This window comes from Pempheris klunzingeri, chromosome 11, assembly GCF_042242105.1.
Source record: "Pempheris klunzingeri isolate RE-2024b chromosome 11, fPemKlu1.hap1, whole genome shotgun sequence".
NCBI lineage: Eukaryota > Metazoa > Chordata > Actinopteri > Acropomatiformes > Pempheridae > Pempheris > Pempheris klunzingeri.
This window is the reverse complement of record NC_092022.1, coordinates 10,137,311-10,259,206: the sequence shown is the minus strand read 5'-3', so window position 1 is coordinate 10,259,206 and position 121,896 is coordinate 10,137,311. Positions and strand designations below refer to the sequence as shown.

Genomic DNA, 121,896 nt, shown 5'->3' with positions numbered 1-121,896 from the left:
TTGCCTAAAAACGTGGAAGCCTGACTTTGGTCTGATATTACTGGGCTTTAAAATGATCATTAATCACTTTTGGGAATTATACATATGAAGAAACTATTCAGAGGCGTTGTTTGACTTGGTAAATATTCAGAACACACAAGTATGTATGGTCTTAAACTGTCAAGACGACACAGCTGTAAAAACGAGTTTTAGATTCAGTCGCGCTCACTTCCTCATGCTCACTGGTGCTTGCGGCTTCATTTTACGCACTGAGGCGCCGTCCGTCGGAGTCCCCCCTGCTCTCCGTGGCTCTCACCGAGCCTCCGCTGTTTAAATGGGCCAAGTTGAGAAGCGGCGGAGAGTGCAAATCTTGTTTGGTCTGGGTCTGTGAACTTCAGCGTGACTTCAACGACACACACAGGGGTTAAAAACAACTCTTTCCAAACTTTCAACTCTATGATGTTGCGCAATTACTAGTCAGGAATATCAAGCCTGGTGTATTTGGCTTGTTTATGATTAATGCCACATTGGTTTAGGTGACATGAGAAATCAAGTTTCTTTTTTGTTCGTGTCTTCATTGGCTGTGTAATGGTGCCTTGGCCATGCGTGAACTCCCCCTTTTTTTTTTTTTTTTTTAAATCGATGTGGGTTGTTTTATTTAGATTTCACAGCCGATTCACAAATTTAGCTCAGTGATTAGTAATAAATAAAACACTTGCCGCTAATTTCTTCAAAGGCAAAGGAAGAAGAGACAGGACGCGTAGCTGCGACTGGTAATGATCATCGTAGGTAACATAATGTGCGGGGCTCAGGGCTGCCCAGCATGTCAGGTATTAACAGAGCGAGTGTGATTAAATGTGGGAGGTAGGAGCTGCGAGGCTGGCGGAGAACGCTTCTGCCGCTGCTGCGAGCTGGAAACTACTGAATGGGAATCTATCCGGCAACTTCACCAGACCGCTGTCTCACGGCGACACGGGGGCTCTGCGTAAAACCAAGCGGCGCGTCTCCAAGTCTGGGTCAGCCCAACTCACAGACGGAGAGGACGCTCAAGTTGGATCGGGCGAGCAGCTTTTCACTTGTTACCGGCGCTCGGCTCCCACTAACATGCCTGCCATCAAAAAGGAGAGGCTGGATGGAGACGACATGGCATTGACTGCGTTCAACCAGTCCGAATACCTGGCCCCTTTAAATGCCACCGCTATCCCCGTGGTGACCCCGCATCCGCCGCCCTACGACCACATTTTCGCCCATCATCGCGCGTACTTGGGGCTCCACGACTCGGCGCTGCATCACCAGCACCTCCACCATCACACGGACGACTTAATGCTGGAGAGATTCTCCTCCATCCCCGACTTTCAGCCCTTCTTCGACAACGGCGAGCCGTGCATCGAGGTGGAGTGCGGGGAAAACAAGGCTTTGCTTTATATCAATAAATTGTGTCAAGGTAGCAAGGGACCCTCAATTAAATACAGGGGCGAGTGGCTTACCCCCAATGAGTTCCAGTTTGTCAGTGGACGAGAGACTGCCAAAGACTGGAAACGGAGTATTAGACACAAAGGTAAGAGCAAGCTTCTCTGTCCTCGCGGTTCGTTGGCACAGAGGGACACCTCATCGTCAATAAAATACTTTTAGGCGCCGCTTATTCTGGGTGAAAACTTAGTCCCGTGGTTCGGAGCTGAGTTTTGGAGTGAAAGGGTTACAGCAGCCAGTGCGTAAGGAGACAGATGAGAAAAGGCGCAGATCCCTCACTTACACTCCGAGGCTCTGACACAGAGTTTGGGCTGCGATCACACACCAAACCGGGCCATCTGGAGTAGGCTGCACCGGGACTGAGGTGAAAAGTTAGACATAGATAATACAACGTGCGACACTTTGAATATCCTTTTTCCTCATCGTGGGATGAATGGCTCCGTTAAGTGCAGCTGCACTTGTGCATGGGTGTCACTTTTACGCATCGCATGTTAAGCTTGAGAGAGAATTTTTGATGACAATTGGCGTTTTATTCCTTCACTCATCGTAACAGTCGGTGTTAACTGCGGTAAATTTGCAACCAATTCAAAACTAAGTATTAAATATGAAGCAGCTTTTATGCACAGTCGCATTTTTTTTTGTAGGTGCTTGTTAGATTTCCTGCTGCAAACAACAACCTTGACAGCATCAATACTGGGATGCTGTTTTTTTAATCTTATGTTATTTATAGCGTAGCATTTTTAAGAAATAAGTACGCATCGTGGCGCACCCCCTCACCACACACACACACACACACACACACACACACACACACACACACACACACACACACACACACACACACACACACACACACACACACACACACACAAGGTTACTCAGGCAGAACTGACACGCGTAAAGATCTGTCTGTGTGGGGGTGGAGGGTGTCGCCCCCAGGTCAAAAATGGTAGCCTAATAGTTTAATATACCGATGCCTATAGACAGATGACAGTAGGCTGCTGTCTCTCCAGCTCAACACACTGGGCTTTAGCAAGATGTAAAACTTGATGCTAAGTTTGTCTGCAGGGACTGACTCCTCCAGATATACACTGTGGCTGCTGGATGCCTTTTGACTTGATTTAGTCTCGAAAACTTTTGAGTCCCGAGATGGAGAGATGAAGAAGGGGGCCCATTCCATTCTCAAGCAAGTTGATGATACCTCACCACATGCTGTGTCATGGAGGAGATGGCTGGAGAATATGGTTGGTGGTGTTAGCTAAAAGTATTTCTCTTGTTTTTCTTTTCCAGGGAAAAGTCTCAAGACTCTTATGTCCAAAGGAATCTTACAGGTGCACCCTCCAATCTGTGATTGTCCTGGCTGTCGAATTTCATCTCCAGTGGTAAGAATATTTCACCTTCTGTCATGCTGACCTTACTGCTGCACTGTTTTTCGGTGCTTTTAGAATCGTGTGTGTTTGATTGAAGAAGCTACATTCTTTGCTGTGGATTATGTGGTATATAAAGAATATGTTGGGTTTAAAGATTATTCATTGTAGTTGTCAAGAATTGACACACATTTGTTTTACAAGACAAGATGTATTCTGTGTCTGGTAATTTGCGCTTGCTATATCAAGTCAAGTAAATTTTATTTATATAGCATTTATTGTAGCCCAAATTCAAAGGGCTTTACATTCTGCACCCTTGTTACTAAGCTGTATTTTTTATTTATTAATTCCCCATGGACCATATTGCCCATAATTCGATTTAGTTTAGCTTGTGCGAAAGCAGGACTGCGTGTACTAATATTTCATTGCGATATATTTGGTGCGTCACTCAGCTCTACGTAACAAACAGTGGGTGAGTGTGTTAGAGTGTCTGGGTGCATATTGGAGCGTTGTCTTTCTTTGTAACCTTGATGGTGAAGACCCTACAGGCACACTTGTCAACTTTGATGGTAATTTTTCTCAGCATGAATATCAAATCCACTTTCAGTCTTTCACCGTTGCAGGGTATCAAGCAGCCTTTTATTCAGAGGCATTGAGTTGTCCAGTATGGCTGTTTAACGTTAGGTGTCGTTGGCTGGGCTCCTCTGTCCTATTGAATCAGTTTCCTCACCTGGCTGTTGAACTTTTGTTTGCCTAGTGCTTCCCTCAGGGCTCGGCCAAGGGCACGATGCCAAACCTTGAGGCCTTGCAGGTGTGTCACGATTACAGCATTACCACTCTGTGTGTGTGTGTATGTGTGTGTGTCAGCTTTGAGCAAGCACACTGCCGGCTCACCGTCGCCAAATCTGTTCACACAGGTGCGGCGGCGGATTGTGTGTGTGTGTGTGTGTGTGTGTGTGTGTTTTTATCACCACGGAGCGCATCTGTCGTCGCTCCCAAGCACTAATCTTGAGGGAAGGGTGTAAGAGGCTTAGTGAGCTACTGAGCGTGGCTACTGCTGATTATTGTGTGTGAGGCACGCAAGGCAAAGGCGGTTTAGATAAGCCGGAGGTGTTTGAGTGATACAGGTAAACTGGTGACATTTTTTACAGCCAAGAATGAAGTCCTGTACCCTAACACATAGGGTTCAGCTGAAACGAATTACCTTAGGGAGGTAGGGGGCAGGGAAAACAGACAGTAGAAACGCTCATGTCTTATTTTAACAGGAGGATTTTAGAATCTGAGTGTGTTTGCTTATGTCTAGGCTTATTGCAGATATCAGAGTGATTGGCTTTTGGCTTGCTAGGGCTTGTACAGTTCCACTTCAATTACAGTTGTGACGGAGTAAAACTTTGCTATTGACGTAAGCAGGGATGGGAGAGCCTTAAGGTTTTTTGTTGTTGTAGCCTCTCTCCCTCTCTTCCTTTCCTTGTCTGGTGTTGAAGCCTGAAGTCCTACCCACCAAGTGAATACCACCGTGACACTTTCGCACACACATGTACACACACACACACACACACACACACACACACACACACACACACACACACACACACACACACACACACACACACACACACACACACACACACACACACACACACACACACACACACACAGGCTGCTAAGTATGTTGGCAGTTCCATGCGAGGCGGTGAGGGTTAGGCGGAGGAGGGAAGGCAGCGGGACTTGCATGGCCTGTACTGGCGTCTCCCTCTCTCCCCACTGACTCCCCTCAGGGCATGGCAGCCAGCACTCCCTCACTGATGAGCTCTCTCTCCTCTCTCACTCTCTCTCTCTCTCACACACACACACACACACAGACAGCACACAGTATATGCCTGCCTACTGACACAAATTACCTCATGCAGTCATTTATTTTGAAAGTTTGACGGCTGAACTTTGAGTGATCTTGTTTTGCTATAGGCATGAGGCAAGCGATCATAAAAAAAAAGTGCAGCAGCTGGTGGGAAGACTTTTCACCTGCCTGCTCAGAACTCGTGGAAGTTAATTTGCTGTGTCGGCCCGGGCACAAGCTGTTTATAACTGCACGATACAAAATGAACTGTTGTGCTGATGGTGCTGTTCAACCCCACTCTGAAATCAAATCAGTTTATGATTGATGTGCTGTTGATAACTAGCTGTCAAGGTGTGTTATCTTCCTGTTAAAGGGAAGTTTTGATACTTTTTATATGGACGGCCAATCAGTGTTAATGCAGTCCATTGTAGCAATAAATACCAAATTTATTGACTAAGAAAGCTGAATTATCCTGCCTGCGGCGCTGTGCCTTCACTGCCGACGTTTACCACGATGCGTTGCACATGAGCGTCTGACTCCTAACCCCCATATTTTCTCCGCTACGCTCTCTTTGGGTTAGAATCGGCCACAGCTAGCTCGTAAACAAAAAATTGTAAGACTCAACAAAAACTGCCCACGCTGAAATTCATTGCAGCAGAACAGGCTGATTTGCCGCGCTGATGGAGCCTGTAGTTCTTCCTGGTCACCAGCGCTGTCGTTTGAGTCACTGGTGACCAGGAAGAACTACAGGCTGTGGCTACAGGCTGTGTTAATATAGCGCACATTGAGGCATTTATTTATTCAAACGACTACATTTACCATCAACACTGATTGGACATCCACATAGAATGTGCCAAAGTTTCCCTTTAAGCCTGTGAATACGTGATAATCAGGTGCTTAAACGATTTCCCTCTCTTGGCAGCTTTAATTGTTAAAGTTGGCCCTTTAAGTCAGATGCTGCTGGTTTGAAGTCTGATATCTGTATGATATTCTTTTGCATGTATACAGTGTAATACTTCAGATTGTGCTGTAGTTTATTCTTAGCTCTGTATGTTTGTGTTGTAGTCTGTACGTACACATGTGTTGGTTTGTATCTGAGCCTTTATGCATGCATGTGTGTGATTATTTGTATGCCCGCGATGGCTGGCTGACTTGCCTGCTTGCTGTGTGTGCATGTGTGTGTGTCTCCTCCCGGGAGAGCTGGGCTTCCTCTGCTCTGTTATTTCAGCGGAACTGGCGGAGGCCGGGAGGAAATTACACTCCCCTCCTCCGGCTCGTAAAGACCTCCTCCAATCAAGGGCTCCTCTTGCAAAGTGGAATTAAACACACACACACACACACACACACGCGCTCACACACATCTACGCACAAACACACTTTTGCCTATAACTTATCTATCTCATTACATTTTCATAATGTCACTTCCAATAGGGTTAATGGTGAAAAGATAATTACAATTAAAGTGCACCATATTGAGTGAAATAATAGAAGTTGAGCTGTTGTGAGTCGTCTTCATAGATCAGCTACCTACTGTACACTGATTTTCTTTTATGTGTTGTGTTTGTACGCGTGCGTGAATGCGTGTTGCTGAGGCCACGTTGCTATGGTAACACCGGAATCGGTCATTGGCCCCGAAGTGTGCAGAACTGTGGTCGTGTCGAGTGTATTTGTGCGCGTCTCTCTTTGTGTATCGGCCAAATTAGAAATTAAGTGGGACTGTAATGATCACTTTTTTCTCCGTGGGTCTTAATCTCACTTATAGAGATCGATATGGATTGGAGTGTGTGCCACACATTTAGAAATACAATAACAGTCGTGCACACACATCTCTCTGTTTTTCTGTCTATGAATAATTCATTTCAAATAAATGGTTTAATTTAGCAACTTTTAGCTTCCACTGTCAATTCCAGCAAGATGCCATTGACTGCTTGACAGCTGAACGTGTATGTGTTTGCAAACGTTTTTAAACTCTATGACTGGATGTATGTGTGTTTGGGTGCGGACCCCGCTAAAATAAGTTGGAGCATCTTCTATCAGCCAAATATGGGTTATCATGACAAAGCCAACAGCAGTATTTCTAAAAACCCTCCTCCCAATATGTGTGTGTTGACAAAAGTATGTTTGCGTTTCTTGTTCGCCATGTGATTTCCTCTAATAGTTGCATGCATGCTTGGCCACATCAGGCATTTTACTGTCATGCATCTGTCAATACACTCATACAAGCACACACATACTCCATATAGGACTACAAGGAAGTAAAATTAATCAGTATTTTACAGTTTCTCATAATCTGTATACCTGTATATCCTCTATTTAAACAAAGGTAAATGGTAAAGCCTAAACTGTTGGCTGCGTTTCATTTTGACAGCATAATTAAGAGTCATCTGATTCTATCTTGGTTTTTCCTCTACAACATAACTGCTGGTCATCATTCACATTATTTATATCTGTATCTCACAAATGGAGTGCAGTTGTGTGTGATCTGTCTAAACTTCGGCGAAATGGATGTTCCAACCTGTTTCAAGTGTGTTGAACTGCAGGAGATTCTAATCATTATCATTGTTAAATTTAACTTTTGTGGGGACCAACACAAGAGAAAGCATCAGTTGAATTTACCAACCACATCCTCATGCTAGCCTCCACCTCCCCCGTGTTTGTCTGGGGAGAGGAAGCCCAGTCGTTACCTGTGCATGAAGCTCCCCTGCAGCAGCCTCGGTGGGCCTATCCAAACAGAGAGAGAGAGAGGGAGAATGAGGGAGGAGGAGGGAGAGGAAGAAACTAGAGGGAGAGGGGAGAGCGAGAGGCGCGCTGGCACGCTTGACTGCACCGCCACTGACCTCCCAGCGCCGCCCCAGCAGCCCCCCCTCCTCCCCTCCACCTCGCCGCCTCTCGCCCTCTGTGCACCTCTCCCCTCCCCCTACCGCTCCCCCTATCCCCCTCCCCTTGCCCTGTGCCGCTCCACTGGGCTGCAACTGCCCGCTCGGCTCAGCGCGTGGGGGCCGACCGAGAGAGCAGGAGAGCATGTGTGTGTGTGTGTGTGTATGTGTGTGTGTGTGAGTGAGGGGGGGGACTTGGTCGCATGCCTGTCCGCCCTGCAGTGCTTTCTCACTTTTTTTCTTCCTCTCACACGGCCTTGAACAACCAAGTGTTGCCTAAAGTCTGTACATAAACCATGCACGCACGCACGCACGCACGCACACACACACACACACACACACACACACACACACACACACACACACACACACACACACAGACAGACAGACAGACAGACAGACAGACAGACATAGAGTTATCCAGAATCAGATTTATTTTGCCAAGTATGAAGTGCATTTGCACTTATAAGGAGTTTTACTTGATGGAAGTTGGTGCCTACTCACATAGCGAATTTATAGTTGCATTTCTTGAAGTTGTGAATGCTCTTTGTACAATACGTGTGAAATAATGCTCCGCATGTGGAGCCACTCAGGCAGTATTTTAACATCAAAACAGAATATTAAACTTGAAGAAAACATCTATCATAACATCAGACTAAATCACTTCCTTTTAACCAAAATGTATCTGAAACCCCAGTAGAACTGACTGAAGATGTATGATTTTTGTAATATATCTTTGATATATCCGTATGTATGGTAAAGTGTGGTTAGAGATCCATGCTTTGAAAAAGTAAAATGAAAATTTTTAGATTTATTGAGTGACACTTGTTGACAGAAAATTCTATTTGTGTTCATGTTACATCGTCAGTTGATTATTTTTTTCACAGCAAACCAAGAACAACAAAACAAAAAGCCCTTAAAAATGTTAAGAGTTGTGTTTGCTTTAGTGAGAACTTGCAAAATGTGACACACTGCAGCTTTAACTGAATCAGGCGTCACAGGAAATGTTTTATGCTCTTCTGTGCTTCATTGCTAATAATGGCGTCATTATTGATATGGAAATGCTATAAAAAGTTGAAAGTTTTCCATCAATATGCAATAAATTGGGTTTTGCACGACAATAGGGAAAAATTTGGTTAAAAATGATTATATTGTATATATGACCATGCAGTATAAGAGCACTGGAGTGTTTATGCTTGTGGTGGAGAAATGTGTTTGTCCCTCCACCGCTGTAAATAAGTGCCTATATGAGCATTATAATTTCAAGCCAGAAGAGTTCAACATGTTTCTAATTACATCGCGGCAATTTATGCACTGCAGCTCTTGAGCTTTGCTGTTCTTGCAGATTTTGCAGTAAGTTTGTTAACCTGCACACTGATAATTTGACTCTAACTAGATCAGACACACATAAAGGCTTGCCAGTTTTTTGGTGGCCTGTGCAGCATAGTCTGCCTTTGTCTGGTTTCTCGCATCGTTTTGACTCTGAACATGCACCAGAAAGGTCATGGAGTACAGTGGATGCAAATGGGTGTTTCTCTAAACAAATAACGTCATGGCTAGTGGTGAAGACAAAGAAAACACAGAAATTATTTTGGGACGACAGCAAAACCACTTTCATGTCATAAATAACACAAAGTAATGGAGATTGTATTAAGGTGCTCTATGAATTCATCAAAGCAAAAACAATAAACACCAGCTCGGCCTCTCCATTTTCTTCTTTTTCTTTGGCACTAATAAGAGACTTTCCACTGGCGACTACAAATCCTCACAGACATTATCTTGACTATCAAACACAACATATAAACTTTATTATTGGGTTACTCTTGGAATCTGGTTACTGTGAACCATGTAAACACTTTAATCAGACTATTACTTTAATCTGATTATTGACAGTAATCAGGTTATACTGGTTGTGTTTGCATACCGAGTGCCTCAATTTGATGAAAGCTGACAAATGTGTGGCTAATCACCTTTTATAGGTGCACCTGTGACAGTGCAGGTGAGCCAGAGATAAAGAGGTGAGACTAAACAAAGTAAGAATTTGTATTTTTTGCAGCGAACTGGATTTCAGACTCACACAAACACACAGCAGACAAATTGTTTGTTATTGCCTTGTTTCAGAGCTCTTATGTGAGCATGGTAATGACCGCCTCACCCCCTCCTCTCCCACCCTCCTCACGCTCATTTTTTTTTTTCCCTCTCTGCTTCTCTGTCGTCTCCTCGATCCCCCTCCCCCTTTACCCTAGTGCTCGCGCCAAGTCGGCCCGCCATCCCGCCTCCACACACACACACACACACACACACACACACACACACACAAATGCTGCGAGGTAACGGCAGACAGGCGCGTGACTCATTAGGCATTCGTCCCCCAGGGAGATCGCTGGGGGGGCGCGTGCGAGGGAGAGAGAGCGCCGCAGCTGCAGGAATGTCACGGGCGGCTACCGCTGTGTGTGCATGTGAGTGTGTGTGTGCATGTGAGTGTGTGTGTGTACGTGTGTGTGGGTGTGTGCTCACTAATGCTGGTTGGAGCCAGCGGCAGGGCACTGCACCTTTCAGGAAATAACGCAAGGAGAGGGAAAAAAAACACACACTTATTAGTCCTCTTTTCCACCTAGAGCTCATTTAAAAGTCTGAAATAAATTTAGAGAGAAAACATTAGATTGCCTTATAATTTCTGCCTGTGTTTAAACGCCTGTGCTGGCCAACATGTAGCTGTGATATTGGCCAGTGTTATGTTTCACTTCCAGAGCATTTTGTTGCTTTAAAACCAAACCCTTGCTGTTTTTTTTAATATTCATGCTTTATTATCCATATCTTGCTATTAAATGACAATATACACAGGTTAGCTTTTTTGGCCTTTAACAGACTATATTGAAGGACTTCTTGTCATTTCTTAAGACTGTCCTCAGTAAATTTAGCATGTGTCCAGATTACAGTGCAGCCACTGCTGTGCTAAATCTCAGTCTACCACACTAAAGGGCATTCAGTTCCATTCATGTCCCTGAGTGACTTGGTGGGCACTGAAATGATGTGGGTGTCCACCAAAGCTAAAAGTGCCACATTGATTTACTACAAACCAGTTAAATTTCACGCATTAATGTCAAATCTCCCCCACTTTTCAAATCAATTCAGGAGAGCTTCTTTCACATTAGACTTTAATTTACTTTCATTGTAAAAATGAGCCAAACTGGAAAAAGAGACAGTAGTGATGTTTTTTTTAAAAAAAAGCATTTATTCAGTAACAGAAAAGTTATAAAGATGTAAAAGGTAGCATCATTTTATTGTTCTTTGTAAACAAGTGAAAGTAATGTTGGATGTTTAGCTGGCTCTAACTAGATGTGTAATTCGTGAAAAAGCTACAATAGACGTGGAATGTTAAATTGCGTGTAGTGTGCAAGAGATTTTAAGTCACTGCAGCAATATGAATGTGTTGATACCAACTACTAGCAGTATTGGAAGTGAGTAGTGTTGTGTGAGATTGGCTGAAATAAGCTCTGTACATACTAGTACATACTCTTGAGTAATGGCAAGACGTAGGCATGGCTGTCTGCATCTCATGTTATCTGACCTGTAATATGTTATGTGACCTGCGCAGTGTCAAACTTGCAGTAATTTGTCTGAATCATTTGGCATTTCAAGTTCAACTTCTCGTGTTATTCTCAGAGCTTACTGCATCTATTGGAGAACTAATGTAGCCTATTATTACACTATATGTATGTGAATGAATGAGTATTTATTTATTGTTTCTGAATGGTTGTCATGTACCGATATGACCATTTCATCTGTCTAAGTTGTGTAATAAGTTGGTCTATGTGTCCCAATGCATGTGCGTCTGTATGTATTTGTGTCTTTTTTTTGTGTGTAAATGTGAAGCCCAGATATATTTCTTGGCTGCCTGACTGTCAGACAGAAAGCGTGGGAGGTGATATTCATAGAGGTGCTTTAGTGGGACTTTTATGAGAGACTTTTTTCCATGGCTGAAAGGAGGTTGACCACACACAGTAAGGTTGCCTCAGCTCTGTGCACACATGTCTGTCTGTGCGTGCGTGTACGAGCGTGAGCACTCAGGCGCCCTTCCTTTGAGCACTCCTACGTGGGCTGCCAGGGGTGTGTTTTGCTTCGTGTTTTGTTTCGGAGAGCCCTCCCCCGTGCTGCGGAAGTGTTGCCGGAAGCAGTGGGAGCTCACCCCCAGTTCTGCGTCAGTGCCACTAAAGAAAGGATCGGGGCTTTCCGGGAGGAGAGACGAGGGAGGAAGAGTGGGGGGAGTGACGGGGGCTGTCAGCCTGGGTATGTCACGGCCATGTGGGTGGTTGTCTACACGCTCATACACACTCACACACACACACGCAGAGTCACGACTGGTCTTAGACAAACTATTTCTGTATACTCTATATTGCTGGCATGCTCCAAATAAAATCCCCTGCTTTGGAGGGGAATTCTAAGGAACAGGAACAGGTGTGTGTGTGCGCGAGTGTGTTTGAGAGCGCACGCGCATGTGTGTGTAGGTGGTGAGGGTACTGCGCATGTGCAATCGTGTGACGATGTGAAAACAGCAATAAAGAGACTTGGAGGTGGAGAATTTGTATTTAACAGATGTGTGTGTCTGACAGATGTAACTGGTTGCATCAGTGGAAAAGTGTTGTTCCGACATGACGTTTCGCTCCTGTTTCCTCCTTCTATTGGAGCTCCAGCACTAATTTCCTACAGTGAGGCCTTGTGTGGAAGTAGCAGAAGTATCAGAAAGTGATCCACTGTCCTCAAACACTGAAGCAGAACTTGTAGAAAGCTCCAACAGGAAAGAAGAAAGGAGGAAAAACCTCTTTTCTGGCAAGGCACGATGAAAAAGAGGAGGAGAAAAAGGAGAGAAATGTGCAGAACTCTGTGGCCTGCTCATCCTGGGGGATGTTTTCATCTTTCTCTGTCTCACCCCCCTCTCCAGCTCTTTTTAATGTCTGCCATTTGAGAGACTCCAGAGGGGCTGCACCTGTTTGCCTCTTGGCTAGGAGCCCCCAAATCCCTCCTCCTGCCCCCGCCTGCCACTCATGCTGCCGCGCCTCCTGGGATGGAAGGAGCGAGGGAAGGAAGGAGCGGGGAGGAGTGGTGGAGAGCGAGGTTGCGTGTGGTGGAAGGGATAGCTGGGGGGCTTGAAGGCGTCCGGGAGTGAGAGCAGAGATGTAGAGAGAGAGAGAGAGCAGAGATGGAGGGAGAGGGAGAGAGAGAGAGAGAGAGAGGAATATAGTTTCAAATCCAAGTCCACTCCACACCGGACAGACTTTACTTCTGTAGAGCTTTCTCTCTGTCATGTTTTACTCACCACATTCTCTTTCATTTCTGTATTTTTTCTCACCTTTTCTTTTCTCTCTCCTGTACAAACCCACATCTGCTCTCCCTCTCTTCCCTGTTAACTATTCTTTCCTTGCTCTTCTCCAATTTCCTCCCCCAGCTCAGACTCTCCTCTGCTCTCTCCACCCCCCCCCCACCCCCCCAACCATCTCTGCTCCTCCTCTACTCTTCTCTCCCCTCTTTCTCCCCCTCCTCCCCTCACTCTCTGTGACAGGACCATGTTAATCTGCAGTGACCTCTTCAGGTCACATTAAAGGTCGCCCAGCTTCACTTCCTAACGCCCCTCGGGCCACACTCTCCTCTTTATCCCTTCTTTTCTTCGTTTACCCCTGGCAGCTTTGGAGCAGAATAAACACTAAATCCACCACCCAACTTTTGTCTCTATAAGTTTGGTTTTAGAGTAGAAAAGTCCGTGTTTGGTGCTGGTGAAAGAAACAGCTTGGAAAAGGGGGTTACTCTGTTACTGGAGACATACCCAGTTTATCTGACACAGAGTATTGAAGGATTTTGGGTTCACACAACTCTGATATCTGGCTGAAGGCTGAATGTCAATCTTACAGATTATGTTATTTTGGTTTAGGTGTAGCTCACGTGTGCCAGCTTCACTGACGCTTCCAACTCTGCCATTGAACTAGTTTTTGCCGCAAGGTTGTAAATTATTTTGGGTAATGATGAAGATATTCTAAAACAATACTTTATGTTAAATGATTTGATGCAGTGGTTTTCATGTCAGATGTACTCACACAGCCCTGTCAGATGATCTCAAGTACTTCTTTATTGAGACTGGCCATCATGTTAGAATGCATTTATTTTAACTGATTTAAGACTAGATGTTATTATTTACATGAAAGTAGATGTTGTTACAGTAGTTTTTCCTCATACAGTTGAATTGTCTGAACCTTTCCGCAAGTTTGCTTTTATTATCACCGTTTTAACCATTTATCCATCGCTTTGAGCTAATTTCAACTGTTTATACATCACTTTTGGGTAACTATTTAGACCCCTCTGCTTGACTGCTGTTTTCTTGTAGATCAAGACAAAAATGGGTGACATATGGGTAAACTGTATAATGAAGTTATGTATTTGTAACGCAACACTGAAAACAAACAAACAAACACATAGTTGGGAGAAATCTGTAAAGTCAGTAGTGCGCAGAGTGGATGCGTGAAAATGTGCTACATGGATGTTGTGCAGTAAAAACAAACAAAAGGAAACCAAAAGCCACAACGCAAAAGAGTGTGGTGAAAGGAGATCTACCCAAGGTCTGGCTCCTGCTCTGGTTTTATATGCATGGAGCATACAGGGTCAGGTGTGTCCCATGCCACTGATTAAGCTCCCAATAGGTCGGCAGCCCTGGAGACAGAGAGCAACCAACAGCAGAGTGAGCCAAGCAGAGGGGCCATTCTATAAACTTAACAGGTTGTCTTAGGTGTCAAATCTGACTCAGTATATAGACATATTCTTTTTGATCAAATTGCAATCTCTATTTTTTCAAATTGAGTTGAGATACTCCACGATCTTTCAATGTTCTCCTCTGGCAACTGCAGAAGTGACAGTGGTTGGGAATTATTGATTAAATGTATTCTTTTAGGAGGTGTTTAATAAGCAGGAGAACGGAGCACAAAAATACATGTCAATACTTCAACATAAAACTAAGATTCTTTTGCATTGGATGCTTGATTTTTCCTGTATGTATTTTGCAGCAAAAACTCATCGTATTGCAGCTTAAAGAAAGACACATGCAAATTAAATAAAAGTGCATATTTGTAACAGCTGCAACCCCGTACACAAATGCATCTACGCATGCATGCGTTCACACACTTACACACCCGACACTTGGCCTCCATGGCAAGGTGCAAATGAAAACCTTGAAAAGTATTCTTTTATTGTGTTGCACAGTACTCTTCCCTTTGCACAAACGTAAGAAGTTAAAGTAGTTTGCTATTTTTTGAAATAATTTTGAGTAAATTAACGTATATTATTATGATGCAAAATGCTGTCTACCTGTGTGAATGTGAAATTATGTCTTGTATATTTGGCCAAACTTTACACAAAATCTTGTGTGAATCTGTGAATCCATTTGGAAGTTATGCACCTTTTTGTGGTATCAACCAACTGACAGAGTGAGCTGTAGAGCTGCTGGTTGCAACTAACAATGCTATAGATAGATTAAACTTTGCGTACAATACAAAAAATGTGCACAAATACATATGAATCCTGTTGCTAAAGTATCCCCTTTTTCTTTGTGCCTTCTCGTGTAGAACCGTGGGCGCTTGGCTGAGAAACGCACCATCCCCCTGCCTCCCAACCGAGTGCCCAAGAAGGAGCTGGCCTCCATCTTCAGCAGTGACGACAGCGAAGGCAGCGAGCGGGCCACTGGGGATCATGCCCACATCAAACAGGAGGACGAGCTGCATTACAGTATCATGAGAAAGAGGTGAGGAACCTATGACTACAATGGCTGTCGCTTTAATGTAGTGCAAGCATGCTTTATGTTTTGGTCCCATGTTATTATCAGTTACCTTTTTTTTTTTTTACTTTATACATTTTCTGTTTTTTTTCTCTGTGAGTTTAGTAGATGCACATTGGCTCGGCTTTTATTTTGCCAGAAAATGTGTGCGTTGTGAGGTGAAAACACCACAAGAAGAAATGTCGTGCTAACCTCTGAGGTGTCAGTTTTGTTAAAAATAATTAACAGTAATAAGTCCTCTGTTTAGTTTGCTTTTCTTCAGATCTTTCTCTTCAGGAGAACTTTTTTTGAATGGCACCCCAGACATGTGTGTAGTATTTTCATCAAAAGTGAGTTTAGGATAATTTTTAGGTGTTACAGACACGTTCTCAGACGAACAGACAAAGAAAACGTGTTTAAAAAATACACTAATAGCTTTTGCTGTAGGATGTCTAATAGAAGGATGTCGCTCAGCTGTGAAAGTGTTAATTGGTTTGTTGGTTTGCGTTTTGTTGCTCCTGCCAAGTCTCAGTGTATCTGCCTTGACTTGATGTTGAATGACTGAGTCACCTGAGTCACCACTCTGCTTCACCACTCTGCTTCATCCCATCCTGTGCTGTGCTTAGAAGCGGTTAGATCATAGAGCGTTTCATACAAAACATTTATAAGTCTCTACATTTTCATGTCCTGTTATTGCACTTCTCAGCTTAAGTGTAAAGATGGTTTTGAAATGGTTTTAAGTATCGATACAAACAGGCCTGGAGAGATTCAGTAAGGTTAATAAGACGTACTAGAATATACTGCTGCAAAAACACCATAAACTGTCAGTCTCTGGATCCTCATCTTTCACACTATAGTCATATTTTAGTTACTTTAACCAAACCAGGAAGAAAGCAAAATACTCAACAGTAATGTTCCCCAATGTTTGCCATTGTTATTTTTCAGAATCAACCCATAGTAATAATACCACAAACACTGGTAACATGTATTTCAAATTCAGCTTAAATGTTAACAGAAATATCTGTGCTTCATTCGTGAAATCAAATTTAGTGCGAATCAGTAAATGGCTGTTTGACTAATTGTCAAGACTGAAATCTTTCCACAATAATGGTTGGAGAAAAGTGTGCAGGAGTTGTATATACATTAGAGTGGGTTTTGTCATAAAATGTGGACTGCATTTACTAAAAACCTAGTTGGACTCAAGTGAGTAATCAGGTTCATATCTTCATACATGCAAACACACACATGCAGGGTTACAGTGAGGTCGCCTCATTAGGATAAATGAAATGGGCTCTGAGGACAGCGCTGTCTCTCTCTGATGGCGTACACTCTGCTTTGTTAGAAACATGGTATTATTATATTCTTTTATTTGCAGTACCTCCATCCATGTGAAATTAACAGTCAGAAATTAACATTTTCAAACTGGAATAATCATCTCTCGGATTTGTGAACACTCGGTGTGTACATATACAGATTCAGAACTCAGACAGGCTCCGGACAGACATAATGCAGAAGCTGCTCATTGATTAACCTCAGAAATTCCCTGGCTGCATTATAAGTAGCTTGTGCAACCTCATTACAGCAGGGGATGTTTTTCATGTCTTGATACTTGCGTGTGACACGGAGGACAGCACGGCAACTGTGAAGCTTTAAATGGATCCACTAACCTCATTTAAGAGGGCTTCCCCTCCCCCTGACACTTGTGCCGCTGGCGTGTTAAAATGATAATGAATTTAAAGAACACTTATGACTAATATGTCAGGCTTTTACCCTTTGAAAGGCGACGGACTCGCTGGAGCCGCAGCTCCAGTCTGTCCTGGGCATCCGTCTCAGCCCTGCTTTATCCCCTAGTGTGGGTCTGGACGAAAGGGATAATGGGATGTCCAATCACGGAAATGTGATTTCCATTGACCGCAGCTTCGTAAGTGAGTCGTAGAAGGGTCTTAACAAATTGAATTTGGCCAATGGATGTGAAAAATACAGGGCTTCTGTATACATGTGCGAGTGTATCTGTGCTGTCTCATCCACACATCATCAAGGCTGGCGGCAGCACAGTGTCACACCCACTTGGTTTGCTGCGACCTGCCCACTGTAACTGCAGTTTAATCTGCACGGACACGTCCAAGCAGCGTGGCAATTATTTATCCATTTTATCCTGACATAATGCCACATGCAGCAAATTCCCTTCAGGTGGCTTTACATTTGGAGATATTTTGGACTCTCAGTTTTTCTGCTCCAGTCCAGTTTTTCAGTGCATAGATATATAATGTTAGTTTATCAAACGTTTAAGAGCAGGTTGTTTGGTTACTTCAGCTAGCTGTTAAGAGGAGCATTAGGATTTGTCTGTCAGTATCCACAAGTGTTGCTCTCATAGCTCACCACTCTCATCCAACTTCTTTTAACCAGATTAATGTTAACAGTTGCCAGCTTTACAGACTATTATTACTTGGTGCTCCATAGATCTGCGCTTATCCTGCTATGAACACAGCACAACTAGTCATGGAGCCAACTAAATAGTCATTATCACATAGGGTGTATGTGGAAGCGTCTTGGGTTATCAGAACCAAAGTCTAGTTTGGTTCCTGTGAAAAACACAGGAAATCAAATGTAGGAACCAAATCTGTTTTTTTTTATTATCGTCTTGGTTCCGCAGACACTTGGATTTGTTAGGACTGATTTAAGAATTTGATCACAGGGACTAAATATTTGATGGCAGTAACTTACTATTTTAGCGACTCACTCAAGGGCAAAACAAAGCCTGCCTGAGTGTTTGTTTCAGTTGGCCTTAAATAACAAGGCTTTGATTGAAAAGTGCTGACTGAGAGTCTGGGTAATTACCCGGCAACCACCGTGGATTTTATAAGTTGCACCCGCCGACGTCTGCCTTTCAGCCTGCACCCTGTAGGAGAAAAAAAATCCACCATATACCCAATGTTAACATTCACCAGAACAGACGAAGGCAGTTTCACCATTTGCTACTTGATCACTTACATATGCAAATACTTCCATCTACAAAAGGGCACAAAATATTTGCTGGATGTATTATTACAGACTTGGTAGAAAAAAATACAAAGAGGGAGTCTGTCATAAGATCTGCAGATCTTTGCCACAGACGATCAAAAGAATAAAACACACCAAGCTGTTCAGTTTTTGTTAAACACAGTCTGACTGTCAGGCTAACATTGGGTCTCCTCATTTAAAGGCCATCTTGTCCTGTGTCCATCCAACCAAGCTGATTGAAACGAGTAACATACTAAAAAACATAACCTACGAACATCCCACGTAATTGGCTTTGGACTGGCGTTACTGTCTTCAGCAGCAATGTTATAGCAGAAGTCACTGTGGGTGTAATTTAGACAGAGCTGATTTTAGCCTCGAACTGTTATCTGCTTGATAGTGATTTTTACCCCAATGAAATGTTGAAGCAGTGTGACCTTTGGTGCTAACTGAACGAAAACTGCCGTGCTGTGGCAGTGTTTGTCGCAGGTTCATGCTGATCAGAGGATGATTAGAGAAATTAGAAGCACACAGAGGATGCTCATGTTCATTAACATTTAGAAGAATCTGATATTGGTCCTTAATATCACAGTGTTTTCTCAGTTTTCCTTTAAAGCGCTCCTCTCTGTATGAAAACAGAGCAGAATTGGCTCATACTTGTTAATGGGGATGCTATACTCAATCTGCATCATAAAAACCAAGAGAGAGAAGCGCAGTGTTGCTTCTGATGAGTTAGCTACTGTATGTCTGTTGCATTTGACATTATGTCCTCTGGCTTTATTGAACAACTGTGTCATTGCCTTATGCCAGTAAGAGGTCATGGACGGTGTGAAATTACTGGAAATGGCTCTCCCCTAAAGCACTAATTAGTGAGCTTGGAGGTTTTGTAGCTTTCTAGAGGAGCTTTCCGCTTCAAGAATTTTTGGCCTTGTTTACATGCATCTATCATGGCAACAGAGTCACAGCAGTTTAGAAGTTGATTGGGCGTTGGCTAGCAGCAAGACGTTCATTGTTGTCACATAGAGCAGTGGTTTTTTTTTTTATCAACTCCCTGCTCCCCAACAGACAATCAGCAAAAAGATGGTCAGCAGTGTTCCAGCAATTTAGTCTCACATTTGGCATTGACTTGAAGTGTGAGCTTCATCATTTCCACATGTGAAGAACACCGTGTTGACCGTTCACCGTGTGCTGGCATACAGTATTTTGAAATAAGCTGAAGATAATAAGAGCTTTGGCCTTTCATACGTGATCCCCAGTACAACAGTGGTCTTTGAAAGTTGTATCCACTGTAAACACAACAGATAATTTACTTTTTTTTAAAATCCAAATGTTCCTTAAAGCCTTCATTCTGAATGGGGGCAAAGAGAAAGATAATGTCAACAAAAGCAATAGAATCACAAAAACCAGAGAGGAAATAAAGTGTGAACCAGGGGAGAAATTAACAGTAAAACCAGCAGTGTGTGCATGGCTCAGTGCAGGAGAATGTAAAATGCAGCATGGCGGACTTACCATATATTCTATTTCCCTTGTACTTTTCTTCCCTCCCATGGCTGCCTTATCGACCTCATATCAGCCTGTGTAGCAGAGGAACAACAAGGAAAAGTGAAGCCCAAGTGAAGCCAGGATACTCTTACTTATTTATGTATCTATTTCTGTATTTATTCATTATCCCCCCTGCTTGCAGAGTTCCCAGTTGTGGGTTGCCTTTCGATCCAACTGTGAGCAGCATTACAATTGTGTTTCCGTTGCGCAAAGGAATAAGACTAAACATAAAATGTATACGGAAGAGATCCATATTCCTGCTTTCAGCTTTATGTGTCCTAAAGTATAGATATTTCCTTAATAAAAGACTTGAGTCATATGTTTTTTTTTCTTCCTGCGGAGCTTTAGAGAAACTTTACCCATTCTCTCTTTTCTCAGCATTTTGCCCAAGTCCATACGTGGTTGTTAAATATTACATATTGCCTGGGTATATTTGAATGTTGCTGTGGGCCACCTGTGCAGGTTGGAGTAGGCTTCGTGTTCGGGCAGTTGCCTTGAGAGCACAGTGAACCTGTGAGCACCAGATGTTACACAGTACCTGTCTCTCTTTCTCTCTTCTCTGTCTCTCTTGCTCTCTTGCTCTCTCTCCCCTCCTCCTCCACTCCTCCACCTTCACTTCCCTGCTGTCTGTCTGTCAGCACTTTCCCAGTGGTGGTGTGAGACATGGCGTCAGGGTGCCTGGGCTGCTAGCTTCTGCCAGCTCACGCTGTGACCTCCAGCCCTGCCACCTCAGCTCCGCGTGCCAATGCCACAGCAGGCCACTACTGGGCATTTATACTGTGCTGACTCCCTCTGCCAGGAGAAGAGTCTTTTCATGTTGTTTGGACCATTTTGAATAGTAATGCCTGCTGTAATGATAGAAGGGAGCACAACCTTGTCTTAACTAAAGAAAGAGCCCCAACAACTGATCTGGCAGACACAAGTTTTTACTAAAATACTGGCCATTTTATGGCGAGCATGATTCAGCAGTATATAAAAAGCGTAATTACTGTAAGAATGTAGCAAAATAATGAATAAATAAATAAATAAAAGGGACTGTGATAAGTGATTTGTGATTTATGTGTAAAACGCATAGTTTAAAGACACCAAAAGAAAACAGCAGTAGAAGTTGAGGCTGGATATTACCTGGAGTGGATCCGAAGCATCCGCTATCAAAAAGTGTCAAGTGTCAAAACTGATCCTGAGGCTTTTTTCTCTATTCTTTGATCAGATATTTGCCGACCTAAGTCAGGAAAACTTAGTAACTTTAGACAATATATTGATGTTAGTAAAAACATGTGATTACTTATGCAGACTTCGTGGTGTCATCTCTGTAATGTTGGATATGACTAGTATCCATGACAGCCTGGGTATTAACACACATTAGTTATCCCACTGTCTGGGCCAGTGTGTCTGTCCTGTGGTGGGGATGAAGGGGCGGTATTGACCAGTTCAGGGATGAGCTGCGGATGAGATGATTGTCTCCGGTGTGCACCTGGGTGATAAGAAGGCACCTCATGTCCTTCTTAGCTATCAGGCCCAACAGCCACAATATAACCACTCCTCCACCCCCGATCCTCTCCCAGGCCCCCGTCCTTCCCAGCTAACCCCAGCCTTAGGAGCTCCTTAGGGAGCGCTGACTCAGGTGACTGGGTTTTAAACACCATCCCCACCCCCCTCTTCATCTTCCAGGGCTTGAGTGTGACCTTGCCTCCACCCAGAGAACGAGAGGGGGGAGGGAGGGCAGCGGTGGGTGGGAATAGGGCTAGGCCCTCATTAGCCCAAGCCGAGGCGGGAGAGCTGAGGAAAAGTGCGCTAATTACCTCACTAACAATGTCCTTGCCGTTCATGGCTTAGAGCGGCCACTTCGCCACAGGATAATAACCCCATCACCTCTCTGGGAAGTTCAGGATGGCATTATCGTGATCGCTTTAAATGATGGACAGAGGGTGGTGTTATAACACAGCTAGCAGATTGATTGATTTGGCTGCAGTTTCTCACAGTGTGTGTTGTGTGTTTTGTTGGAGTCACTCCGGTGACGCAGATACATTATTGTATGACGTTAAGCACAATTTAAACAAAAACCTTTCCTGCATCTAATTTTCTTTTTGAAGAAAACTATTGAGCTCTCAGATACATATAGCTACTCATTTTAGCAAGTTAGACTTCTTAGAAGAAGTCTGTAATTACTCTAAAAGTTTGCAGTCAAAGTCCAATCAAGCGTCTCCTCGCTTAGCAACCGGTGGCGACTGTTTTGTCTGAGACGGTTTTCTGAATCATTGGTTCTCTGTGACTGAAAGGTGACTAGTGAAGCCAGCATGGCCAGCATTAGGCCCTCTATGCCTTCCTTCATTTTTTCTGTTAGCGTGTGGAGAACAGCTTGGCGACCGACAGCCTGACATTACAGCAGGAGCCTGTAATCATGGGACTGTAAAAACCCAAATCCAGCAGCCACAAACAGTGTGGCCTCGTCATAGTGGTGGCAGCTAAGAACCATTCATCGCTTCTGTCCCATAAACTGTGCTTGCTGTGTCATACCAGACCCCCTTCATAGATTCTGCTTTCAATAAAGTTGCCAGTTAAGCCTATAAACGAGATTCCTGCTGACACGAGAGGATGCTGATACCATCAAACTGACATGCCTAAATACTGCATGTTTTCAGTGCTTTCCTGTTCTTTTGGGCCCAGGAACGCTCTTCCTCGTAGCATGTCCGTCACAGTCTTTTAACAGTAAATAATATTTAGACAAAAAGCTAAAGGTAGAATATCCAACTCTGTACCTCTCCTACCACACAAGCTGTTTGCCATTACACTGACTGCACTCGTACTGCACGGCTGCTAGACTCCCCTCATATTCTAAGCGCCTATTTCCCATCATTATGCCTTTTAATGCGATCAGGATGGTAATCAGATTGCAAATGAAATACCTCCATGACACAGTTGTGTGGGTCCACTGGTGTAGGGAGGTTGGAAAGGCGGCTGGTGGAGCATTTGGAAGGGCAAAGTGGCTTCAACCAGATCCGGGCCTAATCTGTAAACCCTCCTCCTGCTCCTCCTTTGGGTGCTGAAGGGCAGGACAGGGTGTTTGAGAGTCTCTTGTGGACAGTTCTGCTGTCAAGGACCTACTGTTGACGTGTAGGCATGACAGTAGAAAAGAAGACCATTTTTTAAAATGCCAGTGTCATATACCACAGATTCATGATGTTGTTTAAATGTTTCATTCCTAATAAGTCAGCCAGATCATGGTCATGGCTTGGTTATTATGACGTTTTATCTCAAATATTCATCGTCTGTCTTTTTGCATTATTCAATTGCCATATTTCTCTGAAACAGCTGTTGGCGGCCTGAGTTTAAAAAGAGTCATAATCAGGTTTTAAGCTGCTAACCTACTTATGAGTTGTGAATATGTTCGTTAATGCATCTTAGTGTGGAAGATGAGTAGGGATGAGACCCAAAAGTGCTGGATGCGGTAGTCTGTCAGAGTGTATTACACACCTCAGAGGTAAGAGCCAGTTGACAGGACAGCCACTTGTAGCTGCTGCTGAGTCTGTGTGGAGGAATGCATTTTATAGAGGACAGTGCTCCCTGGATAGAGGATTTCTGTGGTAAGTAGTGTGTGAAATAGTATGAATTAACACACTGCTGCTCACATTCTGGTTTGTAGTGCGTTGTTTGGGACTGCCTGTAAATGGGTTTAAACTCTCTTTCTTGTTTGTGTGTGTTTGTGCTGCAGTCGTGACAGTGACCTCTCTACAATCATCTCCAACCTGCACCACACCAGACAGCACGGCATGCCCGAGGGCCAGTCAGCCTCTGACCACACCACCAGTACTGGACACACAGGTAGGACCCCCAGTGATGATGTACGTACGTGTGTGTGTGTGTGTGTGTGTGTGTGTGTGTTCATAGGTTTGTCAGGAGTGTTCTTTCTTCCTTTGTATCCAGACTGATGATATATATCACCCGTCACGAGTAACACGTGAGCCTTCCATTACCCATTTAATTTACTTTAATTTGTGTGATTGGGGGAATTTAACATAAGCTTATTACTCTTTCCTGAAGGTCGCTCTCAAGTTGATTACTTAATGGTCTTCCCACATTCTCTGCCGCACTCCAGGATTTTTGTTAAACCCCCTGTTTTAAATTACCTCTGAATAAATAGCTTTGTTTGCCATTAATCCAGTTTCATGTGAGCAGAGGAACCATGGTGTGCGCGTGCTAAGAGCTTTTCTTCCAGCTTACAGACAAAGCACAGACAGCATTTAATCACAGCTATTTGTCAAGTAGCTTGTATGAGGATATTTTGCAACCATCAAAGACGTATGGTGATAAAACAGCCGCTGCGGACGACGCTATTCAGCAATCAACGTACTGTATCGGATGTTTCTGCCACACTGAGTGAATTGTACCTGTGTTCATGACATTTTTGTGTAGCGCTGTATCCTAACAGGGTAAGATTGAAAGAAACAATGGCAACCCAAACAAGCTTTTCACATTATTATAGCATTGCATATTTAAAATAGGATATTTTCAATACTTAGTCACACTTCTATTATCTATGCTGACTTTTGCTTGTAGGAAATCATATATGTAAATTGTTGATCTTGAGAACAGAATTAGCTGAATTGTACAAACTCCATAAACAAATCCAAACAATATTTAAGCAAATACATTTACCCCTAATCAACAAATGAGTTGCCTTTTTATCCGTGAACACCATATCTTTGCTCCACTGTTGCCCGGGGTTTGACCCGGTCCCTTCTTATGTCATTAGCCAGAGGCACAGCAAGTGCCGTAATCAGCCCAGACCCAACACCTCCATACCCGCTCTCTGTGTGCTCATTTCCTCTGTCTGCCAGATTAATTGTCCATACGGTGCCTGTGATATCAGCCAGGGTGGGAGGAAGGTGGAGGGTATTAGACTGCTCAACAGCCAGCCCAGCCACTGTCTTAAACCCCCAGTTTGGGACGGATTTCCACCCAAATAACCGGCCTAATCAGCTGCTAAACTTAATGGAGAAATCAGAGCTCTGAGTCGTTCTGTTAATGGAGGAAGACACAAGGGGATAGAGGTGGGTGGTAATGGAGGAGGGGATGAGCACAGTGTGGCCTAAGCCAGAGGGGGTCCAAGACCCTAAAATCTGTCCGTTTGACCATTAAGGGGAGATTTAACCGGCTGCCTAAGCGGCTCGCTCCGTGTCTGTAAACAAGTCCAATCCGATCAGCCACTGGCTCTAATTCTGTCTGCCAGTGAAATTAGACGCACACACGTTCACAAACACACAATTACACACAAGTAACACATAGTTATACAGATGCACGCCCACACAGAATCCACACAGGTTGAAATTTGCATCCAAATATGTAGGCGGGTGTAATGAGTATGAAGTTTTAGAGAAGCAGGTTATTTGACTTTGAGATGGATGAACGCCGTAAACGCCGTTCGCTGTCTATTATATTGTGTTTACTCTGTTCTGTCAGTCAACTCTCCTATTTGACTTGCCCTCCAAATGTATTTAATCAATGATTTGTGGAGGGAGAGAATGTGAAAGACTTGGATTAAAGACAGAAGAAGAAATGAAGAAAAAAAAGTCTGCAATGGAGAGACAGAGATGCAGTGATGGAAGAAACATTTGGAAATAGAGAGACAGAGGAAAGAAAGATGAATGAGTGCGGTGGTGGTATCAGGGGAGGGCAGGCGGCAGCTATGGCGGCGGACGGCTCCATGTGTTTGTGTATGTGTGTGTATGTGTGTGGGTCAGGAGGAAAGGGAAGCAGGCTTGCCGGGTCGTCTCTGCGCCGGAGTGGGCCGTTAATTAAATCTGAGGGACAGACAGGAGGGCTGCCTCCTTCTCTTCCCTTCTCTCCATTCCTCCCTCCCTCCCTCATTCGCTCTCTCGCTCCCCAGCCGCTGGCTATTCAGAGGCTCTGCGAGATGGGAAGGGGAGGGAGGAGGGAAGGGGGGGAAGGAGGGGGAGAGCAGGGGCGCCGACGCTGAGAGTCTGGCTGCCTGTGGAGACTGTAAACCGTGGCTCTGCGGTCAGACCGGAGACTCAAACAGGCAGATAAGGTGTTTTTGGACCGCCACTCTCTCCTCTGCTCCCTGCACTCAGACTCCCAGAGGCAGTTACAGCCTGTCGGTGTGTGTGTGTGGTTGGGGGTTGTAGCCGTGGTTTGGGGCTTGAGCACATTTTTGTGTGTGTTTGAGTGTGTGCACCTTTCCGTGTGTGTTTTTAAATGCCTGGTTTTAGATGTTTGCTTGCGTGTGAATCTGCAGCCCAGCGTGTTTGTGCAAGATCTTTTTTTTTTTTTTTTTAGCTGATTGTTAGTGAGGACTGCTTTTAAAGTATTACTAGCTTGTTATTACATGATTATCATAGAAAGGCAATACTAATCAAAAGCAAACACTCCAGGATTACTGATGATATTAGCTCTGTCATACAGGAGCAAAAAGTGGGTTGTAAATATTTCAAAACATCCCACTGCTTAATAGGAATGTAATTGTACATCCTTAACAAAATGGCTTCCCTGGATTATTGTTCATGAAGACATATTAATGCTTTTGTCAAGAAAGGAAATTCGCTGATGATGAAAATGAGTAACCAAGTAGATAGTGAAAACAAGTACTATTTTTTTTTCATTTCAGTGCCCTTAAAGGGACGGTTTACGGAGTTTCAACTGGCTTTGTACAAATCGGGAAGTATATGCAAATGAACAATGTTTAGCTTTCCCTCATGCCGCCTGCAGCCAGAGCTCCTCACTCATCATCCAGCTTGTTGTCACATCATGTCCATTGTTCGCCATGTTGTTAAAGTAGCCCAGAATGGACAAACCAAGGACATTTAGCATTTTTTCAGTATGAATTTGGTGGCGCGAATGCACTGGTTAGAAGACAAAGAAGAAGCGGAATAAGTTGTTGCAGGTGTTGGCTAACCATTTTGTGTTGTGAGATTTTTAAGAACCCGAATTTTGATAAATGGAGGATCACGCTTATTATTTAGTTGAAGGCCGCCGTTGTTTTTCTTAAGGGAGGGGTGAGGCTAGGAATATTCAGTTGGTTGCAATGTGCAACCACACCGCTAGATGCCACTAAATCCTGCATACTGTACCTTTAAGTCAGTTATTCAATCAAACATCAGCCCCAGCGCTGATAAAAAAAAAAATCGCCAACGCTGAGAGACGGCAGCTGTGGCTCTGAAAAGTTTAACATTGGCCATTTGCATATCCTACCCACATTGTAATGATACAAAGCTAGCTAAAATCAGCACAGGACACCAAACAGCAGTATCAATTCACAAAGTCCTGGTTTGTGTGCGTGTGTGCTTTTTTAATCTTTTTAGAGCTAAACAGTCATTGATGTATTTGTTTCTCTCGCGTTTCATGTCACCAGAATGACTTAATAATTGAGAACCTTGACACCTTTATCGTTAAATTCTAATTTGATTTTCCACTACTTTGTTCTGTTCATCTCTGGTGTTTAGAGTATTGTATAGCTAAGTAACACTTAGGTAGAATCAGATTTCCCTGTTATCAAAGTAAAATAATGTAGTAGCTACGTTGTCAGGAGAGACATCCGTTAGTGAACTTGTGATAATGCTTCTTCCATTATAGATAAATTGCAACAGAATTATTTATTGACACTTTTAAAACTTTAAAAGTCTTTTATAACCTGTCACATCAGCATTGTTTTGATAAGAATATTAATATGCATACATTGGCATGAACAGTGGCCTTGCAAAAGAAGACGACAGATGAACGCTGGGATGACGGATATGGAAAGATTAGACAAAGAAGGCTGTACATTTAAGGATGGCAGGAGACTCCAGGAGATAAAAAGAAAAACATAGATGTACTTTTGTTAATTTGAATTTCCTCATTGGAAGTATTTTGTTTGGAGGTGTGCTCAGGCCAGAAACACCTTTTTTACAAACTCAAAAGTAAATGGTGATGCAACAGTGCTATCTTTTATTTTCACAGGACGGGCCTACTGGACCCGACAGAAGGCCTTCAGAATGACAAAAACAAACGCTTGAGTAAATAGCCTGTAGGTTTAGTTTTTGTTGTGTTACATAACAGTGTTTAAAAATGGACATTTATTTGTATGACAATGTTACAGATTTTCACTTTAAGGTCAGCCGTATTTTAGTCACTTCACAGTACACATTACAGTCTTTCTCTCACATTTCTCTCTTCCTGTAAAGACATAGAACATGACGAACAGTGGAACAGTTTATGGAGCAGCGTTGCGGGTCATCCACAGTAAGAAAGATAACTGTAATGATAACGATGTGAGCTTCCACGCTGATGAACGATGATGTTCTGTAAACAGCACGTGCTGTGCGCTCCAGCTGTGAAATGCCGGGAAATGGATATTGAGGACCTGTTACTGCTGGAAAGAGAAAAAAAAAAGAAAAACAGAAGGGAGTGGGTTCACAAAATTCTTCAAAGACGTGAGGAGCTAAGAGAATCCAACACTTAGTTTATTCATACTTTAAATGGAGTCAGCATCAATTTGATGGTATCCTGGTCATAATCAAAGAGGACGTCAGTGACAACTAAAATAACTTGAGAGACCCCATCAGCAATGACGACTGTAAAATGTTTTGCCTATAAATCCTCAGATGAGTTTTGATTGGCTGTCAGTCAAATTGCTCTGAAAGTGAACCCAACCATAGTGTCCACCACTGTTGTCATTAAAGCTGTGGCACTGACTTCGCCTCTTGAGTAACAATGATTGTTAAAACCATATATTTATAGTTACTGTCATGGTTATCCTTTTTCTGGTGTGGACAGGCCTTTACTGTGTTTGTACATTTGCACGTGTTGGAAGTGGTGCATCCTCCCCTCAGTGCAAGCAGAAGCGCCTCTCTCCCCATCTCAATCACCCACCCCCATCCCTCCCCCCTCCTCCCCTCCCTCTTCCAGCTGCATCGGCCTGTAAGCCAATCAATGGCAGGGCTTTCAGGGCCGGCGGAGGCCCCGGCGCACGGAGGGGGGATCAATAAGTTATTAGCACCATTCTGTCAGCTGTAATGTGGAGATTGATCGGGGGGCTGCGGCTGGCGGCCCACCCCACGTCCCCGCCTGTCACTCCCCCCCTTCTCTCCGCACATCCCCCCCTCCCCCGGCCTGATAAAGATGACAGATTAACGGAGTAAGAGAGGAATTAAGGAGTCTGGCTGTCTGAGCTGTCACCACGCTCCATGGGATGGAGAGAGGAGAGGAAGAGGACTGAAGTTTGACGGAGGAGAGGAAACCAGAGAGTAAGAAAGAGAGGAATGCTCCCTTGCCTGATGGTTCGCACCGGTGGTGTCATATGAAAGAGAAGTGGTTTAGGTCCTGCTGTTTCCTCTTTCTCTATCCATCCCATGGTTTTCATCCCTCTTTTCTCTCAGTGGGTAGAACGGCAGATAAGGAGGAGGTTAAAAAGCAAAGAGAACGTGAGGTAGAGGATATAATATTGTGTGTTAGGTCGGTAAAAAAGTTGACCTGTAGACTATTTGATGACCAGGAATAGCAAAAATAGGGGACTATACCATAGCAGCTAATGCAATTTGCTTTTAAATACTGGTTTCCTTTGACTGTTAAAATCACAGCCTTGCAGCTAATATAAAACTCTTGACTCCATATGATTCTAATTCTCCAACCATATTAATAAGCAGGTGATAGGGAAAGGCCCCGGGTAGCAAACTTCACTGTAAGCAGTGTTAGTGGGAGTGAAAGGGTTAGCATAGACGCTAGCAGAGCTCAGGGTTGAGCATTAAAAGGGAGCGTCAGTGCTCTAAGAAGCCCCATTTAATTGGCTTTAAAAGCTTTCCGCCCTCAAATCTCTGGCCCTCGGGCACTCGCTCAGGAGACGCAGTGTCTTGAGTGAGGTCGGCTCAAGAGACGACTCAAGTGTGTGTTTGATCATGAGAGGCTCTGGGTGTGGGTGTAAGCGTGTGTGTGTGTGTGTGTGTTTGGTAGGAGAGGGGGTTTAACTAATGGGGGTTCTCTCTCTCTTTGTTAATATTCCACTAATAGGATAGATGGAGACATTTTGTGCTTTTTTTTTTAAGGACCAGTGAAAGAAATGTACTGAACATGATTTTAAAATGAGAAGAAAAACAGAATGAGAGATAATGAAGAAGATGACAAAAAGTAGAAACTGTGAAAGACATTCAGCATGTGTGCGTGCATGCACTTATCCATTAACACTCCCCCCTCCACTCACTGTCTCTTTAGGATGGTATAGGGAGTGGATCTCCTCAGGACCTGAGAGGCAACATCAAACACTGGATCATTAGTGAACCTCCCTCTCCCTCTCTCTCCCTTTCTTGTTTGCTCGCTCGCCCTCTCATCAACACCAGGACTCCTTAAGCCGCCCAACAAAATCCTCTGAGTCCTGTCTGTATCTCTCTCTGTCTGTTTCCGCTCCCTGTCTATCTGTGTCTTGTTATAGAGAAGAAAGAACAAAATTTTGGGTGATAGGTCAAGGGTTAAAGGTCAGACTCCACTTCAGCTTCCTCTGTTGATAATTGTCCGTGGCTAACAGTAATATCAGGACTGGACACATGACAGAAATGGCCAAATGTTTGCCTGGGTATTGCTATGAAATTACGTGGTGTGTATGTGTGTTTTTTTTCCACCCCCTGTTCATTGTTTCTCTGTACTGTTTACACATGCTGTGCAAATGATGAAAAATTGCTTTGTTGAAAAAGAGAGACAGAGGAAGAGGGGAACCATTCTCCTTGAGGGAGGGGAAAAAATGCTCCCCCATCACTAAAAATACACGCAGAGAAGTGAGAGAGAGCGAAAGCGAGGAAAAAAGAGAAAGAAGGGAAGCAGCTGCTGCTGTGGCTTGGCTGTCTATGTGGAGGAAGAAACGGAGTTAGAGAAAAAGCTGAGGAGCATGAGATAGAAATAGAGAAAGAAAGATAGAGAGAGTGAGAGAGCAATGAAAAACGGCTTTTTCCTTCCTGCCGGCGCTGCGTGCGATGTGCTCTGCATCTCCTCCCTCTCTGATTAGGCTCGTATTGATTTGAGGTGTGTTTGCGGGGGGTGGAGGTGAGGCGAATGGGCGGGAAGGAAGAAAAGGATGAGAGGGGAGGAGAGAGGAGGAGGCAGAGGGGGAGGAGGAGTGGGGGGGTTGTAATTGTACACTAGATGCTCCTCTTTGGTGGCAGGGGAGGATGTAGGGGGAGAACGAGGAGGAGGCAGGGAAGGTGTTTGGAAAGAGAGAGAACTCCTGGTGGGAGGGGGTTTCAAACACACCTAGGAGAGAGGAGAAAGAGAAGGAAGCAGATGGAGCGATGAGACAAGAAGATCTGGAGTGTGTTTATGAGGGGAGGACAGCAACAAGAGAGAGGGGGGTGGTACAAATCCTAAAAATAAACACATGATATAGACTTAATGTAGGCTGAGAGGAATTTCTCAAGCAGCTGAGAGCCTCGCATGCACTTTAGTTCAGTCAGGGGCTTTTGTGCCAACATCTGGAAAAAGAGAAGACAGAAGAGAAGAGAGGGAGGAAGAACAGTGATAACACTTGAGGACAGACTGTTGGAAAGAGACGTTGGAGGAGACACAGGTAGACAGAGCCCTCCACCCTCCCTCAAACAGACAAACACACACACGTGAATGAGCCGGGCAGATCTGTCATCCAGGGCGGTGCAGGCCCCCCTCTTATATCTGACAGAACAGGCACATCTCCAGGCGCCCGTGGCTTGCTTCACTCGCTCTGTTTCTCTCTTTCTCTCCACCTATCACTTTTTTCTCTTTGGCTCCTTTTCACTCCCTCTCTTCTAACTCTGCATTTCCAAAGCAGCTGCCATGTATACAGGTAGACGTGGAGCAGGGAGGCAATATCAAGCTTTTATTTCAAGTCTTTTTACCGACTGCCCTTTCTGTCTTTGTGTGTGTGTGTGTTTACAGATGACCTTCTAGGCAAGAGAAGAAGCTTCTCTCCCAACAGCAGCAGCGAGTGTCCCTCTGACAGCAAGAAGTCACGTAGTGTATCCCCCAAAGGTAAGACCACGCGGTGTATTTGTGTGTTGTGATGTCATAGATGTGCATTTTCTGAGAGGAAACAGGTGGAAATTGTGGGAAAGAAGACGTCTTAGTGTTAAAGTAAAAGAGAAAGGATGGAGGCTGCAGATAAAGTAGAGGGGGAAATGAAGAGGTATTGGTTCAGCTGCTAGTGGTCAGTGTGTTAGGGTTGGTGTGGTGATAGGAAGGCACACACACACACATAAAGACACACTCAGTCTCACTGTCTCACATACTTTAAGATACACATCTCTTAATTAACCCTTACCTCTCTCTTACACTTTTATGGTTACTTACTGAAAACACGTTAGGCAAAGTCAGCACAAGACAGTTTTAGTTTTATCTGCTGAGTTTTGTCTGTGAGATTCTTCCACTACCCCAATAAGGTGGATTTTCTTGATTTGTGGTGCTCAAAGCATTGAGAAAGCACATTTCTCATTTATAATGTGTGGATTATATAAATCAATCAACGGTCTTCACTTTGAACAGTTTCCAAGGAATTATTTTCTGCCACAGATGTTGTCACTTGGGTGAACTGTCCTTTTCAATGGAGCATGGGTGGTCGTCATGCCTGCTTTCCTCGAAAAAAAGCACATGCAATAATATATCTAAATTATATATGTACATATTGATTTCTTTGGTCAATACATGACATGAGAACAATATAAATAGCGGACCTTGAGAAGACACACCTTGGCAAGACAATGCTCCTCTGTAACGCTGCAATCCGGTCGCCATCCTCTATTATTCATATCTCCTTCATGTGGTGTGAAACCGTGCGCCACGCGTGAAGCCGGTGCAGCTACCAGGCCTGTCCCTCTGGGCCCCTGAGAGAGACTTCCTGACTGATGCATTATACAGCAGGCAAAGCTGCAAAACCAAGGGCAGCTCACCGCACATCGAGCCACGTCTCTGGAGACACCTGAACAACATGCACACGCACATCGGTAGCACATGTAAGCCGAGCAACACCAGTAGCAGACATACAGTAACACACATTGCTCTGATTGTTTGACATATAAATAAAACGTTATTTCATGATGGTTAAATTCTGTGTTAAAATTGGAGCGGTCGAAATGCTTGTGGTAGTGCATTTGCGTGTCAGATTGATTGTAGAGGTCAGCATGAGTCTGCTGTTGACCTTTGCCCTCTGGGTGGCCTTTGCCCGACAGCAGCCCTGCCTGGAGCCTCTTTGTCAGTACTCATTCCTGGCCATTATAGTCTTACTTAGACACTTCCCATCTTCCTGAAAGATGCATGGGGTTTTATGGATGTGTGTGTGTGTGTGTGTGTTTATCTGTGTCTCTTTGTGTACTCAGCCTGAGCTTCCTTTTAAGGCAAATGGGGCTTTTTTTTTTTTTACTTTCTTGTGCCTGTGTGGTTAGTGTTTTTTGGCAAACAGCCCCTGTATACACCTTGCATATATTCTTCCTTTGTTGTATATTTGACACCGATAAAGACGACTGCATGAGTATGTGAGTGTGTTTAAGTGTGTGTGCCGCCTGCTGCTCAGAGAAGTGCATTTAAGTCATTTCTATGTCTTAACCTTGAGGTCTGTCCACACCCAAACCCCTGACCTTGCACCTATGTGCTCCCGAATGTGTTGTCTGTGCGTGTTAAATCCTTTCGCCTCCAAGTGTGCCGACAGAGACTATCCCTTAATGACTAATACAGGTGGAGAAATAGATTGAGAGAGACAGACAGAGAAGGTAGCGTTTGGATGGAGCCAGAGAGATTGGATGCCGCTGTGTAAATGATGTCTGTTTTTCTTTCTGTTGCAAAGTCGGCACCCCCTGCTGTGTTAAGAGAGCGAGAAAACTTTAGACAGGCACAGACTAGTTGCGCGCACACACAAACACACACACACATACACTTGAGGACCTTGGGTGGATTAGCTGGAGCTTGGCGGTGGAGACAGAGATGCTTGCGTGCTCGCTTCCTCCCCCAACCACCACCACCTCCGCTCCTCAGCGCCACTCCTGCTCGCCTGCCCGGGGCCAGGCTCAGGTTTCAATAAGAAGGAGGGTGGTAAAAATAACCCCTGCTTTCTTCTGCTTCTCCCTCCTCCTCCTCACCCTCTTTCTCCCTCTTCTAACTCCCTAACCGCCTCCCCATATCCCCCACCACCCTTACCTTAGATCATGTTACTATTGACAGAGAGAGGGAGGAGGGAGGTCAGAGGGAGAGATTAAGTGTGGGGACTGACAGCTAGATAGATATCATACACCACATCATCTTCACAACACCTGAAACACAGCACAGCAGTATTGCATGCACATATATACACACATGGTGGAAGAAACTGAGATTTTTTGTCCTTTTGGATTTTTTTGTAGTCTGCATTAAAAACAGTCAAACTACAGTACGGAAAACAACCCTGCTTAAAACCTTTCACCCGGTGCCAAAGTTACTGCTGTGCTTTCTTTCAGAGATATAGTGAGTTCATGCTAGGGTCAGCCTCAAACCATTAACAATGCACTGCTATATGTGTATAGCTTCACCCAAAGAGGTTTCCAGTCCATCAGTGCTGTACTCTTGATGAATAATCTGTGTACAAGCATGTTTCCTGGCTGGTATTTGAGGAAGCCTGTGCATCAGAGAGTGCGGTAATCATCTAATATATGCAAGATAGACAGAGTTTTAAAATGAATTCTGTGTAATTCTTTCCTCCGTGTTTACAATGGCAACGTGTCCTGATTTTTAGAACTGCATGAGTAATGATTTCTAGCCTAAAAATACACTTGTGTTATCTGCCAAAAACACAAAATGTGGTAAAAAACATTACCTCTCTTCTACATTGGGAACCCGTAGATACGTCAGAATGCTCAAAATTACTCAAATAAAATTCAGGGGTTTCGTGTAGACACTGTTCAGGGATGTAGACAAAAAAATGACTAAAAAGGTTCTTGAGCAGCAGTGCTCCCTCCGTTCAGAAAAAGTTGGACTATCTAGAATTAGATTTAGCTCTTCTTGTCCCTTTGGGGTAAACTGATCTTTGCCAGGTTGCTAAACAGCAAGTGTTCTGTGCTCAGTTGTAGTAGTGGTGTCCTGAAATTTGATTTTGGGTATTGATCTACAAATTTTCCAAATCTGTGATCTCTGGCTGCTGTTTGAAGCCGTTTAAGGGGAGGGAAATCATGCCTGACATGGAAATGAATGTTGATAAATACATATGATGAATACAATACATGTGATAATTATTCAATTGCATGCAGAAAAGTTTGGTCAGTGTGCAACATTAAGTAAAAAGCAAGTTCATATCCTAATAGAGTCTGCAGTTTCAAGTTTGTATCAATCCCCTGCTGAGTTGGATATTGACAGTCACTGATTGACCATAATGGAAGTGTCTCCATCCTCCCCTCAGAGAACTCCCAGAGCCCGGCGGTAGAGGCAGGCGGCAGCCACGGCCACATGAGCCCTGAGGAGCACTACAGGCGCATGATGTCAGCGCTCAGCGAGCAAGGGTCCTATGAGGAGCAGCAGCAACGGCTCTACCAACTGGCTAGCAGCATGGGTCTGCCCGGCCACGGTCAGTCCACAGCCTCTGTATTTATGTGTTGTCATCATCATCCTCACTGTTGTATTGCACTCAGATTTATCGTGTTACACCATATATGCGTCACTGCACATTTGATTTTTAAATTCAGTAGCATTTCCTACTCTACCAGTAAGAATTGACTCTGATGTAGAGGTACTTTTCCTTGAGTTTTTTTCTTTATTTTGAAGTAACTTTAGAGTTAGTTTGAAGAAACTTGAGATTTACTTCAAACTAAAACAGTTTCCTTTAGAAGCACTTCACCAGCTTCTATAAAAAACAGCCCTTCCATCACCTGTCATCAAGTCACCGAGATGCAGTGCTACTTTGTAACCCCAGAGTGTAGCACTGTGCTCAGGGTACCATGGTAAGGTGTGCCACACTGCTGCCATTGTAAAACCCCAGCCATGGAGACGGCTGACATTTCTATTTGCGGTGCTTGCCCACCCAGTGTCACTCAGGGTGATTTCTGACCACCACGGTTCTCCGTTGTTAACAACACCCACAAGCCTTAGCATGCATCAACGCCACGATTGATCTGGGAGCTCTCATTGGCTGCCTGCCAACCCTGTAAACCTCCCAACACCCTGGAAACTACCACTGTGTCACAGTTTTTCTCAATTTGTACAGACACGTAAAATTTACTAGTTTTAGCTTAAGAGAACTGTAGTTCGAAAGGGAAAAATGAGAGAAGTTGCTTCATTTGGATTTTATAAGTTGGCTGTATATGCCTGCCATTAAATGTTAACCTTTCTCTTACATTTTTTGTGAAGAATGTTAACATTAAGTCCTACCAGTCTTTATGAGCTCTTTCGCAGTAGCATAAATCCAATCGATGCCCTGGCCGAATTGTAGTTTGAGCTACTTTTATTTTTATTTGATTAGTAATGATTTTTAATTGCTGACTGCAAATCAAGGGGGCGAAGCCTATAAATGTTTTAATTGCCTTTTCCCTGTGTCTTAGAGGAGTTAGAGGCAAGAGACAGGGGCGGGGGGGGGGGTTATGGCCCAGGGTACAGTCTGATCGCTGGCTTCCTTTCCCAGAAGCCTTGCTGGTGTGAGGCAGACGCTCTGGCGCAATACAGACATACTCGCTCGCTTCCTTCACTTCCACATTCCAAGTTGTTTGATAGTTTCCACACTATCCTTTATTCTGCACACGTGCATTCTTCTTCAAGCTGCACTTAAAAGCTTTCTATTCACAGAAGAAGACAAGAAAGAGGTAAAGAGAAACCACGAATAGGAGTTTAAAAAAAACCTGAGGAGGGAGGAAATGAGGGAGGAACAGACATGGGGGAAGAGTGAGTAAACAACTTCTCCCGGAGTGAGAAATCACATATAAAAACACATATATACAAGTTTGGGGTATATTATTGATGCTCAGGTCACACACTTAAATACAACTACCATTTGAAACACAACTTCACAGTAAGATTTCCTTATTGTGATTTGTGTGTTTACATCCACTATTGTTTTCATGCGCGTCAGATCCTCCAAGCGGATGATGAGCCATGGGCATCACAGGCTTTGCCAACTCTCTCTGACAGCCAAGCCTTTGGCGCTGCTAATATTCCTTTTCTTCCATACCCCGAAACTTCCTCCGTCTATCCACTGCCTGCTTACATGTTTATGAAGAAAACGTATAATACTACCCCCGCATCCTCCTGTTCTCCAATTAACAGAGCTTGCTAAGAAACGGACACTCTCAGACCCAAACAGTCTAGGAGGTGGGACCGAGGGGACGGCTGTTTTGTCTCCTGAGAGGCTGACGCAAATCAGTTCAGTGAGAGCCCCTTGACATTGACCTTGTCTCCAATGGGGCCCATGTGACCCCCTCCTACCTCCCCCTTGGGCCCACACCACCACCACCACCACCATCTCTCTCATACATCTCCATCTTAAGCACTGCTTTTATACCGCCTCCCCTCCTCCTACTTTTCCTTACCCCCACCTCCAACTTTCCCTTTAGCCTTGGTCCCCGCAGAGCATCCTTTCATGTGTTTGAAGTGTGGGCCACAGAAAATTAAAGTGTGTGCGTGCGTGAAAGAGGCAGGGGAGAGGAGGAACTCTGTGTGCTTGTGTGTGGATGCGCGCATGAATGTGTAGGTGCAAGGTGTTGTTTGAGAGGCTCTCTCTGGACCTGATGGGCAAAAGAAGAGTAGGGAAGGGGAGGAGGGGGCTGAAATTGGGGGTGGAGGTGGAGAGGTGGCAGGGTTGTAGAAATGGCCAGGAGGGCTTTCCCTCCCTCCTCATATGATGAAAGGAAAGTGAGGGAGAGGGAAAAGGAAAAAGAGCGGCGGGGGTAGATATACAGATGAAAATGAAGGGAGGGGTGAGATGGAAGGGGTGTGCTTCTGTTTTGTCTCCTGCAGTTTAGTCTGATTTGAAACATGAAGCTGTACACAACATCTCTTAACCATCATCATCCCTAAGAGCCCGAAAACTCCAGCAGGTGATTGGACAAAGTACAGACAGTGAAAGACATTCAGCGCGACAAACTCGCCACATATTTACTGCTGGCTAAGCCTATGATACTGGCTGAATACCTCTTCCTGAAAAGATACTTAATTTTCTGGTGTATGGTGCGCTTTAGCGGATGGATGTCGGCTTTTGTGTACCTGCCAGTCCACCAAATCCATCACGAGGCCGGCCAAGCTGTATCAGTGCAGCGCTCCTTTGCATTCTCACGCCGAGAAAAACCCAGCTTAACCGAGGGGATTTAGGCCCAACTCCAGGAATGATGGCGGGGAGAAAAATGGGATGGCACAAAAGAGGGATAAGTGGGATGGGTCCAAGTGGTAAACTGGGACCTCCCAAAATAAACTCAGGCAAAGGAAGAGATATGTGTGTGTGTGTGTGTGTGTGTGTGTGTGTGTGTGTGTGTGTCCTCAATTAGGACTCTAATTTGCAGTTGGAGGGACTCTCCCCTTGTGTTCCAGCAGCTGCAACACGAAGAGTTTTAGGGGGGGAAATTCTGAATCGGAGTACCTACTCTGCACGCATGCATGCACGCACGCTGAGCCCCAGGTGACCCGGCTCTTCTCAGTTCACATGAAAGAGAATTAGAGAGAATGGGGCAGAGAGAGAGAGAGCAAAATATGGACCCAATGGTGGAGTGAAGCTTCATAAACATGGACTGGATTAAAAGAGAATAGAAAAAATGAGAAATGGAAGAAATAATGGAGAGAAATTATTAAAATAAATGAGAATTCCCAGTTGTATACAGCCTGTATTGTCTGGGTTTAAAGGGGCGCTCAACTGATGTCAAAGTCAGGGCCCAAGCTACCTTTGAGGATTCACATCTTGGGGGTTTTGATTTTCATATGTTTTTAGATTAAATATCTTTGACTAAAATAAATTAAATTAGATAAACATAATTTAGTATTATTCTCCAGAATTATACCTAGATCTTCCTAGAACTAAAGAAAATCTAACTTAACAGTGAAATTAATTCATAAAATGTGAAATTTTATGGTTTGGTTTGTGGCTTAGGCCAGTGAGGTTCAGCTGGTGGAATTTGGACTCATATTCAAAATATTTTTCTGGCTACGGCCCTTGTCAAAGTCAATTTATTAATCCCCAGCCAGGAACAGTTGTATAAAGTCTTCTATGGCTCTGGAAAAAATTCAGAGACGTGGCGCTCAGAGGAGCTATGTCAAAGATAATTACTGACATCACTAATCTCAGCCTGAAAGTTTTTAACACAAAGCTGGCGTTACAAACTGGGTGTGTGGAGTTTAAAAGACAAGAGTGTTTACAAGGCAGGATGCTAAAAACGCGATTCAATTGCATTATGGGAAATGTAGGTTTTAGTGTTTTTAGAGCTTGAACGTAATTATTAAGGTTTGCAACCTAAACACGGGGTCTCCATCTTATGTCATGTTTTGGCTGCAGTATAGTCTAGTCTTGGGCTCTGCAGCATTGATTTGAACCATCATTTTTTACATCTGTCGCTTGGAAGTCCCCAAACTTTATGGAAGTGAAATACTAAATCGCTGGAGTACCACTTTAAATGACACAGTCATACAAAATAATTGGCGAGGTTGGACTGTGACCACAGGAAACTCATAGAGGTCAGCTCTTCCACCCTGTCACCCCTGTACCATGTACGCAAGTGCACAACAGACTGTGTGTGTGTTTGTGTGTGCGCTCTGGGGCTCCAGTTCCCTCTGATCCCTCCCTTATCTCTCACAACCCCTCCCCTTACCCACACACACACACACACACACACACACACATACACACACACACACACACACCCTTGTCTGCCGCCAGCCGAGTCCCCTGCGGCCTGGCGCAGCAAACAGATCGATACACCGGAGCTAGGCCGCATTAATATCTGTCGCTTCACCCCCCCACTTCGGCGCCTGCTCAACTGCTTTAGCGCACGCACACACACACACACACACACACACACACACACACACACACACACACACACACACACACACACACACACACACACACACACACACGCACACACACTCACATGCAAGCACCTAAATCACACAGACACACACAAACACACGTCACACCCGTACCGGCGGCGGAAATGGCCCCTAGCTCCCGAGGGATCTGTCTAATTAAAAAAGAGGGGGAGGGGTGGAGAAGAGCGGAGAGCGAGGATAGATAGATTGAGGCAGAGAGAGGGAGGAGAGAGAGAGAGCAGGATGGATTTTTCTCTCATTAGAAGCCATGTCTCCTGGTGTGGCCTGGCCTGGCTGATAATGATGAGCCCTCTTCTCCTACGAGGGTGAGAGAGAACCGGGGTAGCTGGGATTGAGAGAGAGAGAGAGAGAGAGAAGGAATGAGCTAAGAAAGAGGTGGAATGAGGCGAGTGGTAGAGGGCAGAAGGTGGAGAGAGAGGGCAGGCAGAGGAGGTGTGATGGTGGCGAAGGTGGGGATGGATAAAAATGTTCTGTGCCCGATGTGTGAAGTCACCTGTTTCGCTCGTACAAAAACGCACTGTTCACTATTTGTGTGGAAAACCTCATCACACACCATCATTTTTCATGCCGTCATTCCAGCCTTTTCCTCTCTCTGCTTCCATTTCATCACATTTGCTTAAAACTGGTCAGCTCAGACCTAAAAGGTGACAGGTGGACTTGAGCGCTGTGTGCTAATTTCATACACCTCATCGCCAAAATGTCTGTTTTGTTTCTTCTTTTTCAGCGTGTATGCGTTTATGAGCTTGTGTGTGTCTGTATGCATATATGGATGTAACATGAGGATTAGAAAATGCATTTTCAGTATTAATGTGGCTCACTGGAGTTTTTATGAGCTATCTGCGTACTTAGCCCCCACATTCATCACTACAGGACAGTAAGCAACTTTTTAAAGTATGCTTCACTTCTGCTGTTTTGCCTGAAAACTTGTAATGTTCACACTTTTAGCCAATGTACAGCACACTTCAAATAAGCCATCAAATATAAGCTGGTAAAATGTATAGTCAGTCGGATTTTCTGTTAAAAAATGCTCTATACAAAGCTGTGTTTCTGAGCATAGACGTGAGCAGCTGGATACTAAATGTGTTTTTATCCTCCCCTACCTCCCCCTCTATTCTCGCTTCCTCTCTGCTTCTTTCCACCCTTGCTTCAACTATTAATCCTTCATCTTTGTCATGTCAACTCTATCTTCCCATCTCTCTCTGTGCTTTCCCTCTTTTTCCCTTCGCTCCTTATTTAGAAATGCTGCGCGCTCGCCAGGAGGCGTTGGCTGCAGTGGTGAGGAATCCCGCGGCCTTAGAAGCTCACCTGCCCTCAGCCGGCAGCTCCTCTTCGTCCAGCCAGAGACGCAAGCAGGGTCTGCCGCAGCACCGGGACGCACATTACACCGACAGGTAAGAGACGGATACAAGCGCGCACCCGCTCGCAAACCAAATCTCATTGTCAGCCCAGCGAAAGCTAGCTGTTGAAACTGCAACCCTGTCGTGCTTTTAATACCGGCATTATTCATCTTTAATAAAGTCCAACACCCACATCCTCCACACACACACACACACACACACACATACAGACGTTCTGCACAAGAGGCCCCAGATGATGTGAACACATGTAAACGTGGAAATCACAATGGAACAATGTTCTGATTTTGCAGAAAAAGCCCATTAGTGGGAGAAAGAGCAGAAGGAGTTAATCACCTGCAAGTTTGCATCACCTCACCTCCCTCTCTCCGTTCTTCCACCCATTCCTAGCTGCTACAGCAAGATCTGATCTCACATTTGGCTTTCTCAGTGTGCTGCAGTGCTCGTTTGTGTGTGAGTGCATGTATGTGCATCTCCACATACATGGCTAAACTAAGGCTCCAGTAACCTCTTGGCTACCACTGTGGAGCTGCACGCCTGCATCCCCAGCTCTTCCTCCCTCCTCTCCCCCCAGCGCTGGCCCCTGCGCCTCCCAAACAAAGCCGGGGGCAGCGGGAGTGGGCGGGTAATTGCTTGTCGATTATTTATGTGGCGCAGAGAGAGGCGGGGGATCGATAATGGGCCGGCGGTGCGGCAGCAGGGGGGGAGGGTGTGTGTGTGCATATTTGTGTGTGTGTGAGACTGAGAAGGGGGTGGTGAGGGGTAGGGGTGGGGATATAAGCAGGAAGCAGAGCGGCCAGGCGCTGTGTGGTGCAGCTCTGGGAGGTTGTGGGGGTGTATTTATTGTGTGTGTGTGTGTGTGTGTGTGTGTGTGTGTGTGTGATGAGTTGAGGCGATGGTGGGGGGGGGGCTGATTGTTCGCGTGTGTTTGTTTGTTCCATTTTTCAAGCTGGCCGTCTGCATGCGTGCTCATCTGTGCGGACTGAATTTGGGTTTGTTTGTGTGAATATGTCTGCTAATTTGTGTGTGTGTGTGTGTGTGTGTGTGTGTGTGTGTGTGTGTGTGTGTGTGTGTGTGTGTGTGTGTGTGTGTGTGTGTGTGTGTGTGTGTGTGTGTGTGTGTGTGTGTGTGTGTGTGTGTGAGAGGCCAGTAGTGCAGTGAGAATGTAGTCAGTGAGCCGCGGCTGTTCTCCGACAGCACACAGAGTAATTAGCCACACAGGACCAAGGAGAGTTAACTAGGCCTCTCCCTCCCTCCCTCCTCCTCTACCTCATGCCGTCCCCCTCTACCTCCCCCTGCCTCCTCTTTAACCCTTTCAGTCTCAATATGTTTTTTTGGAGAGAGTAAAAAAGAGGGGTTAATGAGGAAAACATGTTGAAGTGCCCTTTCCATCTCTTGTACCATTGTCCAAATGAGAGAATACAAGAGGAAAAAGGCATGTGATGCAAATCTGCAGGACTTTCACTTTACACACTCGTGCACATTCACTAAATGGCCAAAAGTATGTGGATGCGTATTTTTTATTTTGGGCTCTTCTTAATGCTTTTGGCTGGGCCTCTTACTTCAGATTAAGGGGCACCTTAATGTTGGAGCATAAAATATTTTTTTCAGACTATCTGCTCCCAACTTAGTGGCAACAACTTGGAGAAGGTCCCCCCCTGTTTCAAAATGATAATGCCGCCATGTGCAGGTGCATAAAGAAATGGATTTCCCAATATGGTGTGGAACAACTTCATAGAGCCCTGACCCCATCCAACGCCTTTGAAATGAACTGAAGACTGTATGCGAGGCCTTATCGCCCAACATCAGAGCCGGACCTCACTCATGCTCTTCTGGTTGAATGGGAGTAAATTCCTGCAGACAGGTTCCATATTGTGGGGGGGGAAGCTGTCCAAGACACGACACAATGCACATAGGTTTGGAATGAAATATTCAACAATCTCCAGTGGGTGTAATGGCCACATACTTTTAGATATTTAATGTAGATGAGCGTCTACGTCAGTCTGTAAAACATGTAAAAACTAAAACCTATAAAAAAGAGGGAGGAAATTAAGAGATAGAGAGGAATGAGATGCAAAGTGGAGAGAAAATTAAAATCGAGATAATTGGTGAGTAAAGGCAAAAAAGAAAAAAAAACAGAAGCTGAGGATGTGAGTAAGCAACATCCCCCTCTCTCCCTCTCTAACTCTCTCTGTGGCTCACCTTTCCATCGACCCCTCATCATTGATTATCTGGGGCCCATTAGGGCCCATTGTTAAAAACAAATCATTAGGGTGGCTCGATGGGCTTAGAGCCTGGCGCTCCATTTGTCTGGCCTTAAATGGCACTAAGCTCACCAAGCATCTGCAAGGCAAATAGGGGAGGGATGGAGAAAAGCAAAGGGGGGGGGAGAGAGGGAGAGGAAGTGGAAAACATGGGAGTTAAAAATGGTGATGAAGAGAGGGAAGCAAAAGAGAGGAAGAGAGGAGATGGCGAGAGGACGAAGTGACGGAAAGAGAGAGATGAACCAAAATAGGGAGAAGGGAGATCGAGAGAGTGTGAGATAAGGGGAGGGAGGGAGAGAGAGCGAGAGAGAGAGGGCGAGAGAGAGGGAGAGCGTGGAGGGAGCCTCATCCATTTTAATGAGCTTCCTGTGTAAATGTGTTCCTGCGGAGAAGGAGCCGAGGGCGGCCGCGCGGCGCTCCTAATCCCCCCACGCTCCCGTCATTAAGGGCAGCCCTGTCACACACACACACACACACACACACACACACACACACATTGCTTCCTTGGCTGCTGCGGGACGGGGCCGCTGTCGCCACTCTGACAGGTCGTCACACACCAGTAAATTCCCCAGGAGCCTCTGGCCTTACTGCAGGGAGGGATGGGGGACAGAGGGGGGGAGAGAGAGAGAGGGAGCATCTAGTGATACGGTTTTGCGTGATTATCAGCCTACCTTGTATTTGTGAATCTTTTCAGTCTCATGCTGAAACTAGGTGACTGTTTTTGCATCGTCTTTTTATAGCACGTTAGTGGTTTGCCAACAAAATGCACAAACCACACACACGCACGCGCGCACGTCGGCGCGCACACACACACACACACAAACACACCATCCCCAGAGCAAAACGACTCATGTCTGCCACTCCTCCCTTAAAATTGCCTCCTATAAAGGAGGAAGAGAAGGAGAGATGGAGGAAGGGAGTGGAGGGGAGTGTCAGACAGTCTTTCTCCTCTGCTCCCTCCCTCCCTCTCTCTCTCTCTCTCTCTCTCTCTCCCCCCGTGATTAGGCCTAATTATGGTGGCGCAGACGCCTGGCAGCCCCAGTCATGCAGCTTTAATTGACCGTTATTCATCTGCGGGCTAACGCTAGGCAAGGAGAGGGAAGAAAGAGAGGGAGTATCAGAGAGAGAGAGGGGGGTGATGGGAGTTTGGCATGCGGGAGCCATGGCGGGGGTAGATGGGAGTTTTGCGTGCGCCTCAGCGTAGCCTAGTGGAACTGTGCGTCGCAAGGCTAATTGCTAGCCCCGAGGGATTAGGCCAGGTGATTACACACTGGGCGGTGTAATTACATAAGCAGCGGCTAGCAGGGCCCCGGCTCGCGGCTCCAGGGTCACGCGCCGCAGCCCTCACCCAAGATTAATTGGAGCTGCCACTGGAGTGCGAGGCGCTGCCGGAGAGAGCGGTTATACGATTAGCATTAACATTTCAGCGGCGGAGGCGATCGATGAATGGTTTTCAACCCCCCTCCCCCCACCCCCCACAACACCACTCCCACCCTCCTGGTGCTGGCTCCAACCTCCCTCCACCCCCATCCTCCCCCCAGCATCTCGCTCTCGCATGTGCGCCCTCCCTCCCTGCACTTCCTCTGTCTCTCCTCTCCCTCACCATTTAGCGAGGCAGGAGACATGCAGACGCTGGCTAATTTGAACACGTTTGCAAAACAATATTTGCGGTTGCAGGCGTCCCAGTGTTGGTTTTGATTTTGTTGTTTTCCTCCGCTCGTCTCCAATGTATGCTTTTGTGCGGCGGCAGTCGCACACAGCTGAGCTCTGATTTTTGTGAAAGCCAGAGCTCAGGAGGAGAGAAACAGGAGGAACAGAGAGGAGAGGAGAGTTGTGGGTAGGAAACTAGAGAAGTGAGTGCAGGAAAGGCCTCAGAAACAGCTGTGGGTTGAGGCAGAGCGGGCAGAGAGCATCATCGTCCACTCCAGGCTCCAAGCTTCACACGCTGACACTTTGAAAGGGTCAAGGTGCAGATACCTCGCTCTTCTGACAGCTTTTTATCTGCTTCTCAAAACCAGGTCCCTGTACCCATGAAGATGTGCACGAAACTGGGAGAAAAACAGGGAAGGAGATGGCATGAGAGAAAAGATCACAGTGAAAAAAGGAGTTTTTGCAGAAACTGAAAGGATTACAAAAAGACTTGGGTAAAGAGACAGGATGAGATGGAGTGATGAAGAAGAGAGAGGAGCATACATAGAGGGGTCAACGAAATAAAAGTGGAGGAAAAGAAAGGAGTTAATGCAGATTTTCAGAGGTCAGAGAAGTGGAGAGATGGTAGTAAAGAACAGAAAAAAGATGGGTAAGACGGAACAAGAGACGGAGAGAGAGCGAGAAAGGTGAGAGGCGCCTTTCCCCCTCAAGGAGGACAAAAGACGAAGCCAATAATGGAGAGGCCTTTTCAGAAGCAGAGGTTGCAGGACGCTCCATCTTTTCAGCGGTTTCAATGCAGCCTAGAGAGTGAGAGAGAGAGAGGGAGGGAAATGGGGAGAAGGGCGTAAAAAAAGGGAGAGAAGAGAGGAGGGATGAGTGTTAATTAGAAGGTCCTTCAGCCCGTGGCCCCGGTCAAGACGCAGGGGCCGCCCCAGCTGTCGGAGCATGACACACTGGCATTGTGCATTCAGCCCTCATTATGTGTGTGGGTCTCGAGTTGTGTGTGTGCGTTCGTTTTTGTGTATGTGTCGTGTGTGTGTGTGTGTGTGTGTGAGGCGGCAGGGGAAGGAAAGGCTGCAGTCCAGGGTACAGCAATGGCCAGCGGCGCTTGCTGCGGCGTGACAAGACTGATGAGGCACTGGGGCGACACGGGGGCCTCTGGAGCTCCGCTGATAAAAATACACTGCATTCATTGGTGTGGCAGCATGCGCACACGCTCAGAAGACAGAGTTGAGACGTACTAAAAGCAGAGAAAAACACCAAATTATTAAAACTATTCTCTTAACGTAGGGAATCATCCATTATACATCTCTCCACGATTAATGCTTCTGTCATTTTTAAGCATTCAGTCAAATCAGAATTCCAGGGAAAACTTAGTGTTGTCTTTTTCATATTTGTGTCTGCAGAGATGTATCCCACCCTCCACCCCTACTGTCTCCTCCAACTGGCCCTCACATCGCCTTAGGACCTCACCTGCGGCCTCCTTTCCTGGGCATGCCTTCAGCGCTGTGCCAGGCCCCTGGTAAGTCATCACTGACGCTAAGGCTAAATAGATAATACTAACGCACAGTAGCAAAGGCTACGCATATACAGCAGTACGCTTGGCATGTGCGTACACTTGTAACGATAAACGTTTGATTTCATTAAAATATGGTAGTTGCAGGTTATTACATTTTAATATTGTATACAGTATTTGTGTCACTTTTTAAATTTCTGCTTTTTCAGTTGTGTGTGTTCTTACCGTTTATGTCACAGGTTACGGTTTCCTCCAACCAGCTCAGGCTGAGATCTTTGCCCGGCAACAGGAGATGTTGAGGAAACAGAATCTGGCCAGGTGTGTGTGTGTATTGTATGTTACAGTATATAATAATTGTCTAATAATAGCAGCCATGTGGAATGTTTAATGATTACAGCTACAAGTTAAGAGTAGCTTCAAAGACGTACTCATATCAGGGCTGCCAACTTTGATGCGTTGACCGTTGAGTTTCGCACAGTTGACACTTCGTTCAAGCTCTCACGCCACACGTCCATTTTCCACACGTAGCTTTATTAGTGATGCGGCGTCTTGGCACGTCCACGCACGCTGATGGTGCTGACAGACAACGTGTCTATCCGTGTGCTGTCAGTGTTCGCTATAAGTAGTTACAACAGAGCGCACCAGAGCTGCAGCAAAGCCGCTCCTGTGGGGAAAGCCTCTATACTCCCATTCAAACCCTGTAACACAAATGGGATTCACATGCTGCAAAGCTCATATAGTTCAAAATGGAACAGTGTTATTAATTGAATTTAATTATTTTGGCCCGTTTATCTCTTTTTTGGTTTAAACAGAGGAACATATGTCATCCTCTTATGTTGATCCTATTGATGTAGGCTACTATTTCTGTATATAGTACATTGTTATATTCAAGCCGTTCATTTAATCTTTGCATATAAACAACTCAGACTTTACGTACAATGCATGATCTTAAATGGATTTGATGGATAGTTCCTACAGTTTGACATCTAATCAGCCAATTAAATGAGAGCTTTGCACATTTCAGCAGCAAAATTACTCCATAAACTCACTAGAATTCAGGAAAACCGCTCAACACTTCATGGGGGAAGATACCCTGGTTAGATTTGGTCGGCCAAGTTACGCTATGATGTTGGCAAGTATTCTGATCAATCAAACTTATTCATCATTGGCCATGATTATTAACTTGGCTTTAACATTGTGAATTTAGATGTTGAACCAATTTCACCGATACTGAATCTCACTCCTAACTACATTGAAAAGTTGGCAGCCCAGATCATGTATGTTTAATATAAACCCATGCAGCATTGTAAAAGTTAATTACAGCAAATTGTTAAACATTTGGTCTACATGAAACATATGTTTCACTGTCTCAGACTTGAGATGTCGGCAGAGCTGCTGAGACAGAAAGAGTTGGAAAATCTCCACCAGCGTCAGCAGCAGCAGCAGCAACAGCAGCGTCTTCTGGGCTCCGATCATCTGGGGGCTCTACCTCCTGGCCTTCCCCACGACCATCCAGCCCTGCGGAGCCTCCATGACATCCCAGAGGGACATCCGCTGCGTGATGAACTGGCCCGGCGCTCCAACGCAATGCTGGTGCTTCGCCACGGAGCTGCCACACCCCTCCTGACCCTCAACCATCAGCAGCAACAACTAGGGGTGCCCTCCACACCCAAAGACACCCAGGCACAGAGCTCCACCGCTGGGTCAGATGCCGAATCCAGGAAGGCCCCTCGCCGGATCCCCCAGACACACCTCCGTGCTGGGGATCACACAGGAGGAAGAGAGGACAGAGGAAGGGAGGGAGACAGGGGGATGCAGGATGAGGAGATGAAGGACTCGGACAGTGAGACGGAGATGTGTGAGGAGAGGCAGGACAGTGTCAGTGCCAAGTCCAGCAGTAAACCCAGGGACAGGGAGAGAGACGGGGGTAAGGACACTGGCAGCAAAGGAGTGTGTGACAGTGCCAAGGAGACTGGAGAGAGCTCGGGCAGGCTGAGCGCCCCTTGTAGTTCAGCAGGTACGGAGTCACCCAGTCGCCACCTCTTCACCCCTGGACTGGGCAAGGCTGATGTCAAGTACCACCTGCCACCTGGGTTCATGCCACCGCTGCCTGCTCTTCACGCCCAGTCGTTGCCCTTTGGATTCCCCTACGCCAACCCCTACTTTCACACGGGTGAGACTCACACACGCACACAAACCTGAAAGCTGACATATGAAACCTATTAGCGTCACTCTCTGTGTGCGTGCCTCCAGTGTGGAGACCTCTCCCTGTTAGGGGCCCCGTCTCTGACCCCAGTGTGACCCCCATACTCACCACCAGCAGCACAGCCACGTGGGCAGAAAGGAGGGGGTTGTTTGTGCACATAGTTCGCACACACACAATTGTCGATATGCATAAAGTCACCACTGCAATCAGATAGAAGATTCTATATATTTTACACTGATAGTCTTTGGGTTTTGGTCCATTGGTAAAATTTTTTTACTAATTTACTACCTAATTGGACGACTGAGAATTTCTAATGTGCATTTTTGCTGTTCACTAACATTTTATACTCTAAAGACAATCCACAGATTAAGGTGATGACTAAACTTAACAGGATAAAACAAAATTTGCTGTCTTTTTTCAGCTTCTGTGTCACTAAGGCGCGTGAAACAGCAGCAAGATCCTCAGTCTTAATGGCAACTTTGTACCTGGTGTTTGTATTGACACATCATTTTCACCCACTGCTGCTCTTTCAGGCTCTATGGGAGGTCTTTTCATGGATGGGGAGGACTCAGCCACAGCAAACCCTGTGGAGGACATCAGCAAGTGGAGTGTGGAGGACGTGTGCGGCTTCATAAGCAGCCTGGCTGGATGTGCTGAATACACACAGGTGAGGATGTGGGGAGGTAGAGGGGAGGGTGCGAGAGAGAGAGGGGAAGGGAGGCCACGGGCAGGCGGACCACCAACTGTAGGCAAAGAATAATGACCAAGATCATGTACACACTGCAACGAATTTTCAAGGGCATCTCATTATGTTTAGGTAGAGGCACTAAACCTTCACGGCAGTTTATTGTGAATGTGTGTGGATGCATGAATGGTCATGTTGCAGCCGTTATTTGTGGGCTTTGTGTGAATGAGGAGTTAGCAGTGCATGTAGGCGTACACTTGAAGCTTGTGTGAATGAAATGTGTACTTGTGTATATCCCCATATAGTATTCCAAAATGAAATATCCAGCATTTGAGAAAAGTGAACCAATCTCACCTGTTATTTCTACCCGTCTTTAATAAAATACAAAACATAAAACTAAAATTAAAAATTATTTTTTTCTTTTTGTCGCTGTAATTGGTCAATCAGTGTGAAGCCATTCCTTCTTAGCATGACTCCAATGTCGGAGACAGACACACAGTCCTTGTTTCATGCAAATTGATTTGTAAAGTTCAGCTGAAGCTAATGTGAGGCTTTAACTGTCTGAGTCAGCCAAATAAAGTGGGCATCTTCTAAAAATACAGTCTCTTTTTCAAGTACAAAATGACTTCATATTCGTCTCAGATGAACTTTAGAAATCATTTTTGCATGGAGCAAAACTGTGGAGTCACGCTATGAACAGATTTCTGTATGGACAGGAGGACAGATTCCAGCGACCAACGACACTCTACGTATGGACGTGAATATTGTATGAAGAGACAGATGAAAAAGAAAAAAGAATCAGAATCGGATAATATGTTGCTTATTAGGTAACATTCTCCCCACCACTGCATCATTTATATTGTAAAAATGTCAAATGATGATCTTCAGATATTTTTCTTTCCTCTCGAAATGGGGATGTAACATTTTGGAAAAGAGCCACCGTTTTGTAGGTCGTGTGAATGAATGTGTAGGTTTGTGCGGTGTGTGTGTTTCTGTACGTGTGTGTGTGTGTGTGTATGTATGTCGGGGCTGTGGCTGAAGCGGCTGTGTCTCTGTCAGGTGTTTCGGGAGCAGGCCATTGATGGAGAGACATTACCGCTGCTCACTGAGGAGCACCTGCTCAACACCATGGGACTAAAGCTGGGGCCTGCGCTCAAGATCCGCTCACAGGTACACACACCACAGACCTGCGTGTGTGTTTGTGTGTGCGATCGAATGTGTGTTTGAATGTGCGTTTCTGTCCATAGGCCCTAATAAAACTGCTAGCGTAGTAGCATAGATAATTCCCATAAACTAGCCAGCCCCCCCAGACTGCAGCCTCTCTTCTTCTCTCTCTCTCTCTGAAGTAGAGCACACAGCATTAGTCCATCAGTCAATACTCAACAGGCCATACTGACAATCACATGGTTTCCTCTCGTCTCTTCAGGTGGCACGGCGTGTTGGCAGGCTTTTCTACATGACTGGATTCCCGCTGGCGTTCCCCTTTCCGCCTTCTGCTGTGCTGCGCCCCCCTGACCGGGATCGGGACCCCCTGACCACGCCATCTGACACTCCCCTGCCCCTGTCTCTGTCCCACAGACCCACCTCCAGCAGCAGCTCCTCTCCATACAGCGGCCCCACCCCAGGGTGCTCCTCCCCCAAGCAGGAAAACGGCAACGGCTCAACGGTGGTGGGAAGATACGAGGCCAAAACACCTTCGTAGGAGCGGATAGGCAGGGGTGAGGGAGGGAGACCTGCCTCAAATTAACCAGAGAGATTGACTCCCAGGCCCCATTTACCAGACTCCACCCCCCCTCCATCTTGGGACCTTTATGCTAAGATCTATGGGGAAATATTGGACTAAAAGACAACAGGATGATGTGGACTGTATCCGACAACCAATCAGCTTCTGAGTTCCTCTGCAGTGGCTGTAGCCGAGCAGAATCCAAACAAACTGGGTTGGAAGGGAGACGTGAAGAGACAGAGGAACAGAGAACGAGAAAAAAGGAGGAAAAGGAGACAGCTGGTCACAGACAGCCTGCCAAAAAAAAAGGAGCAAAGCCCTGCCACAAATGCGACATTCTTGCAAGTCAGACGCTAGCGGAAACTCTTCCTTCCTTCCTGGGCTGGAGGAAGCTCTGCTCACTCACTCTCTTTCTCTTGTCTCCATCTCTCCAACTGCTCTCTCCACAAGCCCTGCAGAACCCAGGAATTAAAAAAAGAGACGCCTCTCCCCTTTTCTCTCCCTCCCTCCCTCCCTTCCTTCCTTCCTTCCTTCTCCTCGCCTGTTTCCCCGAGGCCAAACGGCAGCGTGGAGCTGTTTTTGTAGAGGCTGGAGCGTATGCTGAGCAGCACCAGACCTGACCAGCTCCCTCTTATCACTGCTAACTATGCATTCCACTGTCCCGATACCAAAGATGACCGGATGTGTGGAATTGGAATCATGTTTCACCATGTGTCTGCTTCTTTTTGCATCAACTGTCTCAGAGAGAGACTGGTCCAACAGGGAAATGCTAGGTTAGTGCCTCACACGATGGACTGAATTTGAGGTGACGCAGGTAGAGCTGTCATAAACTGACATATAGACGCTTAAAAATGTTGGTGAAACAGAAGCCTCAATGGCGGCTACGGTGTGTACGTCGTCGTACGCTTGTGTTGACTACTGTGGGAGGTAGGAAAAACATGCAAAATTGTACAGAATCATGCTTAAGATGAAAATATCCTGAAGGTTACATACGTGGTACTTTTACTTTTTGTTAAATGTAGTTGCACGAATAAGGTTTTCTTTACTGAAAAATGTGACTTGCTGAACTTTGGTGGTACTTTTGTTCATACTTTTTTTGTTCTGCCATTTTTAAAAAAAAAAGTGTAATAAAAGACGCTCCAATGTTGAATGCTACTTCAGCATATAAATATGAGGAAAAAATATTTATAGGACTTTTGATGTAGTAGATAAAGCAGATTATGATATGTATTATAATTAGCCCTGAAAATGGATTCCAAAGATACTTTTACTTTGTTTTCTCTTGGTTGCAGGGAAAAGAAAGGCACAAAGCTCTTATTGCAAATGTTTTGAATTTGTGGATTTTTTTTTTTTAACTACGCAAGCAATGAATTAAAAATGGTCTCTAGATTTCCCTTCAAAAGTTTTGTCTTCATCCTATTTTTCTATTCACCACACAGGTGAAATAAATCCTAAAGAAATTCCTCTGCTTTCTCTTTTCTCTCGTGTTTGTGGTTCTTCTGTGAAAAAATGCAGGAGGGAGTTTTTGCGGTCTACTGATGTGTGTGTGTGTGTGTGTGTGTGTGTGTGTGTGCGCGCGTGAAAGGGAGGTGACCCATGGGGGGCACAGTTCAGGTCAACACCAGCTGTCAGAGTGTGAGGTTCAGCCGCAGGCCAAGGCCTCCCTTGCCTGTAGGGATAAACCTGACCCTCCTCCTCCACCCACACACACACACACACACACACACAGACACGGGACCAGAACCAGGAACAGCCCCCACTCAGTCTTACCTTCCTCCTTCAAAGAGTGTACACTGAAGCAGTGCGCTCTACTGGGACTTCCCCTCGCTTTAGGCTAGGCCTCTGCACCAGAAGGTTCTGCATTCACTAAAAACGACTACAGAGGAAAAGTGACGACACAAAACTGCTCTCAAATCAAATCTCCATTGTGGTGTTTAAATCCATGCCTCTGCCCCGTGTTCTGCACCAGTGAATGTATGCAAAAATTACCCAACAGAGTCCAGTATCACCCTGACTTGAGTGGTGAATGCCGGCGAAAGGTGCAGTGAAGTCGGGAAAGAAAAGGGGATAAGTTAGAAAGCTGTGTCTGAGCATGTGAATACAGAGACAGAAAAGACAGAGGTCTGGGTGGGGGGTGGGTGAGGAGTTGGCACAGAAACAGACCAGCCTGTGTTGCTGCTCTACCACCTGGGCAGAGAGTCTTGGCACAGCATCAGACGCCACCCTGCCAGCCTGGCACAGCACTGCCGCCTCAGGGCTCAACACCCGCCTCTCTGTACCCCTTCTCTTGGCCGGCCCAGCCTGGCTCGGCCCGGCTCGGCGAGGCTCATAGCTCTCTCCAAATAGCCCATGCTCACAAAGCCTCAGGGTGCCTACAGGTGTGCACATGTACGGAGGACACAAAAACCTGTTTCAGGTGCACCTGTGCATCAACATACGCGCTTCAATTAATTAGTACCCTAAAAAACGTTTTTAAGAAATCAAGGGAAACAATCAGAATTCTTAAGCTCTGTTTTTTTTAAACAATTCCAATGCATAATAAAATTACATCCTGACCATGTTTGTACTGTGCAGGTCAAGTAATACAAAATTCAGAAGCAAAGAAAATAGCAAAAGGTCCACTGTTATTTGAAGTATAGACGGTCGGTAAAGTGGAGAGCAGTAAAGTCTCTCAGGTGAGTTTGAGGGTGCATCAGTCATCATCCGACAGCTCCAGGTCCTCCACCAGATCCTCACCTCCCTCTGCCAACTTTATGAGAGCAGAGGAGGAGAGTGGCTGAGGAGCCTTGGAGGCCTTTTCATCCCCATCATCATCCTCCTCCTCATCATCTAGAACACAGACAAGAAGCGCTTTAACGTCACATTCAGCCACATGGTAATGTATAAAGCCTGGGAGGTATCAAGAAGTAAACATTTTGATGTTTGCTTATGAATTTAGTCATTTAAAACCATTTGTTATAACTTATTTACACATTTGATATTATTACAACTGTTTTATTCTACATCGTCAGACATCGTTTTAAACTGCAGCCTCCACTTATGGAGGAATTATATTTGTTGACAAATGCATCAATAAACACTTATCTGCTTAAAACTACATTATAGCGCATTATAAAACAATTTATAACAATTATATTATGATTATAAATGCTAAATAGGGAAACAAATGTTTTTCCTCAGGTAAATATTGTTACTTTACCACATTTATTCACTCACATTTTTCTTCTTAAAAAGTTTTGATGTTTCATTGGAACATGAAAAAGCACAGTAGTGCTGCTTGGGTTTATAATACCTTTAGACTTCTGGACTGACCTATGTGCATATATCTGATATTTTGGCCTTTTCATTTGACATCCTGTAACTTTATTTGACTGGCTGGCAGATTGTGTCTTTAGTGTTCCATTACATTGTGCATAAATTATCAATTAAAGGAGTTTAAGTCAGAGGGTGGAAATCACTTCAATACAAAAATGTAGGACTGCAACTCACATCTAATCTAATTTTCATTATCAGTTAATGTGGTGAGTCTCTAAAATACTGGAAAAATCACAACAAAAATAGTCCCTCACAGTTCAGTGCTCAACGTAATTGTTTATTTAGTCTGACCAACAAACCAAAACACTGGTTTGACGCTCACTTTGCAATATAAAACTAACAGCAGAAAATCCTGAGATCTGTTTCCTTAAAAATGGCTAAAATGGTTAACTGATTACAATAATAGTTTGCAATGAAATTGGAAACTGTTGATCGACTAAATTGATTAACTATCTAATCTAGCTAATCTCAGCAAAAATGCAAAAAGTTTTACCCCAAATACCTGCCAGCCTCTGTATATAGTCTACAGTATGCAGTCTGTATATACACAAGTGGCACCTTTAAAATGTTTGAAAACTACTTATTTGCTTATATTAATGCTAACAATATGCTTCTTTTTGGACACTGATATTGTACTAACCTGAGTCTCCGCCCTCCATACCCTCATCATCGCTTATGTCAGACAAATCCTCAAGATCATCGTCGTCGTCATCATCTGACCCCCTGCGGCCCTTTTTACCTGAGGGGAGACAGTGAAACATTACAAACATTACACTGCAATGAATTTTGTCAAGTGTTGCTTTCTTCAGACATTTCCAAGTTTGTGTGGGTGCATCACTGACAAGGACTTTAGAGACACCTATATGTGGGCCAGGCATCAGAGGCAGCTTGAAGTGTCTATTTCCTCCTGAGATGGAACTGAGAGTTGATTACAGATGCCGCCGCTACTGCACAAACACCCATGACAGTTTACTACTGGCAATTTCAGACATCTTATGCTCACAGGCTAAATATAGCAAATGGAGATAGCAGGCAGGTTCCACAGCCACGATGATGATGGGCGAGTCGGTGTGTGTGCCGGAGAGAAGTTGGGAGTTTTCTGAATTTGTGTTGTGGTATACTCAGGGTGCACTGTGTGTGTGTGTGTGTGTGTTGTCTAGCCAAAGGGACAACTGGGGTCCACAGGCTTTGAAGTTGAGGTGTGATGAGAGGCTGGGGGCGTGGAGGAGAGAGAGACAAAAAACAGAGCTACTTCCTCTGTATGCTACACTGCGAACACACACACACACACACACACACACACACACACACAGAGTTATCCAGTGAGTGTACATGCACAGACAAACAACGTCTATTAAAACGTCAGGTACTTCTCTTCCTATCTAAACTTAAGATGACAAACATACTCTCCCACTCTCTGTTGCTCACTTGGTCCTAGCAGACTTCAGTGGGACATTACAGGTTGCCCCCAAATGACCTGGAAGACATATTACCCTCACACACTGACACCACACACACACACATCTAAATCATCAGCCCCCTCCTCTCGCACTCCCACTCTTTCCGGGAGTGTGTGAGACCACAAAGAGCTTTGGTGAGCTGCCCGAAAGCTTTTGGCTCTTCAAGACTGGACAAGACGTCGGTGGGTGTGCGCTTGTACGCTATCACTGTGATGTGTGTGTGTGTGTGTGTGTGTGTGTCTTTATGAGTGCACGTGTTGTGAGGACATGCGGGGGCAGCTGGTTGAAGCCCACAGAGCCAGAAAGAGAGAACGCAAGAGCTAGAATGAAAGAGGAAAATAGGGAGAGAGGAGTGGGAGCGGCCACCTCTGGCTGTTCCACCAGACTGGTTTGAATTAGGAACCCCCGCCGGGATCCAAGCCTGTACTTCCTGTCGGGGGGTTTCAGTTTGTGCATGCGCGCGAGGGGTGAGAGGGGTGGAGGAAAGCCGAACGAAAGGGAGGGAGGGTTGGACAGACAGTGAGAGGCGGAGGCCCGCCGCATGCCGGCAGCTGCCCATCCGTTTGTGGGGACTCTCCCTACAATGAAGTCCAGATGCATTAAAAAAAAAAAATCCCCCCGCCGCCTACTCCTTTCCTCAGTGACCTTGCGGAGGGCTTTTTTCTGCTTGGAGCGTGTCCGAGTGTAAAGCTGTAAAAGCGAGGCTGCAGCTGCTGTGACCTGTGAATGACCCCGCGACGACGAGACACTGGAGTTAGAGGAAGATTGAGCCGGCCGTTCCTATCTGCAGAGAGGGAGCCAGACTATCTGATAAGCAGAGATTTTCTCTCAAGTTTGATTTTGGATTTAATTTTCTGTTCCTCTGCTACAGCCTCTGTGGATGTTTTATTAACTCAGAGCCTGGAGCTAACTGCTTTGCAGGTGATCTGCTTCAAGTAGCCAAATCTTTAAGATAGTGGCTGCTACAGAAACAGAGAGAACAGCCTAGAAGTCATCACTTCTTTAGCTTTGCTTTTGCAAAAGACCAGAAGGCTGCAGCAAAACAAAGCCCCCTAGAGGCCATGACGTCAGAGCCCACTGTTCCACAGGTGAAACTCCTTAGTCGGCCAGTTTCAATCTGTGAGTGGAGAGAGCGTGAGAGTCTACTTGCCTTTGATTTTGAGCCCTCCATCATCTTCGTCTGACTCACTGTCAGAATTAAACAGATCCTTGAACTCCTTCTTGTCCTCTGCTTTCTTCTCCTGAATCTTCTTACGTTTGATCTCAGGGAGGTCCAGGTCCTCCATCTTTACAAAACATCCAAACAGTGGGTTAAACACGCAAACCTGTTTCATTATGTTAATGATATCCATAAAATAATTGTTCTGCCAGTAAAGTTTACCACTATAGGCATGACCGTCTCATGATTTATGCAACAGAGCATTTCTTGTGGTTAACAGTGACATTCATAAGGAGGAAGCCAGAAGTGATTCATGATGACCGAGTGGGATGCAGCAAATGTTGGTGGTTTATCTGGTAGGACATTTACCCTTTCTTTGCCAGAGATCTCCAGCTGGATCTCCTTCTCCCTCAGCTTCTTCCACTGGCTGTAGTACCTGCTGAGGGGAGTCCCCTCCTCCCGGACCTGCTTCTCCCAGGCCACCTGACAGAAGACATGGTGATTAAAACCTTTGTTGAAGAATGTATATACAGGTGTGGGTGAGTATTCATTTAATATATTGTGTTAAATAAGACACAGATCTGTGCCCAAGCTTCTTGAGAAACTAAAATATCCAGGGTGGTATTTTTTCAGACTCCTTTCAGCAGGTTCGTTCAGGCTCTGAAATGATTTTACTACATGTAGTTTTCCACCACAACTTCACATCAATTGACCAGGAGAAAGAGATGGACTGACGAGACAGTGATGAGAGTCAGAAGATGCGAAAAACAGACAGATTGAAGATGCCTGGAAGGGGAGAAGCAGCGGATCTTCTTCAGCCCCTAAAGGTCTTTGTGGATGATATTGATTAGGCCAAATCGAATTATCTGACCAACAAATCCAATAGAGTGAACAGACCGCTGCCTCCTGTGCCCGTTAGCTTAACACATTTACCACAATTTGCCATGCAGCTATTAAGATGGGTGACACACATGCAACAAAGAAGAGCTGACAGGATAAGAAGAAGAAACTGCAAAAGCTACTTCTGAATTCAGCCTGGACTTGGATAAACAAAACATCTTCACACACAGGCAGCAGAGAAAGACAAGAGACATCAAAGTGCGACCTGGATGGAGGCAGGATCATTAATTAGGCTAGCTCTCAGTTTGGGTGACATGTCAGCGGGGGGCTGGTGGCCGGAGGGGGGCTGTGGCCTTTTCCACAGCAGCAGCAGCGGGGCTGTCCTCTATCCCTCGCCTGCGGTGACACCTCTACTGCTGCCGCGATGCCAGGGAGTGGATGCCATGGCGACAGCCTATGCTGAGCAGAGAGCCGTGGCGACAGGAGCTGGCGCTGCTGTGGTGCCGTGCTGTCTGTCTCTTGTATTTTGTTAACACACACGCGCACTCGCGCTTCCATGTGTGTACGCACACACACATTTTCTCATCAGCTAAATTACACAAAGACCAACCTCTTTAATTTCATTTTGAAAAGCTCTTAAATATTAATCAGCGCTGCATGTCAAGACTCTCAGCAGCAGCAAAGCCACATAAAAGCGTGTGTGTGTGTGGACAGGTAGCATACAGACAGACTCAAGTCAACACAGAAAACACACTAATGGCTTCTCACTGAGGCAGAGGAGCTGCTGGTTCAAACGCCTATAAGAGCTTCTAATAACTGCAGGGTCATTCTTAACCAGGCCTAGAGTTTATAGAAGGAAGTGTCCACCATTATCGCTGACAGTCAGGACTGTCTGATGGCCTGCAGCCTCTGGTTTAACTGGACAAAAACCCTAAAGAAATGATTCTAGTCTTCCTTTCTGTAATCCTGTAATGTGAAAAGTTATTTTTACCATGCAAGTGAACACACTGCTCTCTTTTTGGTGCTTCTAGAGAACATTCAGATAAGATGTCACCTCCATGTTAATTCTGAGTGAAGTAGAGAGGACTAATGTGAATGATAAAAATAAAATAAAAACCTTACCATTATGTTGTATTGTTGTGGACACCACTGATACATTTATTAGAAAAAGCCGAGCTAAACTTGTGCTGACTTCTACACAATTGCTAGTCAAGTGGATTGAGCTAGTTGATTGCTAACTGACGTCAATTATCATTATCACAAATCACACCCACCGCACCAGCTGACACCATCTTGTCAAAAGCTGGCAAAGTGACAACGGACACTCCTCATTAGGTCCGATTTATGTACTAGCAAGGGGCATTAATGGACATACTCCTTAGCTTAATTAATATCCAGTTTTGCTGATTGTCTAATACTTCTGTTACTGTGAATCCATTTATGTTACACTTATTATCAGTCTTGATGTCTCACTATGCATAAAATAAGTGAATCAATCAAAGTGTCTGATTTACTCAGAGACTAAAATTCAAAATTAAAAAAGGTTCAAAGCAGAGTATTTAATTAAAAAGTAATATAACTTTGTTTTTCTCTTACTCAACTAAACTGCACCAGGAAAAGAAAACAGTGACGTGAGCGAATGAGCGGTGCTCATCTGATGGAACAGCATGACTAACAGAACGCTGCCGTAATATTTCAACATAGTCTGGGCTTTTGATATGTGTAATTAGATCTGTGCTTAGTTTGAACAGATCACATCCTCTTCAGATCGTTAACTGTTGGGGTAACACGTGCTCAAACACACCAGGTAGCTTAAAGCCCTTCAAAAGCATGAAGTAAGTTGAACGCATGTGGTAAGAGGGCTGATAAGGTGATAATAAAACTGATCATAAATCATAAAACATACTGTTGCATGAATAATTATTCATCACTAGCACTGTAATTTTATTTTAACCAATGTTATAATCATATTACATTATGACCCACTGGATATTATCAAATCTACATCTTACAGCTGGCTTCCATAACCACTAAACAGATGAATCCATTCGAGTTTGACTCTGCAGCCTTTGATAACAGGTTTGTCTTTGTCTATCTACAAATGACTGTGTGAAGTTATGTAAACACACACCGCACAAAGTTAAGTTGTTAATAATATATACCAGGTGATGTGATGGTGTGAAGTTTTTACATTAGCTATTCATTCATAACGCCAAAAACTTCAATATTTATTACATTAGGCCATATTTTTCATTATTTTAGGCTTACCTTTATTATAGTGTGTTTTGATGGAAGAGCACCTGCCTGCATTTACAACTCATTTTCTGATCTTCCAAAAGCCATTTAAACTTAATACTTCGAGAGAGACGAGCGAAACGGACAAGAAGTACAGATGAGTGGAAGGGGTAAAATGAGGACTCTGGAGAGGTAAGCCTGTAAAATCAGCACAAGACCGTCTTCCCCTGCCTTCCCCCCCCTCCGTTTCTCACACACAAACTCACCACAGCAGTGGCATCGGCCACTCCGAAGGCAGCCTTCTGTCTCCGTCCTGTGATGTGGCTGCTGTTCTCCTGTACCTTCTCCAGCAGCTGGCGCACCGGCTTGCAGTAATTGGCCACTTTGCATTCCTTCAGGAACGCTTTCAGCTGCAGGGACATGGAGGGGGGGGGGGGTATGAGAAAGAAGGAACCAGTGTACAGGATCATCCAGTCCGCCCGCCCATACGGAGAGTTTAGGCAGAGCAGAGGGAGGCTTGTGGCCGTTTCCCCTGAGGGGAGCAGATTCAGCCTGGCAGATTCTGAATCATCTATTCAGACAGGTTGTACACTCTGGGAATGATATTCATTGTCACTCTTTCTATATTAGCAGATTATTAGTTTAAATTGAATCCATGTAATTCTGTAACACATGTGTGTGTGCATGTGTGTGTGTAATTGTGAGAGAGTGTGTGTGTTGTGTAAAATGTTGTAGATGTATGGAGATGAAGCCTTTTCATTTCCCAGATCTGCATCACTCCAGGATCATTTTGAAGGTTGTGTTACCTGGATGACGGTGGGCAAGGCGAGCTCTGGGAAGCCGATGGCGCTGGCCTGAGTGTGGAAGTATTCCAGTATCAGGTCGTACAGCTGGTCAATCAACCCATCCTTTCATGCAGAAGAACAACAAGCAATATTTACACTAGACACACGTTTAAAATTTTATAATTTGTTAAGTTTAGAATTTGCTGTGCAACTAAATTCAGTGCAAAGTTACACAGACCAAAACACATACAGACAGATTTCTGTTAGCATTCACGTACTACAAAAGAATCATGGCTGACAGAATAGCCTGATAGCATAAGTGTTGAGGTTCAGACAGATCAGTGCTCGTTTAGTCAGGTCTGGCTAGGCAGGGGTCCGTGGCAGCAGCCCAGGTGACGGCGGTGAAAACAGCCCTAGCGAGCGGAGTGCGAGGGATAATCCCAGAAGGCCGTTCTCCAATCCTCTTGGCTGCAGCGCTGAGCGTGGCGACTGAGGGCCAGTTTTAGAGACCTAACAAGGGGCTTTCAGCGCTGCCCTCAATCCCCTTATGTACACACGCAGGCTAACGCACAGCGCCAGGGAGCAAAGGGAAAATAACATTAACTAGGACTTCAACCACTCTTCTGATAAGCTGCTGCTCCTTAAGTGCGGCAAACATCAGACGCATAGACACAAACAGGAGCACGCACGGGGCGCTGTCACTCTCCTCAAACTGTCGAGAGAATCATCGGTCCTAAAATCTGTCCTCACAAGTGGTGGATCACAGTAACACTTACCTTGTAGGCTTTCTCCATTAGGTTGACATTGCTAAGCTTCAGGATGACTGCAAAGTTGATGGGCTTCTTGCTCATTCGGCCTGGTTTCTTGTTGAAGTCCACCTGTTGGAAGATCTAGAAAAGAAAGACATAAACCAGCAATGTTGAAGTTGGACCAAACAGCTCAGAAATGCTCAGTTTTATTGGTACATAGTATCTTCAGAGAACACGATGGTGCATGGAGCCAGACAGCAAGTAAATACAAAGCATATGGGAACTGTGACCTGATAACCTGAGTTTTCCATATTGTTTGGTGTTTTCCATATTGTTGTTTGCATTTTAAAAAGGGAAGCAGTTTCTAGATGACTCCTCATCATCAACACGTTGTCTCAATTATCTAATCTAGACAGGCACCATATTGAAGATTAAGTCCAGCTGATGGCCCTCAAAATATCAGAATCAGTCGGTAAATAATAAGCCATGTAACTAATAGTTCACTTTTTAAAGCTTTTATATACTTTTAATACATTTTTCTTCTTCTTCCCAGGAGACCTCACTTTCTCATAAGTTCAAAACAGGGAACCCAAGAAAACAACAGAGTATAATGTAGTACTTCATCGGCTGTATGTTGATGGCGTCCCTAAATTATGACCATTATCATTCTGCTAGTTCATTTCACATACTGCAGTGCTACTGAGATGACACATTTCTATCTTAGTCTGTGAAAGTACATTCTAGCCAACGTGTGGGCTATTTGTCTACAAGCTTTAGCTTTCACATCTGCCCACAGTGCAAAGAGAATTTCTGCCTTGTATTTGTGGATCACCCTATTTCTGACTCCCCGTATCTCTCTGTATTTCTGTGCGTTTGTGTGTGTGTGTGTGTGGTCGTTAATGTGCTCAGTGTGTGAAGCAGAGCAACGCTCCTGGCCGGTGCTGTCTGTACAAACATAGGATGTGGTGGCGGTCTGCGGGGGAGCCAGGGGGAAGTGGGAAGGCATGGGCCAACCCTGGTGCATGTGCGCGCGCACTTGCACACGCACGCACACACACACAGCTACTGAGGCAGGAAGCTCCAAATCATACACCCCCCTCGGAGATGCGAGAACACACACAGGCACAGACACACAGGAGGAAGGGGCTGCTTCTGCTGCTCTAATTAAAACAGTAGCAGTGTACCTCAGCTTGCCTTTAACATTGCTTTAACAAGGGGAACAGTAAAGGAGAAAAAACACAGGAAATATCGTGCGTCACAAATAAACACGGTTTGCTGTTGGGGATTAAGGGGGGCTCAGAGTGTGGGTGTGGGGAAAAAAGAGGTGGGGAATGGGCCATAGGCAGAGAGGATGTGGTCTGCGCTGCGTGTTAGGACCAGAGTGTAAACCACAACTGTGCCTTTATCGCTTCGGTCAAACTGCTGCATGCACACACGCCTACAAACAAACACACACAATACGCACACACTGACCACTCCCAGCGGCCCGAGCAAGTTACTGTCGCCAGCACGCTGCTCTCCTCCGGCACACCACAACACCACCGCACGGCATGCACATACAGTTCGACACGTTTGCACACACAAGACACACGCCGCACAATCACGTGATGAACACCTGACCTACAGAAAATGTGTCAGTTGGTGATCTGTGATTGGTCTGATAACAAGAGGACACACACACACACACACACACACACACACACACACACACACACACACACACACACACACACACACACACACACACACACACACACACACACACACACACACACACACACACACACACACACACACACACACACACACACACACACACACACACACACACACACACACACACCTACTGTTCGATGTGTTTCCTCCTGAGCTCCTTCAGTTGTGGCAGTTGAGACCAAAATGCATTTCATACGCCACTGATGTTTTTCCACAGCAAACCACCGACGGAACATTTCATCACATCTACCTTTTCAATGTTTCCATTTGTGGCAGACACAACCAACTGACTGTTGTTAATTCTGCATAATTCAAATCTATTTGAGGTGTTTCAGTTCATTGTGTAGTGGTGTGTGAAACACTTTAGACTGCTGGAAACTTGACATCTGAACAAGCTACACTGAGCCTTTCTGGTCCACGTTTGCCCACTGTGACTGTTGGTTACTGGAGATGATGTGAAGTCCTACCTCCAAGAGGAAAGGCAGAACAGGCACAAATGTGTTGGTGCTGCTAGACAGCAGGGTGAGGGCTCTGCAACAGTGCATCCTCAGGGGGTAATACCTTGATGTGGGCACCAGTCTGTTGAGGAAGAGAGAACAGCGGTCAGTGTCTCCACCTGCTGGTAGCAAAGTAACATGGATGGTTCTAACAAAATAACTCATATAGCGATATACTGCATATCAAATTGATGAGAACTTTCTCTCCCACGGTTTCGGAGACAACAGATAATCAACAAATTACTGATATTTTGGGGTTGACACCACTATCGTTTTCTGTAACTACGTGCGTTATTGATCAGTATTAATTTCATTAAAAAAAATATAGTGTATGCTTAAAAATTACATTTATCGCTTTTGCAAGCAGACCCTCGGTGCTCAAACTGTATTGTCAAAGCAGGAGACCCTTTATTCTCTGTTCTACTCAAATCCAAGTGTTGATGGCGATGTGTTACTTCAAGTACTAGTGAGCCAATGAAATACGATCCAGGACGGCCAGTTTGATTTATGGGTCCCTGAGTTTAAGGTTCATCAGTTGCCAAAACACTGAGCAATTTTTGTAGACCGTTTTGTGGGGGTCATTGCAAGGACGCAACTGATTGGGTTGCATTCATTTTCAAATTTGGCAGGAGGCTGAGATTTTGTTTGGAGATGAAATAAGTGGCTAGTTCATTTATTAAATGAGCAACAGAAAATTAATTTGTTCCTATTCTGATGATTAATTGTTGGGGCATTTTTCAAACCAAAAAGTCAAACATTTGTTCCAGCTTCTCAACTGTGAGGGTTTGCTGCATCTTATGTTATAGTGAACCAAATATTTTGTTGGTTTGACAAAAATAAAAAAAATAAAATGAGCAATTTGAAGACAGCATGTCGAGCACTGGGGGATTGTGATGTAAATTCTTCACTATTTTCTGACATTTTGTAGACCAAACAATAATTCATCACCAATGAGAATCATCGTTAGTTGCAGGCCTGCTTGTTTTTTAAAAAACAAAATACACCAAAATAAATCAAAAAATATATGATGCCTTGCAAACTAATAAAAATCTACATGAAAAATGGCTCTGAAATTATTTACATTAATTACAAATACAGAGCTCCTGTTATTCACTTGGCGCAATAGAATTACCGCTGAGAAGCTTGACTTCTTTCACGTTGTCCAACATGTACATGCGAGTTTAAAAGAACTTTCAAGTTATAAAATTGCAAACACATATACTCACTTGATGGTGCCAATAATGACTTGGCAGAGCGGATAGATGAGAGGTTGGAGCACATCGCTGGGGTATAAGGTGCTCAGGACGCGACACCACAGGTACAGACAGTGGACATACTGCCAGTTATACACAGACTGGTACGTTTCCTACAGAACACACAGACACACAAACACACACAGACACAGTCAGAGCCTTCTTACAAGGGTCAGAACCTCCATACAAACTGACCTCTGAGTGTTTATTCAGTTATGCGCTACTTTTTGTTGCAACGTGCTCCGTTTAAGAGAGTTATTAAAAACACCAGGCTGGTGTGCGAAGTCAATACATTGAAAGTTTAAATAAATTTTAACCAAAGATAAATGACAAGAGTCTCCCATTATGTGGATCCCTGTCATCTCAGAGGGCATTTTAAACTTCTCTTTGTACATCTCTGCAAAGCTTTCAAAAGCACAAAAGAAAACCATCTCCTTGAGCACATACACACAGTCAAAAACCGACCTTTTTCTTCATGGTCATGGCGTTCCTGAGGTGGATGGCCAACTGTCGGATGTAGATGAAAGCGTGCTGGTAAGTGGCCTGAGTGTCCAGGGAGTACATCTCTGTTAGGGTTCGCTGCATGAAGTTGATCATGGGCAGCACGTTGGGGGAGGTGAACTTACAGTTTTGTACGTAGGAAATATACATTTGCTGCAAAGAGAAAGAAAAAACATCAACAACAGAAGGACAGATGAAATTTAACTGGTTATACGGGCAAAGTGTGGTTTTAAACATCTGGAAAGAACATCAAATTATAAAACAAAACTAAAATATAGACATTTGATTATCTTTTTGGCTGTCTTTCACGAGATTTATGGGTTCTACTCTACAATGGACTAGAATTTAGTCCATTTTACGTCCAGTCTTGCTGTGTACCCGTCTATTCCTGTATTACTCTGCCTTTAGCTCACCTTCAGAATTGTGTTGAGATATGTCTCCTGCTTGTGTCTGCAGATTTTGTTGAGAGCCAGGAAGGCAAAAACCCGACTTGTCTCCTCCCCTGTGCTCCACTGTTTCATCAGTTGCTAGACAGATACATGAATGGCTCATTAGCAAAACATTAAATCAAAAACTCTTTTGCAATAATCTTTTTGTACGTATGACATTCAGTGCCATCCTGTGGTAACTTTTGCCTTACCTTAACCAGATGACGACACTGTTTGGGTAGACAAAGGTAATAAGGTACGAGCTGGTTGGCGTGCCGCAGGACAGCACTGATGACTGTAGCCTCCGTGAGACAGGATAACAGCTGCAGGTGGAAGGAGAGACAATAGAAATGTTAGTACAGGGACAGTTTTTTTCAGGATGCAAATGGAGAATAGGAAGACCACGTCATGACATCTAAAGCTCTATCACAAATGAATTGCTCTAAAAACAACAACAACAACAAAACACTTCAGTACTTTATCTACATCACAATAATACATGAAGCAGAAATCAAAATGAGAAAAGCACGAAGAGGAAAAATGCACCTGAACTACTCCACTGAGATACATCTTGATGTCGATCTGATTCTTCTGCCACTTTGGACTTGACGATGGGAGCACGAGCCTGAGAGCACAAGACAACACAAGAGTGAGGAGTGAGCCAATCAGCAGGAGGTAAGATCAGCAGATGCGACATCCATTTCATACTTTTTCTGGTCCTTATTTGGCTTCAGGTTGAGCATCCTCTGCAGGGCCACATATAGATCTCTGATACAGAACAGGACCAGGGCGTTGAACACTGCCGACAGCACAGGCAAAGAGATATTTATGAATATTCATGGGGTGTAAAATGTAGAACTGTAGCATGTTATTCAGTACAGGTCTCTCAGTTCAATACATTTGATTAATCAGAAAATTCACAGTGTGTTTCGTTGTTTAAAAAAAAACTGTTATTACTGTTTGATTGCTGATGTGTATTATTTGCACTGCTGAGATATGTTTCTTTCATGCTTTAATAAATATTAAAGTAAAAAAAAAAGACTTAAATATCATTAGTGCTCATACTTACATCATTATTATCAATAATAATCAATTCAGGCACTCTAAATGTATTATAACGTATGACACCGACACCACCACAATGTCAGCTGCATCCCAATACCACTGACATTTAATGGCAACCATTTTAGAAACACTCCAGGAGACACTTCTTTTTTTTTTTTTTTTAAATCATAGCTATGAAGTATATATAGAGCCAGTTTTCAGTATAAGCTGAATGTGAGACCCAAAAAAAACATATCAAACTAGGGCTGGGTGTCAAACCTCAATGCTTTTCTGGTAATGACCAAAATGCTGTATCTGCTCAGATTTATTCATTCTTGAACAGAACATTTCTAAATTAAATTAAAGTGTTGCTTGTATGTTATTTAAAGCAGCTATAATAGATATTTTGAGAACAACAAGCTCTCACTCTACAAGCTGGTGAACATAGTTGAGCATTTAGCAGCTAAAGAGACAAATATTTTCCACAGGAATTGGTAGAGACCAAAAACAGAGCAAAAACTGAGTGAATGTTGGACTTTGCCAGCTGGCCAGACACACAACTCTATAATGTTGTACTACTGGATGTGTAAATGTCCTTACCTGAGCTGTCGGCCACTTTGTATCTACACTGGCCACCTCCTTCACCCTTGGTTGTAGCCACGGCGGCCTTAAAGGCCTGGATGACTTCTCTGAAGAGACGAAGTGTGGGTTCCTTCTTCATAGCTGCTTTCCACTCTTCAACCATTTTGTCCGTGACTTTGATGGTCTCCGCTGCCTTCTTGGATTTCTTTGAAGCTTTCTGACCCTCATCAGCATCTTCATCTTCATCTTCGTCACTAGAGTTACCCTCCTGCATGCAAAACACGGCAGTGTGTGAAGCTCTTCGTTTACACAAAAGAGCTCATCATCAACTCACCCACCAGGAGTGGCCCTACCTCCAGTGTGGATGGCAACCTGTGGTACTTTTTCTCATCCTCATCCTCAGAGCTGTCCGTGTCGTCAAAGTTTAAAAGAGTTTGGTCGTTCTGTTGCAGAAATTTGTAGAACTCTGGATCTTTGTTCTTTAACCTGGACAGCTGCTCCTTATGCTCAGAGGCTTTGCCTTTCTTCTTTTCATCACTATAAAGATAAGGAGGCACAAAAATAAAAGAGGGTTGCTTGCCACTCCTTAAGCTTGTGATGTTATTGTAACCATCACAACAATGACACAGTATGCATTTATGTATGTATGTAAATAAATGGTCCAATAGCAAAAGACTCACATGTCCGAGGCTGCAGATGTCAGATCTTTCTTCTTGTTCTTTTTAATGAGTCCATTTTGTTTGGGAGTCTCTTCTTCAGATTCACCTGCAGAGTCAAAACCTGACAGCAGGAACTCATCCACACTGAGGTCCTCTAATTTCCTAGAACACAACAGTTAAGCACATGATATAAGTTGGTCACCATGTGTGGGGAAACTTTACCTGAATTATGGTGTACAGTTCGCAGCGTCCGTTCATATGTTTGTCAGAAAGATAACCAGCTGCAGAGGCCTCCTTTAATATTGGCGAGTAGTACATTTTAAAAAGGAAAAATGATTAAACTGGAGTTTAATTTGAGCTAGCTGCTTCCGAGAGCCCCCAACACTACGCTAGCTTTAATAGCATGGCTGTTAAAGAGACTATCGCACTTCACGTTAGCTAAAAAGAGCCTTATAACCCCACAAATTCACAGAACGAGGTCACAACACTTTAATAAAACAACACAGATTATCGTTAAAACTCGTCATTTACCACACACAGTAAAGAAACTACCTACATACCTTTTCTGTTTGCCTGCCATGCTGGATCCAAAACGTGATACTAGCTAACCTCAATACCCACAATCCCTCGGTGCAAAACGAAGGAGTTGGTTTTATGTTTCATGGGTGCTAAACCATAAGATAATTACGTTTATAACTATAATAATAGAAACAAAATTCTGTGAATAAAATGTTGCAGAATTCTCTTGGTTTATTTTTAATAATATGTGTTAGTATCAAAATTACTCAGTATAAACACTTAATCGAAGCCGAATTTAAAAAAAAAATAGTGGCGAGCACGCCAACCTCGAAATTACCGTCAAAGCAGTTGGTAGATGAACAAGCGGTGTTTTGATGCTACACGTGAGGTTCAAATGAACTGTTCAGCTTTTTTAATGAGACAAAATCAGCAGGAGATCCGCAGGGAGACAATTTATTTGACCTCTTTCGTGTTGTAGTTTGTAACGTTACACAAACACAAAGCTGGGCAAGTTCACAAACAGGAAGAAATCGTCGCTGTCATATCGACACCGACGACGGCTGGTGGTGAGTACCATAGAGCTAACGTTAGCTAACTGGTTAGCCCATTCACAGACAATACATTATAACAGCTGTGGCTTTTATCTTATTGGAACAGGCGAATGATAAATACAGAGCTCATACTGTAACATTTTAGGATGTGAATATTATTGAATAGAGTTTCTGAGTTGTTCGCTGATGTTTGATTTAGTTATCCGGACTAGCCGAGGTGGGGATGGTTCTGGTTCTGACCAATCACGGCGCTCCTAAATGTAACGCCGCCTTTCCCGCTACTGTAGATGAAGTTATCGAACGCACTTCCGGATTCTGCCCAGACAAAAGGTGGCGCTTAAGGTCGTCTCTGTCACGTCAATTAGTAAACGAGCATCCATCGTCAGGGTTTGACATTTGCGATTAAGAAGTAATTTCCCGCCTGTTTCACGTGCGTCTTTTCTGTCCCACTGCATCATTTTACATCAATAAGAGCAACGATGCCACTTCCATCTCCGGTTATTCCGGCTCCACCTTAACACACCGATGTCAGCTTTTCATGCAGGTTTTTTTTTGCATTGACGTCAACCGCATACACCACAAAACAGAGGTTTTCTTCATATTTCGTATGCTTGAATCAGAATATGGACAGATAGCCAGACACTGTGGTACCAAACCAATCTGACTGCGACAGCTGCTCATTTATCTCTCATCACATCGAGGAAGACACTGTGTGCAAGGATAACCGCAACACAACAACCGGTAAAGAAATTACACATTCATTCTTCCTCTTGCCGCTGCAGCAGCTGATATCTGCTGCTATTTAAAATAGATGGAGTGGGGGTTGGGGTTTCTTCTGATCACACAAGGAGGCTGATGTACGAATAGAAACATCCCGTGTGTCCAAAAGAGATTACAGTGCAACATTTGTGTATCCAACAAGATTGTGCATGTTTGTCAAGGAGCCACAGAGCCTCAGTGTGGATGTCAGCCAAGGTTTTGAGTCTGAGAGACGAGAGGAGATTTTAAGAGACAAGCCTGGGATGAACAGGACAAGTGCTTTACTCTGTTAGTTCTAACTGAGACAATTGCGTTTTCACGTCTGCCTCAACCTCCCTTGTTTCCATGTCTCACTTTGCAGCATTGTCTCATGTTATTCCCATGGGCACGAGAGCAGAATGTTCCCACACACACACGAACATATAGATGGTGTGTTTTTGTGGTCCATTGTGTGGGAACCAAAGCTCGTCACCAGGCAGCTGTGGTGACATTTGAGATGGTCTTCAGTGGGACACTGCAGTGTACTGAGTTTAAAGAGTGCCTCTGAACAGATGACAACATAATTGTGATGTATTAATGATCAGTGAATTGTGTACTCGACATGTGAAGCTCAGCTTTATCAGCACTGATGTTGTTTCAGCCTTGAGGGTGTCTTTTCTTGGACTTCCAGTAGATCTGTGGTGGCTGCCTATTTGTGTCAATGAGCATGTGTTCTATTTACAAACATAAATGAAGAATATTCATTAAAAAATTAAAGCCCCACTAAAAGGGAAGATTTCTACATCACATTGCAGGACACTCACTCAAATAGCAGGTTATATGATATGGAAAAGTACCTATTTATCTACCCGATTAGTGATATTTTAAACATTATGTGGAAGCTCTCCATCAGAGGAGTATGGGTTACCTTGCTTTACACTCCTCAAGCACACTAACCTCTGCTCATTTGCCTGTTTCTCTATCCTTGTAAGGTTAAATCAGCACATTTGTGCAAAAAATATTTTCTTCCTGAAATCTGTTTTAGGCCTGTTGTAGTCCGGTTTGCCTTATCTAGTGGTTTTCCCTAGTGTATCCGAAACAGTCATCAGACAACAGCAACTTCTAAGATGCAGCGTGACGATGGTTATGCAACAATCTGAAGTGTATTCTCCATCCGAGAGCAGGATGAGAGTACAAAGGAAAAGGCTAACTCATCTCTGCTACATCCTCCTCTCCTCCCACCCTGCCTACCCAAGGTTGCAGCTGGGTGAGGAAGGGGTGGGTGTTTGGGTGGGTGAGTGGGTCGGGGGGTTCATGGCTAATTGTGGTGTAATTAAACTCGCTGCTCAGCAGTCACTGCACTTAGATTAACTAAGACAGTCCAGTAGATGAGAAACCTGCACTGATTTTATTCTGGTTTAAGGAATAATGTCCACCTTCTGTCTATTGTCATAAAGCAGTTTAATCAGTGTTGACATTGAGTGTCACACAACGAGGTCAGGCAACCTACTATGCTTTGTAATTGCACTGAGATTCCTGTCATGCTGGTGGGCTTCCTGTCATTGCTGTCTGGTTGGGTACTATAACAGTAACAATGATAGTTCAGGACGCCTGTCATAGCACCTGCATCCTTAAGATAAATTAAGCACTTGCAGGTGGAAATTTTTTCTGATGACAAAGGACAAAGTTAATGACATTGGTATTAACTGACATGAAAATGGCTTTCTGCATGTTTCAGTTGCCCAGAGTGTGGCCCAGGCAAGAGCCCGCGACCGCCACATCAGGGACCATGATGGAGGGGGGCATGCAGCTGCTCAACCGAGATGGCCACAGCATCTCGCACAACTCAAAGCGCCACTACCACGACTCCTTCGTGTCCATGAACAGAATGCGACAGCGTGGCTTGCTGTGCGACATTGTGCTCCATGTCTCCAACAAAGAAATCAAGGCACACAAAGTGGTGCTGGCATCCTGCAGCCCCTACTTCCACGCTATGTTTACCAGTAAGTTCACTCTTTGTTGTCTAACTTGACTGACTTTATTTCTATGCATGACACCTGTTTTCACTTTGTTTTGTGGTTTTATCCCTGAAACCCATAAAGCCCAGCATGTTGCATGCCTCAGACATTTGAAGCTCTGACATCAAGCTGTGCATCATTTTGCTCCGTCGCTCAGAGTTTGATGACACAACATCTCATGTGTGCAGTGAACGCCACCTCATCCTTTTCGGCATCATTGCTTCCTTCCCCTTCTTCCTGTCTGGGGCACAGGTGGTCAGATGAGGACTGTGAGTCTCAGATTTCCTCCCGACACTAGACCTTTGTGAGGGTACAATGTGTCTCCAGACAGTCAGTTGTCTGGCTCTGAGACTCAGCTGCAAGGCTTCCTCTCATCTGGCCCAGTCTTTAATTAGCCCTTGCTAACAGAATCTGATGATCTGTCATGCTCATTGGAACAACAAAACCACAGCTCCCCTGCAGATATTGTTTGCAATTTCTTCTAACTGATAGGAGATGAAACACTTGACTGTTCATGTGGAACCTCCTGACACAGAGTTCTGCAGGAACACCCACATTGGACAAGAGTGTATATATTCAGAAATATTTGGCGGCAGTGTTGTATTCATTAGGAGCTGCCGTGTGTCAGCATGATTGAACAGGGAGGAAAAGAAAGTTTCACTGGTTATAACTTTAAAATATAATGTCTCTCGTTCTGTGCGGTCATGCAGATGAGATGTCAGAGAGTCGGCAGACCCACGTCACCTTGCATGACATTGACTCTCAGGCCTTGGAGCAGCTGGTCCAGTACGCCTACACAGCAGAGATTGTGGTCGGGGAAGGCAATGTGCAGGTAGGGTAGAGGATCTAAAGACAAAGTAGTCAAATTAGACTTTTTTATCTGATCTCTATTCATCACATCTCATAGAGCACAAGTTGATACAAAAGACTGGTGTATTTCCACCTGAAATTGCCCTCTTCCTAGACGTTGCTCCCAGCTGCCAGCCTGCTGCAACTCAACGGGGTGCGGGATGCCTGCTGTAAGTTTCTCCTCAGCCAGCTGGACCCCTCCAACTGCCTGGGCATCCGCGGATTCGCTGACACGCACTCCTGCAGCGACCTGCTCAAGTCGGCACACAAGTATGTCCTGCAGCACTTTGTGGAGGTGTCCAAGACAGAAGAGTTCATGCTGCTGCCACTGAAACAGGTAGGGTTGATGCTTTTTCTGTCTCCTGCTGTGTCTCCTTTTAAAGAAAGGAGTTTTAATGGTGGCAAACTGTTGGTGAATCAGTCTACTGAAAATTGCTTCTTCTGTTTGTTACTCCACAAGAGTAAGCAGTTTCGTTATAGTCAGCCATCACGGGGAACTTGAATGTCTCAGTCTAGTTTGTGACGACTGATGGGAGTCACATTACTTAAAAATGTCATTCATCAGGAATTCATGACAGAACATTATTGACTCTGGGTGAACAACTTGCTGCGTACCACACCTCAGTGCCTCTACTCAAGTAATCTAGTTGCTTAGAAATATGCCAAAGAAAACACAAAGATGAGCTTACAGTAATACTAAGAAGCACCTAATTTTCTGTATACGTACATCACCTTTTTCTCACTAATATGAGTAAAATTGCACGTATCCAAACCAGCCAAAGTTTTCATCACCAAGGCTCCCCAGAAGTAGTCGGCACAAATGTGCCGGCCATCAATCACTGTCTCTTGTGGTTTCATCATCCCAACGTGCTGCCATGGACTACTTTATGTGGCACGTCATTTCAGCCAAACTATCTCTTATTCATCATCTGGATACAGCAGTGGCAACGCTGTGGCTCCTGAGCTGGAAGCGGTAATTAAGCAAAGCAAGTGACATTTTCACACCTCCTGTACTGTTTACAGCTAACAGCACTGGTCAATTCACCGAGGTATTAACAAGGGTTTGTCTGTCGGTTCCAATGTTTCACTGTTACAATACTCAGCCAAGGTTTTCGCGAGATTTAGGTTTGCTAATTCAGTATTAGACGAGTGATGGAGTGGCCAGTGGTCTACTAATTTCATTCTCAGACTAGCAGGATAAACTGCTGAAGTGCCCTTGAGCAAGGTACCTGGCACCAACTGCTCCAGTGGAGCTGCTCATTGACCACAGATCAGACCAGATCAGTACTGGCAGCCTTTAGGTGTGAATGTGTGTTGAGCTGAGTTTTTCATACAAAAAGAGACAACCACAGTCAAATAAAGGTTAAAGACGCACAGAAGGCACAGGCTCCGATCCAAATTCAAACAAAAGAGATGTCCCTCCGCACAAAATCAACAAAAGGGATTGGGACCAAAACTGATTTATAAGTCTGATGTTAACGCAGTCATGCTTGTTCAAACAGGAGGTAATTAGGCCTATGATTTGAAGTACGAGCATCAAAGCACCTTTGTGCTATTTTTTCACGTATAAGTGAATGTTCCTGCATTGTTAAAGTTGACTGAAATTACCTATGAACACGATGTTAAAATGTTTACAAACCTCATAGATTTTATTTAGACTCTTTTTCATTTTTAAAAATTAGCCACACAATATCAGACTTACTGGTAATAGACTGCATGTAAAAGTCCAGCAGGTGATGTCTTCCTCCAGTCAGGTGTAGGAGGGGTTCATCTTGTAAAGAACTACATCACGTCTTTTACAAAATGGCGACTGTTTCACACAAATGGCTGATGAGCCATGTTGGATGACAATAAATTAAAGTGACAGTGAAAAGAACTAACAAACAGACGACAGCATCACTTTCTTATTATGTCCTTGCCTCTCTAAGGAACAATCCCCTTAGCACTAAAGAGATTGTGCTCTATGAGAGTAAACTTTACTCTCTCTGTCTGTGGCCTCCAAAGCCTTGAGAGTGAATCTGCAATAAGAGTGTGTGGGCACAGTCCATTAAAACAGTGGACGTTTAAGTGCATAAGGGCAGATTAAAAATAGATTATTGTCTTTTTCTTGTTTCTATTGTTCTGTCTCTCTAGTTCCTTCATCCCGCCGCCCCATTCTGTCTGCCGCTGTTCCGTGTCATAAATCTGCGCCAGATCTCGATTTATATACTGGTTGCTCTTAAGGACTATGAGCTCGCAGAGCCGTGAAATATGCCCCATATTTCTCTCCATGTTCTGTGAAGGAAGTGGCAAGGCATGGCAGGGTCGTGACTAGTCTCCTTTGGCAATGCTTCACTGACGTAGTATCACATGCATGACATTATAAGGACAACAAAAGATGGATGTATCCTTAATTCCAAGTGTGTGGTAGTCTGAAACCTCTCTTCATTCATCCCTCATTCCTGCCGCCGTACTACAAGGCCAGTTAATACACTCGTAAATCCAATTTTCTTTTACATCCCCTCCACAAACACACAATCGTTTGTTTGAGTTAATGAGATGCAGCATGTACATGCAGAGGTGAGGGAGACTGCAGGATGGAGCAGTAGCAGTAGCAGTAGCAGCATTTCTCTGTGTGACTGTGGATTAGTGGAAGCTGTTCCTGGGAGGCTGTTAACTGTTGCCCTGATCAGGCCAGGCAAGACGGCAGCAGCAGCTGCCTGCTGCGGCCCCACCCTGCCCTGCCAGCTTTGGGTTGATCTGGGAACAGTGCCAGCCAGCCACTCAGACTGCAGCACTCGTTGTGCCACAGACACACACGCACACACATGTGGTAATGTAAATATAACCAAGCACCACTATGCACTCACGAACCTTACAATACACAAACATTTATGTGAAGCTGAACTGATGCTTAAAACGATTTTGTTTCACTTTATTTTGAATCGATTGATACTATTTAAAGAGCCATTTTGAAACGATGCAGACAAAACAGAGCACTGCCCAACCCTTTCAAACATCAGTCTGGATAAAGTGCAGTACAGCAAATCAAGGGAGAGAGAAGAGAGGTGGTAGGAAGAGAGGCAGCAGACAAAGTCAGGCACAACATGCAGGAACGGTCGATAGCTTACGCAGTTTACTTCCAGTGTTGTCATGTTTGGTTGGGAAGCTTTCTCTGTTAGTTTCTTCAAAAGCAATGATGTCACAGTTGAATAGAAAGCACTGTGAAACTGAATTTGAGAAAATTGCTCTTGTAAGTGATTATATGAAATGTCCATCTGCTTTGTCTTCTCCACCCAGGTCCTGGATTTGATCTCCAGTGACAATCTCAATGTGCCATCTGAAGAGGAAGTGTATCGGGCTGTGTTGAGCTGGGTGAAACATGATATAGATGGACGCAGGCAGCATGTGCCTTGGGTAAGACGTGTCTCATCTCATCTGAGAGGACATCAGCAAGAAATGTTTTTGTTTTTTTTTTACATTGACTCCATAAAATACCTCCATCATATTTCCTTCAGTGCCCTTCTTGTGACTCTAACTCACCCTCCATCATCCCTTTGCCCTGTTAGCTGATGAAGTGTGTGCGGCTGCCGCTGCTGAGGCGAGACTTTCTGATGAGCAACGTGGATACAGAGCTGCTGGTGCGTCACCACTCGGAGTGCAAGGACCTGCTGATTGAGGCTCTCAAGTACCACCTGATGCCTGAGCAGAGGGGAGTCCTCAGTAATAGCCGGACACGCCCACGACGCTGTGAGGGCGCCAGCCCTGTGCTCTTCGCCGTTGGTCAGTGTGCCCCTGAAGGTACCCAATAGGGTACACTTAGGCCACACATGAATAGACTGTACTTTCTGACTCTCTTAAAGGGTGCATTCTTACAGCCAGGAGATACAAATACTGATATAATATGAGACTAGATATTGCCTGAGATTTTTAGGTTGTTGTCATATAGTACATATACTACTTTATAGTATAGTAGTAAATGTTTTTCAGGGCTTAATGGGTGCTTCTTAGTAGAGTGAAATATTTGTTTGAACCACTTTGATTGTTAAAGCTGAATGAAATGTGCAATGAATGCCACATCCTGCTTTTAATGCCTTTTTTTAAATCCAGTGTTAGAATATTTTATTTTGAGATCATATTATTCATGATTTAGTTTAAGGTCTATATTATATTCATATTATTGTCATTTAGTCAACGCTTTGCTTACACTAAACCATATAAATGCACTACAACAGATCTTTGTTTGGTCTTATGCCTGGGTCTCATCTTAATCATCCCAAAAACCCAAACATCAAAGCATTTTTTTCACCATACTGTGTTTGTGTGTGTGTGCACCTGCAGGTGGTGGCAGCCTGTTTGCCATCCACGGAGACTGCGAAGCGTATGACACCAGGACAGATCGCTGGCACATGGTGGCGTCCATGTCCACTCGGCGGGCACGGGTGGGCGTGGCAGCCATTGGGAACAGACTGTATGCTGTTGGAGGGTGAGTGAGAACCATCGTGAGGAAGCTTTGGCAGACGTGAATGACAATGTACATGTAAAATTATGATAGTTGTGCAAAAACGAATGGCTTCATCCTTGTGCCCCGAGTAAGCTGTTACTTCCTCAATGCAAAATTCCTTTTTAACTTGACTGTTTCTGTTCCCATTTATTGCATCTTTGTTCACAGATGATTTGAGGAAAATGAATAATCAAAAAGCCATTTCTGACTCTTTCATATCCACTGCTCCTCAGATATGATGGCACCTCAGATCTTGCTACCGTAGAGTCCTATGACCCCATCACGAACTCCTGGCAACCTGAGGTTTCCATGGGAACACGGCGGAGCTGCTTGGGTGTTGCCGTCCTGCATGGTCTGCTGTATGCTGCTGGAGGTTATGATGGAGCCTCCTGCCTCAATAGGTACACACAGAGTGACATTTTGGTGAAATTATGTTTTGATACTTTTAAGATAAATTTGCTGCATTGTTGTATCTAGTTGCAAATTTTTTTGGTTGTCCTGATGTGATTTTCTAGGCCAGGCTCTCCTAATGGCATTTGAAAGACTTGACCATGTCGGAACAAAAGCAACCACTCATCTTGTGCTCATGCCCTCTCCCAAGTCAGGCTCATTATCTGCAGCGGCAGTTTTAGGTTGGGCAGTTTTTCCCCACATGATGAAATATAATAATAGGCCAGTGGCTGGCTTGCTATCTGCAGTGTTACGGTTGCGTACGGCATTGTGCACCTGTCCTCATCATGTACATGATGGCCTCCACTGTTGGGAGGGATTTGGAGGCAGAACTGAAGTGTACTAGAGAGGGAGTGGTACAAGACTGGAAGTTATATTCTTTCAAATTCTGAAGCTAATCCACTCTCCTCTCAATCCTACTACCTGCTGATTTAAAGCCAGTTTATCTAAATAGGGAATTCTTGCAGTGTAATTATATACAATTACCACAAGTCTTTTTCTCCTCTTTCAGTGCAGAGCGTTATGACCCTCTGACCAGTACATGGACCTCGATTGCTGCCATGAGCACCCGTAGGAGATATGTACGAGTAGCAACTCTGGGTAGGACCTTTCCACAAGCATAATAACATGGACATGCTGTTCTAATGCTGTTCTACTGAATGCTTTTTTCACTGTCTACATTTTAATGTCTGAAATCAAGAGGGAGTTGCCAACTTGCTAATCTACTGCTAATATTTACATTCTGAGTGTTTACTCCCTTTTCCCTTCCAGATGGCAGCTTGTATGCAGTGGGAGGTTATGACAGCTCCTCACATCTCGCAACAGTGGAGAAGTATGACCCCCAGGTAAATTGCATGCTGTTAAATTTATCATCAAAGAAACTTGCCTGTTACCGGGATCAACTGAATGTGGAGCCAAAATCAGACACTACAGATTAATGTATGAACATGTGGCCAACGCACGTGTATTGATTTAATGAATTATGCTCTAATGAATAGAGCAACACATGGACAGCCATTGCCAACATGCTGAGTCGGCGCAGCAGTGCCGGGGTGGCTGTGCTGGACGGCATGCTGTACGTCGCCGGAGGCAATGATGGCACCAGCTGCCTGAACTCAGTGGAGCGGTTCAACCCCAAGACAAACACCTGGGAGGGAGTGGCCCCCATGAACATACGCAGGTTAGTCTGCACCCAGAGTTCATAGTAGTCCAGACAGAATGGACAAGTTCAGGTCCAGTGAAAAAGAAGTGCATCTTTCAAAACCGTGATGGTATGATAAAGAAAGAAGTCAAGTCAACTCTACCAACTGTGAACTCGCTTTCAACAGTTTGACTTTGAGAACCACCTTGTCAGAGTTTGGAGAGCCACCAGAGCGAGTCGGGAAGCAGCTTGCAGGCAAATGTATTTCTTCCTATAACATCACAAACGCAGAGATGATTCCTGTGCTTTAAATTTTTAAAATGAACCCAATGTCAGTCCCACAATGCACTGGTCATATTTTGAATAATATATATTCCTCCAGTGAGACATACCTTATCCAACTGAGCCATCAGGATGACCTGGCTCCACTATTCTATCTGCACAGGCCCAACTCACAGTAATGAAATGCTTAAATGCAAATACACTCTACATTTTTGTTGAGGCCTGTCCAGTTTTTATCCTACTTTTTGTGGCTCATAACAAACATGCAACACCTTGGTAATGGACTCAGCTGGTCTGCATTCGAGGAACACTTTGGTACCCACAGTACAAACCCCAGTTTTGACTTAACCTAAAATAGAGAATAAAATCTGCTTTGAAAAGGGATAGAACAAAACCTTAGAGCTGTCTGTATGGAGCTTGTCAAAAGGGTACCCCTGCTGCGATTATTTTTCTCTGTGGAAAATCTTTACTCTTCAAGGCGAGGGATTTAGGGCATTTGGATGTCTTCCTTACTGCCTAAACCTTCTTATGGCATAAACATCAAATGACCTATTTTCCACAACAGTCAGCTCTTTCTTATTTCTTAGAAGACGAAACTCATCTTGCGGGCAATTATCAAAGCGGATGTGCATGCAAACACTCACCGCATTGTATTGATACAAGATCGACATCAGGGAGGGAGATAGAGAGATGTAGCACTCTTGGATTTGAGGACACACCAGCAGATTCACTCATTCCCCAGGCCCTTAGACACACACACACACACACACACACACACACACACACACACACACACACACACACATTGTACGTATTAGTCAGTATTCTGTGGAAGCAGGGAAACCCGACAACAGTTGACTGTGCAGCCTCATGAATAACCCATGTGCTAATCAGCTGGCTTTGAGAGCTTTTATTATCTAGTTGCTCAGAGGCTCCATTTACACTGAAGATCCAAAACATCACACTGTACTGACCACTGATCTATCACTCTTCTTAACCATTTTACACACATGCTACAATGTTTTCACATTATTAAAATATCGTAGAATCATTTTTATTTCCAAAAAATCTCGCACTATCATGATAATGACTGGAACATTCTGACATTTTGGAACTAAATCCTCTTTGATGGCAGAAAGATCTGTTGTCTCTGCCAACAAACCATTAACTTTTCCACTGGTCCTCTGCAACGATTAATAATTAACTAAAGTATTATCAGCACCTTCTGGTGTCCTCAAACTGTGACACAGGAGGAACCCACCATTGTGTTCATTATTAGTTAATGCGATAATAATGAAGGGCCAGTATGCTTTTTAATTACTGTATAAGTCACTTACATCTCACAGTCTCTTTTGTTATCTTTTAGTTTTTCAATGCAATCATCGATAATTGTCATGCAGTGGGCTCACAATTTTTCATTCCAGGAGCACCCATGACCTTGTGGCTATGGATGGCTGGTTGTACGCAGTGGGAGGTAACGACGGCAGCTCCAGTCTTAACTCCATCGAGAAATACAACCCGCGCAGCAACAAATGGGTCGCGGCATCCTGCATGTTCACACGGCGCAGCAGTGTGGGTGTGGCTGTGCTGGAGCTACTGAACTTCCCTCCGCCCTCCTCGCCCACCCTCTCGGTTTCCTCCACCAGCCTTTGACACGGGGTCACCGCTTGGCTGACCTCAGCCTCTGCTGCTACAGCCCAGACTGGCTCTGGGAAGAGACGCAACTGCTCAGTTTGAGACGGGGAGGAGTGAGCGGATGGGAGTGGACAGGTAAAGGGATGGAGGGGGAAGAAGAGAAAGACGGGAGGTGTGGATAAGGCTCCTGGCTTGGTTAATACACAGTAGCCTCCAGAATTAGCGGCACTCTTAATCAAAATTAGCCAACCGTGGTTTGAAGTCACGAGCTATAGTAACAAAATCTTGGCATTTTTGAAAAGGTTGTTAATGTGCAGTTTATATTCTTATGGTATTGTCAAACCAACCTGGCTGCTTTGTACCAAGTTTGCCATAAATTCAGGATTGCACTGTAACTTGCCTGGATGCCTGAAAGCTCACTGTACAGCACCACCATACAGAAACCAGCTCCCGCTCTCTTCAAGAGTACAAAGATGTTCCCGGATAAAAAAGTGTTAACACTGACCAGTCCTCTCTCAAGCCTCACTTTTTTCCCCACCACTTCAGTGTTTGACACACTTTTTGTGAAACGTGGTGGACACTTATTTCTGTCATGTGTGATGTAAATGTTTTAGGTTTGATGTTGTCGTCCTCTGCAAATTTTTTTTCTTTTGATGTCAGGATTTTTTGCAATAATGTACAAAAAAGAGAAACTGAATGATTTTACTTTTGGAATGTAGCTTTTGACTGGTTTTACCATGCATGTTTACATATTGGCATTAACTCCCAACAGGAGGATAAAATGTTGTAGTGCTGCTATGCCACACTAGGTGGCAATAATAGGCAATGTTATAAACCCTTCCACAGAGCAAGAGAGTATACACACTAGAATTCAGAACTATAAATGAGATATATATCTATATCTATATCTATATCTCTATATATCTATATCTATAGATATATATATATCTATATCTATATATAGATATATAGATAGATATATATATATATAGATATATCTATATATAGATAGATAGATAGATAGATAGATATGAGAGAGAGAATAATTATGTTGAACTATATGTATTTATAAAATTAATAAAAATCTAATATATATTCTAGTTTAAATATGCTTACAGAAGGAAACAGATCAGACCTATGCCTATTAAAGAGTGTTTTTAATATATTTATTTAGGCGTGTGATGTGCATATCGTCAATGGAAATGACTAAGAATGTCTAAGTGTGAGAGAATAGTTCAGTTTGTGTTCATTGGGAGTTTCTCCTAGTTAAGAGGACTGATTGTTGCATCTTGATATGCAGCATTTAATTTACATTTCTCAATGTTTTCTTCACTGCCACAGGCATGATCTCGCGTGAAACTAGACCTAATGTCTGCTACATTTGTGCAAAAGGCTTTCGTTGCTTGCCAACTCATTGACCAGTCAAGGGACGAAGTCTTTATTGTTTTTAATCCTACATCTCAATTATTTTCTAATAGACATAGAGGTGGATATGATCCTTGGACACGTGACAGTTTAAAATGACAATATAGAGGGAAGTACTAGTTTACATACAGTATACCAGCAATTGACACTAATGAGTAATGCTGTTGACACTTGGTGCTGTCATATTCCCCTCCACACTCTACCAAGTGTGATGTCCTGTTATTACCTCATTGTTGAGATGGATCCAACTCTGTTCCAACAAAGTTGAACTAGAAACAACAGTATAAAAACCATAAATATACTGGCTATAAAACGTGGTGGGTGATTTGGGAATGTCCCCAATGAATTTGCATTGCCGGAGATAAATGGATCACTTTTGCGTCTTTTTAACTCAGTTAATTCCCGACTTCAGTTCACTTCATGTGTAGCGCAGTGATACCATCCAAACTTCTGAGAAGTTGCCTTTTTTTTCCTTTTTTTGAAGGATTTTCGTTGATCCGGTTTTGTTAAGCTAAAACTTACTTTTCATTAGCTAGAGTGGACCCAGTAGAATAGGGGCTGCAATGGTCTTATAGAGATGCTGATATTTTGTTAAGATTTCAAGAGAAAAGAGAAAGACGCACGAAACTACATAAGACTTTGGCCTCCATTCTGCTGATAGAACTGTAAATAGAAAGATTGCTTCTCTGAAATCCATTTGTGCAATTTCAATGTGACTGTACCTTTTTTTTTTTTTTCTTTAGTTTGTGTTCAATGTGGTGATAATGGTTTATTTATGTTTGTTATTTATGAGGAACTTTAAAATATTGAATTTTGCACTATTGCGAAATGGAGCAATACACTGTAAAAAATACAAATAAAGATGTTTTCAGATGTGACAGCTGTCGTGAGGAGTTTGAACACACATGCACACTGGTTGGGACAAAATCTAAAACTTATCCTGTAACTTAGAGGCAGCAGGTTTTATCTTTCCATCTGCAAAAATATGTCACTGCACTCTGTGTCACTCTTGGTAAGACTACCAGCTAAAATGCCCAATGAAAACACATAAATAAACACACATACAAACATGCACTCACATACAAACACACACATAAGGTTGCTAGGCTCACTACACACTATGCTGCTTGGTACCTTCCCAACATACTCCTCTTTCATAGTGATCTAAGCAGACAGCTGAACACTCTCACTTTACCCTTATTGACCTCAGTCACATGGCATTCACACCTGTGGCTGCCTCTGCACACACTCAAATGTACGAACTCCCACTCTCCCAAAACACATACAAACGCAGTACAAATACACACATTGCAAAACACCTTTAACTTTCAATGTGAGAGAAAGGGCTACAACTGCACATCGAAAAACAGGAAAACATAGTGCTACATGTGTTTGGGACTTTGCTATAATTGTGGCACTAGATTGCAAGAACAAAAAAAGTATCAAAGATATCTATATATAAACACTACTTATATTACAATGGTGGAAATAATGACATTTATTCAAGTACTGTACTTAAGTATAATTTCAAGGTACTGGTATTTTCTGTTTCTACTCCAGAACATTTCAGATGGAAATATTGTACTTTTTACTCCACTACATTTATGTTGATCAACAAAGCAAGATGGTGTATTATATGGTGTATTATTATAGGTTAAGATAAGATCCCTGGGGTAAATTCATTTAGTTAATGTAATTACCATTAGCTCCACATTTACCAACTGCAGCAAAGTGATGAACACATGACTACATAATTATATTATAATTATAATAAAATTATATACATTATTCTGAAATGGGCCACCCTGCATAATGACTTTTTTAATTTTGGTGCTTTAAGTATATATTGATGCTAATACTTTTGTACTTTTAGTCAAGTAAAATTCTGAGTATTGGACTTTTACAGATAACTGACTATTTCTACACTGCGGTATTGCTATTTTACATAAATAAAACATCTGAATACCTCTTGCATCACTGTTACATAGTGTCAGATGTTCTTTTGTGTTTGTAATAAAATATTGCAGAAGGGAACATTTGTTTGCTGAACGTCAAATTTTCAGAACTCAAAAGGAATTATGCTTATTTGTTCTCTTAATAGCAATGAGATAAATAAATTGATGCACACTGTCACTTCTGTAGGATAAACATGGAGCTACAGCCGACAGCTGATTATCTTAGCATTAGTAAAAACACTGGAAATGAGGGGAAACTGCAAGCTCAGAAGATAACAAAATCCTCTTTTTTAAAGAGAAATGTGAGAGTATTCATCTTCTCATCTAACTCTCAGCAAGAAAGCAAATAAGTGTACTTTCCAAAATGTCTAAACACAACACTTTGCCATATCAGTATAACTAAGAGAAGAGGTGAAATGCCAAATGAATGTAAAATTACTAGTTCTTTAAACATCCTCACTTAATGTGTGTACAAGTATCTGTGTTAGGAATTAAAGGTGTGCAAGGACTGTTGAGACCACGTCTCCGATTGCTGTAGCTGTGATTCACCTCCGCTGGTATGAACATGCTAATGAGTTTCCAACCTGTGTAGATGAATGTGCTCACTCCGGACGAGCCGCTGCAGCTGATCCGGGGGTGAGGAGGGTGGCCAGTTCCTTCTCTCCGTTCTTCCAGCATTCCTGCCACTGGAGCCTCTCCTCTTTCCCCTGGTGTCAGCCTCTGCACAGCCCTTATCAGGCCATAGAGATGGAGCCACCCTCTCTGAAGTGTCAACTGGACCACTACACCAACTGTGAGAGACCATAGACTCTTTGACCTACTACTTGAGATAAAACCAGGCCTGAAATGGAAAATATGTTAACCCCATCAAAACTATTTATGACTGTACAGCTCATGGATGTGTGTTCAGGGTAGTAGTAATGTGGCAGACAGACAGAGACACTATACCAGTGAGTCATATCAGTTAGAGTCCCTCCTTTGATAGGGGTTTGACAGATTTTCAAGTAGGTAATGTAAGGTAAATTACAGGAGATGTCAGGTAGTGAAACAGATTATTAAAAGTGGAAAAACCTAAATAATAGGAAAATGAATATTAATCAATTAAGATATTGAAAAATAAATTAATGAAAAATAAAAAGCTGGGAAAAAAACTGTATTTCGTCAGGGTTCCATAAGAGAAGAAATGCTTGTGAGTCGCACAAAGCAAAATTATCAAATGTGACACCATAAAAGTCTAAAAACACAAGAAAGCTGCTCTGTTTGTTTGAAACAGTATTCACAAGTACATTTAAAACTACACTACTGAAAACATGATTCTGTATTTACTTGAAAACACTACAAACTAAAAAAACAAGCACTCATTTGAATCCACGCCTTCATCAGTCTGCACCAAACTGCCCCCAGGATTTTAGTATTGGCTGGACTATTTTCATTTCCAAAAATGTTCTATTTTTATATATTCCCATGATATATGCACTCCTTTTACGTGTGTGCAGTATGGATTTTATTATATCAGATAGAATAAAAAATAAAAAAAACTATAAAAAGATCAGCTCAATATCTGCAGTAGGTATCTGACTTTGATATGGATCCAAGTGGTGCCCAAGGCGTTACAGGCTGGCACTGCTGCAGTTTCTCACAGTAATCACAGTTAAGACAATACCAGAGTTCCAAAATCATGAATCTTGTTCAACATGCTGTCAGAGCCCATTGTTGCTGTCTGTTGTTTTCTATGAAAGTGGCAATACTTGTTAAAACAAGATCAAATCAGCATATGACTTCCAATCTCCTTATCGTGTGTATATGTCTACACTTGTTACCTCTAAGTAAAAACGGTCTAATATTTGGTCATATCATTTGTTTACTGTAAACATGTGACCTTGAGGTATGTGACAAAAATACTACTGAATTTAGAAATTTAACTGGTTAATCAGACTTTGACTGATCTTGCCTTCAAAGGAGGGCCGCGGTCCAATTAAGATTCCTTTATGGCCGTCCTGTGTGAGAACTTTGGCACGTCTGATTCTCTGTTGGACACCTGATGTTGGGGGCCTCATATCCAGACTCCGTTTTAGTGGCCTGAGGTGTGACTTTAGCACCGCTGCTCTCACCTGCTGAGTCTGGATAAACACAAGTGGGTCACATCTCGGGGGGAGCCAAAGTTCAACCCACCACACATGGAGGGAATGACATGAAAAATTCAAGACTTCAGCTTTCTTCTTTTGAAGAGATTTAATACATCTAATGAACTGAAACAGGTGGGTTAAATTTAAGAAAACCCAGATTAAACATAATTTACATATGTACAATTGCATATAGTCTGATTTCAGCAAAACTGGGCTCAATGACATGTACATTGTATTGGTGGGCACAGACTGGAAAACTTAAACATACCAAATAATAAAGTCATTATTTTTAATGGGAAAGTATGTGGGCTATTGTGAGGAAACTGCTCATTCAGGAATTGGGAGCTGCAGTGTATGAAATGGAGTGAGAAAAAATGAATGGGCTGTTTTTCTTTCTGGATATGGTGTTGCTTTTGGCAAAGCACCCGGTATTTCCCCTTCTCATTGATGTGACAAAACTGTAACAGTGAGATTTCCTATAGCAATCTAGACTTACCCACAGAGTGTGTTAACCAACAACAGGCACATTTATTTCTGTGAAATCTAAAGTCTATGGCGACAACAAAGAAACAAGCTAGTTTGTACAACCTCACGTACTACATAGCTGTTCCTAACAGCGTCACGCCAAAGCTTGACCAAAAAGCACGCTGACACTGAGAGGGCTGAGATGTGATAAAAGTTATAATTGGGATGGTAGTGCACACTTTCAGACAGTCTCTCCTCAAAAGGTGTTCATTAGGATGCACACATGAAAAGTGCTGGAAGTAATTGTATGAAGAATGAATAAAAGAGAGCTTTAATAAGAATTTCCAATCCAGTTTTTCACCCTCAGAAAGGGTAGATAAACAAAAAAGTTATCAATTATGATTATTTCACCTTTTATCAGAACACGAAAAAAAATTTTAAACAGTTCAAAAAAGTTAAAACTGACACTGTAAACTTGATGCTACACAATTAGCTTGTCAAGCATTAACTCTGTTAGCATGTTAGTATGTTAACAAGAAAATATTCATCATGTTAAAATATTCATTCATCATGTTAATATGCCAATATTTTGTATATTAACGCTTAGCTTGTTAGCATGCTAAATGTTGGCATGAATTACAGTTTCTTTTAGCGTGTTAGCATTAACCATAGTTACATGGTATTATAGGCCTACCTGTGCACAGTTGGTGGAACATACTAACGTTTAGCATCTCTCATGTATCTCAAAGCACAGTTATGGGTTACTGTAATTTAGTCACTAGTTTTAGAGGTTTCCCGAACTGAAAGTGTTGTCGAGCGGCCCAAGTCAAGATAAGATTCACCCTCTGGGGACCTTGAATATCAGGACCAACATTCAGGGCAAACTATATTATAATGGTGGAATAATTTGCTCTTGACACTGCTAGCATGGGTGAAAAAAAATGAATCTCATAAAATTTAGGGCAGTAATTAATACTTTACTGTATATTTGGGGCAGATTTGTGCCTGTCTACCCACTCTGGGTTTTGTGATGTAGCTTCCTTGGAAAACGATTGGTGAAATACTTTTTCCATTTCACCCAACTAATAACTGAAGCCTGGATGATACATCCTACCTGGAACTCCAAACTGAAACTGGATTGACCTCACAGTAAAAAATCCCTGGTTGTTTTTTTTCCTGGTTTCCTCATTCTTGAAATCTGTGACAGCGGTGAGTCACCAGGCTGACTGCATGTATTATCAAGTTCATCTTCCCACTTTTCCACGATGGTCCATAACCAGATCAGGAACACCATTTCACACGAATATAAATGATTACATCATTGACTGTGTTCACTGATTCACTGATCACAATCTAATCAGATTACTTGCTCAGTGAAATGATGACATTACCTTTTCACAATTCTGTATTCACATTTAATTTTTTTCCTTGAATGCTCTCTTCAAAGTTACATAACAGAAACACAAACGATGCAACAATTCTGTAGATTTATAGTTTTAATTATTTCAACCGTGTCTCTGAGAGGTCGTGTTTTGTCAGTCATTTTGAAAGAGAAACTAAAATCCGAAACAAATATTTCACCAAAAATCAGTTAATCTTTTTCTTTAATCATTCTAATTATCTCTCACTTCTCTACCTTCTTATATGATCTATGGGTAAAACTTATTATGTCGTTTACAAATAATCAGTTTGATCTGTTTTGGCTTGCATGGCTTCATATCTTCATGATCTCAGGCCACCTTCACTGAAGGGACTATAATTTACCAGTAGATAGATAGATAGATAGAGACATTTTCATTAGAAAATACATCATGTTGTGATAAAGCTTGATGTGTCACAATGTTTTTGTGGCCATGCTTTTGATCTAACATGTCCCTACTCGTTGGAGGTAAAGTGTTCTATTGTAATTCTGCATTGAGGAACAAACCCCACTCAGTACCAATCATGTGAGTGTCACATGACACTAAACTGAGTGAAATGGAGACAAGATAAAACAAATGCTCTATTTTATCTGTCTTTGCTTCATCTAGAGATATGATAAAATAAATTTTCTTTTGTCGCCTTTATGTCTCGTCAGTCACTAGCCAAGTACTTTTATATTCAGTTAAACCACATGAATTTCACTTGGCATTGTTCTTTGATTAAATTAGTTATCATGAGCTCAATGGCCCATCAAGCCCATCTGGGTTTTAGATAACAATAACGCAGTATCTGAAAAGCTGGAAGGTGACAGTTGGTTTAAAGTAGCTGAGGACTGTTGCTGCCTCAGGTGCATCCGTTTCAGAAATCCAGTTGAGCAGGTTGCCATTGCCTGACAGTGATCAGCACATGCTTCATTTTATGACTACAGTGCAGTCGCTCACAGACAATGACCTAATTAATGAGTAAGCACAGGACGATAATTGGTGTTCGACATCTGATTGATAAGGACACTTGTCACAGTCCATTTAAGGAAACCAACCCTGGAAAATTACATGTTTTCTAATGTGTGTTGCAACATAAAACTAATCATTATAAACTTAATCTTTGATCCCTTGAGAAGAAAATATAAAAACAAGACGAAGAAAAACTGATTTCTCATTTTGTTCAAATGACTTTCACTTGTTAAGAGGCGTATATCTCATTTTGGAGAAAACTCCTTACATGCAAACAAGATATGTTTGCATACACCTCTTGCCTTATGAAAATTAGAGCATTTAAATACACAAACATCCTGTTTCAACTATCTGCCCCAACCCACGGAGAGATGACTGCTTGAAATGTGATGAAATGCTAAAAGGAAAATATTAGTAAAGGCTGTATTAGTAGAAAATATCATTCAGTTAAAACAATGTGATACCTGATACGTTAATCTCCCCAGTTATGTTTTGTTTATTTTTAACATCTACACTGCGTTGTCTTTTCTAGTAGAACAAAAACAAGGGAGCCAATTGTAATATAACACTTCCCAGATACCCAGATAAGTTTCAAAATAACACTGATGTGTTTTAAGTATGTTGGCCAATAATAAATAGACTGCTTGAGTCTGTCGGTATTTTTCATGTCTGTACATGCCAGTGGAGACTCCCATCTTTCCCTTTGATTGACACACACCATCCAGTGTGTTTAGTGACCACTCATTGTAGTGGCGACCCAACAATGGGCTCCATTTGGCTCCTGGAAGGTGTGAAATGGCACACTTCGCCCTGAACCCCCCTGTCTTTGTTGTTGGGATTGATTTAACAGACAGAGGCAACTCACAGAAGGTGTGAGTCCTACTGGTTATTCACCCCACACACACACACACACACACACACACACACACACACACACAGCCTGTGACACAGCCTCAAACTCCACCCCTTTTACTCAGACACACTCTCACCGGTCTGACTATACAGCCCTCACCCTGCCCACTTCTCTCTCAGTACAAGTCTGACTACAGCAGGGAGCGTACGGCACTCTTGGATTACACTCATCCATCACAGAAGGAGTACAGTTTCTCTTCAGAGCAGCGCAAAGCCCCCCGAACCACAGCAGCATGGGGAGCAGCATGTCATGTGTCCCCCAGCACAATTTCAGATTCTCCAGCAAGAGTTTCATACGCAGAAACAGGTAAGAACAATCAAATGTGCCCAGGTATTCTTACTGTACTTGTGTCAGTGTGTTTGCTCTACACAGAGTACATGTCATGCCCTTGACTGCTGTTTGTTATTTAAGACTCTGCGTTTCAGCTGGAAGGAATTCTTGGTATTTCTCAGGGTTTGAGCAGTGGGGTGAAACAGAGGTTGTGAATTTTGCGAGGTCTGGGTCAGGATCATATAGTAATACAGGTTTGTCCCACAGTCGTGTCTGAGTGGTGCCCGTCTGGCCAACGGTGTCAATGATCCAGTTACCATTTGCCTCCTGTTTGCATCTCCGTGAAGATGATCTGCCAGCTGTCAGTGAATCTGGTTTCCCTCCAAAATCAGGACCTGACCTCATTCATTATCATAATCACATGTGGGCAATTAGAGTTACTTTCTGATATCTGGCTTATGACACCTAATATATAAGCTAATAGCTTGTAGTGATTTGCCTTTAAGACTTTGAACATGAATACAGGAGCCGACTGACATTAATGGGTTAGTTTTTTTATTCTATCTGCTTTTCTGTAACCCTCCAGGTTTAAATGCCTGGGCATGTTAGAATGGGTACAGCCCACTCTGCTCCAGTCTTCTCCCCTTAGCTGTGTGATTATTCAGGGTCTGGTTTTGTCAAACATGCCATGTAGCTCTTGGTTTTTCAAATAAAAACAGCGGTAGGGCAACCCTCCAAAAATCGTTGGGCCTCAAAAAACCAGCGGCTCAAGCTTGAACACTGATACACCTTTCAAGTTGGGTTGATGGTTCAGCATGGACAATTCATGCAGTGTTCTTGTTTCCTGTGTTCCCTACTTACTCTTTGTGCTGGTGAATCAGGCCAGGCTCAGGTATTCCCCACAGAGAAGAGTGAGCAACGGCTGAATGCCACAGCAGTGACTTAGAGAATGTGTGGGGTGTGCAAATCGACTACCTGTCTATTATCCACATTCCTCTTTCTCTTTGCAACGGTGGATTGCATCAGCGTGCATGGTTATTATGTTATTATTTACATGTGTGCATGAAAACACTGGCGTAGTGGAATAGCATCACTCACTCAACACTAATCAATGATTGATGCTGGACATGGACTTCCTGATTAGACAGACCTCGATTCCCACCATGCAAACAAAAGCCTGCGTTGTTGCACTGAAGACACTGGCACACATACGTGCAGATAAGCAGATATACTACAAACTGAGATTGTAAAAGCAGACCCCATGCCTTATCGTTGCAGTGACGGAGCTTTCTCATAAAGATGTGACGCTAATGATAACAAATGAGGGTCATGCAAAACAAAGAGGGACATTGAATGCTGATTTTCCTATACATCCTCGCTATCAGAAACACAAGACCTGATTGTTCTTAACATTTAAATGGCTGGCATTGATAGTAAGGACAAAAGAAGGGGCTCTGGTTAATTTATATGGCATGACACACAAATAATGATTCAAAGCCATTAGTCTGCTGTGAAAATTGAACTCTGTCCGTGATTCAAGATTCAGTGGGTGACTTGATTACTTGATTACTATCGAAAAAAAAAAAGGGGTGGGGGGGTGGATGAGTGACCCCTAATTTGAAATGCAACATAGTAGAGGAAAGACTGTTTTATTTATGTCAAATCTCCAACGGACAACAATGGATGACAGTGAGCTCCCATTAACAGGAAATATTCCTTGCTGACACTGCAGTGAAGAAGTCAATTGCACAGCAAACATAGAATAGGTGGTAAACACTGAAGTGTGTGTGACATGTGGTTTTCCTCGTTCTCTCTCTGGCAGCAGTCGCCTGTTTCGAAAGAAGAATCCCCAAGAGGGACAGGAGAAGTCCAACAGCATCATCAATATCCTGTGCACTGTCACTCCCAGGAAGGTAAGAACCTCCATCAGCTCATAGGCAATAACATAAAACTCAGTCATCCACATACCAAACAAATCTGCTCTCCTGTAACATCAACCTGTATGCGATTAGATTTTTAACAGCTGGTCTAAATGGTTTAACCATGTCATGTCTAAACTTCACTAAACATTATGACTGCTTGCAGGAAATGTCCCATAAAGATCTGCAGACAATAGAGAACATCAAATGGGATCCTCCGTTTCCATATGACCCAGCCAGTGGCTGGAAGAAGAGCAGCATCAATGTGAAGAATTATGGACGGATGATTCACAGCTCCAAAGTTCGTTTCCGCTTCCTCCACTGCCAGGTGAGTGGAACAAACTTTTTAATGACTCTGTGTTGAAACAGCAGGAAATCAGCTATAAAAGAAAACAAAGCTAAAGCTGCACAATCCTTATTATGGTTGAGGCCTTGACTCATCGTGCCAGTCACCATGAGAACCCTCTGAGTGTCAAAAAAAAAATCACTGGAAGAGAGCAACAGGATGTTGCACTGCAGCCACCAAACACACTGAAACTTGCTGCTGGCATTGACGTGGTGGCGGCCTGTGAATAATCCAATCAGTTTTTCATAAAGCACACCGCAGCCTGTGTTCGGACATGCTCACTTCTGCTGCGGTTGTGAAACATCGGCAAGAGAAAACCTCAGGGTAGAGAGAGTTCCTCTGATCCCAGGAACTGATAGAGGATGCACCGGCTCCCCGCTGTGGGAACTGCAATTTGTCAAAGCTGTGACACAAGAGCTCTTGACAGTAGAAAGAAAAGATTGGTTAAGGGATGGCGTCAAGCCGGCAAAAGAACACACTGTATTATAACATTAAGTAACAGTCCAAAGGAAGTAAAGACATGACACCTATGTGTTGACAAGGAGTGCCAGACACAAAGCATGAAAGAGAGGATTGCTGTCAAAAAGAAGTAACTTTTTAATCACATTTTGTGGTCACTGAAGAAATTCCTTTGAGATTCCTCGGCATTCCTAAATCAGAACCTTTCCTGTGGGTGCTCCATGAATCAGTAGATGATACAACAACAAGATGTTCAATATTAAATAAATGATCAGACATAACCCCCAGCAGGGATTTAAAGAATAATTACTCATAAGCTTGTGGTGTCAAGGCTCATTTGGCTGTAATATATGACTCCTTCCTCATCAGACAAATATCAGAAAAGACCCTACAGAACAGTATGGTCCTCCAGACATGTGCCTAGGTGCATGCAATGTTTAATTTCATCAACACTAAACCAGCTGATTTTACCAATTTCATTCAAGTGTGGGAATCTGTGAAGCCTGCTGCTGTTCTGGGGTCTGAGAATTCAAACGTGCCCACACTTTCTGTGGATAGCATAGCATAGCATTTTGATAGCGTAGTAATAAAAAAGATTGTAGTGTCCTTTACACAACATTGATTTTCACAGACACCACTAATTTTATCAATACTGTATCTGCATCTATAACTCTTTCACCCTTTACCTTCACTTAATGTCTCTGCAGGATATACACGACTGCTACCTGGATCTCTTCCAGACACACCTCCATTTTGTCTCCAACAACACAACTGGATTGACATACCAGGTGAGTTTCACTTCAACTCAGGCAATATTATCAAAATCCTTCGTACAAATCCATGGTTCCTCAATATCAGCTAGTAGCTCAGGATTGATTCTTGTAGTTTCAATATTCCTGCAGGGCAGAGTTTTATGTTACGTCATCTTACCTTTTGACATGCGTATCCTGTCAACAGCAGGAGTGTGTTGGTAAACAGAAAGATGATTATGATCGTGATTCTTCACCTGTCTAATAAAGCATGAGCAGCCATTAATCATCATTTTACTGTCTGTTGAGAGCTTAACTCCCATGTCAAAAAGACAGCTAAGCACCTGCATACAGTATTAGTCAGAATATAGATGACGGCAAACATGAGGCAGATGTGAATACGTCATCGACTTATAGGGCTGACCTCAGCGCTGTGGTGATTAATTTCTTTGTTAACATTTTGAGCTTTACACTTTGCTCAAATAGAGCCAGGGCACTGGTGCAGAGAATGTTTATTCGTACAAGTGTGATAGAGCTTTTTGTTGTTTTGTGTGCAGGGAACTCTTCCATTGAAAGAACTCACCATCTGCAACCTGCAACAGAACTGTAACCACAGCCAACCCCAGGAATTCGCTTTTCAAATAAATGGTAAGTTCAGCTTCACTAGAAAGGTGCTGGCACAGAGCCCTGGAATGGTGCAATCATCTATTTTGAGTTTTATTGGTTGTGATGAATTTAGCTAATCAATCATTCAGACTAAACCAGCAGGATGTTTACAAGTCAGTGGTTGACGAGAGAAGAAGACAGGGACAGGGAATTAGAGCTGGAGCAAAAGTCTTTGCCTTTGGCTTATATTTATCTCAATTTAATGCTTACAATGCATCCCTACTTTATACCACTGCTGGTGGTCTGCCATGTTTGTCCCTCTCATCAGTTATGGATCAAAGTAAAAATTCTCTCTCACCAGTAAGAAACCACACGCTATTTTCAAGCTGCAGCATTTCCTATGTTGCCACATTCCAGTGATTCAAAGGTGCCGCGATCCTCTTCACCTCCACTCAACCCCAAGACTAACTAGAGCTGGGCCCCCTTCACCCTTGGTCAGGGGGCCAAACCGGCCTTAAAGACCCTGCTTGTTAGACAACAGGTGCACTTCAGTGAGCCCAGCTGTCGCAGAGAAAAGCCCAGCTACTGCTCTTAGCCTTGTCACTGCAGATAATCTGTGGCACATTCCAAAAACTACACAGGTTAATTTCTAGTAGAAATACCACTCAGCTTTTGAACTCTGGACAAAGACAATCTGAAACTAGATTTATTTTCATTAAATAGAAATAAGCTGCTGTAGTGAAAAGATGGCTTTGGTCCATGTCTGGGAAAGAAGAAAATCAGTGGAGGATTTATGTAATCTCTATGAATTTGAAAAAAAAAAAAATGTTTGTGTTCATACTTCTTTATCATTACTATCTTACTGAAATCTGAGACATCTCTGCTGTCCTAATATTGACATTACTTGGTGCTGCTTTCTCATATTTGCCGTTGCAATTTCCCGGATCAAGCTTGTTATTTTGTGGTATTGCATTTCAGTTGTTTCATTGTTCAGTGGGAACCTATATTTACCTTATGGGAGGCATCAGTGTCAGGAAACATGTAGAGGAAGCATGACGAAATCCTGAGTCAAGTGAGAGATCTGATGGAGTTTTCCTCTGGTAGACCTACGTCTTCCCCTCACTGAGCAGAAAATATGAATCACCCTCAGCGTAAAGTTGTGTTGGTGAGAGTGACGAAGCAAACACAGCACGAGAGGGCCTGTGAAAATTCCCGGAAGCCCTCACATGGTTTGAATTAATGTGGCTGTGAAAGTTTGAAAATGATAGTTAATTACTTTAAGCAATAATTATTGACCTCTGTAAACTAGCTCTAAGTTTGGCAAGGAGAAAACCTCACTTTTCCCGTCACTTGTTTACTTGAAATGTTGAAAAGGAGAACTTTTCAAGGGAGTGCTATGGTCAAGGTCTACAATTAAGAGAGCTGGGATAAAGAGAAAGTCGACAAATCAGTCCAGAGTGGTTGATTATTAAGGAGCAGTCAGCAGACTATGGTTCCCGACAATTACAGTACAAAGCCATGGGGCTAGAATGAAATGAGCTATCTCTGCTGGTTATCTCTGGTATGTGTGGGACTAAGAGATAGAGGGAGAGTCCAGCTCTTTTCATCCCAGGTCCTGTTCATTCCTCCTTGGTAAGCAATTTGTGGCAGGGAGAGTCTGCTTCAGTTTTGAAATACCAGACAAAGCAGGTCAAGGGGGATCTTCCGCAAGAGGTCTTCCATGTGGTTTACCATTTTGGACACGTGTTCGCTTTTATTGAAGTTATTGCATACCATGTTTGAAACAGCATGGGAAGCAGATTGTGAGCACCATTAATGATTCACCACCATGGCAGAAAGCTTTTTGCGAAAAAGAGGCTCAGAAGGAGTAGCATGGGTGACACTTTCTCTTTTTGACCTTGTGACTTTTGCACCCTGCAGGTGTCAGCCTTAACCCCATCATCGTCTACTGTGCTAACCAAAAAGAAATGGACCTATGGTTTGGCCTGCTTAAAGAAACTATTGAGGAAAATGGAGGCACTGCAGTTGCACCCGAAAATTTCACCAGAGTGAAAGTAAGTTCAACATCACATTTTTGATGTCACCTGTCTCCACATAGTCTATGTTACATTATGTCAGGCTGCATGAAAACACGTTTTTGTGCTACAACAAAGGTTATCATCCTTTTTTTTTTCCAAATTCAAACAAGCACTTGAGTGTGGTCATCATTTAATCCACCTGGTGGATTAGTCAGGAAAATACTTTCTGCCACCACTTCTGATAAAACAGGGTGTGTGTGTGTGTGAGCGTTTAGGTTTGATGAGTCAAGTAGGCCACTGCTGGCTCTCCCTGAGGCCTGGATACTAGGGAGCGGCCTTGACCGCATCATAGCCTACATCAAACTAACCTTCACATCTGCAAAGGTTTAAGGTGCTGACTCCACACCCACAGGTGGGGAAATGGCTGATGAAGCACATGGACCTAGATGTGTCATGACAGAAGAAAATAACTGTACTGATGCTGCTTTTATAAGTGTAGTTTAGGGGCAACATTACAAGGAACAACAAACAAGAGTGACTTTCCAAGAAACAATATACAAATCACCATGTTTAAATTTGCTTAAGCTCTGTTCATACTGACTCAGTTGATGATTTTCCCAAATACCTACTGTAGGTAAACCAGGAAGAGACTCCTGAGGGCAAAGAGGAGCTGAGGAACTCCATCAACAGAGAGCCCATCTACGAGTGGGAGGGCTCTCAGCGGGACAGCCTGGGCGCCATCACCTACGTCACTAAAGTCAGACTGCAACACCTGCCCTGCCAGGTACGACACATAAATCACATCACTGCTGCTTATCAAGGGTGAATCACCCCTGATTCTGTGTGACCGGTCGCACGGAAGTAAAACACTGCCCTAGCCTTTTTATGGAAATATACAGTACAGCAGACTGTAACTCATGATACATACAATGCATGTTTTCAAACTCTGGGAATTTTTCACATGATGAACAAAAGCAGGATAGCATCAGCTTTAAATCCAGGTGACTCACATAGTTTTCAAATTGTGCAACACACACATTACCTCAACACAACTTAGGCAGTGAGTGAAAAGGGTGGAGTTTGGCTAATAGCACCTCTTCTTCAGATAACTTTATTTTCCTGTTGAGGTGCAACAGTGTCAGACACCTGCAATCAACTGATGAAAAATATATGACTCCTTGCTAACCAAATCAGACATAAGCACAAGTAAATAATGCTGACACATCATTGCATAGCAGCCAACAAAAACAGTAGTCAAGACACGGCTTGCATGGATATCAGCATTTAATTCTCTGTGGGAAATAGCGGCAGCCCTATTTGAAGTGTGTGAGATTTAAGGCCTGGGTGTGTGAGAGGCATTTGCCCGGCTCACGCAGTGACTCGACTCACCTCACAGCTGGAATGTCAGCTGTCTGTTCAGACACACCCTCTCCGAGAGGGAGAGGAAACATAAACTCTCAGTCCACTGCACCTTTAAATGCCCCATTAACTGGTTGGACTGAAGATCTCACTGGGATTTAAACTGTGCTTTTCAGCAGATTATTAAAGGATAACACTGGTGCTTTTTCATGTTTGCACCAAGTCTCACAGTTGCCTCTGCTGCTTTGTGTGACTCATAGTCGTATCCTCACACGGTCAGGCTAACTGAAGTCATCCGGGCTTGTTTTCCTACCTTCATAAGAAAGTATTGGTGCAATTCTTTCTTGTTTAACGAAACTTGAAAACTTTCCAGAGAAATGACAGTTCAAATGAAACTTAAATTAGATTTCCTGGAAGCTTCTTTCTTGCATTTAAAAGGGGAGTAAAAGAGTTTCGAGGGTCTGAGAATAGAGGGTGTCCGTACAAATTGTAAAACCCCATGAGGAAAATTGTCATTTGGGGTTATAGAAATAGAATTTGACTTGACTTGCCTTGCACACAAAGGGAGACATTGACTTTATCACAAATAAATAATCCCCTATGGTGCCTTAGAAATGTTGAGATGTATCATTGTTTTCCCCTTTGGGTGACTTTTGACACGATAAAGTTCAATTTAACAATGTTGTGTAGAGGAAATAAAACATAGACAGTAGTTAACTAGTACAACCTATAAATGACACTATAATTCTGCCAATACATAAGAACAATTAAACACTGCAAACGCTGTCCCATTACTGCAACTACACACACACACACACACACACACACACACACACACACACAAAGCTCACTTGTTATAATCTTGTGTCCACAGGAACAGAGTGACAGACTACTGGTAATGTACCCAGCAACGCTGATCATCCTATCAGAGGAGAATGATGGGCTCTTCTATAAGGTACCATTGACCTTTTACTCTTACACGTAATCATATCCTGAGCTGTGTGCATACAGTATATACAGTGTTTGCATTTGAGAGTTGTCTTTAAGAGGCATTATGATTACAGGGGAAACTTCCACTCAACATGATCACTGTGACCACACCCTGCCAAGATGTCAAGCCAAACACCTTTATGATTGAAGGTAAATACACTGAATCAGTGAGCTGCAGCCTCATGAGCACACTGGCATTTAAAAAGAAATGTTAATGGGATTTTAATAAGTGTACATTCTTACGCATGTTTTACGCTAAGTGGCCTTTTCCATGAATCCGCTAGCGTCACAGAGTGTAACCCTCCATGAATGAGCTGGTTTTATCCCCAGTGAATGACAATCTGACTATAGCACATTCCAGTGAGCGAATGAACCGAATGTCAAGCTTTGTCCCCCCCCCCCTCTCTTCCCAGGGAAGCTGATCAACCCCATAGTTGTGTCGTGTCTGGATAGGAGCGAATTCTGTGACTGGATCCAACATTTCAAAGCTGCTGATGTGCCCGTTCTCAGCCCCCCGCCCCCGGTGTATGACATCATCTATACCCCAACACACAGAGAGGTGAGGTCCGCCCTCCTTCCTTTCACAGGCCAATTACAAATACAGCTGCTGATGAGGTATCCCCACCTGGTCTGTGAGTCTGTGGGTGGGGTTTTTTTTTTTACGTATGAGGAAAAATGATAAAGGAAACAGACAACACGGCCCTGCCTCTTTTGTAAATTAACATTCACCATGACTATGATTTACATCTACCACTGTTACCAAGTCAACAGTCCAATAGAAGTTTTAAAAAGATTATATATTTTTGTCCATTAATCTCTAGGCTCCACAGTTTGACAGGTGGAGTGGAAACAGCCAAGGACGAAGTGAGTCTCTTAAGTTCAGGCAGTCACCGAGTGGACGTGGGTCCCACAACCTTCAGCTACCCATTCACGAGGACAACCCTGTCTCCCCAGGATACTCTGAGCCCCTCTGTGTAAGTCAGCTGAGAGCTACTTCTCAAGTTCAAGTATTCTTAAACTAATAAACTGAAGCAAACACACCAACACTACGATATTTGCACAGATATGAATACGGTAGGAGGTAGTTGTCCAGCGCTAAAAAAACCCTTGTGTTTGTTTTGGCAGAGCTGAGCAGCAACACCTCTCTTTTAAAAAGTTAATTATTAAGCAAGGAGACCAAACCGCTCCTGTTACAAAGGCTCAGGTGATGATCCACAGGCAAATCAAGTCAATCTAAATCAATCTACCCATGAAAACTACTTTCAAATGTATGGAAATAAGAGGCTCTAACATGATGATTCAGCAGTGAAAAAGTTTGCTTGTTAACATCAGTCTCTTTTAGATGTACTGAAGCATTCTGCATTATCAAGACCTTTGACCAAACTCCCCCAGGAGAGCGGCTATGTAGGCCAACTGCCCATCTAATTATCTTAAAGTGGAGAGGGCTCAGTGCCCAGAAGACATGTTGTTGTTCAGCTTTGGACCTGAACCACCACCCACCCTCCCAATTAAACTGATGGAGGCCATTTTCTCTCACACTCAGATAATTACTGAATGTGACAGAAAACACACAAGAATGATGCAGAAAACAACCGTTAACAGTCTTTGTTTAACTGGGGCTCAGTGTTTAAATCCCAAACGTCACCTTGTGTTGTAAAACTTCAACTCTTGGCTGACTTTTGTCCTGTTGCTTTGGTTGTCTCTACAGTACAGCTCCAGTCGTCCCTCCTCAACTGAGACTGCCCGCCTGGGCAGCAGGACCAACAGCGTGTCTTCCCACACCAGGCCAGAGCGCGACCTACGACCTTTGTCACTGCGCTACTCCTCCCCTCAGCGCAGCTCCTACCTCCAGCCTGCTGAGAGCTCAGCGCTGTCTCAGATCTACAGCACACCCTACTCTGCCATGCATCGCGCCAGCCCACAGCGGCTGGAGAAAGCCCCGCTTGTCAAGGTAATTCAGTCTGCCATCTGACTTCATAACTGAGTATTCCCCTCGAGGTGGTTGACTTATTTTACACGTCATGTGAGCAGTAACTAAAATAGACACACCAAGCAGTTGGCTGAGACGAGTAATGATATATACGGTGTTAACAAATGGAGTAATAGCGGCAATTGTGCAGACCTGAGGTTGAAAGATCGATCTTCTTGATGGTGCAAGGAATGACAGCTTCATAATGGTTCATAAACAAAAGATAAGCCACCAATCAGAAAACATTTCCTATACTTACGGGGTATCCCTACATTGCTGTAACAGTTACGAGTGCTGTTTTCTACACAACACTGACAGCTGAAAGCAGATTTGTGAGACAACAGATTGTTGTCACACCAGTCCTGCTGCAGATCATGACTGGCATTAGTCCAAAACCTGTACTTGGTAATCTGATCCTTAACTGTGGCTTATGAGATTGCCTTCTGCAAACCCAAAGAGCGTGAGAGAGAAAACGTGCATGGCAAATTGGCTATTGATTTCCCTCACCATGTTTTAAACTAACTCCTGCATCTGTGTGATTCTTTTGTGGTCAGTCTAACAGCTGGAGCACCCCTCAGACATCCCTGAACTACTCCCTGAACGCCCCGCAGCGCCACTCGGACATGTGTGCTCCCAGACAACCCTTGTCGCCCCTGTACGATGAGCCTTGCAGCCCCGAAATCTACTCCCTGGATGAAGCCAGGATGGTGGTAAGTGGGTCAACGATACTGGATCTAGAAGGTTCAGTTTACACCTGCACAGCCTGTCTGATATCAAGCAGTGCACGCACACATACACAATAAAAAAGAATATGAAAGATCAGGAGACTTGGCTGCCTGCATAAATCTAATAGATTGCTGAAAGTGTTTCCTTTGCTTTTTAACAGTCACATGCATGGAAGATTTAACATTACAAATCTAAATTTGTAAGTGACTTGTTCGTCTGTTCCTGGTTAAATAATTTCCATGATCAAATGAGCTCAGTTACTGATAGTTACTTGACCACCAGATAAAATTACCCTTGATGTTAATCATCTCAGACTCCTGTTTTACATGCTTACGGCTACCATACCCTGACATGTCTCCCTCTGTCCTCTAGCAGCAGAGCTGGCAAGAGCCAACTGAGCAGCACCACCAGCACCAGGGCCCCCAGCTCCTACCCGCCCCCTTCCAGCTCCGCACCCCTCCCCTGGGCAGGCGCTGCAGGAGAAGCCTGGTCCTGACAAACTCTCAAGGACAGGCTCTGGGCCTGGAAATGGAGACTCCTCATAGCGAAGCAGAGCAGAGAGCGGAGGCCGTGTCGAGGCTAAAGCTGCTGCCTGTGCCAAACCAACTGCAAGAGCAGGTGAGAAACACAGATGTACTTGTCTCCCAGGACACTCTGGTTTCTGGAATGCTGTGGTACAAAGTGCAACACTGCTGCGCTGTTTGGCAGCAGAGCGTGTGTATATAATCGTCCTGCAGGTGATATTTAAACAGGTGCCACAGATGAAACAGATATTTTAGAGAACATGAGAATGTTTGTTATAGCTGATCACAGGAAGTAACTTTCTTTTGTTTTCACATCTGGTTATAGATTCTCCTCCCGTCAAGCTCTATAAGGAACAACTCTCAGATGCCTTATGCTTACTCACCAGGTAAGAACTGGCGGCATGCAGTCATAAACCAGATGAAACCTTTATCTGTTTATATATAGAGCACCCGTGTGTGGACTTAGAATGATGTTCAGCAGTTTATAATAAATGATTATGTTTCCATTTTGCCAAGCAAAACAGATTTGACTATATCAAATGTGTATATTTCTATTGGGAAACAGTTGGCAGTCTTTCAAATTCCAGCTATAAGACTGTGGCATCATATTTCCTCACAAGTGTGCCTGATGAAAGTCAACACTGTCAGCCGCCTTCCCAAATACCACTAAGGACATGGGACATTGCTCACACACCATTACACCTTAAATTAAACACTCCATGCACTTTGAATTGATTGAACTCTTGGGTCTGTCAGCAGGTAGTCAGAAGGTCAAAGGCTACAGAAGTGCAGGAAATGCATAAATGTGCCAACGAAACAGAGCTTAGTGCAGTTCTAAATGCCATTTGTGCAGATGTCCCATGTGGGGAAAGCCCAGTGTAAGAGAACACTGTTTCACAGATAGGATTTACTCCTGCACTGTGATTGACAGCACACAACTGGGCCTGGTTACAACACTTATCTACAGGCTCTTTTATCACAAATCAAAACCCAACGATAATTTACCTGGTAAAAGAATTTCACTTTCTTTCACAGATTAAATCTAGCATGCGCGATGACCAAACCTCACAAATTTCAACAGGTTGCATGTTTCTATTAAAAAGTGAACATGAATAACACATGAAGGTGGTGCAGTTGTGGCATGTTACACAACCGGTTATACAGTAAGATTATATGTTGGTACAAGGCCAACTGTACCATAAGACCGCTGGGGCTGTGTCCAAGTTTATTCAGTCAGGGCGACGTTTGCCTTTCATTGTTTGAAACTAAAAGCCTGGGAATCTTCTCCCGCTCCTATAGATCATCACTCGTACCTTGAACCCAAAGAACCAGATGACCAGGAAATGGACTATGACAACATTTGGGAGTACGACTGTGATACTGGAATGATTCAGCCAACGTCTGGAATTTCGACACACTGGACAGGATTAGACTATGGGGCCAGAGGCCTTGGTGCTATGGCAACGCAGCAGAGATGGTCATAAAACAAAACAAGAGGCCGGCACTTGTCTGGACGTGTGCAAACAACAGATCTCTATCAGAGGGATAATAAAAACCAACTAGCACAGCCTGTGTTGCTCCTGCTGCATACAGTATGAACCAACAAATCCCATGAACTGCACATGTTGGGTAGTCGAGCAGAGGAATGATGAATGCAGGTATGAAGACGAACCGGCTAAAAACAAAACATTACGAAAGGGATAACAAGCGTCAACTGTCTGTTTGACATGTAGCATTCAAGAGAGCCGACATCAGAGTGTAAATACTATATATATATCTTTAATGTAACGTTTTTTTTAATGTTTCATAAAATTGCACTAAAGGTGTCACATGTAGTGCAAGAACCTCCAGTTTTTTTTTAATATTTAAAGTATTTTCTAACATGTTGTCCAGTTTACTTATTATATATTTTTGTTTTGTTTCTGATTAAAGCTATAAAAAGCATTCCATCAGGGCTTGTTATAGTTAAGGATGTGTATTTTTGTAAATGTTGTAGATTTATTATTTTATTATGGTACTTTATCAAGTCAAATAGATGTGGCTTCAACTGACTGCCTTAAAGGTGTTAATATTACTATCATGACTACAGAGTACTGATATCTGTGTGACTTCCTTTTTTTCATTATTGTTTGAGGTGTTTATTTATATTTGAAATAAAAACTGGAAAAATGAACAACTTTATTTCTGGTACATTCTAATGGTATTCTTTAAGTGGCTATAATGCATTCACACACACAAATATATGTATATGTGAAAGGAGTCGCTTGTACTGATGAGCCCACAGATAATTATTATCTGACTCTTTAGCTCCCTTCTGCTATAGAGAGCTTCATAGCAAGTAATAATAATAATAATAATGTGTACTTTAAGACTGACGTAAAGTTTAAAACAATTAACATGCTTTAGATAATATGAACTGTAACACAACCAACAACTAGCGTTAAAAATCAGATACATGAAGGGTTGAAAATGGAACAGCATTTTGACTGACTATTAAAAGCAGGAAAACCGTTAGCTAGCCAGAATGCCAGATGGAAATAAAACAAGCATAGATTAGGCCAATGTAGACACCTACTGAGTGGGTTTAATCTATACAAATGATCCATAACAGTAAAGACCTCTGCATGCCGCTCAGCTACAGGGGTTACGCCCCCATCACAGCCACCACCGCCGCATTGCTTTACATTTGAATCAATGTGAGCATTTCCATTTTAAGAATTAATAGTAATAACTAGTTTTAATATAATTATATTTAAGGTATTTTTTTCCCCCTTTTGTGGCGCCCCCTGGAGGCCACGGCGCTCTTAGCATTTGCCTATTGGAAGAGCCGGCCCTGCTTATAACACTGCTTTCAGCAGCAGTAGGCACTTATTTTGAGCGAAAAAGCTCTAAAACCCCACTTTACACTACCAGCTTAGCACCAAACAGCTGACAAAAGTTAAAGACTGGCTGGTGAACATAGTGAAGTATTTAGCAGCTGTAGTAGTTACCAAAAGAACGTTTAGGTTTTTGGTATAAAATTAAGTATACTACAAAAAGTATATTGATATATGTTTTGAATCAAAGTCCTAAGAGTTATAACTCAAGATTTTATTTGGACATGGAAAACCAACGACACAAACAGCAAACATTTTGTCCCTCACAAATGATGCACCCCCATCAGGGCCTTATTAAATCTGTATGTCTTTTTGCTCAAAACTGTTACTGTAGAGCTCCCATGTGTGAATCAGTGGCATTTTGAAGTGCACTATTTTCCCACACTGTTGATGTAACGGCCCTATGGGCTGTACTCAACAGCAGCACAACTTATAATTTTTATAGCTCAATTTTGCCATCTGGTGGAGAAAAATATGTACGATTCTTAAAAAAGAAGAAGATAGTTAATAATGATAAACAAGCATATTGTTATCATTTGATATATTAATTAATCCCTTTGTCTACTTTTGGCCTACACTAAAATGCAGGTATTGTAAATAACTTTAAACCTGCAGCTCACCCAGCTGTGATACTCCAGCTTCTTGCATGAGCTTATGTTGCCCTCTAGTGTTTAAAATGTTTTTTAAGTGCTTTTGGGTGGGTGCTTTTGAAACAACAGGAGACACAGCACACATTACAGAGATGTTGTTTATTATGGTTAAACTGAAAGATATCAACAGCTCACAGAGCAACCCATATACCACAACACTGTACAGTCATCTTTAAATGACCCATCATGAAATTAAAATGCCCTTCATACATATAAAACTGATACTGGCACAGAATATAATCCCCCAAATGACATTTCTGTAAGGATGTTTAGTTAGATAGCTAATTTGGAAAACATTACAATAGATGACGCATTGCATAATTCCCTTTCATAAAATATGTTCAGTTATTGGACATATTTAACAGTCGTTTTAAATAAAAGCATCTGCTAAATAAATGTAACAGAAACAAACAGCACCACCCTAAACTCTTTCACTGCCTCAGTTTAATCCATTTATCACATGTGCATCTAGGATATCAACTCTGTCCGGCTCTGAGTAAACCTGCCTCTAGTCTTCCTTCCTCACATACTGAAACCTCATTTACAAATGTCTAAAGGCCCCTTTCTGATGAATATATACACTACTCACAAAAAGTTAGGGATATTCGGCTTTCAGGTGAAATTTCAGGATGAACCTAAAATGCATTCTAACCTTTCCAGGTGAACTTAATGTGACCTTCTCTAAACCTTTGAATGCACATGTCCAACTGTTCAGTGTTTCAGTACTTTTTGCACAAGTTGCTGTTCTCTAACAAGAAGCTTAACAGCAACATTCACAACAGGTTTGATCCATGAATCGACCAATACATTTCCTGCTTCAGTTAGAATTGGTATTTAAACAGTCCTCCTCATCGTGTTGTTCACATTCTGACATCATGAGACCAAGACGACACCTAACAATTGATCAGCAGCACCTCGCCATTGTGAGGCTTCAAACAGGAAGTCCTCAGACGGAGGTGTCCACTGAGCTTAGAGGGTCACAGAGTGTCATCAGGAGGTTGTAACAGTGATACAGAGACTGGAAGAGTCACAGAAAGGAGAGGAGTGGACGTCCTTTGGCCACATCCCAATTTATTGAGACACTGAACATTTTTTGTTGTGGTATACCCACCACTGTTGTTAGATTTTCTTTCAATAAATTGTTTGAGATGAAGAAATCCCCATTGCATGCTTCTACTTAAATGCCCTACTTTCATGATATAATATCACTGTAGTATTCACTTTTTACATTTTCCATAAATTTCACCTGAAAGTCGAATATCCCTAACTTTTTGTGAGTAGTGTATGTCTCGTCTTGACTTTGGTGGTTTCATATTTTATATGAATGTTTCCAGACATTGAAGGGCCAAAATGTCAGTCAAATTAAAGACAACAAAGACCAACAACTGATCTTATGATAAATTAAGTAATTATAGTGCAAATACGTAATGCAAACATGTTGCAGCACATGAAAAATTACTCGATGGTGGCTCATATCAGGAGTTCATGGAAAAATTAATAAGTGTGACGTATTTAGAGGCAAAGACGTCAGGACTCAGGCGGGGCGGTGTAAAGTAATTTCTTCTCATCGGCATTGGCCTCCACCTTGACATATTTACGCAGGTATCGGATGGCTGACAGTGCACTTACATTCGCCAGCAGAACTGTGAAAATACAAATGAAAAGTGAGTCATGTTACTCATGAGACTTTGCAACCCAACATTAAATCTATCTACTCATATAAAAGGTTTTATTTTATATCAAAAGGAAAATAATGCTACAAATTAACACATACCAGCCTTCCAGGCATCCCCAACTTGTGGGTTTGCAGTCTTCAGCACCCACGAAGCAAATGCTATACAAAGCAGACACATGTCGGACTGTCTAAGAGGCACAAGGGAGGCATCCAACCCTTCAGAGAAATTGACAGTATTAGAGAAAATGCCTTGGATGATTAGGTGTGTCTCACAAAATGACAATCAATATCCACAGAGGAAGAGTCCAGCGAGAGGTCAAGGGTATTATAATTGGCACTAACACGCCAGCAGCTGAGCATAAGCCCCCAAAAATATGTTGAGACTTCCTGTTGTGTCACACTGTGGCCTCATCATATCCCAGCACCTACACAGATTACCTTCATACAAACACACAAGGCAAATATGTGAAATTATGACTATTGGCCTTCCAATAGAGTCATAAAATCAGAAAATCCTCACAGGCAACTGCTAAGCTTTAGGTGCAATATTAGTAGCTTGTAAGTTATTATCTTAACCACTGGAGGCTTAAGAAGAGGGATTCACATATACATAAAGACTCCTGAAGTTGAGGTATTTTCATTTCCCTTCACAGCCTAACATCAATTAGAGCGCTCTGCTAGCATTTTACAGAGGACACTCATTGAGTGAAGTCAAGTTATCACGTACAACCATTCATCTTGGCTTAACCACTACATGGCTGCAGTCCAGTGTCCTCTGGCAGCACAGTTAACAGAGTCCACTACAACATAATAATCCAAAATGACTGTGACAGCATGTATTAAAACCTAATTCTTATCTATAATGATGTGATATTGTGTTATTTGTGTGAAACTGGACTTACTTGGATTTGAAACAGCCATCTGTAAGTCCTCGTATCTGAAAGGTTGCTGCACTAGTTGTCTGGAGATCCTGTCCTCCAAGTTGAAGAGAAATGGATCAGAAAACACCACGTCTTGATTTCCCAGAGCATTTATAGAAGGAATGGTCCTTCGAAGGGATCTACGACTTTGGCTCACAGGTACACAAGACGGAGGGTTTGACAGAGTCTGCTTCTGGGCTTTGGATCCCGTGAAATTAATATTCCTGAAGGAGAATGTGTTTCTCCAAAAGAAATTCTGTCTGAGGTCGCTATCTGTGAAGAAATTCTCATATATGTCTGTGAAAATCTGAGATGTGCTTGACGAGCGGTTGAACCTGGTCACCACCCTCACAGGACCGCAGTTATCTTCATCATCAGATTCGTCGTCAGACGAAGAGGATGGAAAGAAGTAATCATAAGCCTCAGGGAACTGCAGGTTTCTATTAGCTGAGCGAGAGTAGGAAAAGATAGGAACCAGCATGTCTTTGTCTTGATCTTCTTCTGTGATGAGAGGGTAGAAGAAGCTTTCTGTATCAAACTCGGAGAAGAAATGATCATAAGTTTCAGGAACAGAATTTCCATCAGTGTCGTAGCTGGTTATGTTATCTGTGGCCGGTTGGCTAGAAATCGATTGCTTTCCGCCAAAGAAGTACTGAAATATATCTGCGAGAGAGATTCTGTAGCTGTCCGTCGTTGATGAAGCTAAACAGCTCATGTCTTTGGCCTGTTTGGGCACGTGTCCATCAGGGAGATGCTCTCCTTTTTCTATTTCTGCTTTGTCCAAGGTTTGTAAAGCTTGGCCTTTCCATGTGTAGCTAAAAGACTCAGATTCCAGAGCATGAAGATTGCGCACACTTACATTTTTAGAAATCTTCCTGAGGCACGTTTGGGGTCTTCCTGGAAGGACAGGTTGAGCAATTTTGCTAAAAGATGTCAACTTCATATTCTCAGGGTAAATATGAGCACCTAGCCTCATGGGGACAGCTTCACTCTCCCACATAACGCCTCTTGACGTGGAAGAATCAACAGCCGTGACACATCCTGAACTTGATTCTTCAGAGTTGGAACTGCTGGACATGTCCTCGTTGGTTTGTTCAGGCTTGGCGTCCAGTTGAATAGAAAAGCTTGAATCGTTCATACTAAACATATCCATCTCCTCACATTCTGGTAAAGATGGAAGGGAGCTGGTTGGAGCAGCTCTGTCGATCATTCGTAAACCCAGAATATCGTTTATTGTCAGCTTCTCCATCTCACTCCAAAAAGAAGACATGGTGAACACTGAAGGTTTTGAATCTGGAGCCTTTTCAAGTTCATACTCTGTTTTAGATGCTGTAATGGCATCTTCTGCTTTGACCACTACATGACATTTGGAATCTGTTGTGTAATGTAATCCAAATTGGCTTTTGGGTCCAGACATGCCATCTCGTTCTACACGTGTTGCCAGTGTTAGCGAAGTTTTCTCTCCTTGACCTCCAGCATCATTTTGACTGACAGATAAAGGAGAACTTCCTGACATGTCAGTGATATTTTCATTTGAGAGTGATGTGACAGATTCTGTGTCCAGAGTACAGCAGGATGATACTGATGTAATATCTGAAAGACTCATTAGTTCAGACATGGACGGTTTAGTTCCTCTCCTATTTGTGCCTGTTTGATTCATCTCACTGGACAAACATGGATTCCCACTACAAAAAGCCATCATGTGTGATGGTGTTAATTCAGCTCTCTCAGCTGCTGTGTTTTCCTCTGGTAAACCATTGAATTTGGATAATGTGGGAATCAGACGATGTTCTGTTTGCTGTGCTGTAATATTTTTATCTAAACTGGAGGAAGTAGACGGACAGGCTTTATCGGGGAGTGAATTGCTGGTATCTAATGTTAATTTAGCAGAATCCACTTGATGGCAAATCTCCTCTAAAAATAAAGAGGCTCTATTGCTATCTGTTTTTAATTGCTTGGGTTTTGTGTTGTGAGCGTCGGAACTGCTTGTACCAGTTGCGGACAGAGGAAAGGGAGTCTTTTCCAGTGTACAGTTATTTTGGTCTGTGTAGTGACAGTCGATTTCCAGCTGTTGTTGGGGCTCAGCCTCTCTTTGACACACTGTGTAGTTGTCTCTGCCAGTATTTCCAGCCTGTGCAGCCAGGACTGACTTAGCAGCGGGTAGTTTGCCATTTTGGCTGACTTCCACGGCGGGATCACTTGACACCGCGCTTGGTAAAATACTTTGAGTTATTGATTTGACCTCTGCTGTACAAGATTCTGGATTTTGTTCATTGTTCATTTCACAAGAAATGACACAATAATTAATTTTATCTGACTGCCTCCCTGTGGCCAGGTCTGATCTACCAGTTATACCATTAGTAATTGCTGGCAACCCAGGATATTTATTTAGTCCAGTTGATTCTTCTACCTGTAATGTGCTGCATGGCTGTAAATTTGTTGCCACATTACCAGTATTGTTTGGTGCTGACATTGCACTGTCACCAGTCTGACTCGGTGCAGTTACTGACCTATCATTAATTGCGTTATTTTCAGCCGTGCATGTTGCTTTACACTTTCCCTGTCCGACTATGCTGTCTGGTGAATATTGGTGTTGGCTGTCACATGGCCAACTGTAGTGAGAAAGATAATTTACTTTTGTCTCCTTAGTCGCTGTCATCACTGGGAGGTTGATGGTGGCTGAATATGTATTTAAAGAGGACATCAGATTTTTCTGTGGTTCATTTGAATAAAATATATTGACATCCTCAGACTGACACGTTCCTCCTCTGCATGTATACTGTTCTTCCTCTGAGTCACTCTGCTTGACTGAAGCCTGCTTCTCGTAGCCATGCACGCTCTCAGCTGGCTCAACGCTGAGTCGTCTCTTCTTCTTTCTCCTCCTTCTGACAGAGGCAGAAGGAGAAGATTCTTGGCTTTCAGTTTTGTTTGTGCTTGTTGCGTCTGGCTGTATAACATTAAGGTATTGGTCTTCCTCCCATTTAACATTTGTAACCTTTTCTGGATAACTCCATGAATCAGTGCTGCGCTTCTCGCTGACTGTTAACTGACTTGTCGACACATATTCCTGCTTAATGTCATCCAGAGGTGTGCACGTCTCCACCTTTACCACTTTGCCAGTGGGAGACGTTGTTTCTGAGCTCAAGTCCTTGTCCCGTGAGTCATGAGACTGATTCTGTTGTGTTGCCTCATTTACTCTGGTTTCTGTGCAGGCTTCCTCTGTGATGAATAACTTTGTTTCAGGGTGAACTGATTTATTAGTTTTGAGCACTGAGTTACTGGCTGCAGGTTCAGTGGAAATGTTGGAACCGGGCTTGTCTTTTCTCTTTGTGTTTATGTTGCTGATGGTGTCGACAGGCTCCGTGGTTTCTTTGCCAACTGCTGTTTCACCCCTGGCAGGCAGAGAGTTTAACTTGGGGATGTTTTTTGGCAAAGTTCGACTGCTGGCTTTTTGCCCATCACTACACCACTCCTCCTCCTGTATTACCTCTCTGTTTTTTCCATCTCTCTCTTTGCCAGGTTCAGTAAGCCTCTCAGCCTCTCCAACATCTTTTAGCCTCTCAAAGAACACATTGACAGACTGCAGGTGTATATCCTCCTCACTGCCCGAGAGGACACTCTCCAGTCCACCGACACCATGTTTGCTGAGGTAGTGCTCCACAGGAGAGCCCTCGCAGTCTGGGGGGCCGTCGATGGGGCGGTCCGCCTCTAAAAAGCCTGCTATAGGACCAACTCTCTGAACCTTCTTAGCAAGAATGAACCCTGTATCATCAATGTCGCTCATCCCTGAGTCATCCACGCCTGCTAATGAAGGAGGAAGCTGGTTACACTCCTCGCACTCCGCAAAGAAGCATTCCCAGTCACGGTCGCTGATCTCCACACTGTATTCAAAGTCCTCCATGTTGACTAAGATGGTGCAATGCAACCTGCAAAATCAATCAAAAGTGCAATATTTCAAAAGATATCACTGGTAAAAGTATTTCTTTCAAGTAATTTTAGCATCATAGAATTAAACATCTATTTGAATAGGCCAGAATAAATAAATTGCCAAAGAAACATACTGAAAGGATGAATACCAAACTACCAAAAGATAACTAAATCAAAGGACTAATAAACATGTATGCAATTAAAAGACACAAGCAAGCCAGTACTAAAGAACTAAAACTATCATTGGTTAAATAAAGTATTTAGTATTTAGAAGTATGACAACAGGAAGTTTTAATTTGCTCTGCATTTCTAGCTGCCTCCACAAATACTTGTACATCCATGCAGGTTTCTTACCTGTCCTGCTTCAGCTGAGCTCGTGCTTCAGGTGGTACAGGGATAGAAAGTCTGCAGTCTCAGCAGCACCATGTCGCACGTCTTTAGGTGGGTGGTCTTCTGCACGAGTACGCAGCGCGGCAAGCCCCATGATTTGATAAATATAGAGCGATGCTTCTGATCACGTAATACACGTAATGTTCTTACGGCAGCCATCTCCTACGGAGGCATAATGTTTCAGAGCTTTAAATAGACGCTCCACTTTCCAACTGCTTCACTGGTTGCACAGTATTTTTTTATTTAACTATTTTAATATTGATTTTGTACATACAGCTAAAATCTGTTATAAAGCTGATCTATGTGATATTTATTTTATTTTCTATTTGCTGTTTGTATTTGTTCTATATCATGATATTCAATTTAATGAGTGATAAAGAGCTTAAAGGCCAGCAGTAGCTACAGCAGCGTCCACGGCAGCTGCAGCTGTTTCCGAGGCACAGACGCTTCAGATATGGTGATCATGTGAGGTGTGTGTCAGTCAGCTGATACCTCTCTGGCCTGACGTAATGGGGTGACAGTGGATCTTAATCTTTCCCATGCAATGTTTCCACACGCTGAAGGAGAGCCACTGTGATCAGGGGATGAGACCGGAGCTGCATCATGTGAGACTCAAGTGACTCACCAAAACCTAAATGACAGAAATAGACACACAAAAAAAAATCACATTTACTTAATTTGAGAACAATGAAAATTGATTTTACTTAAGCTGTGACTACTGGCTTCATTAACATGTTTATGTTGTAACATGAAAATATGTTTTACTTATTGCTACTTCACTTTGGTTGTGGAAAATGCATTGGCCTGATATATTTTCTCCCCCAGTGTGACAGTATGACTTTTCAAGGCAAGTAAATTTCCTTTGGTAAACCTACAATTCTAAATATTATGCAATCAAAACTGAGACTGTAAAGGCATTAATAAATTCTCTACTAACCAAGCTATTAGTTCAGCTTCTAACCCCTTTGTAAATTATTAGAGGGCAGCAATCAAAAATCTAATGTATAACAAAATAGTTCAACCTCAGAAGTCATTTTAGTTGCTCTTTCGAGGTAGTAAGATGTGGTTAAAAGCACTGAAAAGTAAGTGAGCACTTGAGCTTAGATTTTTTTTTGGTACATGGATAAACTTTTCCCAAAGGTCAAGAATGAAGCTCTTTGATCAAAAGTAGTATGTTGTTGTAAGTTGCAAATTTTGACTTCCTGTATCGCTATACAGGTAATTTCTTTTCCTCTTCTACTGTGTCTGCTTTGCTTTTGATAGTTGAAATCTGAATTGAATTTATCTTTATTTATCTGCTGTGTGCATTTACTTTATTATTACAATTGCAACTTCAAATTTAACAAATGAACAACCTGACACGCATTGGGGGACACTTAAAGACTGTTGGGCAGTTGAAATTGTGTCACAGATGTCAGGCTAAAACCAGGGCTTATTTTCTGCTTGAATGTGAAATCTACCATTAGGGAAGATGGCTTATCTGAGGAGGGCTTGAGCCTTTGTTTACAGCTATCAGTAAGACTTAGTACGAACAATGTGATTACGGGACCATTCTTGCTGTCAAAATGTCACTGACACTAAAAGATATCAAGATAACTTATCAGTCCTGATCTCATTATCAACTGTTAACCTGTACTTAACGGATGCCTAATGTGCCTTAATTGTAGTTGAATGTATTGATTAACGATGATGGGGTCCCACTGGAACAAAAAGACCTTGTGATATATTTGACTATTTTACAGCTTGCTGACAGTGATGTTTTTTAAATTAATTATATGGAAAGTGGTGACTTTGGTATCCTACTCACAATGATAGTCTAAAACGTGAAGCAGGGTAAGCTACAGGTTTCAGCAAACTTGCAAATCTGGTAAATTCTTGCTTTTGTAAAATACACACATCACCCACATTTTCCCTCACAGTGTCACTCTACATTCAGAATTTGCATCTCACACTTTCACAGGCTTTAACTACAGCCTTTATTTGCCTAATTTTCATCACTATAGATATTTATGAGAAAACAGACCCTCTAATTAGCCAAACCACAGCCTGGGCTGTGTGCCCAAGAGGGCCCTCTCAATTCATCAGCTGTGATAAAGGGAGACAAGCCAGGGCCTGTGTGGCTACTGCACCTGGGGCAGCGGGCCGTTTTGACACGGGTGGGATTCTGTTTCCATCAACAGGATTAGGCTCTTGAGTCAGTTCTTGGAGTTAAGATCGGAATCTGTTTGGGCTGCTTCACAGCGGCTAAAGCGACAGAATTTCACCCTAATTGTTTACCACGTCAGCCGCAGCAATTCAGCATCAATTAAACAAAGCCCAGTAAACAGGCACATTCAGGGCCGGCTCAGTGACATGATGTTTAAACAGAGAGGAGTTTGTGTACGGTCTCGTTACCAAGCATCCTTGGTTGGTGGTATCTGTGTGTCAAACAGGGGTGCAAAGTCTTAATTATGGCAAAGTAAAGAGTAGAAAAACAGAAAACAGAAGACAAAGATTCCTATTCTGGATCTTTGGGGACAGTTTAGAAAGCAGAGAGGCTGTTTAGCAATTTACAAATGCCACACAGGCTGATGTAGACTCCTTACAAGAGGGCTTAACTGCTAAGACTTCGAAAAGACTTTAAAACAATGCGAGACAATGGAAGAAAAAAGCACTTCCATTTCACAGCATATAGGTGTAAAAGAATAAACTAATTATGAAAAACTAGACTGTTGCGAAAAAAATATGTTACTAATCACTCTTCAGCTTCCTTGGAAGACTTGAACATTGTCCGAGAAGTAGAGTTAACAGGATGTGACACAGCTTCTGTTGTCTCCTTTCTCTCTTTCAGTGGAAATGTGTTGCAGTAATTGAGCAACGTGGAGGTAAGAGAGTATCATCACAATAACATTTTAACAAATTATCTCTTCTCTTTGCATTTCAAAATTGCAACACAGAAAATTATGCTCATGAATTGCATTCTTTGAATACAATAAATCAGTTGCTGAGCATTAGCCCACTACACTTCTCTATCTGACTAGTTTATTTTGTGAGTACGTTCCTCATCTCTTGATTTTATTTCCTGCTAAAATAGAATCCTACACCTGTGTTTCTGTGCTAGAGTTAGCGTAAATAACAAGTTGCCTTCTGCTTCGCAACCAACTGATTGATTACAAACCATAAGGTGGTTGATTATAAGGCAAATACTCAGTAAACCACCCTTGTAAGTCAGACTTTTTAGGGGAAGGATCAATTTTGCTGTTGTCCTAAAAGCCCCATTTCAAATCAGTTTAATACGCGAGTAAATGTATTAAGTCAAGTTTAAAAAAAACTTTTCTCCATCTCTTTTCCACTTCCATTTCCCATCCACAGGCCTGATTACTTCTGCACGGATAACCCTGCTCTTGAATGTGGTGGGTTGTTGAAAGTTTCAACATACCAGGAACTAGTCTGATCCCTTTATAAGATTCAAAATGGCCGCAGCCTACCTGCGGCCTGCTGTGGCTTTACCCTCACCTCAGTGACAGGCAGGGAGCGCCTGCAGCCACCGGGAGGATTATGCGTCCTAACAAAGGTGAGATTTGATCAGGCGCACTGACAAAACATCATTGTCCTCCCTTAAAATGTTACCGACAGCACAGCAGTATCGGTGCTCAAGCTGTTTCGGAGTCATGTCAAAATGCACCAGGTCGACCCTGCAGGACTTGGACTGTTCCTCCAGGCTACTGCACTGAGCCACGACCTGCTCACAATGAAACGACGCCATGGATGGCTCGTTTTGTTTTGTTCGGCTCGGCCTTGATGGAGGAATCAAACCTGGCAAGACTGTGCGTAACTGACCCATGTGACGACTTTAATAACACTATGATGCATTACAGAGCAGCTTGCAAATTATAATTAGGTGTTTATTATTATGTGGGACCTTGATGTGAAAGTGAAGTACTTCCTGTCAACCACAAGATGGCGACCGCTGCCAACCACCGTTTGAGACCCAAAGCGCATGGAGCTCCACGTGTCTTATTATGTGAGATTTAATTAACTTCCTCAGGTCTTTCACTTGAGAAAAAGCAGCAACACAACACTATAAAATAATCAATTAGAAGTAAACATCCTGCATATAACATGTCATGTAGTTAAATGTAGGTAAGTACAGCTAGTATCACAAGATTAAGACTCACCAGCAGCAGACTGGTCCGATTCATGGATACATGAAGATGTTGTATCCGGTCAAGCTGGAGCTAATTTCAACTTCATATTCATTTGACTTTTTACTTTTTTTTTAAATTTCTATTTATTTAATAGATATTTAATTTATTTTTTGTTGTAACGCCTCATATTTTATAAGCTGATCAAACGGTTAATCCATGTATTGATTCATTTATTTCTTCATTTTAGGTAAACTCAAACACCCATCCTGTAAACATGTGTTTACACAGGTGTTTTCATTTGTTTGCCTAATTAGACTAATTAGACCTTGGGCTTTTAATCTTCACAGTAACAAGTATCTAAAAATTCAACTTGTGCAGCACTTGCATCAGTGTACTTACATTTACATTTGACTGCTGTTAATAGTGAAACCAAAGGCTATGTTTCTTTCAGCGTGTGCAACAAATGCACCCCGGAATAACACGTTTAAATTCAAAGAAGACCCAAAAGAATCATAATCAAGTTTTTTTTTATTTTTTTTTTATATACACCTAAATATAAAATATTCTCTAAAAGCACGAATAACAGACCAATTTGTCTCTTTCTATATAACCTAAGCTAACTGTTTTCCACAGTTTAAGCACATATTTCTCTCTTGAGATTGTATTCTGTGCAGTTATGCCGTCTGTGTCTAAATCAGTCGACCTACAACAAAATTTCTGGATCATTTCGTTGTAATTTTGCAGCTGTTGTGTCAGCTTCAGTTCAGTCTCTGTGGAGCAGTCTGCCAACATCTCGCAGTTAACTTGTGTTTTCATGTTTTGGGGAAAATGGGCAATGACTGTGCAGTTAATAACACATTTAATGGAAATATTGTGACATTCCCCTAAGACCAGTATGCCTTGAGTGGGTCTATACTCTGTCTGTCTGTTTGTTTGTTTGTTTTTTGATAGGCAACTGATTACATCTGCTTAAAGCTGTGAGGTATAACTTACAGTTGCACAAAAGACTCTTTCATTGGGAGTCATCTTTAGCTACATTCACAAATCCAATTATTGAATCTATTCTATCCATCTCCACTGCTTCCTTCCCTTCTCCATTATGCTTACAACCACATCATTCCACATTAGCCAGTATCGTGGAATTTTTAGACCTCCAGACAGCGGGTTGAATTCTTCTTTTCGTTTCCAGCCTTAAGGCAGTCTGACTGCCTTAGGAGACAATTTAGCCCATTTTCACCACTGCTTCCCTTGAAGTGAAACAGCTGAAGTGATTGTAAAGCAAGCCGAGTGAGACCTACACATTGGCGAAGCCGAACAGTGCGCCATTAAGACAGCAGACGCGTGACATCAGCTATGTGCCCGAGGTGTGGTGTGACCCTGGCTGACTCTGGTCTGTCTCTGGTCTCTGTCTCTCCTCAACACTTACGGCCCTGCAGGCCTCGTCAGCTGGGATAATTAGTGAAAGACAACACTGTTCACTTCGCCTGCTTTGAACTGCAGCTTTTGATACTATGGTGACAATATTAATATCTGTCAGACTGTATGTACATATATTGAATCAAAGTTAAGCTCAAGATGCCTTAGCTCTTATCAGCTGAATAATTTACGTTCCCGTTCCTCTGACATTATGATGTATTCATTATTAATTGTTTTGTCAACCAAAACTGTGTTTGCAATTTCCTAAATGTGATGTATGAACAAATCCTTTCTATCTTTTAGCCTTTTCATCAGGACAAACAGAGACTAAATACTAATCTTCCAAAAAAAACCCTAAACATTTCCAAATTGTCATAATTATGTCAAATATATTTTTTGCTTCTTTCCTAACTTCTAATTGTTAGCTTTCCTCTGCTCCTGCAACAGCCTAATTTATAGCCTCAAGCCTCCTACTTACCATGTTCACCTCTATGTCTCTGTGGTGGCTACTATTGGGCTTATTTTTAGTTTATTTCAGTGAGGCTTGAATTGAATGCAAACTGGCAGGGTTGTGCTCGCTTGCCTTGGACACCAAATAATACCCTTCCTTCCTTGTCTCTGTCTCTGCTTCTCTACAGACGCACTCCTGAGATGCTGTTTACTTTGGGTTAACCACACGGCGAGCCATGTGAGAAATCATTCTTCTCTAGGTGGGTTAATAAGTTATCTGAGGACAAAGAGCTGACAAGCCCACCGCCACAAACCGAGCGATGGCCTTCCTTCCTTTGGCCTGGGTCACTGGGGTTATCAGTGACAGGGGAACAATAGGAAGTGGTAAGACCAATCACGTCGTAGCGCTGTCACTCACCTCCTGCATGCCTGCACATAACTCTGCAGAGTGCTGCTGCATGGGAGACAGAGTTGTCTGTCCACCGCTCCCATCACATGGGATATACCGAGGCTCCTCTGCTGTCACCACGTTAGCCAGCATGCCACATAACATGAAGCAACCCTTTGACCTCTGATTTATTACCACAGCTCACTGTCTGAGGCTGACAACAATCAAGGCCCAGTGTGAATGTCTCCTGAGAGCAGAACACATGACCCCACCTACAGACCAAGTGACAGCACACTGGTTGCTTGCAGAATTCTGATTTGTTTTAGCAAATATAAAAAATAGTAAAATATAAAAAAAACACATGAGGAGCCAATAAAATATAATGAATTCTTGCAGATAAAAAGCCCAGCAGTATACATTATACACTTTTGATACTTTAAGTACATTTTGATAATATTCTGTAGTTTTACTCAAAGCAGTGTAATCACTATTGTAATATAAAAAATGGCCCAAAGAACTGTATGTAATGTGGACGGAGTAGCTCCCAATGACAAACTCACACAGAATTTTAAACCCAGCTCTACACTTCTCCTCAGCTCTGCGGAGCGTTTTGGTGTCTTTCAGCTCACTGTCTTGGTTTTACAGCCCGCAACTTTACTGTGTTGGTTCACTCCCAGAGCATTCATGGCATCATTTCTAGCTGCAGTGCCTATTTTCAGCCAAAAAAACGAAATGAAACGTAGACAAATTTAGTGGCCAGCTGGTGACAGCGTAGGAGTCAGATATTTCCCTCAAGACTTGGTGGAGACTGAAAGCAGAATGAAAAGAGAGTGTTTATTGTACTTACATTCGTCAGCTGCACAGAAATGCAAATTTAAATGATTGCACAAAAAAACTATTTAACACAGGTTTGAGTTGGATTTTGAATCCAGGACTCATAATGTAGTATTTTGACATTGTTGGTTTTTTTTCTACTTTTAGTTTTGTATCTCAATACTCCTTTTTCCACTGAGTGACAGAATGGTACTGTATGAAGAGTATTGTTTAGACTGTTTTTAAATGATTGAAAGTTCAATATAATATCAAAATTAGTTTGAAGGCAAATTATTAATGTTACACAAAAATACACACAGCAACATAAGCAGCTAACCTTCAGTACTTGTCGCTGTAGACAGATTTGATATGGAGAATAATGCTTAATCTGAAAAGTAACTTCTGTTCTTGTGCACCAAGAAGGACACAGTTATGAAACTATTTTATCTGGCTATGTTTATAGTCTATGGGTTAAAAATGATTATGATGTTGTTTTTCGGAGGCCAGTCAAGCACCAAGAGAGATACTGTACTAGGCTCATGAGTGGCACCTCGTCCCTTTATAAAAATGTTATCTTTAGATTTGGGCTGTAACATGGTCATGAAGTCAGTTTTCTGGGTTGTCTCCTCCCTAGTAAGGAAAAGGCGTACCGCACAGGTTACAACCTTGTCAAAACCAGCCTGTAAATCACAACTGGAGAGTGCAGCCCTGCAGTGCATGCCTCCAGGCCTGGAGTCCACACACACAAGTCTGAGTCAAATGCCTGTCTGCCTGTGCTGTGCCCTGGCTGCCCTCTAGGTCTGAGTCAGCTGGCCGGTGAGAGTGGGCGTTTTTGCTACTGAGGGCATGGGCCTTCCCCAGAGAAACCACAGTCTGAGCCTCTATGCAGCTTTGTCACTGGGCAGAACGGCAGAGATGAGGCACAAGTTCCTCCCTCTACAGTAAAGATACGTCCACTCCACAACCTATTCTGCTTCCTGTTGATGTGGATCACCCACCGTGTTAAAACGACTCTCCCCTGAAACCACTCAATGCACAAGGTTATCAATAGCTGACAACAGACCCTCGACAGCGAGGTAAACTGTGGCGCCTACCTCCCTGGTTTGTTTAACCATAGCTAGTTGTTTGTGGCCTGACATTTGTTAATGATGTGTAGCTTCGAGGCTGAATGACACATTCTTGCGCTGACACTTCAGATGCTTTTAACTCTTTTGCCATTGAGGTCCAGAAGACTGTTGATCAAGTAGGACTGAAAGGCAGCTAAATTAACACAACCAGTCAGTCAATGCTGGCCTTTGCCGCCTGAGAGTGTGGAAGAATTTGCATTGAGGCTGTACCATTCACGCTACAATACGGTGGGTCCCTGACAAGTGCTCCAGTGCTCGTCTGGGTCTCGGAAAGTGCAGCTCTCCAAGGAAAGAGACTCTTCACTTGTATGATGCCAGAGGCCAAATGGAGAGCTTAGGTAACAAGAGGCAAGTTGAAGCTTATTTGCTCGGTAGTTGCCATAACAGAAAGGGTAATAAGTAGTATTGGCTGACGTGTTCCTCCTGCTTAATGAGGCACAACAAAAGCAAACGGTCAGAGGTCAGCATTACCAATGCTGCCAGCTCTCAGAGCAGCAACCTTTTCACACTGCAGAATAATCAGCACTGACTGTCTGGACTGTATTCTCGAATGGTCAGTATGTGTGGAGTCAAGCTTATACTGCATTCACACCCATGTTGCAGAACGTAAAGAACAGGAACATTTCCCATTATTCATATTTAGGAGCATTCATGCATTTTTACAAGATGGTCACCACACTGCTTGTCTGGTAACCCCTTCAGATAAACAGCCCAAATTACCTGCTTTTGTTGTGTTCTGTAATTGTAGTGGTTTGTTGCTATGTGAAACCAGATACATTTGTTTAATGCTCATTTTTAATTAGATA

At 43.3% G+C, this 121,896-nt stretch overlaps 4 protein-coding genes and 1 long non-coding RNA gene across 9 annotated transcripts; 3 read left to right on the top strand and 2 right to left on the bottom strand.

Moving 5' to 3' along the window:
* The first annotated feature begins 796 nt into the window (after positions 1 to 796).
* samd11 (sterile alpha motif domain containing 11) lies at positions 797 to 52,711 on the top strand. Of its 2 annotated transcripts, XM_070840230.1 has the most exons (13): positions 797 to 1,537; positions 2,740 to 2,831; positions 15,137 to 15,312; positions 23,576 to 23,685; positions 31,753 to 31,845; positions 35,231 to 35,395; positions 41,087 to 41,240; positions 46,525 to 46,640; positions 46,874 to 46,952; positions 48,008 to 48,807; positions 49,374 to 49,507; positions 50,585 to 50,695; positions 50,952 to 52,711. In XM_070840230.1, the coding sequence occupies exons 1-13, from the start codon at positions 835 to 837 to the stop codon at positions 51,225 to 51,227; spliced, it is 3,009 nt and encodes a 1,002-aa protein (XP_070696331.1). In that variant the 5' UTR covers positions 797 to 834; the 3' UTR covers positions 51,228 to 52,711. The 2 variants fall into 2 exon arrangements, with proteins under 2 accessions (XP_070696331.1, XP_070696333.1); XM_070840232.1 differs by lacking the exon at positions 50,585 to 50,695.
* A 1,063-nt stretch (positions 52,712 to 53,774) lies between these two features.
* Positions 53,775 to 69,091, bottom strand: noc2l (NOC2-like nucleolar associated transcriptional repressor). Its single transcript, XM_070839305.1, has 18 exons — positions 69,032 to 69,091; positions 68,493 to 68,633; positions 68,166 to 68,349; positions 67,831 to 68,080; positions 66,895 to 66,985; positions 66,733 to 66,811; positions 66,399 to 66,509; positions 66,172 to 66,285; positions 65,723 to 65,911; positions 65,231 to 65,370; positions 63,975 to 64,086; positions 61,819 to 61,932; positions 61,064 to 61,165; positions 60,524 to 60,667; positions 57,552 to 57,665; positions 57,174 to 57,309; positions 55,204 to 55,302; positions 53,775 to 54,077 (listed from the first exon to the last, which is right to left on the bottom strand). Exons 1-18 carry the CDS (start codon positions 69,049 to 69,051, stop codon positions 53,941 to 53,943), a joined length of 2,277 nt encoding a protein of 758 aa, XP_070695406.1. The 5' UTR covers positions 69,052 to 69,091; the 3' UTR covers positions 53,775 to 53,940.
* A 386-nt stretch (positions 69,092 to 69,477) lies between these two features.
* On the top strand, positions 69,478 to 81,445 carry klhl17 (kelch-like family member 17). Of its 3 annotated transcripts, none has more exons than XM_070839150.1 (12): positions 69,478 to 69,556; positions 72,018 to 72,282; positions 73,008 to 73,129; positions 73,262 to 73,483; positions 76,426 to 76,542; positions 76,695 to 76,908; positions 77,467 to 77,611; positions 77,863 to 78,030; positions 78,591 to 78,679; positions 78,851 to 78,924; positions 79,078 to 79,259; positions 80,927 to 81,445. In XM_070839150.1, exons 2-12 carry the CDS (start codon positions 72,069 to 72,071, stop codon positions 81,153 to 81,155), a joined length of 1,776 nt encoding a protein of 591 aa, XP_070695251.1. In that variant the 5' UTR covers positions 69,478 to 69,556; positions 72,018 to 72,068; the 3' UTR covers positions 81,156 to 81,445. The 3 variants fall into 3 exon arrangements, with proteins under 3 accessions (XP_070695251.1, XP_070695249.1, XP_070695250.1); XM_070839148.1 differs by lacking the exon at positions 69,478 to 69,556 and adding an exon at positions 70,182 to 70,282; XM_070839149.1 differs by lacking the exon at positions 69,478 to 69,556 and adding an exon at positions 71,527 to 71,546.
* A 9,088-nt stretch (positions 81,446 to 90,533) lies between these two features.
* Positions 90,534 to 104,486, top strand: plekhn1 (pleckstrin homology domain containing, family N member 1). Of its 2 annotated transcripts, none has more exons than XM_070839502.1 (16): positions 90,534 to 90,702; positions 92,489 to 92,579; positions 92,752 to 92,913; positions 94,098 to 94,178; positions 94,697 to 94,787; positions 96,666 to 96,799; positions 97,398 to 97,547; positions 98,997 to 99,077; positions 99,187 to 99,262; positions 99,526 to 99,671; positions 99,934 to 100,086; positions 100,821 to 101,063; positions 101,636 to 101,791; positions 102,183 to 102,425; positions 102,657 to 102,717; positions 103,631 to 104,486. In XM_070839502.1, the coding sequence occupies exons 1-16, from the start codon at positions 90,629 to 90,631 to the stop codon at positions 103,813 to 103,815; spliced, it is 2,127 nt and encodes a 708-aa protein (XP_070695603.1). In that variant the 5' UTR covers positions 90,534 to 90,628; the 3' UTR covers positions 103,816 to 104,486. The 2 variants fall into 2 exon arrangements, with proteins under 2 accessions (XP_070695603.1, XP_070695602.1); XM_070839501.1 differs by having other exon boundaries at positions 102,180 to 102,425.
* A 2,684-nt stretch (positions 104,487 to 107,170) lies between these two features.
* Positions 107,171 to 109,986, bottom strand: LOC139210022 (uncharacterized). Its single transcript, XR_011585231.1, has 3 exons — positions 108,435 to 109,986; positions 107,632 to 107,748; positions 107,171 to 107,500 (listed from the first exon to the last, which is right to left on the bottom strand). It is a non-coding gene; the product is annotated as an uncharacterized lncRNA (long non-coding RNA).
* Between the last annotated feature and the right edge of the window lie 11,910 nt (positions 109,987 to 121,896).

Coding starts and splice junctions, on each gene's coding strand:
- samd11 (XM_070840230.1), top strand. CDS start 835: ATGTGGGAGGTAGGAGCTGCGAGGCTGGCGGAGAACGCTTCTGCCGCT. Junction 35,396..41,086: donor CATGGGTCTGCCCGGCCACG/GTCAGTCCACAG, acceptor CTCCTTATTTAG/AAATGCTGCGCGCTCGCCAG. Junction 46,641..46,873: donor AGCGCTGTGCCAGGCCCCTG/GTAAGTCATCAC, acceptor TTTATGTCACAG/GTTACGGTTTCCTCCAACCA.
- noc2l (XM_070839305.1), bottom strand. CDS start 69,051: ATGGCAGGCAAACAGAAAAG. Junction 68,634..69,031: donor ATGGCAGGCAAACAGAAAAG/GTATGTAGGTAG, acceptor GTTGTGTTCTAG/GAAATTAGAGGACCTCAGTG. Junction 68,081..68,165: donor GGTTGCCATCCACACTGGAG/GTAGGGCCACTC, acceptor TTTTGCATGCAG/GAGGGTAACTCTAGTGACGA.
- klhl17 (XM_070839150.1), top strand. CDS start 72,069: ATGATGGAGGGGGGCATGCAGCTGCTCAACCGAGATGGCCACAGCATC. Junction 78,680..78,850: donor TGTACGAGTAGCAACTCTGG/GTAGGACCTTTC, acceptor TTTCCCTTCCAG/ATGGCAGCTTGTATGCAGTG. Junction 79,260..80,926: donor GCCCCCATGAACATACGCAG/GTTAGTCTGCAC, acceptor TTTTCATTCCAG/GAGCACCCATGACCTTGTGG.
- plekhn1 (XM_070839501.1), top strand. CDS start 90,629: ATGGGGAGCAGCATGTCATGTGTCCCCCAGCACAATTTCAGATTCTCC. Junction 90,703..92,488: donor AGTTTCATACGCAGAAACAG/GTAAGAACAATC, acceptor TCTCTCTGGCAG/CAGTCGCCTGTTTCGAAAGA. Junction 94,179..94,696: donor CAACTGGATTGACATACCAG/GTGAGTTTCACT, acceptor TTTTGTGTGCAG/GGAACTCTTCCATTGAAAGA.